This window comes from Guyanagaster necrorhizus (assembly GCF_019112545.1).
Source record: "Guyanagaster necrorhizus MCA 3950 unplaced genomic scaffold BT62scaffold_42, whole genome shotgun sequence".
Classification (NCBI taxonomy): domain Eukaryota; kingdom Fungi; phylum Basidiomycota; class Agaricomycetes; order Agaricales; family Physalacriaceae; genus Guyanagaster; species Guyanagaster necrorhizus.
Window position 1 is genome coordinate 154,623 of NW_025064921.1, and position 121,963 is coordinate 276,585.

The 121,963-nt window shown below is 47.1% G+C and overlaps 45 protein-coding genes and 1 non-coding gene across 46 annotated transcripts; 22 read left to right on the top strand and 24 right to left on the bottom strand.

Moving 5' to 3' along the window:
• Window positions 1-12,346: 12,346 nt before the first annotated feature.
• BT62DRAFT_923603 (uncharacterized protein) lies at window positions 12,347-13,718 on the bottom strand (the record flags this gene model as incomplete). Its single annotated transcript, XM_043184533.1, has 5 exons — window positions 12,347-12,366; window positions 12,587-12,717; window positions 13,128-13,137; window positions 13,305-13,388; window positions 13,571-13,718. The coding sequence occupies 5 exons, from the start codon at window positions 13,716-13,718 to the stop codon at window positions 12,347-12,349; spliced, it is 393 nt and encodes a 130-aa protein (XP_043034520.1).
• Window positions 13,719-14,730: 1,012 nt separating this feature from the next.
• Window positions 14,731-16,739, bottom strand: BT62DRAFT_554902 (alpha/beta-hydrolase). Its single transcript, XM_043181373.1, has 8 exons — window positions 16,113-16,739; window positions 15,902-16,059; window positions 15,805-15,847; window positions 15,721-15,749; window positions 15,597-15,664; window positions 15,292-15,545; window positions 15,074-15,242; window positions 14,731-15,020 (listed from the first exon to the last, which is right to left on the bottom strand). The coding sequence occupies exons 1-8, from the start codon at window positions 16,435-16,437 to the stop codon at window positions 14,855-14,857; spliced, it is 1,212 nt and encodes a 403-aa protein (XP_043034521.1). The 5' UTR covers window positions 16,438-16,739; the 3' UTR covers window positions 14,731-14,854.
• Window positions 16,740-19,997: 3,258 nt separating this feature from the next.
• On the top strand, window positions 19,998-20,358 carry BT62DRAFT_833902 (uncharacterized protein; the record flags this gene model as incomplete). The annotated part of the gene is made up of 2 exons (XM_043182418.1): window positions 19,998-20,253; window positions 20,285-20,358. Coding segments are annotated over 2 exons (330 nt in total), but the record flags the coding sequence as incomplete, so codon positions are not given.
• A 147-nt stretch (window positions 20,359-20,505) lies between these two features.
• BT62DRAFT_554955 (uncharacterized protein) lies at window positions 20,506-21,217 on the bottom strand. The gene is made up of 4 exons (XM_043181374.1): window positions 21,093-21,217; window positions 20,823-21,026; window positions 20,598-20,762; window positions 20,506-20,549 (listed from the first exon to the last, which is right to left on the bottom strand). Exons 2-3 carry the CDS (start codon window positions 21,008-21,010, stop codon window positions 20,606-20,608), a joined length of 345 nt encoding a protein of 114 aa, XP_043034523.1. The 5' UTR covers window positions 21,011-21,026; window positions 21,093-21,217; the 3' UTR covers window positions 20,506-20,549; window positions 20,598-20,605.
• A 1,358-nt stretch (window positions 21,218-22,575) lies between these two features.
• On the bottom strand, window positions 22,576-23,759 carry BT62DRAFT_937457 (uncharacterized protein). The gene is made up of 2 exons (XM_043187324.1): window positions 22,881-23,759; window positions 22,576-22,826 (listed from the first exon to the last, which is right to left on the bottom strand). The coding sequence occupies exons 1-2, from the start codon at window positions 23,563-23,565 to the stop codon at window positions 22,702-22,704; spliced, it is 810 nt and encodes a 269-aa protein (XP_043034524.1). The 5' UTR covers window positions 23,566-23,759; the 3' UTR covers window positions 22,576-22,701.
• Window positions 23,760-23,935: 176 nt separating this feature from the next.
• On the top strand, window positions 23,936-24,814 carry BT62DRAFT_554995 (uncharacterized protein). The gene is made up of 2 exons (XM_043181375.1): window positions 23,936-24,643; window positions 24,707-24,814. The coding sequence occupies exons 1-2, from the start codon at window positions 24,240-24,242 to the stop codon at window positions 24,768-24,770; spliced, it is 468 nt and encodes a 155-aa protein (XP_043034525.1). The 5' UTR covers window positions 23,936-24,239; the 3' UTR covers window positions 24,771-24,814.
• Window positions 24,815-26,486: 1,672 nt separating this feature from the next.
• BT62DRAFT_937460 (uncharacterized protein) lies at window positions 26,487-27,670 on the top strand. Its single transcript, XM_043187325.1, has 2 exons — window positions 26,487-27,365; window positions 27,420-27,670. The coding sequence occupies exons 1-2, from the start codon at window positions 26,681-26,683 to the stop codon at window positions 27,542-27,544; spliced, it is 810 nt and encodes a 269-aa protein (XP_043034526.1). The 5' UTR covers window positions 26,487-26,680; the 3' UTR covers window positions 27,545-27,670.
• Window positions 27,671-28,818: 1,148 nt separating this feature from the next.
• BT62DRAFT_937461 (uncharacterized protein) lies at window positions 28,819-29,916 on the top strand. The gene is made up of 5 exons (XM_043187326.1): window positions 28,819-29,149; window positions 29,220-29,431; window positions 29,484-29,648; window positions 29,697-29,844; window positions 29,893-29,916. Exon 2 carries the CDS (start codon window positions 29,236-29,238, stop codon window positions 29,425-29,427), a length of 192 nt encoding a protein of 63 aa, XP_043034527.1. The 5' UTR covers window positions 28,819-29,149; window positions 29,220-29,235; the 3' UTR covers window positions 29,428-29,431; window positions 29,484-29,648; window positions 29,697-29,844; window positions 29,893-29,916.
• BT62DRAFT_1046622 (uncharacterized protein) lies at window positions 29,686-30,275 on the bottom strand (the record flags this gene model as incomplete). The annotated part of the gene is made up of 2 exons (XM_043178488.1): window positions 29,686-29,961; window positions 29,993-30,275. Coding segments are annotated over 2 exons (423 nt in total), but the record flags the coding sequence as incomplete, so codon positions are not given.
• Window positions 30,276-32,600: 2,325 nt separating this feature from the next.
• On the top strand, window positions 32,601-33,046 carry BT62DRAFT_1012063 (uncharacterized protein; the record flags this gene model as incomplete). The annotated part of the gene is made up of 2 exons (XM_043177871.1): window positions 32,601-32,958; window positions 33,015-33,046. The coding sequence occupies 2 exons, from the start codon at window positions 32,601-32,603 to the stop codon at window positions 33,044-33,046; spliced, it is 390 nt and encodes a 129-aa protein (XP_043034529.1).
• A 5,723-nt stretch (window positions 33,047-38,769) lies between these two features.
• On the bottom strand, window positions 38,770-39,248 carry BT62DRAFT_1012064 (uncharacterized protein; the record flags this gene model as incomplete). Its single annotated transcript, XM_043177872.1, has 2 exons — window positions 38,770-38,834; window positions 38,891-39,248. 2 exons carry the CDS (start codon window positions 39,246-39,248, stop codon window positions 38,770-38,772), a joined length of 423 nt encoding a protein of 140 aa, XP_043034530.1.
• A 1,312-nt stretch (window positions 39,249-40,560) lies between these two features.
• Window positions 40,561-41,069, bottom strand: BT62DRAFT_1012066 (uncharacterized protein; the record flags this gene model as incomplete). The annotated part of the gene is made up of 3 exons (XM_043177873.1): window positions 40,561-40,594; window positions 40,656-40,741; window positions 40,794-41,069. 3 exons carry the CDS (start codon window positions 41,067-41,069, stop codon window positions 40,561-40,563), a joined length of 396 nt encoding a protein of 131 aa, XP_043034531.1.
• Window positions 41,070-42,171: 1,102 nt separating this feature from the next.
• BT62DRAFT_937465 (uncharacterized protein) lies at window positions 42,172-42,580 on the top strand. The gene has a single exon (XM_043187327.1). It carries the CDS (start codon window positions 42,350-42,352, stop codon window positions 42,572-42,574), a length of 225 nt encoding a protein of 74 aa, XP_043034532.1. The 5' UTR covers window positions 42,172-42,349; the 3' UTR covers window positions 42,575-42,580.
• Window positions 42,581-43,008: 428 nt separating this feature from the next.
• BT62DRAFT_t171 lies at window positions 43,009-43,104 on the bottom strand. Its single transcript has one exon. It is a non-coding gene; the product is annotated as a tRNA-Gln (tRNA).
• Window positions 43,105-44,186: 1,082 nt separating this feature from the next.
• BT62DRAFT_1012069 (uncharacterized protein) lies at window positions 44,187-44,850 on the bottom strand (the record flags this gene model as incomplete). Its single annotated transcript, XM_043177874.1, has 4 exons — window positions 44,187-44,225; window positions 44,264-44,364; window positions 44,421-44,515; window positions 44,603-44,850. 4 exons carry the CDS (start codon window positions 44,848-44,850, stop codon window positions 44,187-44,189), a joined length of 483 nt encoding a protein of 160 aa, XP_043034533.1.
• A 548-nt stretch (window positions 44,851-45,398) lies between these two features.
• On the top strand, window positions 45,399-45,985 carry BT62DRAFT_937467 (uncharacterized protein). Its single transcript, XM_043187328.1, has one exon. It carries the CDS (start codon window positions 45,597-45,599, stop codon window positions 45,795-45,797), a length of 201 nt encoding a protein of 66 aa, XP_043034534.1. The 5' UTR covers window positions 45,399-45,596; the 3' UTR covers window positions 45,798-45,985.
• Window positions 45,855-49,553, top strand: BT62DRAFT_909331 (Neutral/alkaline nonlysosomal ceramidase; the record flags this gene model as incomplete). Its single annotated transcript, XM_043183739.1, has 21 exons — window positions 45,855-45,908; window positions 45,979-46,093; window positions 46,446-46,897; window positions 46,961-47,103; window positions 47,164-47,265; window positions 47,342-47,485; window positions 47,550-47,611; window positions 47,671-47,695; window positions 47,758-47,811; window positions 47,872-47,897; window positions 47,982-48,052; window positions 48,124-48,196; window positions 48,270-48,287; window positions 48,357-48,390; window positions 48,463-48,620; window positions 48,705-48,829; window positions 48,905-49,027; window positions 49,098-49,217; window positions 49,281-49,312; window positions 49,378-49,400; window positions 49,456-49,553. The coding sequence occupies 21 exons, from the start codon at window positions 45,855-45,857 to the stop codon at window positions 49,551-49,553; spliced, it is 2,052 nt and encodes a 683-aa protein (XP_043034535.1).
• Window positions 49,554-49,808: 255 nt separating this feature from the next.
• Window positions 49,809-50,488, top strand: BT62DRAFT_909313 (uncharacterized protein; the record flags this gene model as incomplete). Its single annotated transcript, XM_043183738.1, has 2 exons — window positions 49,809-50,334; window positions 50,412-50,488. 2 exons carry the CDS (start codon window positions 49,809-49,811, stop codon window positions 50,486-50,488), a joined length of 603 nt encoding a protein of 200 aa, XP_043034536.1.
• Window positions 50,452-52,921, bottom strand: BT62DRAFT_937470 (uncharacterized protein). The gene is made up of 6 exons (XM_043187329.1): window positions 52,222-52,921; window positions 51,983-52,156; window positions 51,362-51,931; window positions 50,852-51,296; window positions 50,719-50,785; window positions 50,452-50,659 (listed from the first exon to the last, which is right to left on the bottom strand). Exons 1-5 carry the CDS (start codon window positions 52,442-52,444, stop codon window positions 50,782-50,784), a joined length of 1,416 nt encoding a protein of 471 aa, XP_043034537.1. The 5' UTR covers window positions 52,445-52,921; the 3' UTR covers window positions 50,452-50,659; window positions 50,719-50,781.
• Window positions 52,690-53,440, top strand: BT62DRAFT_555509 (uncharacterized protein). The gene is made up of 2 exons (XM_043181376.1): window positions 52,690-53,050; window positions 53,112-53,440. The coding sequence occupies exons 1-2, from the start codon at window positions 52,825-52,827 to the stop codon at window positions 53,345-53,347; spliced, it is 462 nt and encodes a 153-aa protein (XP_043034538.1). The 5' UTR covers window positions 52,690-52,824; the 3' UTR covers window positions 53,348-53,440.
• Window positions 53,441-54,128: 688 nt separating this feature from the next.
• On the bottom strand, window positions 54,129-54,923 carry BT62DRAFT_1012074 (uncharacterized protein; the record flags this gene model as incomplete). Its single annotated transcript, XM_043177875.1, has 2 exons — window positions 54,129-54,498; window positions 54,709-54,923. 2 exons carry the CDS (start codon window positions 54,921-54,923, stop codon window positions 54,129-54,131), a joined length of 585 nt encoding a protein of 194 aa, XP_043034539.1.
• Window positions 54,924-55,257: 334 nt separating this feature from the next.
• BT62DRAFT_1012075 (uncharacterized protein) lies at window positions 55,258-55,596 on the bottom strand (the record flags this gene model as incomplete). The annotated part of the gene is made up of 1 exon (XM_043177876.1): window positions 55,258-55,596. One exon carries the CDS (start codon window positions 55,594-55,596, stop codon window positions 55,258-55,260), a length of 339 nt encoding a protein of 112 aa, XP_043034540.1.
• Window positions 55,597-55,882: 286 nt separating this feature from the next.
• On the bottom strand, window positions 55,883-59,033 carry BT62DRAFT_1046632 (glycoside hydrolase; the record flags this gene model as incomplete). Its single annotated transcript, XM_043178489.1, has 8 exons — window positions 55,883-56,877; window positions 56,946-57,212; window positions 57,274-57,475; window positions 57,531-57,616; window positions 57,664-57,806; window positions 57,865-58,027; window positions 58,096-58,198; window positions 58,262-59,033. 8 exons carry the CDS (start codon window positions 59,031-59,033, stop codon window positions 56,037-56,039), a joined length of 2,577 nt encoding a protein of 858 aa, XP_043034541.1. The 3' UTR covers window positions 55,883-56,036.
• Window positions 59,034-61,924: 2,891 nt separating this feature from the next.
• On the top strand, window positions 61,925-62,960 carry BT62DRAFT_937473 (uncharacterized protein). Its single transcript, XM_043187330.1, has 2 exons — window positions 61,925-62,058; window positions 62,124-62,960. The coding sequence occupies exons 1-2, from the start codon at window positions 61,975-61,977 to the stop codon at window positions 62,652-62,654; spliced, it is 615 nt and encodes a 204-aa protein (XP_043034542.1). The 5' UTR covers window positions 61,925-61,974; the 3' UTR covers window positions 62,655-62,960.
• BT62DRAFT_555789 (uncharacterized protein) lies at window positions 62,560-63,483 on the top strand. Its single transcript, XM_043181377.1, has 3 exons — window positions 62,560-62,804; window positions 62,870-63,075; window positions 63,138-63,483. Exons 1-3 carry the CDS (start codon window positions 62,681-62,683, stop codon window positions 63,249-63,251), a joined length of 444 nt encoding a protein of 147 aa, XP_043034543.1. The 5' UTR covers window positions 62,560-62,680; the 3' UTR covers window positions 63,252-63,483.
• A 1,672-nt stretch (window positions 63,484-65,155) lies between these two features.
• Window positions 65,156-74,471, bottom strand: BT62DRAFT_937476 (ARM repeat-containing protein). The gene is made up of 28 exons (XM_043187331.1): window positions 74,122-74,471; window positions 73,842-74,073; window positions 73,577-73,793; window positions 73,363-73,527; window positions 73,241-73,309; window positions 73,079-73,190; window positions 72,359-73,030; window positions 72,120-72,306; window positions 71,748-72,070; window positions 71,570-71,694; window positions 71,341-71,521; window positions 70,940-71,286; window positions 70,768-70,888; window positions 70,519-70,713; window positions 70,250-70,464; window positions 70,041-70,194; window positions 69,873-69,991; window positions 69,789-69,821; window positions 68,543-69,739; window positions 67,847-68,491; window positions 67,536-67,797; window positions 67,408-67,481; window positions 67,216-67,358; window positions 66,924-67,164; window positions 66,593-66,867; window positions 65,696-66,540; window positions 65,554-65,629; window positions 65,156-65,488 (listed from the first exon to the last, which is right to left on the bottom strand). The coding sequence occupies exons 1-28, from the start codon at window positions 74,330-74,332 to the stop codon at window positions 65,233-65,235; spliced, it is 7,692 nt and encodes a 2,563-aa protein (XP_043034544.1). The 5' UTR covers window positions 74,333-74,471; the 3' UTR covers window positions 65,156-65,232.
• An 80-nt stretch (window positions 74,472-74,551) lies between these two features.
• BT62DRAFT_556027 (DUF453 domain-containing protein) lies at window positions 74,552-76,277 on the top strand. The gene is made up of 3 exons (XM_043181379.1): window positions 74,552-74,599; window positions 74,660-75,970; window positions 76,033-76,277. Exon 2 carries the CDS (start codon window positions 74,666-74,668, stop codon window positions 75,902-75,904), a length of 1,239 nt encoding a protein of 412 aa, XP_043034545.1. The 5' UTR covers window positions 74,552-74,599; window positions 74,660-74,665; the 3' UTR covers window positions 75,905-75,970; window positions 76,033-76,277.
• A 1,058-nt stretch (window positions 76,278-77,335) lies between these two features.
• BT62DRAFT_1012081 (uncharacterized protein) lies at window positions 77,336-77,743 on the bottom strand (the record flags this gene model as incomplete). The annotated part of the gene is made up of 2 exons (XM_043177877.1): window positions 77,336-77,495; window positions 77,586-77,743. 2 exons carry the CDS (start codon window positions 77,741-77,743, stop codon window positions 77,336-77,338), a joined length of 318 nt encoding a protein of 105 aa, XP_043034546.1.
• Window positions 77,744-78,123: 380 nt separating this feature from the next.
• On the top strand, window positions 78,124-78,932 carry BT62DRAFT_556025 (uncharacterized protein). The gene has a single exon (XM_043181378.1). It carries the CDS (start codon window positions 78,305-78,307, stop codon window positions 78,836-78,838), a length of 534 nt encoding a protein of 177 aa, XP_043034547.1. The 5' UTR covers window positions 78,124-78,304; the 3' UTR covers window positions 78,839-78,932.
• Window positions 78,931-81,739, bottom strand: BT62DRAFT_1012083 (uncharacterized protein; the record flags this gene model as incomplete). The annotated part of the gene is made up of 6 exons (XM_043177878.1): window positions 78,931-79,210; window positions 79,774-79,931; window positions 80,420-80,540; window positions 80,592-80,657; window positions 80,972-81,106; window positions 81,447-81,739. The coding sequence occupies 6 exons, from the start codon at window positions 81,737-81,739 to the stop codon at window positions 78,931-78,933; spliced, it is 1,053 nt and encodes a 350-aa protein (XP_043034548.1).
• An 11-nt stretch (window positions 81,740-81,750) lies between these two features.
• Window positions 81,751-82,295, top strand: BT62DRAFT_556064 (DUF453-domain-containing protein). Its single transcript, XM_043181380.1, has one exon. The coding sequence runs from the start codon at window positions 81,783-81,785 to the stop codon at window positions 82,158-82,160; it is 378 nt and encodes a 125-aa protein (XP_043034549.1). The 5' UTR covers window positions 81,751-81,782; the 3' UTR covers window positions 82,161-82,295.
• Window positions 82,296-82,475: 180 nt separating this feature from the next.
• BT62DRAFT_956332 (3-carboxy-cis,cis-mucoante lactonizing enzyme) lies at window positions 82,476-83,840 on the top strand. The gene is made up of 3 exons (XM_043188371.1): window positions 82,476-82,933; window positions 82,987-83,275; window positions 83,335-83,840. The coding sequence occupies exons 1-3, from the start codon at window positions 82,628-82,630 to the stop codon at window positions 83,790-83,792; spliced, it is 1,053 nt and encodes a 350-aa protein (XP_043034550.1). The 5' UTR covers window positions 82,476-82,627; the 3' UTR covers window positions 83,793-83,840.
• Window positions 83,841-84,380: 540 nt separating this feature from the next.
• On the bottom strand, window positions 84,381-86,690 carry BT62DRAFT_556089 (acyl-CoA dehydrogenase NM domain-like protein). The gene is made up of 7 exons (XM_043181381.1): window positions 86,313-86,690; window positions 86,061-86,259; window positions 85,888-86,007; window positions 85,688-85,834; window positions 85,112-85,628; window positions 85,002-85,056; window positions 84,381-84,941 (listed from the first exon to the last, which is right to left on the bottom strand). Exons 1-7 carry the CDS (start codon window positions 86,431-86,433, stop codon window positions 84,427-84,429), a joined length of 1,674 nt encoding a protein of 557 aa, XP_043034551.1. The 5' UTR covers window positions 86,434-86,690; the 3' UTR covers window positions 84,381-84,426.
• Window positions 86,550-88,262, top strand: BT62DRAFT_1046657 (uncharacterized protein; the record flags this gene model as incomplete). Its single annotated transcript, XM_043178490.1, has 7 exons — window positions 86,550-86,571; window positions 86,783-86,887; window positions 86,957-87,085; window positions 87,270-87,393; window positions 87,432-87,496; window positions 87,535-87,558; window positions 87,614-88,262. The coding sequence occupies 7 exons, from the start codon at window positions 86,550-86,552 to the stop codon at window positions 87,859-87,861; spliced, it is 717 nt and encodes a 238-aa protein (XP_043034552.1). The 3' UTR covers window positions 87,862-88,262.
• Window positions 87,777-88,486, top strand: BT62DRAFT_556115 (uncharacterized protein). The gene is made up of 3 exons (XM_043181382.1): window positions 87,777-87,923; window positions 87,983-88,225; window positions 88,284-88,486. The coding sequence occupies exons 2-3, from the start codon at window positions 87,988-87,990 to the stop codon at window positions 88,418-88,420; spliced, it is 375 nt and encodes a 124-aa protein (XP_043034553.1). The 5' UTR covers window positions 87,777-87,923; window positions 87,983-87,987; the 3' UTR covers window positions 88,421-88,486.
• A 2,585-nt stretch (window positions 88,487-91,071) lies between these two features.
• BT62DRAFT_923624 (uncharacterized protein) lies at window positions 91,072-91,661 on the bottom strand (the record flags this gene model as incomplete). The annotated part of the gene is made up of 2 exons (XM_043184534.1): window positions 91,072-91,527; window positions 91,584-91,661. 2 exons carry the CDS (start codon window positions 91,659-91,661, stop codon window positions 91,072-91,074), a joined length of 534 nt encoding a protein of 177 aa, XP_043034554.1.
• A 1,400-nt stretch (window positions 91,662-93,061) lies between these two features.
• On the bottom strand, window positions 93,062-93,770 carry BT62DRAFT_556120 (uncharacterized protein). The gene is made up of 4 exons (XM_043181383.1): window positions 93,555-93,770; window positions 93,453-93,496; window positions 93,223-93,404; window positions 93,062-93,168 (listed from the first exon to the last, which is right to left on the bottom strand). Exons 1-3 carry the CDS (start codon window positions 93,724-93,726, stop codon window positions 93,333-93,335), a joined length of 288 nt encoding a protein of 95 aa, XP_043034555.1. The 5' UTR covers window positions 93,727-93,770; the 3' UTR covers window positions 93,062-93,168; window positions 93,223-93,332.
• A 1,218-nt stretch (window positions 93,771-94,988) lies between these two features.
• Window positions 94,989-95,580, bottom strand: BT62DRAFT_1080418 (uncharacterized protein; the record flags this gene model as incomplete). The annotated part of the gene is made up of 2 exons (XM_043179581.1): window positions 94,989-95,215; window positions 95,268-95,580. One exon carries the CDS (start codon window positions 95,578-95,580, stop codon window positions 95,281-95,283), a length of 300 nt encoding a protein of 99 aa, XP_043034556.1. The 3' UTR covers window positions 94,989-95,215; window positions 95,268-95,280.
• Window positions 95,581-96,024: 444 nt separating this feature from the next.
• On the top strand, window positions 96,025-97,910 carry BT62DRAFT_1012092 (uncharacterized protein; the record flags this gene model as incomplete). The annotated part of the gene is made up of 7 exons (XM_043177879.1): window positions 96,025-96,127; window positions 96,697-96,834; window positions 96,896-96,926; window positions 96,979-97,057; window positions 97,110-97,270; window positions 97,421-97,718; window positions 97,794-97,910. 7 exons carry the CDS (start codon window positions 96,025-96,027, stop codon window positions 97,908-97,910), a joined length of 927 nt encoding a protein of 308 aa, XP_043034557.1.
• A 320-nt stretch (window positions 97,911-98,230) lies between these two features.
• Window positions 98,231-99,041, top strand: BT62DRAFT_1012093 (uncharacterized protein; the record flags this gene model as incomplete). Its single annotated transcript, XM_043177880.1, has 4 exons — window positions 98,231-98,351; window positions 98,439-98,680; window positions 98,707-98,784; window positions 98,916-99,041. 4 exons carry the CDS (start codon window positions 98,231-98,233, stop codon window positions 99,039-99,041), a joined length of 567 nt encoding a protein of 188 aa, XP_043034558.1.
• A 304-nt stretch (window positions 99,042-99,345) lies between these two features.
• BT62DRAFT_1012094 (uncharacterized protein) lies at window positions 99,346-99,667 on the bottom strand (the record flags this gene model as incomplete). The annotated part of the gene is made up of 3 exons (XM_043177881.1): window positions 99,346-99,468; window positions 99,522-99,529; window positions 99,610-99,667. 3 exons carry the CDS (start codon window positions 99,665-99,667, stop codon window positions 99,346-99,348), a joined length of 189 nt encoding a protein of 62 aa, XP_043034559.1.
• A 281-nt stretch (window positions 99,668-99,948) lies between these two features.
• On the bottom strand, window positions 99,949-101,195 carry BT62DRAFT_556400 (uncharacterized protein). The gene is made up of 4 exons (XM_043181384.1): window positions 101,129-101,195; window positions 100,510-101,024; window positions 100,050-100,381; window positions 99,949-99,995 (listed from the first exon to the last, which is right to left on the bottom strand). The coding sequence occupies exons 2-3, from the start codon at window positions 100,927-100,929 to the stop codon at window positions 100,232-100,234; spliced, it is 570 nt and encodes a 189-aa protein (XP_043034560.1). The 5' UTR covers window positions 100,930-101,024; window positions 101,129-101,195; the 3' UTR covers window positions 99,949-99,995; window positions 100,050-100,231.
• A 169-nt stretch (window positions 101,196-101,364) lies between these two features.
• Window positions 101,365-102,042, bottom strand: BT62DRAFT_1012096 (uncharacterized protein; the record flags this gene model as incomplete). The annotated part of the gene is made up of 3 exons (XM_043177882.1): window positions 101,365-101,598; window positions 101,650-101,930; window positions 102,009-102,042. The coding sequence occupies 3 exons, from the start codon at window positions 102,040-102,042 to the stop codon at window positions 101,365-101,367; spliced, it is 549 nt and encodes a 182-aa protein (XP_043034561.1).
• Window positions 102,043-106,937: 4,895 nt separating this feature from the next.
• BT62DRAFT_923627 (uncharacterized protein) lies at window positions 106,938-107,995 on the bottom strand (the record flags this gene model as incomplete). The annotated part of the gene is made up of 2 exons (XM_043184535.1): window positions 106,938-107,389; window positions 107,773-107,995. 2 exons carry the CDS (start codon window positions 107,993-107,995, stop codon window positions 106,938-106,940), a joined length of 675 nt encoding a protein of 224 aa, XP_043034562.1.
• Window positions 107,996-108,659: 664 nt separating this feature from the next.
• Window positions 108,660-109,520, top strand: BT62DRAFT_923628 (uncharacterized protein; the record flags this gene model as incomplete). Its single annotated transcript, XM_043184536.1, has 6 exons — window positions 108,660-108,726; window positions 108,752-108,785; window positions 108,837-108,852; window positions 108,979-109,022; window positions 109,061-109,136; window positions 109,218-109,520. The coding sequence occupies 6 exons, from the start codon at window positions 108,660-108,662 to the stop codon at window positions 109,518-109,520; spliced, it is 540 nt and encodes a 179-aa protein (XP_043034563.1).
• A 9,349-nt stretch (window positions 109,521-118,869) lies between these two features.
• BT62DRAFT_923629 (uncharacterized protein) lies at window positions 118,870-119,829 on the top strand (the record flags this gene model as incomplete). The annotated part of the gene is made up of 1 exon (XM_043184537.1): window positions 118,870-119,829. One exon carries the CDS (start codon window positions 118,870-118,872, stop codon window positions 119,827-119,829), a length of 960 nt encoding a protein of 319 aa, XP_043034564.1.
• Between the last annotated feature and the right edge of the window lie 2,134 nt (window positions 119,830-121,963).

The following is a 121,963-nucleotide window of genomic DNA, read 5'->3' on the forward strand; positions in this document are numbered from 1 at the left end:
AAAGCTGGAGTCGCCAACAAAAAGGCCGATCTCCTCTCCTGCCGAGCAGACCATAACCAAGGCAGTAGCGACAACGAAGGCATCGTCATTCTTCGCCCCGAACATTTCCAAGCGATGATAATGCCCACAGAGGAAGAAATACATGAGCGCATTAAAAGTGCAACTCGAGATACACACCAATGGGACCAAAGAATCGCCACCTCGCTCAATCATGAGCGGGGACTAACGAAGAAAGAAGGGATGATCTATTACGATGGAAGAATCTATATTCCACGAGTGCAAAGCCTGCGGGGCGATATAATCGCCGCCCACCATGACCACGCCACAGCAGGACACCCCGGCATCTCCAAAACAAAGGAACTCGTTCTACGAGAGTATTGGTGGCCGAAGCTCGGAAACGACATAACTGCATACGTCAAAGGGTGCGAAACCTGTCAGAGGGGAAAATCGTCCACTCAAGCGAAAGCAGCACCATTACACCCGAATGAGATACCAACACAGCCATGGACCCACATATCGGTGGATATGATCACCAGTTTACCAGATTGCAACGGATATGACGCAATCCTCGTCATCGTAGATCGGTTCTCCAAAGCCATCATTCCTATCGCCTGCTCCACGGAATTAACATCAGAAGGATGGGCGAAAATCCTATGCGATGAAGTCTATGCTAAATATGGGATGCCACAAGTGATCATTTCGGATCGCGGCCCCCAATTCGTCTCGAAGTTCCTCGATGACCTATACAAATTATTGCATATTACATGCAACGCATCCATGGCATACCACCCGCAGACGGATGGTCAAACAGAACGAGCAAATCAGGAAGTTGAAAAATACCTACGACTATTTATCAACTACCAACAAGACGATTGGATTGAATGGCTAGCACTAGCTGCCTTTCAACACAACAACAGGGTACACTCCGCTACAGGCAAAACACCCTTCTTTGTTAACTATGGCAGACACCCTCACCTCATGCAAACAAGCCACCACAGACCCACAACACCAGCATCCACGAATTTCGCCGACACCATGGAAAAAATCCACACAGAGACAAAAAGAGCACTCGAAAAAACCGCATCAACAATGAAGACACAATACGACAAACACCGTCACCCATCACACGACTATCAAGTCAACGACAAAGTTTGGCTCGATACAACAAACCTACACCTCCCACGTCCAAAGCAAAAACTCGCAGACAAACGAACAGGCCCCTTCTCAGTCCTTGCAAAGGTTGGAGAAGCCGCCTATAAACTACAATTGCCCAAAACCTGGAAGATTCACAATGTATTCAATGAATCCCTCCTGACCCCATATATCACCCCCGCCTTTCCCAACCAGGAATGACCACCACTGCCGCCCCCAGACCTAATCGACGATGAAGAACACTACGAAATCGACCAGGTCCTAAATCATAAACTGCGAAAAGTAAAAGCATGAGGGGGCGGTACAACAACGACCATTGACTACCTGGTCAGTTGGAAAGGCTATGGACCCGAATCCAATCAATGGATTAACGAAAAATATATGGATGCCGACTCTGCGATTCACGACTATGAACTATCCCTTAATTAAGCCATCGGGATGATGGTCTTAAGCGGGGGGTAATATTATGATTTTTCCTTCTTTCTCCCTTATTTCCCCTATTTACGCTTAGTCATAAAGACACAAGACCGTGGGAAGGCGTGGCCACAATAACCCGCCGCCCAATAAACAAAGATCAGAAACACACAATCGCCCTTTTATGTATGGTAACGATGCTCAAGGACAATGGGCACCATGGACACAGACACGCATAATAGGTAGCGATATAATTAGGAACGATAGCACAGTATTTAAGGAGTAGCGCTCTTGCTGGAGAAACCCCAGCTTCGAGCTAAAGTTTATATTCATACCATTCTACTCTCGAGCCACTTCATGGCCTTGTGACACACCGAGTCGATAACATCATAAGTGGATTCAGGTGATCCCTCGAAGTGCGAAGGGACACCTGTCTATCACATGTTGTCTTGTCATGTGTCGCTTGGGCTTAACAGTGCCAAGCAAGCTGGTAAACTTGGCACCATCAGTCTGGATGGCATCATCTCAATACTTGTTCATCACCTTGGCTGTCTGCAGCACAGCATCAAAGCTTACTTGAAGCCAACCACAAGCCAGAAGCCACTACTCTAACCTATGGAGATTTCTCATTTGGCAACCATTTGCCAGACAACTGCTGCCAGATGAGGCCAAAAGCAGTGGAAAGGCTCCAGAGGCCCTGGCAGTTCCCACTGAAGATGACCCCAAGGCACTTGCCCAGAGCTGGACTGTCAAGGATGGGCACATCATATGAAAAGAAGTACCAAAACCAGGAAGCCCTGTTGCCAACAATGGTTCTCTCCATTTATTCTCAGGACCCCTGCCAGCATGGACCATTGTGGTAGTATGAGTTGCCAGGCACATAGACTTGATATCATAGACCAGCTGACTCATACTTCCTTTTTTAGTTTGCCACATCTTTTTCTTATCTTTTACCACCATTTCTACTGTTATTCCTTCAATTCTTCTGTATAGGTTTCTATTCCATCCAATCATGACACTGCATTGCTTATAGACTGACAAGCATGCATCTGGGGCCTACAGCCTCAAAGGGCTTGTACCTTCAAGATCTTGGCACTGATGTTGAGGTGGCTCACCTCCCTGACAACAGAGCTGTTCCAGGCATTGGAAGGAGGATTAGTATAGGTCATATAGAGGTCTGATGCATATACCAGCTCGTTTTTATTACTTTTCTATTTGTTAAATTCCTCTCCAGTTCAATTCAACACAACACCCCTCTCTACTCTGTCTGATGCAAAGACTGCAGCTGACAGCAGACAACACCTCCTCAGAACATGCTGGGAATCAAGATACAACAGCTTGGACCACTGCTTGTATGCTGAGCAGGGGCAGTGTACTCTCCTTATGCCATTGAAGAGGATCTGAGCATGTGCAAGGTGAAAATGGATACAGCAGAGCATTATCCACTGACCACACTCACACCAACACACACACAAAACTCTTAGTTCATGGGGGGATTATAATGCAATAAAAGTAGCAATCAACAAATATAATTGTCTTCTTCAATGAGATCACAGTGTGTGAATGGTAATAGCGCACTTACAACAGTCTGAGGTCTCTCTAAGTCTCAAAGCTTTTTGTTTTATCAAAACAAGAGGTGGCAACTGGTGTTGCTGGACCTCAAGGCAAAGGGTACTGCAGCTCAATACAATACATCGAAACACTCCTTCAAAACTCTCAAAATCGTCCCAAGCACAGCTCAGATAAACTCAAATCCCTAACACACACAATACACAACTCAAAGCTTCATGCTTTAAGCAAAAACCAATCACAAACATGTCCACAAGTGACAAAAAGCACAGATCTCTGTTCACAAGTTTCCAAACCAATCATAGACCCACAGGATTCAAACCTATGTGATCCAGAGACACAAAAACACAATAAGACCCCATCCGACAGACCAAAAGGTTTGAACCTCTGCCATCTGTAGCGCCATGCATCACAAATACCTCAAAAACTCAAGATGATGCTCTTCAGACACCGCTCTCTTATTCTCAGATTAGAGTGCAATCCAAAACATCTTATCAAACTGGGCTCAAGTCCTTTGTGAGCTTTGATGCCTTGCTTAGTTCTCACAGTGCTCTTAATGATATCCAATAATCAGTTTATTCTCTTGCCTGAAGTTACTAACACAAACCCAGAGCTAGAGTGCAAGGCTTTCTGTGCCCAATACACTGCAACTGTGAAGGTTGGAAACTTCCTCTCTACTCATACAATACTGTATTTAAATACTCTACTATGATACTTACTAATACAATCCTACTATAGTATCTTCAAAGCATGGGACTCTATGCCAGATCCCACAGGTATTATTCACATGCATATTGCAGTCACCATGCTTATTCTCTTCCAGGTGAGGACTGTGCCTGCTGTTCCTTCACTAGCTGACATCAGCTAGCTGGCCTCACCAGGTCTGCTCACTTTCTTATTTCTCCAGTGACATCTCTGACAGTGATAAACTGTCCCAGACCCCCAGGGTTATCTCTCATGCCAGGAGTCAGCCACAATGGCTATGTTCTGCTTCCCTGTGTCCAGTCAGTCATTCCATCTGACTCACCAAAGGTGCCACTTCTTGGTATGATGCAGAGTCCCTCACTGTGTTATGCATGCTAAAGCACTGTAAGTATGTGTGTGAGTCTCTGAGCAGTACATGTGCTATTCATCTCTGAGAGTAGTATTCCTCTACCTATCCCCTTGTTGCCATCATTGCATCTCTCCATTCAGCACCCAGTTATTCAGATACCTTTCTTTGGGTCCCAGATCTCTGTTCTAAAGCATGTTCCATCAGTGCATCATTGATCAATGTGATCAGGATTGCTGATCATATTTTGATCATATTCTTTTCATTTTTAGCATGCCCTCTTGTAATGGTATTGACATGTCTAGGGCCAAGTGCTGGGACCTCACATGCAGCCTAACCCCTCTGGTATTAGTCTGTTACTAGATCATGCACTCTGCTTATTGTTACTTCAGTTTAGGATTATGATGGCTAGGTTTCTGTGCACTCTAGTCCTATTTTCTGTTACATGCTTACTGGACTGGAATGCAGTCTATGTATTCGCAATTTTTGCAATTTTACATGCCTGAACATGGAGAGGGCATGTCATCATGAACTACAGGAGACATCCACAGATAGCCCAAAGTGAACAAAAACACATGATGACACTGGCATCTACAGATTTTGCTATTACCATGGCCAAAATCCACAAAGAAATGAAGACTGTCTTGGAAAAGACTGCCTCAACAATAAAGAAACAGTATGACAAACACTGAAGGCCAGCCCATGAATATTCAACCAATGACAAAGTTTGGTTGGATACAACAAATCTATATCTTCTGAGACCAAAGCAGAAGTTAGCAGACAAATGGACAGGACCATTCATGATCATCACCAAAGTCAGCAACTTAGAGAGTTCATAATATCTTCAATGAGATGTTATTAACACCATACATTGCACCAGCCTTTCCAAACCAAGAATGCCCACCACCACTACCTCCAGACCTCATCAACAATGAAGAACACTATGACATTGAGAAAGTGCTAAACCACAAACTATGCAAGGTCAAAGCACATAGCAGAGGCATGAAAACAACTATTGACTATTTAGTCAGCTGGAAAGGATATGGCCCAGAATCAAACCAATGGGTCAACAAAAAATATATGGATATAGAGGAAGCAATACATGACTATGAACAATGAAATAACAGGCTCAACATGAGCAACAACCACCTAAATTTCATAAACCAATATAACAATCAGCAGAGGACATGTTCAACCTTATACCCTGCTGAGTCACAATATCTATGATCCAGCAGATCAGCCACCTGCAGATCATCATATGGGACATACAATGAAGAGCAATATCCAGAATATTTTCTGACTAGCAAGCCAAAAATGAGTGGCAATGACAAGTATACAAACAAAGTATGGTGCCTATTACCACTCTATATGCAACTCACACATGGATGAGAGGATACTCTGATAGATCCCCACCTTACACCAGAAAAGACTGTGGATACTCCATATGGACTGGAGGACTTAACCCTAAATTAGCCATCAGGATGATGGTCTTAAGGAGGAGTAATGTTATGATTTTTTCTATTTTTCTTTCCTTTCTCCTTGATTTATTCAGGATTAACTCCTATTTCTGCTTAGTCAGAGTGTCTAAATCTGGTGCTTAGGATTGTGGAAACAAGCATTGCCCTAATCCTGGTTGCTGCTGTGAAGTCATGCAACAGCACAATAACAGAGAAGTCTCTCTTATCTTTGCACAGCAGTAACAGCAGTAACAGCACAACAGCAGGACAATACTTTTTGAAGGTATCTAGATGATGCTGAACAAATGCTACACAGCACCAGCAAAGACAATTAGATAGTTATATTTATAGAATGATAAGGAATTAGTATTTAAGTAGCATAGCTCTTGCTGTAGTAACTCTAGCTTCAAGCTAAAGTTTATTCTTCACCATCTACTCTCAAGCAACTTGCAACTGCCTTGATCACACAACTCTGATAGTGCATCAGTGAACTCTAACAGCATAACCTGAGGTGCAAGGTTCTGTTAGTTTATCACATGCTATTGGTCACATGGAATTTGAGCTTAACATGACTAGCCTATCACTGCTATTGCACTATCAGTCATGTTTTGCAGCTACTTTGCTCTCTAGCTTCAATTGCCTTCAATTGATGGATAGCAATAAATGGTTCTTAGAAGCTTGATTTATGGATGCTGAAAGTGTCATCTTCTAATGTGATTTATTCATCAAACCTTTATAGTTTCATGTGACCATCTGAAGTTAGAATTTGAAATATTTTAGAACTTAAAACTGGTAAGGATGAGACTTATATTCAGAAGTGTCATAAATTTCAATCTTTTTCCTTTCTCCTCATCTTTAAATTTCTGCACATATTTCCTTCTCTAAATTGTTGCTCTTCAGCTATTTTAGTTTTCTTCTCATGTCTTTACTACATGAATGTCAACAATACTCCTATTGTAAAAAGTATTTTCATATGAATAGCATAAGAAACTACAAAAAGACCTGTGAAGAGTGGATCCAGTATGATGTTATGGATTTGCATTTTGATTCTGAACTAAGTGAGAGTCAGACAGCTGGTGTGGAGCATGGCATATTCTTTATTCTACATAATATAGCTCAACACTGATGATTTATTGGCATCAAGGACCTACTGATTCTCCAACCCTCCTATTTGATAATCAAATATCATCAGGCATAAGTCTTAATTCATAATTCAATGGTAACATTGAATTCAGATCAGCTAAAGTCACTCTTTAATATTCTGCTATTAGATCTGCATCTTGACAGTCAGAGAGACTCTTTATCATCACTTTCATTTAAACCAGTCTGTTAAGCTCAAGTCACATGTGACAAGAACATGTGATAAACTGATGCTGTATTGAGTTCATACAGTTATACCAGAGTCCACTATCTGCATTTATAGAGTCATGTGATTCAAGGCCAAATGACAGTCAGCTCAAGATGAAGTGGTGAAGAATAAACTTTAGCTCAAAGCTGGGGATATACAGCAAGAGCTACACTACTTATATACTGTCTGTCTGTGAGATAAATATATACCTACTAATTGTGTGTTTCTAAGCTATGGTGCTTATTGTTCTTAAGCATTGCAACTACCTACAAAAGAGTATTGTTCATCATCAAGAGACTCATTGCTGTCAGAGGACAATGGCTGACTCTGCCTATTATAGTGACTAAGCATGTCCCACAATCCTAAGCACTGGTGCTAAGTGCTCTGACTAAGCAAAATAGGGGTTAATCAAGAAAAAAAAAGAAAAAATTGTAACATTATCTCCTCTTTAAGACCATCATCCTGATGAATCAATTTAGAGAGAGTTCATAGTCATGTATGGCATCTGCAGCATTCATATGTCATTCATTGACCCACTGGTTAGATTCAGGACTATAGCCCTTTCAACTAACCAAATAATTGACTGTTGTCCACCATCCACCACCATAGGTGTGAACTTTCCAGAGACAATAATGGAAGACTTAGTTGACTTCATAATATTCTTCATCATCAACTAGCATCAGTTTAGGTGTGGGGAGTCATTCTTGATTAGAAAAGGCAGAAGCAACATATAGCATGAGAAGGGTTTCATTAAAGACATTGTGGATGTGCCAACCAACAGGGAGGCAGAGTTTATAAGCTGATAGGCTGACTTTAGCAATGATTGTGAATGGATCTGTCTGCTTGTCAGCTAACTTCTGTTTGAGGCATGGGAGATGGAGGTTGGATATATTGAGCCAGACCTTGTTGTTGATGGAGTATTGATGCATGGGGCAGTGATGTTTATCATATTGTGCCTTCATAGATGCAGTGGTTTTTTTGAGAGCAATGTGAGTTTTGTCATAGATTTTGGCTATGGTCATAGCAAAATCTGAGGAGGCAGGCATCATGGTGGACTGTCATTCTGTGTACATGATGTTAGGGTGTCAGCCATAATTAATAAAGAAGGGTGTTCTTCCTGTAGCAGAGTGTATATAGTTGCTATGCTAGAATATGTCCAACATGAGCTATTTGATCCAGTTGTCTTGTTGATAGTTGATAAATATATAGAGATATTTTTCTATCTCCTGGTTCATCCACTCTATCTGGCCATCAGTCTGAGGGTGGTATGCTATGGAGATGTTGCTGTGGATGTTTAGGAGTCAGTATAGGTCATCAAGGAACTTTGACACAAATTGGGAATCTTGGTCAAAGATAACAACTTGCAGTATATTATATTTTGCATAGACTTTGTTGTGAAGAATCTTTGCCCATCCCTCCAATGATAATTCTGTCAAGCATGCAATCAGGATAATAGCTTTTGAGAATTGATTGATGATAACAATGATTGCATCATAGCCATTGCAATCCAGGAGACTGGTAATCATATCAACAGAGATATGGGTCCAAGATGCTTGTGAGACCTCATTCAGGTGGAGTGGCACCATGCATGGTTGGATCAATGCCTTTATTTGCTGGCATATTTCACATTCCTTTATATACTTCTCCATGTCCTGTCTCATATTCAGCCACCAATATTCTCATAAAATGAGCTCTTTGGTTTTAGCAATATCTGAGTGTCCAGCTGTCATATAATCATGACATGTGACAATGATTTCTCTGCAAAGTTAGTGGTCATGTAGGATGTAGATCTGTCTATCATACCAGATTAGTCCACCCTCCTTTGTCATTCCTCACTTGTGGTTGAGTGATGATGCAATCCATTGATCCCATTGACCCATATTGCATATTTTGCTCTTAATCTGCTCATGGATGTCCTCCTCTGTCAGCATTATCATTGCCTAAAAATGCTCCAGTTTGAGAAGTACTATCTCATCATTTTCTTCTCCCTCTTGGTCATGATCTGCCTGCTGACTCAAGAGATCTGCTTTCTTGTTTACTGCTTCTGCTTTATGATAAAGAATGTAATTGTACTTGGAGAGTTTCATGACTCAATGTGCCTGCTGTTGATTGAGTTTCTGTGAAAGTCAGAAATAACAGAGGTTTTGATGATCAGTCCAGATTTTGAATGTCTGGACCACCCTGATCAGATAATGATGCCATTCCACCAGGGCCAGTATGATGGCTAGAAGCTTCTTGTTATATATCTCATAATTTTGTTTGGTAACAGTCAGTGTCTTTGAGAGGAAGGCCACTGATTGCTATCTTTCATCCTGTTTTTGAGAGAGTATGGTGACAATTGTTCTCTTACTTGAATCCACTTTCACTCTGAATCTCCTGTCTTGTGTTGGTATTGCCAGGGTGATGTCCTCCACTAGTCATCTTTTGAGATCCTCAAATACAGCCTGTTGGGAGGGTCTCCAAACACATGGGGCATTCCCTGTGAGTTGAGTCATCAGTTGAACAATCTTGCTATAGTCCTGAATGAACCACCAGTAGAAGTTGGTGAATTCTAAAAATGACTGCAGCTCCTTCTTTTTTGTCCATGTTGGCTATTTTATTACCCTGACTACCTTTACTAGATCCATGCATATGCTCCCTTCACTGATGATAACTCTGAGGTATTCTGTTTCCAATACCTTGAACTTGCACTTTTCAGCCTTGAAGAACAATTTGTGCTTCCTTATAAGATTAAGAACTTGTCAAACCAGTCTTCAGTGCTTGTCTCAGTCCTTAAACATGATGAGAATATTATCCAAGTAAATATTCACCTTTTCTGTGGCAATAAGATCTTTGAAGATATTGTTTATCATCCACTGGAAGGTGGCCAGAGAGTTGGTTAAACCAAAGAACATGACTGTCAGTTCAAAGAGTCTGCAGTTGGTCTGAAAAGCTGCCTTCCATTTATCACCCTCTTTGATCCATATGTTGTTGTATCTCCATCTCATGTCCAACTTGGAGTAGTATTGAGCATCTTGCAGCTTGTCCATTAATTTTGAGATAAGGCAAGTGGGTACTCATTCTTGATCATCATTTTGTTCAGTTTGTGGTAATCTTGAACTGGTCAAAGCTTTCTGTCCTTCTTTTTGACAAAGAAAAATAGAAATGCCATTAGTGACTTGGATGGTCAAATTCACCTGCTGGACAAATTCTCTTTGAGGAATTTGTCAAGTTTCTGCTGTTCCAGGCCACTGATGGGATGTCCAGCCTAAAGGATATCATGATTTTAGATACTTGCTGTCCTTTTTTTTCTAGCTGTGAATAGCTTAGGCATCTAGCCACAGCAAGCCTTGTATATGCATCACAGTAGGCTCTGCAGACTGCATTAGGGTACTGCATGTATACTGAAAATGACATATATCCTATATGATCAGGTATCATTATGCCTGGCTATGCCTATAATACATAGCTATTAGAGAGAAAGCTTGTGTGCCATGAAAAGTTTATGATGAAAGTATATGCATTGAACTTATAACAGTTAGTTTACTGAAAGCCCACTTAAGGACTGAAGTCAAAAATTATTATTAAAGCCTGTAAATTCAGAGCATCACATCAGTTAAATCTTAAAGACAAGCATAAGGACTCACCATAATATCATTTTATAATATGTTGGACACTCTCTACTGGTGATATTGAAGCCACATATAATACACCTAATAATATAATATGGTTTGAGTCTCTCCTGATATAGAACAGGGTAAGTAGCATATACTCCAGTAGTCAGAGAGGCTATATAAAAACAACTCCCATTATTTTAATCCATCTGAGTTAGAAATCTTGATGATAGTTTATTTTCATGTAGTGAAACTCCATATCTTGGACCGATGTGATTTAAGAGTCCATTTAAGCTTGAAGACAATAAGAAAAATTGCATGACTACTGTTTGATAATAAATTATGAGCTCTAAATCTCTTTTCCTTGTTTTTTTTTTCTGAATAACTGAGAAATAAGAATATAACTATTGCCTTCTGCATCTAGCTTCCATTCTTACACTCTTCTTCAGACTTATAATGCCATGAAACATCTTTTTCATATATTCTATGCAAGAAAGTACACTCATAACAAAATAAATAGTTTAAGATAAACAATTACATCTCTTGTTATTTCATTATTCACTTATTTTTTCTTTCATTTTGCAAACATTCTTTGCCACAGTCTCAGTGCTGCCAATCTGTATATGCTGAAAGTCTCTTGCTCTTAAGTATATCAAAAGTATTTCTTTATGTATGAGATCTTACACACTCTGGTGGAGAGGCTCTTGTTACTGCTACTGAATATGTCAAGTCTGTATTTCTCAGTTTAGTCTGATTATTGCTCTTGTTCACAAACTTTGCAGCTGGTTGATTTTTATCATCATTTCAATAGAGGAGAGAGTAGTATGGTATTCATATAAACTTCTATCTCACTTTCTAGCAGGTTTAGAGAATATTTCAGCACATGGCTGCAGACAATTCATCTGTCAACATCATCTTTTACTGTCTATATTAGAGAAAATCCAGAGATCTGTCACAATGGTTCTGAGAAATCCTTGGCTTCCAAATGTCATGATAATACAGTTGCCATATGGTAAAGAACCTTGCATATATGATATGTTAACTCTAATGTACAGCCTGTTTAAATATTTCATTATTGGTCAAGAATCAGCAATCAATTTCCATTGTCTAAGTGGAAGAAGATGCTTTCTAGGTGAAATACTGTAATCACAGATAAATATACTAATAATAGGCACACAAAGATATTATATCCTGCTTAAACTGCTGCTCTGATACCCTCCAATTTCAATTTCATCACTATATATAGCTGCTAAGGCTAAGTCCTCTTCCAAGTTGTAGATCAAGATATCCCAGCCCACACCACTCTGTCTGTGATTCTGTTCACTTGACTGAGTTCTGAATTGCAGTTATAACATCATCCTACTTTCACTCCAGAAGTCATCTGGGTGCATATGTCTGCTGCAACATGATCAACTAGGATTATTGGTATAATTATCTAAAAGAGACCTTTAGTCATAACAAAAAATGAAGACAAAACAGATGAGATATACTCTTATTGAAATTACCACCCCTTTTATTCTATTTCCAGCTATCTCATTATAAATTTTGGATAGTACAAACAATCAGACTGAGGACAACATATTTTGATCAGCCTCAAACAATTCAGCAATATCATATCTAAGTATTGATAAGTGAGAGTTCTACAAAAAGGATGATGTTCAGAATTGCACTGATCTCTATAATAAATAAGACCACAGTGCTAGGACTGGACTTCAATGTCATCTAATTACTTCTGTTATTTATGATGAAAAGTGAGATATTATCAGTCTATGAATCCAACACCTATCAGAAAATACAGAAGCAAGATGATAAAGACAAAAATATGACCTTCAGTCATTCAGGGATTTTTCTCTCAAAGCTAATCAGAGAGATCATAGAGATGCATGTCAAAAGAGGTGAAAAGAAAAGACTATAGCCCATGATATGACAGGAACTACACCAGTGTAAATTCTTTTAAGGACAATTAGTGGTCCATCCCAGCAGATAATTTCACTTCTCTCACTATGTGTAAATGCACTTATTATCACTCTATTGAATTGCAGATCTAGACCAAGCAAAGGGTCTTTGATCTGGCTATCAGTTAACTCTGGTATAGCTGTCCCATCATATGTTTTAGCAATTATAACAGTGACTCTGAAGACAAACAAAGGAGCAGCATTGATCCAGCAGGTCATTATATAGTAGAACACTGAGAAAGGAGCAGGAGGTCCATATCTTTGATGCTGATGTGAAAATGCCACAGAACTGAAGCATTTTCAGGATGAGACCTTGAGAGTTTTCATTCTGGTGGGCTGGATGATGGATTTCAGGGAGCTCGCTGCCAAGGACACCAAGGATTGGGTGTTCTGGCACTGATAAGAGAACAAACACCTGATGTATAGTAGTGGGAAGACCAGAGCATGCCAGGTAGGTAAATCAAATTTTTTCAGCTTTTTTGATTTTTGACAAAAGCAAAACGTCTCAGCCTTCAGGTTCCTGATATGTGAACACTGAGAGTGATGAAATACATCCTCAGAAAATGTATCGACTTATGCTCATCATACCTTGACATGCCTATATGTCAGTTGTAATGTTGTTTTGATTGTGTTTACGGATAACAGCACAGAAATACACTGACAACAAGCTGCAGATCAATTGTACTGCAACTACTTATAGGGAAAATGCACATAAGGCTATTCAGGCATGAGCAGAGTTTGCATGGATTGTACCACACGACTCACCTTTGCAATCAAGCACCCTGAGAACAGAAAATTGACGAGAGCTGGTCGTTGTATCCAGCAAACCAGTCAACGCTAGCGTCACCACTACTGAACAATGTCTCGAAGCAATCATCGTCGGCAAAGTAGTAGCATAATCCACAGCTTCCGGAGTTCGTCTGGTTGTAACTATGCCCAAGATCAATGAGCGACAAAGAGAAGTGTCTCGGATGTCACTTACGAGCTCACAACGTTATCGTTGAATCCGGACTATCCATCACTGGCGGTACTGTTGAGACACTTGCCGATAGGGACGTCGTACTTCCAATCACAATTATCGTAGTAAGCATTAATGCAAAGTTGGATGTCAACAGCCGAGGCGATGGAGGCAAAGACGGTGAAAGAGAGAGCGGCAAATTTGGTAACGAGTTTAACCATTTGGATAGACCGATGCTGGGATGATAGAAAGATGTGAAGAAAAGTATGGCTTTTATATACGGGACCATGTAGTTTGAGGGTCCTGCAAAGTAATTGGCTGTCAATTACAAATCGAGTACTGAATGATTACACAGACATAAGAGGTGACTTACGCTCAGAGAGGAGAAATGGAAGTAGAACATATCAACTGCCAGTGTTGGAATACATTCAAGTATTAAATGGCTGAAATGATACCTATGCGAACACCGGCCGGCTCTGGGGTTTGCACCAATACGCAGAGGGAAATCGTTACATTAAGTTTCTTCCGTTCGTATAAAGCCGCGCAGTCGTATTTATGCTGAATATGACATTTACGAACGGGCCGTCAAATTGACCATAAATATTACATCGAAATCAGATTAGTAGTGATAGAGAGGTACGTAGCTTGTCAGCTCGAACGAATGAATGCAAGTACATGTGATGACAAAAAGTACTTCATGCCTCGGCCCCGCACTCGCACATACGCCGCCGCCGGTAAGACCAGAACCATGGAAGAGCGGAATGAGCTACACGTACGTATTTATTAAGCATGACTTCTGGAATGGTGCACCAACATTAATCTATCCTTTCGGACGACGTTATGTTGTGACTAAAAGACTCGTACAAGCTAGCTCGAACACGCACTTGGCAGATGACAGAAGCCGGCCTAGTGACATCTCGAAGAAACACAACATTTTCAGACGTGGACCACGCTTTGAATTATGAAGAATTAATTGGGATTCAACTTGGTTGTCCAATGAGAAAAGGTGCACCAAGACTAATTTATATCTGTGACAAGACGAACAACTAGATTGAAAATACGCATATTGGATTCAACAAAGGACATACCTACACATCTGACGATGAGTGACAAAATGAGACAAGTGAAGATGAACCGAAGCAACCGAACCCACATAGCTCTATACTATATTCAAACGAATAATAAAGGGTAATATTGTAATTTTCTGCATGGTCCATATACGAAAGATTAATGTCTATGGACGAGGACTAGTACAAAGGAAAGAAGATATTGTTCCGGTGAATTGTACATCTGTAACAGAGTCAGGTTAGGGCTTGGAGGTCGTAGTTATACGACAGACAAGCGTATCCCATCCCTCTCACCTGTAACCTGTCTTACCGGGAACGACCCTAAACGCCGGCCCTCCCCTCCCAAACATCTTCCTCACATCGTCCACCAACTCCTGAGGCTTTTCATGCGCAGCGAAATGTCCACCGCTCGTATGCTCCGACTCGAACACAACATTTCCGGTCGTACGCGCCCAACTAACCACCACATCAGTCGCCGAAAAAAAAGTGTCAACATCAAGGTGACTCACTGCCGAGGAACACAGTAATGCTCTGCTGGGAAGTATGATATCCCGAGCGGTATAGGCAGTCTCTCGGTCATCATCCCAATATCGGCCGATCCAAATACCTCGTAGTATATGCGTATGGATGCTGTAGGACCCGCTCTTGAGAACCAGTATATGGATATCCACGTTAGGACTAGAGAGAAATATATCAATCTCGTCAGACGTAGAGTCGAACCGCGTACCTTCATCGTCTTCCCAAGGATACTCGTCAGTCCAGTTCACCAATTTCTCGAATATCCATGCAAGCAGACCGACAGGAGAATCAGCGAGGGAATATCCCATCGTTTGGGGCTGCGTGGCGTGTTCGATCAGGTAGCCTTCACCTTTGGTGCGGAACCACTGGCTCCATTTCAGCCCGGCTTTCTCTGTATCGGTGTATGGGGTGACGAGGTGCTGGAGAAAAAGGATAGGCTCGAAGATCGTCGGACGGCGTCCCCTGTAAAAAGCGTCAGCAAAATTGGACCAGCGAAGAGGACTGGTTACTTACGTAGGAGTATTCGTATGGAGCGCCTTGCTATGCTCTCCTCCATAGAGGCTGGCTATCTTCCGTGTAATCTTTGGGATGGATATCAGTCACAGCGATATAGCTTGAAAGAGAGGCGACAACTCACGAGGCCTCCCCAGTCTCCTCCTTGCGTGACTGGAAATACAATCAGTAAAGGTTCTTCCCCTCAAACAGCGTGATGATCACATACCGTATTCCTTATATCCAAGAGAGACCATGAGCTTTTCGGCGACCTAGAAAGTTGCTTCGCGTGAGCTGTGTTGTTCTATGCTAGTGAAGAGCCGTACTTCGGCGTATTGGGCGAGCCTGAAACCTTGCTTCTTGCTGTCCTCCGAAAATCCATATCCTGGCAAGCTCAGCGCGACGACGTGGAAGCTGGGATGATCCGGTGACGACGCCGTCAGCAGTGGCAGAATCTTCCGTACTTCGATGAAACTCCCTGGCCCTGCAATGGTATATCAGCTACCGCATGCGTACATAGAACTGGAAGGCGCGCACACCCATGAACAAAAAGCAGCGGTAGAGCACCCTCTACCTCGCTCTTCTTATGCACATAGTGGATGTTCAACACTCCAAAACCGTCCACGTCGATATCGCGAGTGAACTGCGGGAGCTCGGCGTTAAGAGCGGCTTCTTGAGCCTTCCAGTCAAACCCGTCTTTCCACCGGGTGACTAGACGCTGGATGTCCTTCAACGGTACGCCGTATTTCTTCCCAGATCCTTCGAGTTCGTCTGGTAATCTGATCAAGGAGAGCTTTTGTTGGAGGAGCTTGAGCTCGTCGTCCGGAATGGATATCTTGAACGGGATTTCTTGTGATACCATTGCTAAGGGTGAAAGGTGTGATAAGGATACAAGGAGCAGGAATGTTGGCTTTTATGATACTTCGTGGACTGCAGATAACACCGCGACATGTCCGAGTCGGAAGAAATAGTCGCATTCCCGAATCGGAAAGAAATGAAAGAAATTTGTTATCTTTGGAATGGATACCCATGATCTTCCACAACCGTCGAGGAAATGCCCAGTAGATGTCAGATTGATTCCTGGTATTGAATGTAATAGATGCTCTGAACGATTGAGAGCAGACGAACAGCGACGGATGGAAGCAGTGAAAAGGGTATTCGAGCCGACGCATTTCCTGATTCACAGACTTTGGCCGGTTTCCAGAACGTCAGGATATCGCAATGATGTTCATTCTATAACTTTACCCGTGTAGTCGTAAGCCATCGAAACCGCCACCGAAACCACCACGGTCACATACGGCGAATGATTCCCCGAACAATCGGGAGCATCTTCTCCAGCCGCTCTTCCTGCAGGGACCTCCTGCGGACAGATCACGTCAACTTGCGTTAACTCATGGAAGGATTACGAAGATATTCATGACGCGACGCAACAACTGACAACGTTTTGTTGGAAAGGATGAGCAGTCATGGCGCCGGTACTATGCGGTAAGGTCAGGATGGTCCGGGAACAATTGAAGTAACTGACAATAGGCATCTCGAGGTATCGTCTCCGAAACTTATTCACCATGGATCCGTCGTCGGGAAGTTCTATAGACACCTCACCGAGTCAGTCATCCATCCGCCAGTCATGACGATTCCTTTTACGCGGCTTGGCCTTTGTCAAAAGGAGTAGCTGTAGGGAAGTGCCATAGAGATGGTCTTCAATTGCTTCACCATGACGGTGTGCTGTCACCTCGGTGATGGATACCGAGAGATAGCATGATATCAATAGGTAGCTAAAAATAGTACAGCTATAAAGAGAAAACCAAAGTCAGCGACTAAGAAAGCGCTTCTTACATTTGCACTTACGTGGACCTCTTGCCGAGGCGGAGAACCAACGGCATGAATTCGGTACCTTGAGCTCGTTGAACACAGACCTCCGTTCAATAACATGGTAGTCGGACATTTCTCGGGGGATTCGTAGTAAGAACAAATGTCCGACAAAGCGATACGTGGGCACAATCATGTCACGGTTTGTGCTTCCGGCCATGAGAACTTTTCAGCTAAATGCGTGCGGATGGCGAACGTGACTCACAGAACAAAAATGGCCTTTGGTCCAGCTCCTCGAGGGTCCATTGGTATAGGACTGAGCTTCAATGTATCACAGCGATCTTCTTGGATTCCAGCATACTTATCAATATTTAGTTACAACTCCAATGTAGGGCGATAAGACTCACGTCGTAGATGATTCATGATGACTTAGCCTATCATCTTACTTCATGAGCGTACGCCGTTTCCTAAAGGACTGCGGCCGTGCAAGTGGTCTAATCTGTAACATTAGTTATCAAAGCATGGTTAAAGAGACGAGCTGACAACTGACAAGGCCATAGGGCGGATAAATCGTAAGACAAGCCCAACTTGAAGAGATATTCGCCTATTCGCCTTTGCCGCCAGTGAGGATGAGGTCTGTACAGAGACTGACATGTATCTCACTGTCTAGGAGAGAGATCACCCATATCCAACGAAATCTGATCTACGAGGACACCAACGATCACCGGCACCAGTCGATCCTTCATCACAACGCTACCAGGAAGTTTCAGCACTTGATATGGAATAGCTGGATGATCCACCTGAACATAATGTTCGCGTCATTTCCGGCGCAGCAGGTAATCGTATTCTATCTGCGATGTACACTGTGACGTTAGCCATCGAGTAGAGGACTTCATAGCTGGATGAGGCGACTATCGACGTGTAAGATCCCGAACTCTAGTGATGCACCGAAAGCTCTAGAGCTTATTATTCTACTGCGAACATATTAGCAACACGAAACGCGGAGCAAGCGTACACCAACCATGCTTTAAAGCACCGAGAGAAAATACATTCAAAGCTAAGGCAGAAATACGTTTCCCATTTATCGGAAACTTCTTCATCTAATGTGGAGAGCAGGCGAGGATGGCACACATAAGCGAGCTAGATTGCCCAAGAAGTTATATCTATCTCTCTACCCTGGCGTTATCATCCTTTTAGAACCTCATTAAAGAAGAAAATAAGCCGTCGAGAAATAACAATAAGCTAGTCCTATGATGGTGGAGGAAAAAAACTGTCGCCGCGGCGGTCCGAAATCCAAATGGAATCAACAGGATCACGTGCAACATAAAGAATTTCGTAGAGAATGTTGTCCTCGCGACCACCTTACTGCCAGATCGCGCCAAATGCATTTTCATTATTCGGTTTCCTGAAAACATGCTTGCCGATCCAGATTCCAACGTTCCATCTGCGATCATCAACAACGGCGCAACAAATGTCCCTTAAATAAAGTACAACAACAAATAATCAAATACACGAGAACACCTAATGCGAATGACATTAAGCTAAAACGACCACCTCTGGACCTCCTTGGCGCAATTCATTCCAATGCTTCATATTTCTTGCGGCAGTCTGTGCTTCCGTATTTATGTCTCTTCATCATTTTTCCCCCGTTTTTCTTGCCATACCCAGCGAGGAGTGTTTCTGTTTTTATTCCATATTTTAGCTACGGTGTACCATTCTGAGGCGCCAAAAAAGCGTCATCCTTTGATCCATCCTCTGCGTCCCCACTCGAGCAAGTTCACAGAGCCGCTGCGCTCCATCCTAATCCATCTCAGAGATATGGATGACCAATAACCTGGACCACTCGCAGAATAAAAAATATCATCTGATCACGGCTTCTGCTGGTGGCGAGCTCGGCATTACAGATGCGAGTTTATCGCCACTTGTCAGGGATTCTAACAATACTTTATTGTAGGGCGTCTTTCCCGAACTTTTGTCTTTTTCATCTATACCAAGTATGCTGCATATTCCCTCAAAACTTCTGCTTATCGTATGTATATCAATCTTCTGTTTCTTATTCTCATTCCACCAGTTGTCCCTACTCCAACCATGGTTATCCGGTCGTTTGCGCTCTCCTTTTTATCAACGACGTCGTTGCTCGTATTAAAGGTTCTCAATTCAGCTTGAGTCGAAATATACCTTTATTGTCATAACTACCCTTTCGTCCGCTACCCTTCATTTTGCAGTGACTCTCTCAGTTGCTGCACTATTCACTTCGACCTTGGGTGATACTCAAAGGCCAGTAGTGATGTCTTTATCTAGCAATGAAATTCCTTGGCCGCCGAACTCTTAGGACATGTGGGTCTTACATAAACCCTGCAGACATGATAACCGCCGAAACCCAATTTCTCATTGATTCTACCCAAGCCTCTGACACTCCGAACGTAGTGTCCGGACGTTCCTGAGCGCCTATAAGTGCATAGTTCCATGTCATCCGTCAGAACCTCAACAGACTGTAATCAATCAGGCTCTTCGGCAGGGAGGTTTACACAGTCGGGTCTGCAAGATTCCTTACCGACTTTCGTACTTATCTCACGTCTGTTACAGATTCACGTCGAGTTCACTGCTGGTTTACTAGCGTACTCGACATACCCTTGGACATACACCTCTGCTCGTACAGATGATCGCGTTGTTGTTTCATTCTCTTCCCTTCCCGGTGGTTCTATTCAGAACTATAACTTTCGCCACACTATCTCGCATCAAGTCGGACACTGGGCCGGTCTTTACCATACATTCGAAGGAAGATGCTTGGGATCAGTCGACTATGCTTCTGATACTCATGCGGAGGCGTCTCCTGCATATGGATGTCCATCAGGGCTTCCGTTGGTATGTATCGTTCTATTGGCTAACGATTATAATAGATAATTACATGGACTATTCATATGAAAGCTGTGTGGAAGAATTTACTGGGGGCCAGGCGGTGGCAAAAACTGAGGATATGATGAATAATAGACAGAGAAGGCCACTTCTAAGCTCACAGCATCGTTGTATCCTCAGATAATGTATCAGCTCGCGCTTATCATATCTTGACATGTTCGATTGTGTTTACGGGCAACACAGAAATACACAGACAAAAAGCTGAGGATCAATTTAGTGCCACTAGTTACAGGAAAAACGAACATAAGCCTATACAAGCATCAGAAGAGTTTACATGGGCGGTACCAGACGACTCACCTTTGCAATCAAGCGTCCGGAGAAGAGAAAATTGATGAGAGCTGGTCGTTGTATCCAGCAAACCAGTCAACGCTAGTGTCACCACTACTGAACAATGGCTCGAAGCAATCGTTGTCGGCAAAATAGTAGCACACTCCATAGCTGCCGGTGTTTGCCTGGTTGTTACTACGCCCGAAAACAATCAGCAACAAAGGAAAATGCCTCGGATCTCACTTACGAGCTTACGACGTTATCGTTGAATCCGGACCATCCATCACTGGCGGTACTTTTGAGGCACTTGCCGATAGGGACGTCGCACTTCCCATCACAATTAACGTAGTAAGCATTAACGCAGAGTTGGATGTCAACAGTGATGCGATGGAGGCAAAGACGGCGAAAGACAGAGCGCCAAACTTCAACGTGCGTTGGGCCATCGTATGAGAATGAGAGCTAGGGCGATAGGGAATGCGTCAGTTCGGGAGCATCTGAAAACATACATATGTGGGCTTAGCTAACTTACGCGATAGCGCTAGAACGTTAACCGTCAACGGAACGAGAGTAGTAGGGTCGATAAATTGGGTAGAATGGACATGTTGCTACCGAAGGCTCGTGATCACCTGAGAATCAGGTGATGGTCACCGGTGTAAACCCCATTACTTGGTTAGAATAGAAATGGACGGAAGCTGAGATTCCGACGTACAATGAGACGAGGAAGTCTACTCTCAGAAGTGATAATCCTCGGGAGACGTCAATAGAAGCACATTCGTTAGGCGGCATTCAAAATTACGGCAAGGGTGCACCATCGGATTCGCAGGATGCATGGAACATGGACCCCTGATAGATTTGGTTTGCTAATAGAAGTGAGTTCACATGATGTCGTAAGGCATGATTTTACAGATAATGACTCACTACCATTCACTAGATCCAGTGGCATTAATATGGATAGAGCTGCAGTCAAAGTAAGCACACTTACGTCGTAGAAACCAGGCCAAGCCTGATCCTATAACGCACTATCTCCTTTCACTGAGATGACTACTTGGTATCCTGGTTGGCTCCTACCCATCCAAGGTGTCCAATCCTGCACCCTCTAGTCGAAAGGATGAAAGACGAATCCGGAAGACAAAGTAGCACAACTTCGTAGTCACTTCACGATTCGCAGTTGTAAAATCTCATTCGGCATAGCTGATGCTCCAGGGTTCAGAGATGCTTACGGTCAAGCCCGTATTCGACGTCTACTGTGACAGAGAGAATGAGAAAGCTTGTCTCATTTAGCTGAGTAACTGACGTTTGTCCAAGTTAAGACAAAGAAACCGATATAAAAGTGATACAAGTATACTGGTTGTCTGCACCATCTCCAGCTAACACTGAATTCCCTCATCGTTGTAAGCCCGTCAGGACGACCGTTTTGCTCTGCGGATACACGATGCCTTGGGGACGAATTTGTACGTTCTCTAATATCCTGCGATAAAAATGGTTACACGTAGCACGAATGAGCAGCCTCGAAATCTTACCTTCATCTGGTTTCGTACGAACGAGCTGTCCTTCGTCAAAAGTATCCCCCAACTCCTCTCTAGCATCATGAAACAGTAGTGGGAACTTGTTGACGCATATAATCGAGGCGCTTGGAGAGCAGAGACGCGCATTCATATGGATTTTATGAGGACAGTGTAACCGTGCGGTGTAGCTATCATAATCATTGGACAAATACGTCCTCGCACGACCTACAACATCTGGAAACGCGAGTCAGTGTCGCAATGTGATAAGACTAATGGGGACATACAGGAGAGTATCCCTCATGGATATTGCCTTGGCAATCCAGAGATTCGGATGCAGTAGAGTACATTGTCCTCGCTCAGTTACAAAAAGTAACAAGAAAGGACCGGAGGATGCATGGGTGGTTCCTTACCAGTCTTCTTCGGGTGCAAGCCCGTACACGGGTAGCTGAAAAAGGCGGTCTCTGTTAGAAGAAATACATATTCTGTCCTTGTTTGACAGGCGGACGAGGTTGTCACGACGCCGTGACGGTTGTCTATCCGTTACCTTTCTGTCTTTCCTTCCTTCCTTCCACCACCATCCCGGTGCTCCGCCCCTAGCAGCAGCACCCTCTATCACCTAGCCATCGCTATCAGATGGCGCAACGGTTATCTTCCACTCGCTGATGAGGAACCACTGATCTCGAGGAAGCCAGCGGCGACATTATCAAGCTCAGCGCTCTGTTAAATGTACCTTCAGTTCTTCTTGGTCTTGGAAGTGAGTTTGGAATGCTGTTCTCATTCTGAAAATAAATAAAACAGAACTTTGTAGACATGCCCCGATATTCGGACCGCGCTTCCCTTCGTCGACTACGATACATGCGCGTGAGGCACAAGCATGAACAGCGACCCTCTATCCAGCCAGCTGGGTACCGTGACGAGGACTTTGGGAATGGGAGCATAGATGACTGGCGGGGGTAGATGACTGGCGGGGGCAGATGCCATGGGAGGTTGTGCTGAGGGTACGAATGTCCCATCATCGCTGTCGTCGACCCCGATGGGCCACCCGATAGTGTATCTACGAATGTACTGTTGGTTTGTTCATCGCGAACGGTGCTGCGATGGAGGGTCTTGTCGGCCTTCGACACAAGGGAGTCAAACCAGCGGTCAAACCCGGCAGGATCTTTGGGTATGTCCACACGTGGAAGCGCCACTGGCTTGCAGTAATGCTCTTCGCTATCGACCCTCTTCCGCTCCAGGAGATATGTTATCCAAGCCTCGAACTCTTCGGGGACATCATGGCATGGGACATGTTCGTGTTTGTACGACCGACGCTCTGGTTGTTGGTGCATGTACCCGGTGGGATCTTTGCTCCGGAGTCCATGTCGTTGCCGGTGAGCCTCTTCATTATCGGCCTCCTCCTCTTCCAGACCAAAGGGATCGAACCGGACACGATCACTGCGGCGCGGGATGTTCTCGCATAACTTCTCCGAATGCTGACTAGGATGTGAGGCCATCCGTGCCATGAAACTGTCGGGAGTGTCCTGAATCGGATCAGCAACACCATTCGGATCCGGGAGGGACTGCGACTGGTCGAAGATGTTATGAAAACATGTCGCGTGGAGTGGCTCATACACAGCGTAGTTTGCCTGCTCTTATTGAGTCCCACGTTCCTTTCAACGATGGAATGATGTGCTCACCGACGGTCTTCCCATGTAGTCGACTTCCATATCTACTACTGGAGTGGCTTGGAGTCTCGTCCACCTCGAAAGCAAGATGTCAGGTTGTGTGGCGACGGTGGATGACAAATAACCAGTCCTGAACGCCTCCCTCTTTGTTTTGTGTTCGGACTGTTGGAAAACAAGGCATGGCTATCTCCTCCTACAACTAGCATCCCGCATTTTCAATTCAGTGTATTTCATTTTTAAAACCGGACAGATTGACGTCTTTCCTACGCCATGGTGGTGGACATTTTGGAGCGAGCTTGCTTTTTCGCTTTGCGGTCTCGTCCGTCGCTTACGATGTAGAATGATCAGTTGGAGCTCTCCAATGCGCAATTTTTGTTTCCTTTATCTAGTGGATCAACATCGAGTGGTGGTGATGCGAGCCACTCTGCTCGGACACGTAGGATATCAGCCATGCTTCGTGTACGAGCTTATTCTGCACCGTTGTCAGAGCAGAAGCCATTCGTATGGAAATGTCTTCAGCAGCTTACGCCAATGAAAAGCATCCCCTTCCTATTCATACAGCTCAGGACCGTAACCCGTACCTAATGATGCGACTTACTTCATCGCCCGCCAGGCGCAGGAGACATGACCGCTTTCTCCCCTTCCTCTCCCGGATGAGAAAATCACTCTGCCCTCCACCATCTGGACATACAAGCCTCTTTCTGGTGATCTTTCAAGTCCGCCAGCCAGTGAAATGGATGGTTCTGAGATGGTCATCGTACCGCGCGCGCATTTCTTGTCCTCTAGATGTCTTTCCACATGCTCGGCGAAAGTGGATGACGACGTTAAACGTCTTTCTAACAGGTATGACCGACAAAGCCTCGGTACCGGGAGGTTATTCCTGCTTCACAGCAAATCCTGCTCCAAGGTACGAAAACCGGATCTCAATATTTTCGCAAGGCCATCCCTTAATGTCATGAACATCTCTCAGGGATCTGCATCCTTCATTGACTGGCTCGTCCGCTCAGCTTGCGCATCGCCCCTTGAATCATTGACACTAGAACATAATTATAAAGAAATCGATGGCGTCATTGTGCGATGCTTCCCTCACCTTAAACGAGTAACATTCAGATCATGCTCGTTTACAGCAGACAACTTATCTTTGTTTCTCTCCCATCATAGATCGATAACAGATTTGACGTTCTTCTGTGGTGAAGTGAACCCACCGCGTTTGTATTTACGTGAAAGGAAATAAAAAAGAAGTTTTGTAGATATGCCTCAGTATTCAAACTGTGCTTCCCTTGGTCGACTACAATATATGCGCGTGGGGCACGAGCATGAAGGGCGATCCTCCACTAAGCCAGCTGGGTGGCATGACGACGACTTCAAAGCTGGCACAAGCTTCTACGTGCTCCAGTCTACCTCATATTTAAAACTTTAGAAAGTGAAAGAGGGCGGAAACAGCACCAAGGAATCGAACTAGGTTCAGTTGACCCAGTCTTCTAGCGACTTGCACCACTATGCCGTTGGTTTCACCTGTCGACTCCGAGCTGGTATTTCGCCGTTGTCTCCATCGCTCTTAGCAACTAGATCAACAAGTGGAAGATACGCTCAACGCGAACGGGTGGCTCCTGATGCCGATAAGTGCGAGCACCCTGACAATATCATCGCTATTAAGCGCGTTCCCAACCAGCGCTGTTGGAGATTCAAAGGCGGCCATCGAAAAGTTCTGTTCTGCGGTGCAATCGACCATAAATATCGACCACAAATGCCAGGTAAGCCCTGCATGCAGACTCTTCTCTTTCACTTTCCAACTTGCTCTGAAGGATTCCCTCCTTGAACTCGGAGCTTGGAAGACGACAAGCCGTCCTCTTGTTGTATTCGTCCTACATACCCCCCGCTCGTAGGCTTTGAATGAGCTAAACACTTTTTCTGTGGGCGTTCGATTCATTCCTCAAAGTTTTGGAGGTCAACAGTGACCTGTTTCTCGACACCACGATTTAGGGTTCAACATCAGTAGAGTAGACTTGATTTATCATTCGTCCATTTAACTGGCCTCGGTTGACCAAAATTGTCCCCATTTCTGCGCAGTGTGGCTTTATATATACACAATGAATAAATCGATATTGCATCACGACGAGATCTCCCAACACATTTTACATCCAAATCCAAGATCGAACTTTAGGACGTTAGACATGTCGAGCATAACACAGCGATCAAATGCCGCAAAAATGCACTCCCTAGACTGCGCCGTTCGAGGAAAACAGCTGACTCCCACAAACAAGGCTACCACCAGGGCTCGAACCCGGAATTCTTAGTGGACACCTAGGCCACACAGCGACACTTAAGACAAAGTACATGGAATGAACAACCGTATTTTATTATAAGCTCAGATAAAGATCTCATTCGTGTCGAGATCCCAAGCAATCGGAGGCAGCAACGAGACTTGGAGTTGGAACGAAAAGAGAACTCCAAACGAGAAATCTGTATGCTTTCGTTTTGGCATTGGACAGTGGTACCACGCCGGAGCCGTTGAGATGGAGCTAGGGTACACATGTAATGGCCTTTTTGTCAGTTGCAGACAAGGGCACTGGTAGCAGGAAGAGGCAGTCGTACCCTTGTTTTCCAACTATCCGAAAACAGAGCAAAGAGGGAGGCGTTCAGGGCTGGTCATTTGTTATCTACCGTCGCCACCCAACCTGACATCTTGCTTTCGAGGTGGACGAGACTCCAAGCCACTCCAGTAGTAGATATGGAAGTCGACTACATGGGAAGACCGTCGGTGAGCACATCATTCCATCGTTGAAAGGAACGTGGGACTCAATAAGAGCAGGCAAACTACGCTGTGTATGAGCCACTCCACGCGACATGTTTTCATAACATCTTCGACCAGTCGCAGTCCCTCCCGGATCCGAATGGTGTTGCTGATCCGATTCAGGACACTCCCGACAGTTTCATGGCACGGATGGCCTCACATCCTAGTCAGCATTCGGAGAAGTTATGCGAGAACATCCCGCGCCGCAGTGATCGTGTCCGGTTCGATCCCTTTGGTCTGGAAGAGGAGGAGGCCGATAATGAAGAGGCTCACCGGCAACGACATGGACTCCGGAGCAAAGATCCCACCGGGTACATGCACCAACAACCAGAGCGTCGGTCGTACAAACACGAACATGTCCCATGCCATGATGTCCCCGAAGAGTTCGAGGCTTGGATAACATATCTCCTGGAGCGGAAGAGGGTCGATAGCGAAGAGCATTACTGCAAGCCAGTGGCGCTTCCACGTGTGGACATACCCAAAGATCCTGCCGGGTTTGACCGCTGGTTTGACTCCCTTGTGTCGAAGGCCGACAAGACCCTCCATCGCAGCACCGTTCGCGATGAACAAACCAACAGTACATTCGTAGATACACTATCGGGTGGCCCATCGGGGTCGACGACAGCGATGATGGGACATTCGTACCCTCAGCACAACCTCCCATGGCATCTGCCCCCGCCAGTCATCTACCCCCGCCAGTCATCTATGCTCCCATTCCCAAAGTCCTCGTCACGGTACCCAGCTGGCTGGATAGAGGGTCGCTGTTCATGCTTGTGCCTCACGCGCATGTATCGTAGTCGACGAAGGGAAGCGCGGTCCGAATATCGGGGCATGTCTACAAAGTTCTGTTTTATTTATTTTCAGAATGAGAACAGCATTCCAAACTCACTTCCAAGACCAAGAAGAACTGAAGGTACATTTAACAGAGCGCTGAGCTTGATAATGTCGCCGCTGGCTTCCTCGAGATCAGTGGTTCCTCATCAGCGAGTGGAAGATAACCGTTGCGCCATCTGATAGCGATGGCTAGGTGATAGAGGGTGCTGCTGCTAGGGGCGGAGCACCGGGATGGTGGTGGAAGGAAGGAAGGAAAGACAGAAAGGTAACGGATAGACAACCGTCACGGCGTCGTGACAACCTCGTCCGCCTGTCAAACAAGGACAGAATATGTATTTCTTCTAACAGAGACCGCCTTTTTCAGCTACCCGTGTACGGGCTTGCACCCGAAGAAGACTGGTAAGGAACCACCCATGCATCCTCCGGTCCTTTCTTGTTACTTTTTGTAACTGAGCGAGGACAATGTACTCTACTGCATCCGAATCTCTGGATTGCCAAGGCAATATCCATGAGGGATACTCTCCTGTATGTCCCCATTAGTCTTATCACATTGCGACACTGACTCGCGTTTCCAGATGTTGTAGGTCGTGCGAGGACGTATTTGTCCAATGATTATGATAGCTACACCGCACGGTTACACTGTCCTCATAAAATCCATATGAATGCGCGTCTCTGCTCTCCAAGCGCCTCGATTATATGCGTCAACAAGTTCCCACTACTGTTTCATGATGCTAGAGAGGAGTTGGGGGATACTTTTGACGAAGGACAGCTCGTTCGTACGAAACCAGATGAAGGTAAGATTTCGAGGCTGCTCATTCGTGCTACGTGTAACCATTTTTATCGCAGGATATTAGAGAACGTACAAATTCGTCCCCAAGGCATCGTGTATCCGCAGAGCAAAACGGTCGTCCTGACGGGCTTACAACGATGAGGGAATTCAGTGTTAGCTGGAGATGGTGCAGACAACCAGTATACTTGTATCACTTTTATATCGGTTTCTTTGTCTTAACTTGGACAAACGTCAGTTACTCAGCTAAATGAGACAAGCTTTCTCATTCTCTCTGTCACAGTAGACGTCGAATACGGGCTTGACCGTAAGCATCTCTGAACCCTGGAGCATCAGCTATGCCGAATGAGATTTTACAACTGCGAATCGTGAAGTGACTACGAAGTTGTGCTACTTTGTCTTCCGGATTCGTCTTTCATCCTTTCGACTAGAGGGTGCAGGATTGGACACCTTGGATGGGTAGGAGCCAACCAGGATACCAAGTAGTCATCTCAGTGAAAGGAGATAGTGCGTTATAGGATCAGGCTTGGCCTGGTTTCTACGACGTAAGTGTGCTTACTTTGACTGCAGCTCTATCCATATTAATGCCACTGGATCTAATGAATGGTAGTGAGTCATTATCTGTAAAATCATGCCTTACGACATCATGTGAACTCACTTCTATTAGCAAACCAAATCTACCAGGGGTCCATGTTCCATGCATCCTGCGAATCCGATGGTGCACCCTTGCCGTAATTTTGAATGCCGCCTAACGAATGTGCTTCTATTGACGTCTCCCGAGGATTACCACTTCTGAGAGTAGACTTCCTCGTCTCATTGTACGTCGGAATCTCAGCTTCCGACCATTTCTATTCTAACCAAGTAATGACGTTTACACCGGTGACCATCACCTGATTCTCAGATGATCACGAGCCTTCGGTAGCAACATGTCCATTCTACCCAATTTATAGACCCTACTACTCTCGTTCCGTTGACGGTTAACGTTCTAGCGCTATCGCGTAAGTTAGCTAAGCCCACATATGTATCTTTTCAGATGCTCCCGAACTGACGCATTCCCTATCGCCCTAGCTCTCATTCTCATACGATGGCCCAACGCACGTTGAAGTTTGACGCCCTGTCTTTCGCCGTCTTTGCCTCCATCGCATCACTGTTGACATCCAACTCTGCGTTAATGCTTACTACGTTAATTGTGATGGGAAGTGCGACGTCCCTATCGGCAAGTGCCTCAAAAGTACCGCCAGTGATGGATGGTCCGGATTCAACGATAACGTCGTAAGCTCGTAAGCGACATCCGAGGCATTTTCCTTTGTTGCTGATTGTTTTCGGGCGTAGTAACAACCAGGCAAACACCGGCAGCTATGTAGTATGCTACTATTTTGCCGACAACGATTGCTTCGAGCCATTGTTCAGTAGTGGTGACGGTAGCGTTGACTGGTTTGCTGGATACAACGACCAGCTCTCATCAATTTTCTCTTCTCCGGACGCTTGATTGCAAAGGTGAGTCGTCTGGTACCGCCCATGTAAACTCTTCTGATGCTTGTATAGGCTTATGTTCGTTTTCCCTGTAACTAGTGACACTAAATTGATCCTCAGCTTTTTGTCTGTGTATTTCTGTGCTGCCCGTAAACACAATCAAACATGTCAAGATATGATAAGCACGAGCTGATACATTATCTGAGGATACAACGATGCTGTGAGCTTAGAAGTGGCCTTCTCTGTCTATTATTCATCATATCCTCAGTTTTTGCCACCGCCTGGCCCCCAGTAAATTCTTCCACACAGCTTTCATATGAATGGTCCATGTAATTATCTATTATAATCGTTAGCCAATAGAACGATACATACCAACGGAAGCCCTGATGGACATCCATATGCAGGAGACGCCTCCGCATGAGTATCAGAAGCATAGTCGACTGATCCCAAGCATCCTCCTTCGAATGTATGGTAAAGACCGGCCCAGTGTCCGACTTCATGCGAGATAGTGTGGCCAAAGTTATAGTTCTGAATAGAACCACCGGGAAGGGAAGAGAATGAAACAACAACGCGATCATCTGTACGAGCAGAGGTGTATGTCCAAGGGTATGTCGAGTACGCTAGTAAACCAGCAGTCGAACACGACGTGAATCTGTAACAGAAGTGAGATAAGTACGAAAGTCGGTAAGGAATCTTGCAGACCCGACTGTGTAAACCTCCCTGCCGAAGAGCCTGATTGATTACAGTCTGTTGAGGTTCTGACGGATGACATGGAAATATGCACTTATAGGCGCTGAGGAACGTCCGGACACTACGTTCGGAGTGTCAGAGGCTTGGGTAGCATCAATGAGAAATTGGGTTTCGGCGGTTATCATGTCTGCAGGGCTTATGTACGACCCACATGTCCTAAGAGTTCGGCGGCCAAGGAATTTCATTGCTAGATAAAGACATCACTACTGGCCTTTGAGTATCACCCAAGGTCGAAGTGAATAGTGCAGCAACTGAGAGAGTCACTGCAAAATGAAGGGTAGCCGACGAAAAGGTAGTTATGACAATAAAGGTATATTTCGACTCAAGCTGAATTGAGAACCTTTAATACGAGCAACGACGTCGTTGATAAAAAGGAGAGCGCAAACGACCGGATAACCATGGTTGGAGTAGGGACAACTGGTGGAATGAGAATAACAAACAGAAGATTTATATACATACGATAAGCAGAAGTTTTGAGGGAATATGCAGCATACTTGGTATAGATGAAAAAGACAAGTTCGGGAAAGACGCCCTACAATAAGGTATTGTTAGAATCCCTGACAAGTGGCGATAAACTGGGATCTGTAATGCCTCGCCACCGGCAGAAGCCGTGATCAGATGATATTGGTCATCCTACAAAATGAATCTCTTGTATTTATATCTCTGAGATGGATCAGGATGGAGCGCAGCGGCTCTGTGAACTTGCTCGAGTGGGGACGCAGAGGATGGATCAAAGGATGACGCTTTTTTGGCGCCTCAGAATGGTACACCGTAGCTAAAATATGGAATAAAAACAGAAACACTCCTCGCTGGGTATGGCAAGAAAAACGGGGGAAAAATGATGAAGAGACATAAATACGGAAGCCCAGACTGCCGCAAGAAATATGAAGCATTGGAATGAATTGCGCCAAGGAGGTCCAGAGGTGGTCGTTTTAGCTTAATGTCATTCGCATTAGGTGTTCTCGTGTATTTGATTATTGGTTGTTGTACTTTATTTAAGGGACATTTGTTGCACCGTTGTTGATGATCGCAGATGGAACGTTGGAATCTGGATCGGCAAGCATGTTTTCAGGAAACCGAATAATGAAAATGCATTTGGCGCGATCTGGCAGTAAGGTGGTCGCGAGGACAACATTCTCTACGAAATTCTTTATGTTGCACGTGATCCTGTTGATTCCATTTGGATTTCGGACCGCCGCGGCGACAGTTTTTTTCCTCCACCATCATAGGACTAGCTTATTGTTATTTCTCGACGGCTTATTTTCTTCTTTAATGAGGTTCTAAAAGGATGATAACGCCAAGGTAGAGAGATAGATATAACTTCTTGGGCAATCTAGCACGCTTATGTGTGCCATCCTCGCCTGCTCTCCACATTAGATGAAGAAGTTTCCGATAAATGGGAAACGTATTTCTGCCTTAGCTTTGAATGTATTTTCTCTCGGTGCTTTAAAGCATGGTTGGTGTACGCTTGCTCCGCGTTTCGTGTTGCTAATATGTTCGCAGTAGAATAATAAGCTCTAGAGCTTTCGGTGCATCACTAGAGTTCGGGATCTTACACGTCGATAGTCGCCTCATACAGCTATGAAGTCCTCTACTCGATGGCTAATGTCACAGTGTACATCGCAGATAGAATACGATTACCTGCTGCCTCGGAAATGATGCACCGCTTTCTCCCCTTCCTCTCCCGGATGACTTCTCCAGCGAATTTCTCATGCTTCTCCATCTCACATCTTCAACGGTGTGGCAAAATGCACACCGTAGCTGTACTAACCCTCATGTATCCTGACCCCAAAACACAATTTCTATGCCAATTTTTTTTTTGTTTGTGACGGATACCAAGTTGTCAGTGTACTGGATATTACCCAGGATTTACAGATCGATGATATAACTACTACCTCAGGGGAGATGGGTGCCCACCCACTAGCTTACAACATGACCCCCATCTCCGTACCCAGCCTAGAGTACATGTTTTCACATACGATCTTTCCACAGACGTTGGATCAGACTTCCAGGGATGGCTTACGGAGCCGAACTTAGACCTGTATGAAAAATCCTGTTTCAAATCGATTAAATGTTTCAGGGGTCAGCCAAAAAGGACCGTCGTCTCACGAGGGTTAGAAGGCCTCGCTGTTCCAAACCACCATCACTCGCCTCTCATCACCATCCTTATTGCGAATCCTTGAGTGCTTGTCCCCAAATCGTATCTACTCAAATATTTCACATATCATGGTCGTTCAAACAAGGCAAATGGAGCAAGAGCTCCAGGTGGCGCCGACGTTGACTACACTCCCCAATGAACTCCTTTACATGATATTCGACCACATCAAGGAGACGGACTTGATAGCTCTCGCATGCCTTTCTCGTGGACTGAATCATGTAGCAACCCGTCACTTACTTGGTCCATGGGATGAAATCCCAAACAAGTACAGCGAATTCGGGTCCTTTGCCACCGGTGCTTCTAGCACCTTCTCTGCCCTACGCTACCTTGCGCTTGCCCTACAAAAACCATACATCCCATCAATGACCCTGATGTTCACCTTAGACTTCATGGGAGACCTTGACAATGTCCTACGATACCACAGGAGTATCCCCCAAAAACAGCATCCTCGCCTGCACATTGTCTTCCCACCCTGTACTCAGCTAAATATTACATGGAGTATCATGCGTTCTGAGGATTGGGCAAGATGCTTTCACAGATTCTGTGAACAACTTGTCAGGTTACAATGTGTGTCTTTCGAGTACAGCACTGCCTGGCATGTTCCCACCTTATTCAACTTGCCACCGTTCACCACTCTCACTTCTATGAACATCTCCCGTGGATCTGCATCCTTCATGGACTGGCTTGTCCGCTCAGCTTGTGCATCACCCCTTGAATCATTGACACTAAGACATAACTATGATTTCAATAAACGATGGGATGGTTTCATTGTGCTACGCTTCCCTCACCTTAAACGAGTAGCATTCATATCATGTTCGTTTACAGCAGAGCAGTTATCTTTATTTCTCTCCCGTCATACATTGATAACCGATTTGACATTCTTCTGTGGTGAAGTCAACCCGCCGCATTGGTATTTACGTGCTGTTCACGTACGACTTCCACATCTGCATACTATCACTATGGGCATCCATAATTTGGAGAATATGCTGTCCTCTCTGAGGCCAAAGTCCCTCCATGGCCTAAAATCAGTCATCATACATGGCCGCCATCCATGCATTAGCAAATCTTGCCGGAAGACCACACTTAAACAACTGGATATTGATCATGTTCTACATTGGATATCACAATTACCAAATGTGTCCTGTGTGCAGCTCCCATTCAAATACAAATGGGAAACCATTTCAGGACTCACTTTATCAGGTGTTACCAAAATGGTGGCAATGCGAGATTCAGTGGCTTTGAACTTGGAGAGGATCACATTGATTTCAGTGCTCTTTCCAAATGTGAGGGAGTTCAAGGTCGTGCAGTTGTGTGTGGAGGATAACAGAACATTGATGACAGAGATAAATGAGCACTGGCTGGGGCTACAATGTGTGATAATTACAACAGAGTGAACAGATACTTCAGGACAATTCTAGTTACCTATGTCACAATTTTTTCAGTTGCTTTTCCTAACCATGTTTCCCAAAGGCTTAATTTATGTTCTTCACTGGTCTTTTGTGAGCAGTGCACTCTATCATGTCTGCCCTCAATGCCTGCATCTAGTAGGGTGATCCTTGCTGCCAGACCCATGATGAATGGCTGACATTGTGTGATTGAGTTACAATCACTTAAAAATATTTCTCACTGGACATATGAAACATATTCTCAGAATTTCTAGCCTAGATTGCTCACCACAATAGCTTCACTGACTATTGTCATGGCAATGAAAACCGTGCTGCATCAGATCATAGATGGTTCCAATTTTGACAGTGATAGTGATTCCTAGATGGAGAGAAGGAAAGGTTAAGCCCCTATAAAGATGCTCTAATATGATAGTGTACCATACAGGCAGGCCTCTGTGACAATACCAGCAAGTTCTGCCCCATCACTTTGTATGGATATGATCAAAGATTGAATAAAGAATGGACAGCAAGTATGAAGAGACCCCTCTCATCAATTGGCTCAAATTTGTTCTTGATATTCATTTAAAAAAAAGTAGTGACAGCATCAGATAGTCCTTTTGAGTGACTCATCACAATGTCAGAACCATGTTTGAGATGGACATGAGGAATCTTGAACTCACTAATCCTGGTCTTGAGGTATCTGATGCTAGTGAGAACCTCTATGAGGTCAAGGATCTAAGGAGAAGCAAAGGGAGAATCCTACAAAATGAGTTACAAAGCAAAAAAGATATGGGTTTATTTGATATACAGTTGACTATCTCACAATGCATGATATTGAAATGCATAATTCTGACTTTGCATATGGATTGGGCTGGAATGCAGTTGGGGAGCAGGGAAATGGGCTAGAAATGCATATCACATAATGCATACAGTTCTAGTTAGGAATATGCATTGTCAGATCGAAAATTATAGTAAGCTGATATGACATTATGCATATATTAAAACAATAAAGAACATAATTTGTTTGTATGGACTATGACAAACACAAAAAAAATTATTGTAAAGTGACACAGTCTATATCTCTATAAACATGCCTCCTGAACCAACACAAAAACCATGTGCTAAACCTGGAAATCCATATGAGTGTACAAAACAGAAGGAGAAAGTCCCAATGTACACATCATCAGCTCAGCCTCCAAAGCAGATCTCCCACCCACACCTCACAACAGAAGACTGGCTTGTAGTATTCAAACATGTTGATAACCATCCTTCCTATTGACATGCTGACATTGTGGCACATTTTGCAAACCAAAAGGAAGGTGCACTGCTCTTTACCCAATCAACTCTTTCATGGAAACTGGCATCTCATACAAAAATCAAACAGCATGCAAATAAGAACCCTAATGCACTATCATCCAAAAAGTCTTATATTGTCACCTGACCTGATGTGGAGTGTGCTGTTGCATCCTGGTATCAGAACATGCAGCTCTGAGATGAGACTGTGACTGATGCAATGCTGATAGAGAAATGAAATTGGATTGAAAATCTGATGAATATTCTAGAGGCTCAGTGTTTGAAAGGAGAGGGATGGTTGAGGTCATTCTGCAAGACATGGAAGATTCAGGAGGTTTGGTGGCATGGAGAAGCAGGCTCAGTGGATATAATGGCAGTGGAAAAAGAACATGTGTGTCTTTATAGTATTATGGTGAAATATATGATGTGGGACAGATGGAATATTGATGAATCTGGTCTTGTCATCTTTGCCATTCCAGATTGTACCTTGGCATCTGGTCCTATGAGTGGATGAAAACAGGATAAGTTCTGCATCACCATGTGTTTTGCTGTGAATGCAGATGGGAGTGAGTGGATGCCAGTTGTTTTCATTAGCAAGTCAAAGCAACCATGGTGTTTCAAGAAAAAGAGTCCAATAGCAATGGGATTCTATTATCAGAATAACAAGAAGGCCTGGATGATGAGTGAAATATTTACAGAGTGGGTGAAGATGTTTGATTTAAAGATGAAGAGGGAGATGTGGCAGGTTCTGCTGACCTTGGACAACTTTCAAGGGCATTCCATCACTTATACACCTCATAACACAAAGCTGGGGTTCTTTGAGCCCAATATGACTCTATATGTTCAGCCGCTAGATGCTGGTATTATCTGCTGCTTCAAGGCATATTATTGGAATGCCCTGTGTATCTGTGCACTTGATCTTGATGATCTTGGAGAGTCTGAGATCTTCAAGCTTGATCTCCTTGAAGCTATGACTATTGCTCATGATGCTTAGGCAAATGTCAGCAGTGAAATGATAGCAAACTGCTGGAAACACACTGGTATAATGCCTGACAATGCACCCAAGTCACAGTCTACCACACCATCCAATGATTTCCAAGATGCCTCACTTCTCAAGTCTGCATAGAACCTTGTTCATGACTTTGCCTCAACAGACAAATACATGCTTTCAGGGATCGAACAGGCATTACAGGATCTGCTTGGAAACCAATATGCTGATGCTGACTGGTGTCCTGCTCTTATGGCTGTTATGAATGTAGAGAACAATGTTGGTAAAGCACTGGAGGCAGTCAATCAGTTGGCTTCTTTGTCACAGTCAAAAATAAACACACCTCTCACCCAAATTGCCCTCATTCAACAGCTTCAGACAGCAGAGATAATGTTGAAGGACCATCTTGTTGAATTGAAACAATGAAATTGCATGTTTGGTCCCATTCCAACCATTGAAGAAATGGTTAACTCTATTGCAGAAAAGTATACTGAAGATCTTGAGGCAATGCCAAAAGATGAGGAGATTGTTGCTGCTGTCAAGCATGATATTGCAGTAGAAAATGAGGAAATAACTGTCATTGACAATGATGAGGAGGAAGAAGAGGAAGAGGAGGGTGAGGAAGAACAGACCTTGATAACTACAAGGGAAGGATTTGAGCTTATTCAAAAGCTGGAGGCATTTTGTGTTTCACAAGGTGACCAGGGTGGATTAGTACCACAGCTGAGAAAGTTGAGAGGAGCATTATTCAAGGAGATGCATAGAAAGCTGACCTAAAAGCCACTGACAGCATTTTGGGGCAATGATGATGTTGTCATATAATGTCACATGTCACATCACATGCTATTTTGGTTCTGCATAAATCTATAAATGCATACAGTTTTGGTGTCTCCCAACCATATGCATTGTGAGATAGTCAACTGTACATAGCATTCATTGGAGACATGAATATCAACCAATGCCCTGCAGAAGATCTCAGATTAACACTCATCAATAGTACTCTCATTATAATGACAGTGACCTTGCAAGACAATGTATCTGCCAGAGCATCCCCATTGACACAAATGATTGTGCCCTTCTCTGTAACTGACAGAAAGGCCATTAAATATGTGCCCTAGCTCCATCTCAACAGCTCTGGCATGGTACCACTGTCCAATGCCAAAACAACAGCATGCAGATTTCTTATTTGGAAGTTCTCTTTTCATTCCAACTCCAAGTCTCATTGCTGCTTCTGAGTTACTTGGGATCTTGACATGAATGAGATCTTTATCTGAGCTTACAATAAAATATGGTTATTCATTCTATATACACTGTCTTAAGTGTCACTGGGTGACCTAAGTGTCCACTAAGAATTCTGGGTTTGAGCCCTGGTGGTAGCCTTGTTTGAGGAAGTCAGTTGTTTTCCTCAGACAATGCAGTCTAAGGAGTGCATTTTTGCAGCATTCAATCACTTTCTAAAGTTTGATCTTTTTGGATGCAAAATGTGTTGAGGGATCTCATCATGATGGAATATCCATTTATTCATTGAATATGTATAAAGCCTTTGCACTCAGCTGAAGCTTAAGTCCTGTTGTATGGGACAGGTATTGAGGACAGACAAGATAAAGTGCACTGTTTGCAAAAGACCAGTGAAGAACATAAATTAAGCCTTTGGGAAACATGGTTAGGAAAGGTAACTGAAAAAATTGTGACATAGGTAACTAGAATTGTCCTGAAGTATCTGTTCACTCTGTAGTAATTGTCACGCATCGTAGCCCCGGCCAGTGCTCATTTATCTCTGTCATCAATGTTCTGTTATCCTCCACACATAACTGCACGACCTCAAACTCCCTCACATTTGGAAAGAGCACTGAAATCGGTGTGATCCTCTCCAAGTTCAAACCCACTGAATCTCGCATTGCCACCATTTTGGTAACACCTGGTAAAATCAGTCCTGAAATGGTTTCCCATTCATATTCGAATGGGAGCTGCACACAGGACACATTCAGTAATCGTGATATCCAATATAGAACACGATGAGTATCCGGTTGTTTAAGTGTGGTGTTCCAGCAAGATTTGCTAATGCATGGATGACAGCCATGTATGATGACTGATTTTAGGCCGCGGAGGGACTTTGGCCTCAGAGAGGACAGCATATTCTCCAAAGTATGGATGCCCATAGTGATAGTATGCAGATGTGGAAGTCGTACGTGAACAGCACGTAAATACGAACGGGGTGGGTTGACTTCACCACAGAGGAATGTCAAATCGGTTATCAATGTATGACGGGAGAGAAATAAAGATAACTGCTCTGCTGTAAACGAACATGATCTGAATGCTACTCGCTTAAGGCGAGGGAAGCGTAGCACAATGAAATCATCCCATCGTTTCTTGAAATCATAGTTATGTTTTAGTGTCAATGATTCAAGGGGTGATGCACAAGCTGAGCGGACAAGCCAGTCCATGAAGGATGCAGATCCATGGGAGATGTTCATAGAAGTGAGAGTGGTGAATGGTGGCGGATTGAATGAGGTGGGACATTTCCAGCTGGTGCTGTGCTTGAAGGACACACATCGTAACCTGACAAGCTGTTCACAGAATCTGTGAAAGCTTCTTGCCCAATCCTCGGAACGCATGATACTCCATGTAATATTTAGCTGAGTACAGGATGGGAAGACAATGTGCAGGCGAGGATGCTGTGTTCGGGGAATACTCCTGTGGTATCGTAGGACATTGTCAAGGTCTTCCATGAAGTCTATGGTGAACATCAGGGTCATTGATGGGATGTATGGCTTTTGTAGGGCAAGCGCAAGGTATCGTAGGCCGGAGAAGGTGCTAGAAGCATCTGTGGCAAAGGACCCGAATTCGCTGTACTTGTTTGGGATTTCATCCCATGGACCAAGTAAGTGATGGGTTGCTACATGATTCAGTCCACGAGAAAGGCATGCGAGAGCTACCAAGTCCGTCTTCTCGACGTGGTCGAATATCATGTAAAGGAGTTCATTGGGGAGTGTTGTCAACGTCGACGCTGCCTCAAGCTCTTGCTTCATTCGCCTTGTTTGAACGACCATGATATGTGAAATATTTGAGTAGATACGATTTGGGGACAAGCACTCAAGGATTCGCAATAAGGATGGTGATGAGAGGCGAGTGATGGTGGTTTGGAACAGCGAGGCCTCCTAACCCTCGTGAGACGACGGTCCTTTTTGACTGACCCCTGAAACATTTAATCTATTTGAAACAGGTTTTTTCATACAGGTCTAAGTTCGGCCCGGTAAGCCATCCCTGGAAGTCTGATCCAAGGTGTGTCGAAAGATCGTATGTGAAAACATGTACTCTAGGCTGGGTACGGAGATGGGGATCATGTTGTAGGCTAGTGGGTGGGCACCCATTTCCTCTGAGGCAGTAGTTATATCATCGATCTGTAAATCCTGGGTAATATCCAGTACACTGACAACTTGGTATCTGTCACAAAAGAAAAAAAAATTGGCATAGAAATTGTGTTTTGGGGTCAGGATACATGAGGGTTAGTACAGCTACGGTGTGCCTTTTCCCACACCGTTGAAGATACGAGATGAAGAAGCGTGAGAAATTCGCTGGGAAAGTCATCCGGGAGAGGAAGGGGAGAAAGCGGTCATCTCTCCTGCGCCTGGCGAGCGATGAAGTAAGTCGCGTCATTAGGTACGGGTTACGGTCCTGGAGCTGTATGAATAGGAAGATGATACATTTCAGTGGCGTAAGCTGCTGAAGACATTTCCATATGAATGGCTTCTGCTTTGACAACGGTGTCAGAATCAGCTCGTACATGGAGCGATGGCTGACATCCTACGTGTCCGAGCCGAGTTCGTCTAGTCACAGAGCCGACTCCCTCTCAACTGGTCAGGCCTGGTACCGCTGTCGAATGCCAGAATGACAGCACGCAGAATCCTCGTTTAGAGGTACTCCTTTCGTTACAACTCCAAGTCTCGTTATTGCCTCCGAGTTACTTGTTATGTGGAATCGATCTTGGACACGAATGAAATTTTTACCCGAGTTTACAATGCAATAAAATAGGGTTGTTAGGTTCATATACTGTGTCTTATATGTGTCGTTTGCATGGTTTAGGTGTCTACTATGTATTCCGGGTTCGAGTCCTGGTGGCAGGCTTAAACAGGTGTTTGGGTTTCTTTTCCCTCACATAATGCAGTCTAGCGGGTGCATTTTTGCAGCGTTGGATCGCAGTCGTGTACTCGAGGTAATTCAACTTTGGAAAATTGGATTTCAAATTTAGACGTGAAACACGTTGATTCATAACGTTAGCCACACTGCGCAGAAACGGGGATATGTTTGGTCGATCGAGGCTAGTTGAATGGACGGATGATAAAATAAATCTAATGTTATACCCTAAATCTTGGTGTCGAGAAACAGGCCTCCAAAGCTTTGAGGAACGAATCGAGCGCGTACGGGAAAAGTGGTTAGCTCGTTCAAAACCTACGCACGAGAGGTATGTGAGACGAAGACAATGATAGGGAACGGCTTGAACTCGGAGGTCTTGAATTCCGAGCTCCGAGTTCCAGGAGGAACCCTGCAGAGCAAGTTAGAAAGTGAAAGAGAAGAGTGTGCACGCAAGGGCCTACCTCGCATTCGTTGAGGATATTTGTTGGACGGCACCACAGAGTACAACTTGTCGATGGCCCCTCTTGGAATCGCCAACGGAACGTACTTGATAACGACGGCACGGTCAGGGTGCTCGCCCTTGTCGGCATCAGGAACCGCCAGTTCGCGTTGAGCGTATCTTCCACTTGTTGATCTCCTGGGTCCTCTACAGCAAAGTAGTTGCTAAGAGCGGTGGAGACAACGGCAGGACACCAGCGTAGACGGCCAAGACAGATTTGAGTTCGACTTTTCTTCATTGTGTCATGGGTGGGTGGTACTGCAGTCGTAGCATACACTGCATGGTAACCATATGGTATTCAGTAAAAGAATCCAGAGAACGTGCTCCATCCTGGCTTGATATTTTTTTTTTGAACGTTTGCTTGAATGTATCATCAGCTCGGAGTCGACAGGTGAAACCAACTGCATCGTGGTGCAAGTGGCTGGAACACTGGGCCCGCTGAACCTGGTTCGATTCCTTGATGCTGTTCTGCTCTCCTTCAATTGCTACTTTTTAAATGTGAGATTGCCTGGAGCGTGTAGAGGCTGAAGTGCTCGAGAAACACATGGGAAGAGAATGACGTCAAAACCCCGGACCGGCGTCACTGGATGCGAAGAGAGGGTGCGTAGATTCTGATGTCAGTATGCGTCGATGCGTGGTACATCTGGTGTCGAAGCCTCGTTGGCTAACAGGATGCATTGCGTAGTGCTCTCTAAGGTCAGACGGTTATCGCGCTCTGCGAATGCGACGCGACCCACACGTGATCTCGGCATTTCCCTGAGTCTTCGATTCCAAAGCGGTGCCTGGCATATGGGCGGTTCTTTTTTGTGCTTGGACGGTGACCCTTCCTCCTCCCTCCTCCAGAACGACTGGCTCCTCTCCCTTTCTCTCCCTCCTCATCTCCGTGCCATCTCCAGTTGTTCCTGCCGCTTGACTGATCCCATCTCGTATCAGGTACGCTCTATATGCCTTGATCTGACCAATGGCCTCATGTTGTTCCAAGGACCATCTTTTCACAGGCCACTTTCTTTCTTCTGGGCTCCCGGAGTCGTTCTCGTAGTTGTTGTTGGAGGAAGTATTGACCTTTCTGTGCTTTGTGGGGCTGGAAATACGTGCGTCGTTGTCTTTCTGTTCCTATATTGCGTCCCCGAATACTGACTGACCGGACACAGCCCCCGTCATGTCGTCAATAGTATCGACGTTGTCCGCGACGCCTACAAGCACGAGCACGAGCACATCATCCACGGACCACCGGCCGCTTATCGCAGGCGTAACACTAGCTGCCATCGGCGTTTGCGTCATCATGATAATCATCTTCCTCACTTTCCGACGCAAATCCCCTGGCACAGACTCAGACGGCTACGTCTTCTCCAGCCGCGCCGCCACCGTCGTCGACCGCTCCCACATTGCCTCGCGGATAACACCTTTTGGCTCACCAGGCGGGGAGACGCCACAGTTTGGTGCGTACTAAACCCCCCGCGTTGTCGGCCTTGTTGACTGAGAAGGAGGGCTGCTGCAGTGCATACACCGGGCGCGAACATGCGCATCGCAAACCGGAGATCTGACGGGGTGTGGACGTTCTCTGACCCTCGAGCGCCGTTCACACCTCGAGGCGTCGGGGACCTGGATCAGGCGCTCTGGTCCCGCGATACGAAGGGATTCCGGAAGGGCGCTTTTGACGCATACGAGTTCGAGCCCGACCCGAGCGTGCTGCCTCCTCCGGCGTATGCGTATGGAAACGAAGATAGATACCTCAGGCAGTGATCAGTGACCCTGCCGCTCTACTTGCCCGTTTATGATGAGGGGACTAATTTATGATTTTTATGACCGGATTTATTGTTACCCTTCACTTGCATTGTCGCTTTCGTTTGCCATCTTGCTTTCTTGTTTCATTCAATATTACTTGTTCATCGCATCGGGGCAGATTTAAATAATTTATATTTCCATCGAGGCACCTTATTTTGCAGCGAGCCGCTGGGAGGAACTCTTTTTCTTGTTACGACTGGCTGCTACCGTCAACTATCCCATTGCTGGCATCCATCCCCAGTAAATTAATATTACGTGACTTTCCGATAGGCAACCTGGATACAGAATGAAACTCGGGCGTTCGGCAGGACCTATCTTTTCGCCAGCCTTTCATGACGTGAATACAAAAAACCGACAGCAAAATGAAGGGTTGTACTAAGAAGAATTGCATAAGGCACTACCAGGGTTCGAACCTGGGTTGTGGGAAGAAATTCGAACAGCTGAACAACGCATCAAAATCCCAAGTGCTACCACTACACCATAGCACCACTGATAAGTTTCTCATGTAAAATAGGACTAGAGATCTGGAGCTTCAACAAAGTAGGGCTAATAATTCCTGATCCCGCTAATAACGTGTTCTGGTCATGAAAGGGTACTGCTTCAGTAGGTTAATAAATATTTTGTAAAATCCGGCCCGCTCATAGTGGCTCACTGGCATCTAATGCCTCTCTATGTAGAAAGTCCACCAATTCTGCAAATACTCATGTACCACCTGAGCGTGAGGCAGAGAAACTCCCCTCTTAACAAGTCTGAACACGTAGCTGGATGTGATGAGAAAGAGGAGATTCTGTGAAAGATCTAGTATGAGTTGGCATGTCTCCGAAAAGTGCTTGATTTATTCACATTTATTCATAATAAACTAATGTTAATAACTTGCTATTTTTTTTATAGACCTACATTAGGCCGCGAGCAAGACAGAGCCACAGCTTGGTGGTTACTTCTCGGTGGTCTTGTGACGCATCGAATATGCTACACTTTCTTGGGACCAAGACTAGTTTCAACCCAACCTAACACGTTGCTAGCAGGGCGGACTATTTTTGTCTTGATTGGCTTACAGATCACAGCAAATGTTGGACTCGTTCTTTGGCACGCGAGTGTTTTGAGTAAAGCTTCCAGGAGCGGAGAAAACGTATCTACCCCTTCTTCTTGGATAAACACTCGGTTCATGGATTCTCGCACAGGTTCACAGCAGTGAGAGCATCTTTTCTGCATGTCGTAAAGGAAATAAGTTTTCTTCTCCTCACAGCACCCACTTTGATGGATTCTTGCCCACCCACCACCACCATCATCATCGAAAAACCGACTTTGGCATTCCTGGCGCCACCCAGTCCTGCTGTGTGTGTGTGGCGCTATTCACTATTGTGTTCCACACATACAGCACCTTCTCGCACGTTCGTTGCTGTATCTGTATCTATGTCGATCTCAAAACCCCCGTGATGGCCGTTGAAAACTTTACCTTCTTCTTCTTTGACGACAGGATCCGTCACCCCTACGCACTATTTCTCCTCTTCAGGAGTTAAGCGGGTATATGCGTTTTTGCAGATGGCCCCACATATCTGTTCCGCAGTTATTACGACAGGGCGGGATACTGGTTCGCCGCCTTGGCTATCTGGGACGTAGTTATGACAAGGCGTGAACAAGACGAACGGGATGTGTTAAATCTTGCTCGATGTACCCATGAGGAAAGCTGAAGAGATTGTGTGGAACTCGGGAACAGACAGAGAAAAGCGTGATTGTGGTGGTCTTGGCTGTCATACGGCATGGGCGAGTTGTTATTTCTGACGCGTTTTCTGGATGACGTTACTTGACACTTGCCCTTCTTGAGGTGTAGTCGCGTTATCTGCTTCCCTGAACATAGGCAGGACATTTTCGATCTCGACGTTTTTGGCTTCCTTCATACTAGTTGGCAGTCAAGATGCGGACCATTGCAAGCTCAGGTGATAAGAGGATAACCCGGTACCTCTGAAAGCTCAGCTCGCAATTTACCAGATCTTGAAGGGCCGTATACTCCTGAATGGCGCCAACTTGGAACCCCAGCTTACAATAACTTCCAACTCTCCATACTCGGATACAACCGGGCCCGGCCATTTCTTCAAATTTCCTTTTCTTGTGCGCCAAATCGGCAACTCGGCAGCGATGACGTTGTTGCTTTTACCGCCATCCAACCCTATCATCACTAGCATGGGCAAAGCGGTGAACCTGGCCCACCGCGGGTATGCTTCTTCCAAGTTCATCATGCCTGACGTTTGCTATGATTAGTATCGAAGTGCTATCATTCCTCAACCTAACCCCAAGCTATGTCAAGACGTTATCACAATGGTTACTATAGTATCGACGCCACGAAGGGGGAGGAAAGGGGGGGACCGTAACCGACCGCTCTCTTCTTCCAGCATCAGAGGGAAATAGGGTCATGTCAGGCCAAGAAGCCTGATCATGTCAGATGATGGATATTCTTTTCTCTCCTAGACCTCAGTTGCACTTTTATTCCTTCCTCTCCTTCCATTCTCCCTCTGTCTCGTCATAAGTGTTCGGCTATTTTTGGGTTGCCATTTTATCTGCTGTGACAACAGCCCGAATATCACTTCTCCTCCTTGATCCTTTCCAGGATACCAGGATATCGTACTCTGTATGTGTTGGGGAAAACCGAAGCTCGAGTTACAGCCCCGCCCTCGAGTTGCATAGGGCTTTTAGTAGTAGTAGTAGTAGTAGTAGTAGTAGTAGTAGTGATGGTCTAGACCGAGTCTCCCCGAATTTGTCAATAGACAATAATTCGCCTCTTGCTCCTTAGCCACACCAAACACTGGCGTTTCTCTGATGAAAATGCTGTCACGTATGGTTCATATATGATGTCCAAGGGGGCCCTTATCGTGTGATTCGTTGCTCACGCGGTTTTCGAAGCCAAGCATCCGCGCGGTTTTCCACAAATCATCACCATCACGTTCACAGCGCTATAAGAATTCGACCTCAGACACGCACCCAAATGGCCGTTATCAGCTCCCAGGCAGACTTGCTGGACACCCTGAACTCGTTGTGGAACGCTATGGTTGGGTTTTTGTGGTATTTGGCTGCGTTGCTGGCAGTTTCTGGGAGGAGTGGCGATGTCGTGGCGGGTCAGTACCTTCTGGGTCTAGGTGCGTCTCTCTTTCCTTTCTCTTCTCTCTTTTTTCGCTGGCTAAAATGAATGTGTAGGCATTGCTGATATCACTGGGTACGTCGCTGGCTGGCTCTCGGGCTGCTCATGTTGGACTGGGCTGATCGTGGGGACAGTCCTATTGTGGAAACCAATATGATGGTAAGCAGGGGGGGGGGAAGCTCTTCAAGTCGTTATCCGTCCATCTAGCTGAGCGGGAAATTGATTGTAGGGTTATGCGTCTCTAGCGCAAACGGACACTGGGCTCCACATGCGTCAGTTCAGCCGTGTGTTTATCGTAGCCGATGCATCGGATCCTTCCAGTCGAATTCTGTTCATTAATTCCGGTGAGTTACTATCACTTCAACTGCGTGCTGGGCGGGTATATACGGCCCCTTGGTTGGCTGAATTGCCGGGCGATGATTGCCAGCGATGATACAGTAGCACGGAGGTGTCCCATTAAGTGCCTGGGTAATTTCGTGGTCACCGGATCGAGGAAGCAGATGGGTGGAGGTACCATCATCTAGTTTTGCCTCCGTGCTTCGATGGATTTTCAAACTGTCTTGCTATTGCGTGAAGCACGGATCATTGATGATATCTCCCCCCCACCCCCCCCCAAAGAAAACCAAAGCCCTAGCTTTTCCTGTTTGAAGAGATCTGCGCAGCAAATCTAACCTGATTTTCATTTCGTAATAACAGATATAGCCATGGGAGATTCTGGCGTTAGACGCTCGATCGTCGCGGAGTTGACTGACTTGTATCCGGGCGTTTACACCAACGAGAACATAGCGATGATAGGTACTCATCAACACTCCGGCGTCGGGGGGTATCTGGAAAACCTCCTGCCTCAGATAACGTCCTTGGGTTACGTTCCTCAGACAGCGGACGCTATCGTGACCGGTACTGTCCTCGCGGCGCAGCGTGCTCATGATAGTTTGGCGCCCGGCAGTTTAAGCCTGGGAAACACCACGGTTTTGGATGCTAACATCAATCGATCGCCTTCTGCATATCTGTTCAACCCCGCGGAGGAAAGAGCGAGGTATGAGTACGACCAGGACAAGGATCTCACCCTCCTGCGTTTCGATGATGATTCGGGTACAGCGAGAGGTTTTCTCAGCTTCTTTGCTGTCCACGGCACGAGTCTCTATGAAGTATGTCTGGCCCAATTCCGGATTTATCTCGGTCGTGTATTCATTTCTTTCCCACGTTCATAGAACAACACCCTTGTCAGCTCAGATAACAAGGGAATGGCTGCATACCTGTACGAATCTATGGTGGAACCTGATGCCATGCCGGGCAACGCGACGTTTGTTGCTGGGTTCACACAGGCCAACGTGGGCGACACCAGCCCCAACACGTGCGTTCTTCTCTGTCGCATTTTTCGTTCCCACCCCCCTGCTAGACGTGTTCCATGCAGGCTCGGCGCCTTCTGCGAAAGCCCAGGAGAAGACTATGATGGTTTGCCTTGCGACTTTGATCACTCGACCTGCGGTGGGACCGTGGAAGACTGTCATGGACGGTAAGCGCTCTCTGAAAAATGCATCATTATCATCATCCCTCGAAGAGGTTCCATACTAACACATCTGAGCGCTTAGGGGACCGGGATTTCGCGTGTCTGACTTTGAGTCCAATAGAATCATCGGCGAAAAGCAGTTTGAGGGAGCTCTCACCATCATGGATGGAGGCACTTTGGCGCCCGTCAGCGGTTCCGTGAGGAGTGTGCATGTCTACATGGATATGTATGCGTGCATCTTTTCTTTTCTTTTTTTTTTCCTCCGACTGGTTCTGATGTGCTTTCTTGAGGGCAAACCATACATTTACCTTGCCAAATGGGACCACTGTACAAACGTGTCCCGCTGCTATGGGTGCGTCTGCTGGTCTTCCCACTATTGTGGACAGAGTTATAATTGGCTGTCAATCACAGGATTCTCTTTTGCGGGAGGCACTACGTGAGCGGCGTAATGCGAGATCTTAACTTAGTTATCTGCTCACTAGGTATGGTATGGTCTAGCGACGGACCCGGCGCTTTCGACTTTATCCAAGGAGATAACTCGTCAAATACGCAGTACGTCCGGTCATTGATGCAGTCAAAAGTCGAGATTTATCCTGCCTGGCATCTATTTAGGAATCCATTCTGGGAGCTCGTAAAAGGTTAACTTGTGGCTTCTTCGCTAAGCGTTTGTGAGATGAGTTCGATTGACGGGGGGTGCTTTTTTTTTTTTTTTTGAATTGTAGATTTCGTGACACCTGCACCATCGCAGGCCCAAATTGATTGTCAGGATCCTAAGCCAATTCTATTGAACACGGTGAATAATATGGGCTTTCCCCAAGTAATGCGATGCGGTCGGATCTTTTTTTACTAAATATCAGTTTGCAGGGTTACGCTCATTTTCCGTATGAATGGTCTCCTAGCACCGTCGACATTCAGATGCTTCGCGTAGGGAATTTTGGTGAGCTGCTTCTCCCCTTTCGAAGCGATAACAGCAGCCATAACTGATCAAAATCGCGTCGAAATCAATTTAGTGATGCTCATCATGCCAGGTAAAGAAAAATTCACCCGCCACCGATGTTAAACCTTATGCTATTGTTGCTGATAAAGACATATCACAGGTGAATTGACAACTATGTCCGGAAGAAGAATTCGGTTCGCAACAATTCATCAATGAATTATTATTGCTGGGGTTCTTTTTTTTGATATGGGTGTGTTTAATTTTAGGGAGGCCATCCGGGCGGAACTGATCGCCTTGGGCATTCTGGGCGAGGACGCGTATGTGGTCATCGCTGGGCCCGCTAATACGTATGCGCACTATGTGGCTACGCGAGAAGAGTATGGCGCACAGCGGTATGAAGGCGCTTCGACGATTTTTGGACAATGTGAGTTGGGGGGGGGGGCCGTTTGAGCTCTTTTCTTAGTTTTGTATAAGTGGATCGATCTGACGCGGTTACGTTGGCCCCCAGATACACTCGAGGCCTATATCGACAGGTACACGAGTCTAGTTCCATTCTTGGGCGAGTCGCCGTCGGGAACGCCAGCCTCCGATGCAGCCCCCGCCGAACAGACCTCCAAGGCTATTTCCCTGCAGGTGTGTGTGGTGTTTTTTTTTTTCTAGATTGACGGTATCCCCGTTTATGTTATTTATCTATCAACTCTATTGTAGACCGGTGTCGTTTTTGACGCCGCCCCGATTGGAAAGCAGTTCGGTGATGTCTTGGCTGACGTGGGCGCTTCATATGTGGTTGGGGATACTGTCACGGCCCAATTCGTAGGCGCTGATCCAAGGGTAAGTAAGACATGAATGCCACTTTCTCCTCGTGATATCGACTGGGAAGTTCATCACTGTTTTATCGTAGAACAACTTGCGACTTGGAAGCACGTTCCTCACGGTTGATCAACAGGTCTCGGGTCAATGGGTGACTGTGAAGTCTGATGCTCATCCTTCGACGACGCTCAAGTGGAATAGAACGAGTACCGTGAGTTCCGTGTATCGAAATAGACGCAATTGAGATGGATGGTTTTTTTGGCTGTTTTGTTAGATCCTTGGCACGAGCACGGTGGACATTTCATGGTACGACCCTGCTGATCGTGGTGAACTCCATGACTGATCGATTATTTTTTTTTTGTTTACGTTAGGACCATTGAAAGTGGGACGCCCGGTAAGGCTCTAGCATGCTTTTTTATTGATCGAACTCCTAATTGACCTCATTCCAGCTGGAACGTACCGTATCGTTTATTATGGCGATTCGAAACCGCTGATTGGCGCTATTTCCTCATTTTCCGGGATCTCGTCGACCTTTACGGTCTCATAAGTGTTGTTGAGTATCGACCTTGATGTCCTGCATGTCTTTTATGTATAGTGTACGGTGTTATCGATTTGTTACCTTTCTGCTTCTTATACACGTTATGACTGGTCTAAATGCGGCCCTCGGACTGCCTCGAGGTCAACATGAGTCCGAAGCGCATGATGGCCTATTAAGGGCCAACAAGACGATGATGGGGGCACGTAAGTCTCCCCTCCCCCTCCTCCCTCCTCGCTCACATTCTACATCGAACTACTATAATTCATGTTTCGCAATTTTTCCAGCCAACTGGCCGCTGCGGCCGTGGGAAACAACAAGAATAGCGATGGAGACAAAAAGACGATGTCTCCGACCCTCCGGTCCGATATATACACAGCCGTTGATCAGGCGAGTTCGTGGCTGGCTGGTGGGAAGGGAGGAGGAAGCTTGCCTGGGGATGGGATGTCATACGGGGCTGTACTAGCTACGATCCAGAAGCACTTCCCTGACACGAAGATTGGAATCGATTCGCTTGGGAACACGGAGAGTGAGGTCGCCATTGTCGTCGGAGGCGTCACGAGCATGGTTCTCGAGATGAGCAGATGGGAGGGCATGGCAGGAGGAATGGCGATGAAGACTTGGGTAGACGCGCTCGGGGGCGCCTATGCTAGGATTGGAGACGATGATGGATCGCTGAGGAAGGCCACGATCGCCAAGGGGATCACTAGAGGGATTAACCAAAACGCAGATGTGTCGCTGATGACCAAGGAGTTTACGGCAAAGATTCAGATCATAACTTGTTTGAAATCTCGTGGGTGCTTTTTTTTATTTTTTATTTTTTATTTTCGAGGAGAGATTTCCACGGTCCTGACGGTTGCGTATTATTAGTCATTACCAGGGTTTATGGGGTGGGAAGCGAGGAAGCGCGTCGGGCAGAGGCATCATTGAGCTCCAAGTTCATCTAAATTGAGCTCCGTACACACGAGGTTATGGTATATATGTACAATAAATGACTTGCTGTTACGAGAAAGTGATGATAGTGTAAATACGATGGCTAAGATCCCAGTTAAATTAGAAAAATAATAACTCCAATAGCAAAAAAAAACAAAAAAGCGGCGATGATGATAGAGAGATATCTGCAGGGGTAAAAGAGATTCACAATTTGATACATTAATCAAGCGGCGACCCAACTTACGCTATTACAGCAAGATGTGGAATGAAAATCCGACAAGTTTACAATGGATTAATACATTTGATTTTACCTTGAAAACAAGTCAATCGCAGATCAGCGACGGCGGCGAGTAATGAAGAGGGAAGGGGCGACTCACAATTGCATTTGGTAAGTCTGGCTCATGTAATTTGATAACTCCGTTGGGAAACAAACAGATGTTGGCGAACTTGATCCAGGGGTGGAATGATTATCGAAGACTTCACGGGGACTGGGTGCGGTCTTCTCGACTGAGCTTCTGTCAGAGTGAGGGGGAGTGGAGGAGAAGCCCCAGGCAGCGTCGTCGAAGGGGGCAAAGTCGTACACAGGGTGGCTCTCATGCTTGCCATACTCCATCATTTCTGTCGAGTCGTCGGTACCGAAGCAATCGGTCGGCACGGTATCGAAAGTGAATGCAAAGTGCGGAGCAGAGAGTAGTGCGGGATCGCTCGCGGAATGTCCGGCGGCGGGATAGCTGAACTTGTATATCGCCGAATAGAGAGTTCTAGAAGAGTGGGTGGTGGTGGTTTCCACTATGTCTTGGCAGATAGTGTATTTCGTGGGGTCTGTATATGAGCGTGTTTTAGAAGGGATACTAAAGCGAACAGAAGAAGAGAGGTTTGAAACCTACCGGAGCTGTCGGATATGGTCTTCCAGTAGCCTGGTGCTAGCGGAGTGGTATAGAGAAGAGCACCATCGGTACCGGGTGCGGCTTCTATAGGTGGCGTATCGCGTAAAGTCAGGTTTGTCATCTCTGAAAAGACAACAATCCCGTCTGCAACGACTGTAAAGTTCGAGTTCGCTTCGATCGGAGAGCGGGACAGGAAGGTGAGCGTAGGGTCGATGGCGCGGATGGGCCTAGGGTCGTCGGAGATCCGTCTTGCGTTGTCCGTGATGGCGGATGCGGATGCAGATGCAGATGCAGGGGCGGAGCCGTGCCTGTGGGTGGCATGGTCGGGGAGGATGTCGATGCAGTAAGTGTGCTGCCGCCCAGCACTACCGGCGGCGGTGCCGTTCTGCTTCTCGCTGGACGGGAACCCGAAAGAGGCTACCTCATCTGTAGGCGTGATTGGCACGCTCGCGCTTCCACTCGATGAAGCAGAGTCGCAATTAAGCGAGGGGAGACCGTGGTGAGAGCCATACTGAGAGCGAATCAGTGAAGACGAGACCAGTCGACGACACGGAGAGAGGAGATCCATGACTTGAGAATGCATCAGTTGGAGAATTTGCATGGAGTGACTGCTACACGTACGACGCTTGCCTGTGCAGGTCTCCCTGAGCTGTTGGAGGCGGCTCCCAACTTGCTTGGCCGTCCTCCGTCTCCCAGTCTTCCGGAAGATGTATTCAGATATGAAGCGGTTGCGCATGGGGAAACGACCTAGGAGTCGCGTCTCCCTCGAATCGTCTGGTTGGTACTGCTCCAAGCCTAAACGAACGCACATCGTTTGTTAGTGCAATTTGCAACCGGGCGGCGTTAGAGCAGCTGACTACCTTCTATTAAAGCGGCCTCGAGCTCTGCGGGCCAAACCATCTCCCCCCCTCGCAATGTCTTCCAGCTCTTTCGTCCGTTATAGATCGTCTGGAAGACCTCCTGGGCACCGGTGTTAGAGCCGGCCTTGACACAGTCGTTCATATTAGCTCGAGCGTATCGGGTGGTAGGTGAAGAGGACGAAGCCCTTGCGTGAGAAGGCCAGACGGGCGTAGACGACCGCATTATAACGGTGGTGTATGTAACGAGTGAACGAGGGAGGAAAGGAGTGTGAGTGTTGGGCCTTTTGAAGGAAGAACAAAGGCCGCAGATTGATCTTCGCAAGGAGCGTCATAGTGATAGTTGAAGGCTCTTTAATACCAAGCTTTCTCGGTTCACATCAGTGTACCGCATCGGGACGTCCGAGATCTCGTAAACATCCAGCGCTTGTCCTACAGGAGTAAAGTGACTGGGGGGAGGGGAGCTAAATTTCTCTTGCCGAGCATAGGCATTCTGATCAGGAAGGTGTCCATTTAGAGGCGTTGCCAAAAACGTGGCAAACTGTTGCAAATCAAAGCCTAACAAAATCAGCCCGTCAAGTTCGACCTCGCTCCCCCTTACCACTGATGCTCCTCGCTGTTTCGAGTATGCTTTACCCCCCCCCGGGGGGCTTGGCTTGCTTTCCCCCACTCCGTCATGGTATAGTAGGCAGAATAAGGTGGAAAACCCGGGAGGACCCGCGAGCGATACGTGAGCAGGTCCCAACATTGCAAAACCTCGTGCACAGCTCCGGTGATGGACAAATCCCTGAAATCACATCAGCAAACAAGACAAATTCGGCATGGAATGAAGGTGGTGTGACTGTTTGTTTTATCTTCTTCCGCGCTGATGCACTAATGTTTTCCGACATTAGGTGTCCAATCGATCATCAGTCGATCAGCAATCGTATCCGGTAACTTAGGACTTCATGGGGGGAAGGAGGGCGACGCGTGCCTTCGATATAGTCGCCGTACGCGTGCAGTTGGGGGCTATCGAGCTGGGCGCGACACTCTGGGTCTGGGAATACGCCTTGAGGTACCGGACCCACGGGAAGTGATTGAGACCACACGTTCAAGAAGACGTGGTGAGATACAGATTTGCATCTTATGAATCATCGTGAGCTTTGGGACATGATGGAAGTCAAGAGGTTCAAAAACATTGTAGCAGGTTTCTAAAACATCCTCGATCAAACCAGACGTATGGATGCCTTTCATATACAGGCGCTTATGTGTGGTTTTTTTATGGATGGAGATGATCAGGACAGGATGTGTTTGCCGCCAATGTGGGAGGGAATGTTCACACACACCAGATCCGGTAAAGCTTCCGTAGTGGACAAATGGCGAAGGCCCATCCACCGCTGCCAGCATGTTTGCCTTCGGGGTTATAATGGGGCCTGACATTGCAAGATCTGGCTTCGACCGACCGATTTAATGGGAAACATTGAATAGCGCACACATAGAGTTTTTGGGCGCTTACAGGTCGGCAACCCATCTTCGAAGAACACGGGGGGTCCCATGACGTTGTCCGACCGGCAAGGCATATTAGAGGCACTTTGAGAAGCGTGACCGCCCCCCCCCCCCCCCCCACCCACCCAACCCCCAGATGAGATACGGAAATTATCAAACAGCGTAACGGTTCGCGAGATCCATGATTCGCTTCGATTCGAAAACAAAGATCTCTCAACTTCGAGGTCCACGGGCGCCAAAAAAAAAAAGGAAGAACTCTGCAAAGTCGAATACACCGCACCGCATGATGCCGGCTTCACTTTTCTTTCCTTCCTTCCTTCCTTCCTTCCTTCCTTCCTTCCTTCCCCCATCCCCCTCGCACCTTGGTCCGAACGATATGGACACCGGCAAAGATTCGATAGCGATAGCGTCTGAAAGCCGATAATCTAGGACTCGCGACTGCGGGAAGATGAACGCGTGGGAAGAGCCGGGCTATATTTATCAAGTCCCGGAAGTAAATTCTGATTTTCGTATCCGAAATCCGGAATCCCGATGTGATGTGTGCGATGGGCTCGAGATTCGAATTTCACGGCTCCGATGGCGTACGACCGACCGACCCAAGTCCAGCCCAAGCCCGCACCCAACCTCGGGGGCAGTACAGCGATTGAGATGATATCCCTCGCAGGGCTCTGCTGTGTTTCGATTTTTTTAAAATTAAAAACAGAGGCTGTGGCACCAACGACAGGGTATGAGCAATAATCATCGTACGGGACAAGTTGGACATGGACAAGTGACGGAATCGAATCATCAGATCCCCTGCGAGTGACTGACTTTCACAAGGCACCCTTCAGATCCGGGTGATGTGATGGACTCTCTTGAGCGCGCGCGCTGATGCTGACGCTGGGCGCTCGTCATTCCGGTGGGATCAGAGATTGGCCCCCCTTCGTTCGTAATGTACCTTTCCTTGACTATATCTGTTGCTGACACCTTATCTGTGGGGGGAGGAGAAAAATAGTCCCTGCTCACGGCACGACTGTCCGTCCGTAAGGCGATATAAAGGAGATAGATAGCCTCATGTCGTCAGGAATAGAGCGGCCAAGGCGTTGGGTGTGTTGATGAAGAGCTTTGATGACGGTATGGGTAGCAGCGCAGTGGTGGTGCTTGCGCATGTGGGCGAGGAGTGCGAAGGAGAACGTAGGTGAAAAGGCGAGGGAAGTGTGTCGACCTTGCGCTCGATGCATATAGGGGAAGCTCTGATGGTAAGCCTTTTCTAGATATAACGTGCATTTACGGGGTAAAGTTGTAATTTTCTATCCTCTAGAATCACACATACAAGCCATTGCTTCGTCAGTGCCAGCGTTAGCGTTAGCCATCTCAAACATCCATCACATAAATTCCAAACTATTCAAGCACAAAATCATACAAAAAAATCCCAGTACGCGATACATACATACATAGTCCGTGCGTATGCATATGGATAACAACAAATAAGAAAAAAAAAGAAATAGTCCGAGTTCGAGTTCGAGCAACCATGTCCAGTGGGAGAGGGGGGAAAAAAAAAAGCAAAAAAACATATCACCCAGCAGTCGCATGCGCCTTATTCCTCGTCCTCGTCCCCGTATGCACAAACACGCGCTCAGTCCCCCCATCCCCACTACTACTAGCCCTAGCCCCCCCAGAAGCAGCAGGGACGGGGACAGCCACCCCACTCGCACCCCACGCATCAGTGTACGTGCACCCCTCCACCTCCATCGCCATCGGCGCCGCGCCCGTATCCTGCCTAGGGTGGGATCCAGTCATGACGGAGCTCATCCCAGGAGCCAAAAAAGCGACTTTGACGATGGGATGGTATTGGCAGTGGTGGCACTTGCGCATTTGGGTGAGGAGTGCCAGGTGAAAAAGCGAGGAAAGCATGTGTCGACCTTGCGCTCGATGCACATAGGGAAAGCTCTAATGGTAAGCCTTTTCCAGATATACCATGCATTTACGCATAAACTCATAACTTTCCATCCTCAATCCTCCCCGAATCATCACACACACAAGCCACCTCAAACACCCACCACATCACATAAATTCCAAACTATCCAAAAAAAACACACAAAAAATCATACAAAAAAAACAAAATCCCAACATGCGATACATACATACATACATAGTCATAAGTCAAAAGTCCGTGCGTATGCATATGAATAACGAATAACAACAACTAAGAGAAAGAGAAAGAGTAAGAGAAAAAGCAAAAAGGAAAAAAAAAACGGTCCGGGCCCGGATTCGAGCAACCATGTCCAAGGGGGGGAGAGGGGGGGGAGGTAAAAAAAACAGAAAGAAAGAAAGAATATCTAATATCACTGCGCTCAACCCTTAGTAGTCGCAGTCGCAGTCGCCTTATTCCCCATTGTCGTCCTCGTACTCGTATGCGTATGCGTCTTCGTATGCCCCAACACGCGCGTAGCTCCCCCACTACCACTCTTACTACTGCTACCACTACTGGTAGCCCCAACCCCACAAACAGTAGGCACACCCACCCCACTCGCACCCCACGCATCAGGATACACACACCCCTCCACCTCCATCGGCCCCGCCCCCGTATCCTGCGCGTCGTACCACCCGTTCCCCCCATCCACGCTCCTCGTCACCGTTAACGTCTCGGGAGGAGGAGGAAGAGGGGGGAGGGCCACCACGCTAGCAGCAGACGTATACGCCGGCAAGCGCGTCACTGCCACGTCCGCGCCCCGAATCGTCTCCGGCGGCCACATCATACTGGTCGCGACGCGCCCCGCCCCCGCCCCCTCCCCACCCGTCATCCACGCCTCGTACGTCCCCCCAAACGGCGTCGGGTCAGGCTTGACCCCCACAGCCTCGCATTTCCCCAAAGCGACCCGCGGGTCCCTAGGCATCCACCCCCCCTGCAACCCCAACTGGTACGACCACAGCGGGGCGCCCACCACCCCTCCCAGCTCCGGCGACGCGCCAATCTTCCACGTCCAGAAGAACCAATCCCGCAACGCGTCCATGCTCGCCAGGGCAAAGTTCGCCACTGCCGCTTTGGTCTGCTCGTCCCAAGTCGAGGCGTCCTCCCACTTGTGACAGTTCCCGCCAAAAGTGGCTTCGCCCCCAACGCCATTGAGCAAATATCCACAGTCGTTCCACCCGTTGCTGAACTCGCCGGCCATGGTCACGCCGAATGCGGTTTGGCTGAGGGGAGGGGAGGGGAGGGGGCGTTTAACACATAGGAAAGGTTCTAACGAAAAAAAGATACACACCTAGCGTTCATATCCGATCCCCACTCGCATGCCTTAGCAGGCCACATACCCCCAGCATCATCCCCAGTACCAACAACGAACGGCGCCGCCGCAGGACCGCCCCGAAACGCCAAATACGAATGGACATCCAGCGCGATCCGATCCGACCCCGGAAGAAAGTCCGCCCAATCAGCCGCGCCCGCAAATCCATCATGTATCGAGATCATCGGCCCGTGCCCCGCTCCCAATCCGGTGATGCTTCGGATCATATTGTACACTTCGTAATAGCTAGAAATTTATGTTAGCAACCCATCCTGTGTGTGTGTAGGAGAGGGAAGGGGGGACGAACAAGCTTGATAGCTGGGTTTTTCCAATCGACGAAAGGAGCGGCTCGTTGACGATTCCGAACATCAGGACGACGTCCCTGTACTGAGGCTGGCTGATAAACTCGGTGATGATCCGGATATAATTCAGAGTTCTTTGGGCGTTGGCATATCCCATGACGCCATGCAAAAAGTTGACTTGGCCCTTTTTGCCAGAGTGGTTATATGCTGAAAAAGGTGTTATTCTTGTCGGTATGGAACGAGAACGAGGGGGAGGGCGTACCATTCTGTGAGCCAGGGACAGTGTGGAGATCGAGGTTGATCCTCAAACCGTACTTGCGCGCCCATTCGAAGGCCTTGAGAGCGTACCTGGGAGAAAAAAAAAAAAACAAAGATTAGAACGTCGGCACTTGCACAGGAAAGAACAGAGAAAAGCTTGCTTCCACGCCGTCTTTGCGAGGAACGGTTCCCTATCCCATGTATCGATCGCCCAGTAAGGAATGGGCAGCCGGACCCAATTCAGTCCGGCACTAGCGATTTCAGCAAAGTCCTTCTCGGTCTAAAATGGGGAGTTTAGCGGCGGTGGCCGGACGCGAAGGGGGAGGGGGAGGACTGACGATGAAGGTCCGGTAGTGCTCCTCTAGTTGGTTTAGCCCGCCGTTGGCCGTATCGGCTGCCATAGCCTGGCTCAGCGTCCATTCATCGATGGCACCGTCGTACTTTTCATACAAGGCAGGCGTGATAAAGGGTTCCAAGACGAGCCATCCGCCAAGGTTTACACTAGGTGGGAGAGAGTGTGTGAGTGAGCATGGGGGAGGCGGTATGAGAACGGAGAAACGGGGTGTCACCCATAGACATGGTCTTGTCCGAATTTCCAACTCTCATTGAGCGGCGGGGTCCAGCTGTTAGATCGGGCTGCACCACTGAAGGGATCGTTCGGATCAGCCACCCCTAGAAAGAAGACAGTATCAGCAAACCGTGCGGAAAATCAACAAAAAAACACAAGGAACGCACAATACCCTCCGAACGAGTTGTTATAAATAAACGTGGTACCGTCTTCTTGCGTTACGACTGATCCATCTCCTCCCGTAATGGCATCACCGGTCGGCGATGGCTGGTCGCTGGTGGTCCCATCTCCGTTCGGAGCCCCCGGCGTAGCGGATCCTTTCCCCGCGATAGAGCCCCCCCTACTGCCGTTCGCATTGTTTTCATTCGGCTTGACGACGGTAAAGTACACGGGGAGGACAACGGCGAGCACGATGCTGCTGAACACCAGGAACCCTGCGAGCCAGAAGACGAGGCCGCGCTGGGTCGGGGATCGGCCGTGCTGTGCGGGCTTGGGGCTTTTGCGCGTGGGGATCGATGCGTATAGGAGGGGCGCAGAGGTGGTGGTGTTGGGGGTGGAGGAGGAGGGGGCGACGAGGGTGTGTTGGCTTGGTGGGTCCGGGGTGTGGAGGAAGGACGTGCGGGGGAGGGGCTGGAGGAAGTCGGGCGAGGACTTGTAGTCGACGGCGTGGGAGGAACGGAGGGGGCGCTTGTTGGTTGTTGTTGGATTTGGGGTGTCGAAGAAGGACGATGGGTGGGGGGGATTGCTGCGGTCTTGTTGCAAGTGCGAGGAGTTGATGGCAGGGGATGAGGGAGGTGGAAGGTGCTCAGGCTGGATGGTTAGATTGTGATAGCGTGCGTGGGGGGGTCTGAGGAAGGCGTTCCCGTTCTCGTAGTTGACGGCGCGGGAGCGGGAAGAACGGAGAGAGTAGCGGTTGGTGGTTTGTTCGCGATTTCCCATGAAACGTGAGCGGGGGGGTCTGAAGAAGCCTGGCTCGTGCTCGTAGTTGACAGAACGTAGAGAGAGCTCGTCAGATGTATCTTGATTGTCAAAGAGAGGCGGGCGGGAGGGATGAGGGACTTGCTCGTGCTCGTGGTTGACAGAAGGTAGAGGGCGCTCATCAGTTGGACTCTGATTGTCAGAGAGAGGCGGGCGGGGGGGAACAAGGCCTAGCTCACGTAGCTCATGGTCGAAGCTGTCAGAACGTAGAGAGGGCATGTCAGATGCATCCCGATCGTCAGAGAGGGGCGGGCGTTGCTCATGCTCGTAGCTGATAGAACGTAGAGAGCGCATGTCAGATGTATCCTGATCGTCAAATACGGGCGGGAGGGCGGATCTTGGGTCTTGCTCATCCTCGTGCTCGTAGTCGACACAACGTAGAGAGCGCTGGCCAGTTGGTTCCTGATTGTAAAGGAAACGCTGGCGGACGGGATTTGTGTCTTGTTCGTGCTTGTAGTGGATAGAATCTAGAGAAACCAGGCTAGATGTATCTTGGTTGTCCAAGGCAGGCCGGTGGGGGGGACTGTGGTCTTGCTCATTCTCGTAGTCGACGACGGCATTGGAAGACGCCAGAGGGTGCTCGCCAGTTGGATCATGGCTGTCGATGACATGATCACGCGGCTTGTGCTCATGCTCGTTGTCGGAAGACATGATTTAGGTTGTGGGATATGAACCCATATGCCCGGGGACCCTATTAAGTAGAGAAATGAAAGGTGACCAGTGGCCGTCTCGTAGACGGTCGGTCGGTTTCATCGTAGCAAACCGGAATTTTGTTATCTCGAGAGCCAGTAAGAGTCAGGTCTCATGGAGGCAAAAAAAAAAAAAAACCAGAATAAAACACGTGCCGGGGAGGTGCCATGGCCACTTTTGGGCTGGCAACATCCACGCCAAGCTCTCTCCGCGCTGTCTCGACAGTCGTCTCGGGGTGGAAAACTAAGACAACACTCATACATGAGAATATTATGCTGTGTTTGGCAGTGCATAGCTGCGACCTTTAAGCAGGTTCGGGCGTGTCTATTCCTCCTCCGAGAACGGCAAGTAAGAGACATTTAGAGCGGCTGAACGACGAGAACCAAAGGCGCTCCACACAGTCTCAAAGAACCTACCACAATCCAGTCCAGAAAGTCTCATCCGCTAACCTGATGTACAATCATAAGTTGTAATTTTTAAAAAAAAACCAGGTTAGCGTCAAACTAGCGTTATTCGACAACTGGACTGGCTAGTTCGCATCCGAGACCGTTGGACGGTTCCGCGTCAACAGAAACATTGAAAATTATCCAGACGTGCGTCATTTGCGCTCGGAGTTACTAGTAGGTCGTGCATTTATCCTACCGGGCATCACGGGGAAGCGTAGGTAGCTCGGATCACTTTTCTTTCAACTGCGAAAGCTGTAAACTATGAGATGTATGTCAGTGGGGGGAACATTAGGTCCTACCATGTCCTCAATTAATAGAGAGAGGGGGTCTCATCGAATGCGCCACCTGGAATAGAACACCGATCACGAAGCAAATTAACCTCGGCGTTATCGGAGCTACTTGCACTTCAAGTTACAACAAGTCCGTAGCCGTAGATTAACAATTAACGGCAATTCGGCGATGTTTTATTGACATCGATATGAACCTGGGAAATTTTTAAAAAAACGGATCGCTGGGAAAAGAAAAAAAAAAAAAAAGTGCGAAAGATACGGTGAAGCTAAGAAAACGCAGATGCGAAGAAAGATTGGATGGGCGCTGGGAGTACGGAATCGGACTTATTATTATTATTATATACTGAAGATGGTGGGATGGGAGGGAAGGCGGACTTTGTGTGTGCGGATCAAAAGGCCTTTCGCCCGGCGGCGGGTGACTCATGAAGGGTCTTGACATATCCGAGGGTCAAGCTACCTTCCATATGCATCTGCGCGCCCCCCGCAAAAGCAAATTCGGCCCCGCCCCATCTACCACCTCGGAGCTGTCAGTCTCACACACATGCCCCAAAGAGCACGGCACACCCCTGGGTCGCCAATAGAGTATGTATTGTATGCAAGCCCACATAGCACGCCACGAACCATAACCAGTACTCCTTGATCCGCAGTATCGCCAATGCGGAGACGATAAGGCGTTGGGTTGTAGAGCTCCCCCACCCCCGCGGACTCGGAGCATCATCATCATCATCAGCGAGCGACCAAAATTGATACCGAGTTGATGCCGTCACAGCATCTTTAACAGGAGGATAGGATGAGCCGACCTCAGATCTATGACTTTTGGTTTAGAGGTACCAATGCCTGCAACGAGTGGATCGCGGGTCCGAATAATGGCCCCGCGATCCACAAACTGTAACCGCAAGCACGACCACAGATGCGAGCTAGTCGGGTCTATGACAGAAAGGAGCTCTTGGTAGTGACGCGGCGAGAAGACGTCGTAATCCGGTTCTTGCGAGTGCGAGTCTCCCTCTTCTTGATACCTTGATACGAAAGAACAAGCAGGGTTAGGAGTTCGGATCCGCGACACGGGGAGGGAAGAAGATCCGTGATGATTATTAAATAAATAAATTGGCCAGATCCGCAGATGTGGCTGAGAGCTGAGAAGATGGGGAAAATAATGCCGAAGAGCTGGCTGGCTCTGCTCGGTGAAAGAGGAGCGGGGGGGGGGGGGGGGGGGGGGCAAGAGTGATCACCGGTACCGGCTCTCGCTCTCGCTCTCGCTTCTGTTCGGATCAAAAGGATTTGCACCCGCGACGCGCATGCAAAGGCCAGGCCAGGCTCCCCCCCTCCCCTATTTTAACGACGGGGACGGGGCTGTGTCGCGATTTGAGGAAAAAGGAAGCCTTCGTCAAAGATGCGTTTTGCTGCTGAAAACAGGGCTTCTGAGCGTTCCGTTTGTATAGATGAAGCGTCCACAGAAGGCTGAGAGCGTAAATATACATGTCCCTTGAGAAAATGGTGGGGATGGATGGTGTGAAGGAGGGAGCTCTCTCTTTTCAGATGATGGGCGTCGCAACTAGACAAGTGGGTTATCTTATTTTATTAGGGCAACGGAGGACTTGGAAACTTATTTGGTCTCTCCTGGGCAGAATCTCTTGGCAAGTATGCTAAAAACAACCACAGACATGGGATCATCGTATAATCCTGCCGCAGCCCGGCATACATTGCAACCACCCCCACCCATGTACGGGAAAGATATCGACGACGAAGAGCCTCATGTGGAAGTCTCAGACACCTGCCCTGCGTGTTCACCCGAGTGGCGGCCGCGCTGCCTCATCCCGAACATCCTCTTGTTCTTCGTCGGACGTGCGTTGGTCGCTCCGGCCGACTCTCACTCGATTCTGAGGAGGAGGAGGAGGAGGAGGAGGAGGAGGAGAGGTGCGGTTTATCCTTTCATTGCTAAACATTCTCGGTTACGAATGGCCTATCCCCCCCACGCACCTGGAACATCATTGATCACTGCGCTGAGTTCCAAGAGCAAGGAATATTCTCGAAACGGAGAAAAACAAATCTGCTGCGGTGCGGTGTCGTTTGACCCGCCTCTGGATTCAGACAGGCTCTTCCTCCTCCTTGCCTTACTGTCGGGTCGTACAACGAACCGAACGGACGGGTACACGTAGGCCCATCGGAGGACGTCGCTTTGGATATGGGCAAAGGTGGAAGGTTTACACACCCAAGCCCCCCCAAGACGATCGATCGATCGCGCGCTCGAGATGGTCGAGGTGTGTCAGGTCAGCCGCGCAGGAGCGAGAATGGCATTGTGTGCGCCCGTATGTGTCTCTCGCTCTCTCGATGTGAAGCTTCGCTTATGAATCATAATTCCTCTATCCCGCAGTAGCGACCGCGACCGCGACCACATCCACCGTCTTGGGTTCCTCCCTGCCAAAAGCTCCTCCTCTCGCCATACAAGATTTCCACGTACGGACCTACCGCTCTTCTCTCTCTCTCTCTCTCTCTCTCTCTCTCTCTCTCATCACATCGGAGCGCTCGAGACGGGTGTTCTTCGAATCGATCACACCGCGTGAAGCCATCCACGTCGAGGTGAGCTCCTCTTCTGTTCTGTTCTGTTCTGTTCTGCCTCGAGTCGAGTTTTTCAACACGAGCACGTCTCTCGACCTCGACCTCGTCACTGTCAGCACCGGAGAAGAAGAAGAAGAAGAGCCTACGAGTGTCTATGGAGAACGCCAATGCGTGAGTTTGGTTGGTTGGTTGATTAGTTAGCATCACGCACTCTCTCTTCTCTTTCTCCTTCTCTTTCTGCCGACACTGGGTTGGATTTAACAGACCCTTACCCATGCACCCACTGGGACCTTGTGGCACACATGGTGCTTCTTCTCTACTGTACTCTAGGGCAGACCAGCTACAGAGGGACTAGGTAGATTTGCAAATTTCACTATTTTCAGTGACTGTATGGCCACTGTTCTGGCACCATAACTATTGCTAATAATCCATGAGTGGCCAGAATAGATGATTCTGTGGTCATGCATTCAGCCTATTTATTTGTGTTTTCAAGATGATCTCATTGGTATGTCATCTGTTGCACACCTGGCCATTTCAATGATGGATGATGTGATTTGAGGTGATCTTGACATCATGGATGGGTGATGATGCTAAATGTGTGATGGATGTGTGGGGAAATTCACTGGCTGGGAGCTCAAAGGAGATATTCATGCACTGTGTGATTATCTTAGGTAGGTAGGTAGGTAGGTAGGTAGTATTAGGCTACAAGTCTAATATGACTTTATTAGAGTTCATGTACCATGTGTTTACAATCTATGATTCAACATCATTGCACTGTGATTCCCAGCAGTGGAAATGGTATAGCTGTTAAATGAGGAAACAGAAAAATCAGAATAAGAATGTGATGGCTATAGAACAAGATTGGCCACTCACACCAGTTCATACTGAAGAATCATCATATCATCAAGATACAGCACCAACCATGGCCTGGAATTAATGGTTTTAGTCAGATAGAACAAAGGTTGTGTGTAATCAAAGGGCTTACCAACCATCAGCCATTGATGAGCCATTCCTGCATGACTAACCAGTCTTTGTTCCTGGCACTGGGAGTTGGCTGGAATGTGACCAAGTGGACACTGGCAGTCATGCTGGAACTCCATGCATGGTCCATAAACAGTTCTCGCCAATCACTGATTGAACGAAAAGACATTGACATGATTTGTGGTGTGGGTGGTTGGGAGCCAGAGTGATGGAAAGGATGCTTTATGTCTCTGAAGTCAGAAGTCAGAATATAGCTTTTATGAAAATGAGAAAGTCAAGGGCTGAGGCTCACCAGAGATTGAGGAAAACCCGGTGATGTGACTGTGATGGAATGGGGAGAACAAATGCAAACTGAGTGGCTAACATCTCATTGAAATACAATTGATCGGGGCCCGGGCGGAGAAGTCCGGTCATTTGTGATTGATTGGTTCGACCGAGTTTTTTTCGAGCGTGATATTGCAGCGAAATGAAATGGAACAGATATGACGTTGCACGAGAGAGGATGGAGTGCGTTTCTTAGAGTGGCAATGCGCTGCTTCTAGCTGAGCTGGGTTGGGGTGAACTAGTGCGCTCAGTTCAGATGTAAAGTATTCAATGACAGAGGGCATTTACCTAGGAATGAATCGACGACGTAGCCGTCAGACGAAGGAACGTGGACGGAGAGGAATAGGATCATCGATATTCATTTAACCCAGAGAGGGCGCATTGATGTTCTCCGCTCGGTGAATCCTCACTCGAGAGAGAGAGAAAGCGGGGAACGAACTGGGAAGAGAGGAAGGCGTGATCGTGGCCGAGCATATTATTATGCGGAGGGGGCCACCCGAGAAGGTTGGTAGGACGAAGCGACGGTGCGCCCAGTCGCACTAACATCGTTTCCCGTTCCTGCCCTTCCTCAAATAATCCCTTCCCTGTATGGGGGACTGGACCCTTTGATAGAGTATAGAGTTATTTAGATTCGAGGCCTACCCCCTCCCGAAATCTTGATCGTTAAAGCCGACGATACGATCCAGACTGAGACACACCCCCTGATGATTAAAGGAAAGTTTGGAGAGTTTTTCTTGGCAAAGAGCAAAAATATAAAGCCAGATTCAACGAAACATGATTTTTTTTTAAAAAAAAGCTTCGGTATCTCTATGCAACCTCCAGGACGATAAGCTTCTGAATAGCTCTTTAAATCAAAGAGATGCACCATCAGATCTACAGCAACCCTTGCAAGTTCTCGTCATCGACACGTCTCAGCGCCTCCCGCGCCTCCCGCGCAGGTCTAGCGATGGACGGCTTTTCGTTCCCGGCACTTTCTATCACCTTTTGCGCCACGCTGCGCATCAGTCCCAGCTTCTGGAAGAGATTCTCGCCCTCGCCCCCATCCTCCTCCTCCTCATCTGCGGATAGGACAGCACGCAGCGTCTGCGAAGAAATGACCGATGCGGGTGTACCAGCGACCAAGTACGACCTATATAACCAGGAGAGGACTGCTTTAGGGAAACCCAGAAACCGAGGACAGGGAACAATACGCACTCTACAACAGGTTGGAGGATGTCTGGGAAGATGGCCAATGCTGCCACTAACGAAGCAATAGCTTGTATATATGATTCTAGAGGATAGAAAAATTACGACTTTACCCCCGTAAAAAAGCACGTTATATCAGAAAAAGGCTTACCATCAGAGCTTCCCCTGTATGCATCGATCGCAAGGTCGACACACGCTTCCCTCGCCTTTTCACCTACGTTCTCCTTCGCACTCCTCACCACATGCGTGAGCGCCACCACGGCGCTGCTGCCAATACCGTCGTCAAAGTTGCTTTTGGCTCCTGCGATAAGCTCCGCCACGACTGGATCCACCCTGGGCTGGCTCTTCATCAGCACGCCCAACGCCTTGGCCGCTTTATTCCTGACGACGATACTTGCGGGGTCGCTCATGCCCTTGACAAACGTCCTCTGCAGCTGAGGGTAGAACGGTTTCACGAACGCAGGTATACGTTCCAACATCGATGTCAGCGCACTCAGAATGGCCGTCTTGACCGCTGGGGGGTACGTCGTCGCTTGTGTCGCCACGCGAATCAGCGGGCCGGTGAAAGATACCACATATGGTTTGATCGCAGTGGCTTCCGTACGTTCCACGAGATTACCGATAGCATACGCTGCTTGTTCCCGCTGCTCGTTACTACCCGTAGTCAGACCGGCGATAATCACCGGAACGAGAGGCGCGACTGCCTTGGGGACACTGAAACCAGGGACAAAGTGACCCGGAGCACCTGTAGACTCGATGCTCCGCCGCAAGGGGACCACGAGCGATTCAAGTTCGTCTTTGGGAACGGATCTCAGGAAGACGTCGATGGTTTGTACGGCACTTGCGTAAACATCCTCGTAATGGTCTTCCATCGCAGAGATAAGCTGTCTGATCCAGTCTACACGATATAGCGAAGTATCCAGTTCAGTCTCTTCGCAGAAGATGGAGAAGAACTTGTATGCGCTCTTTCGCCGTCTGGGGGTATCGTGCTTCGACCTAAAATAACCGTTAGAACTAACACATAATATACTGATGATGATACACCGACCATCCCAAGAGCACCATCATGAGAGTGTTCAGCCCTTCAACGTCATTGATTGACCTGAACAATGCACGAGTCGCCTCATCCGCTGCAGATAAAAGCTCTTCATCCTTCTCGTCTTCGATAACTTTGACAAAGGCACTGGTAATGACCGTCAGCCGCTTGCTCAGCGCATTTCCAGCGACAGTGACCAGTGAAGCAAGAGCGTGGGCATTGAACACGGTCATAGGCGTAGCCGTTAATGTTGGAATTAGGACCGGGAACACAGTCGCCGCTCGTACCTGTCATCAAATGTTAGATTGACGTTACAATGAGAAATGGAGTGGAGACTGCTGACATTCATGACCTCCTTAAGCGCTTGCAATGCGGTGCCAGAACTCTCTCCAGGCTGCCGAAGGGCTTCCAGAAGCGTAGGGATGGTTTCGTCGATGGCCTTGGGTCCCATATATTCTTGCAACATATCGAACGCTTTAGCCGCCGCGGATCGAACATTAGCCTGGTCGTCGACCAAGGATACGCGAACCATGGATATGATGCCATCTTCGTGGTCTTCCCGTTGAGAGGCGGTGGAATTTTCCCTGGACAACGAATATAAAATTAATCTCTCTCTCGGATCGAGGGTGGCTCACATGATTTCACTCAAGACCAAGCAGACGCCTTCCCTTGTCCGCGAGTCGGTCGACGTCACCTTGACTTTGAGAATAGCCATGATTTCGCCAACGATCTTTTCACCAAACTTGCGGCAGAGCTCTGCTATTGTACGACCAGAAGTCTGTAACATCGTGAGTGGATTGTTCTGAACACCAAAGACACCCACATACCTCTTGTTGCTCAAACTCATCACTAGATATAAGAACAATTGTCTGACTGATCAGTTCGGGAAGTATGTCTCGGACTACATAAGAGAGCAATGAGTATACCTCTAAATTACCAAACGGATTCATCGTACCTGTCCGGGGAGTATTGTTCACCAATGCCTTCCAGATTTGTATCGACGATTGACGAACAACAGCGACACCATCTTGACGAACAAGATAAAGCGTGGCGAGAAGTCTATCGCGTCTTTCGACTCCAAGTACTTCAACTAAAGCGCGGCGAGAGCTCTCTGCAGTGCTGGCATCGGCGACGTCTTCCTCATCAAGATTAGAAGTTTTTCCCGAGATGCCGGAAACTTTGAACAAAAGCTCTCCCACAAGGGTAATAGATGATTGCTAGGGGAAAGGCGGTTAGCGAGAACAAACAAGGTGGCGAGATTCATACCCGGATGCGCCAACCAGGATCAAACATTCCGTGCTCAAGCTCAGGAAGAAGAAGATCGATTGCCCTGTTCGAATAGTTGGTTATGATCATTCTTCCGGCCCTCATCGCCGCATCCCGAACATATTCTTCTACATCAGACAGACCGCTCAGTATCGGAGTAATGATCTTCGGTAGATGAGGCTGGAAGCGCGTTCCGAAAGTGGCCGGTAGGTACACCAACAACGACATGAAGCCTTCTCGAACGGTAGCTCTAGGAGATTGCGCGTTCGCGATGATATCCGGAAGTAACCCTTCGAGACGCTCCATTCCGAGACCGGACAAAACTTCACTCAGTCCCTGAGCGGCGCCTTGTCGATCCACACCAGATGTATCCGTTTTGAGAGTCCGCAGAAGTCCAGGTACGAGGTCGGGGAAGTGGCCCTCACCCAGACGTTCTACCAAGGTTCCCAACGCTTTGGCAGCTGTAGCCCTCGCTTCCGGTACGGGGTCTACAAGTACCATATGCACCATCGGTAGTAATTCGGAGAGATATGGGACAAAGTCTCGCGAGTCTGTCAACGACGCCAGGTTACCTACGATCTGTACCGCTTTCTTCTTGGTATCCGCACCACGCTCGCGTAGACCTCGTTCGAGAATAGGAACCACCTGGTTACTGTCAGCAACGTTTTAGAGGGACATAACGTGGACACGACGTACCAACGCCAACGAAGAGTGGTCGATGTAGTGCATGAAGGAGGTCTTGAGCAGCGAAGACAACGCATTTGGCGTCTTCGCAGGATCGACAAGGGCTTTCAGGAGGACAGGGACCAGCGACTGGATCTCGGGATTGCTGATAACTTCCCCAAACTGTTTCAAACTCTTGTTGGCGGCTGTCCGCACTTGAGTATGGGAGTCCGTCAAGACACCTGTGAGACGTGGTATGACAATAGGAAGAGAGAGGGAGAGCTGCCTAGGTGAACAATACGCCATCATCCCAAGAAGTTCTATAGATCCCTTCTTCGTTCGCCACTGCTTTTCATCAAGACCAGAAAGTAAGGATGGCAAGATGAGCTTGACGCCATAGCCGGACATATTCGCCATAATGACCCGAGCTGCATCCTGAGTAGCTTCCCTGACATCCGGAATAGCATCTCCAAATAAGGAGAGCAGCAGCGGAAGAACGTATGTGATGTAAGGTTCAAAAAGCCGCCCCAATGAACTGGACAGCGTTTCGAAGGCAAACATCGTGCCCTGGCGAGGCTCATATCTCTTCTTGTCCTCCGTAGCTGCCCGCAAACGACTGATCACATTGAACTCCTTCATCCCTGCAATCCCCGTACCCTTGATAACACCCGCCAAACCATACGCTGCACCACGACGAGCTGCGTATTTCGAAGCATTCGCCAAATCCTCGATGAGACTGTCAACCAAAAACGGTAGTTTCGGTCGCATTAATCTGACGAGAGGTGAAAGGCAATCCGAAACAGCTATCTGCACTTGTTCGGCCGGAGTTTTGAGGGCCCCGATAAGTCTGTCAACAATTTTAGGGATGCGTAGATCAGCGCGATCAAGATGGCGTGCGACACGACCGAAAAGGATGACGACCGCTTCCTTTATATGATCGCCCGCTTCCGTGGATAGACTAGGACTGCTCAAGTGGCCTTCAAACATGGCAATAAGACTCGATATACACGAGGCGCCATGGAGATCGATGATTGTTGTCCCAGCAGAGAGCATCCCTCGACGAACATCCGGCTCGCGATCACCCAGTGCCTCGTCCTGAATGAGGAACTTGAAGAATGGTTCGACTTCTGCTTTCGTAAATGATGATGCTAGCAACTCGAAAGCGCGCGCTGTTGCTACTCGGGACGGCCAAGGGTCAGAGCGATCAAGACTCTGCGCTATAACCATGCCCTGAAACAAAATCAACACTGGGCACGAAGGAGACGGCAGCGACGCTCACATATTGGTCATATTCTGGCGCCAGAATCTTTGCCTACGATGCAAGAAGATAAGTATCAGATCACTAAACTATTACGCGACAGACCTTTTCGCGGTAGTATTCCTGTAACGCAATGACAGTATCTTTGATTGATTGAGGCCAAGGTTCGACAGCTTCTGCAATAGCAGCAGCAGTGCTGGAACGAACATATGCATGATCGTGATCTGTACATAATTAACACTTGCGATAGACTTATTCGTTTAACAGGCTTACTAAGGTAAGGCAATAGTGCACCAAGGAATGTCTCTGGAACATCCAGCCCGTTATCCTCCCACACATGCTTTGCCAGGAAAGAGTTTTGCTCGTCGTCATCGTGGCAAGCTATCCAAAGTTCCAGTGACCAGTCTGAGTCCGTCAAATCGAAAGGCTACAGCAGGAAGTGTCATAATACTACTATGACACTTTCAGAACAAGCGGCTCACCTGAAGGGATTGAAGACATGAGTTTCGGACATATGCTTCTTGCAACAGCGTCCCCTGCAACAGAATATCAACTTCGCTTTTTGAAGCTGTCCGATATATAGCCTCGCTGAGGTCAATAAGCGCTGACGACGCTTCCTTACTGAGCTTGGGTTGTTGACGGGTCGTTAATATGAGAATTTCTAACGTTTGTTGTCGCGGGTAGTCAAGATCAGCGACTAAAAGGAGATGAACATTAGTCTAATCGATATGATATCAGACCAAGGCGTTACATTCTCCGCAATGGAATTTGATCGTGTCCAGCGCCAATGCAAGCTGCTCTTCCCTTTCTTCGACATCTTCAGTGCAGACTCCCCCGTGAGCCAATACATGACGGATGAGAGGAAAGACGTAGGAGAACGTAGCAGGGTCGAACGGCGACTGCTCAGAGAGGTATCGCAAACGGTGCAATACTCTCGTGACCAAAGCTACATCACATTCAGTAAGTGCAAGCAATGAGCGGAAACCAACCATATACGTACAATTCAAAGCCTCAGCTTGCAGCTCCTCCGGAACGATACTCCCTTTTAATCCGCGGAGAGTTGCCACCCCAACCCACTTCCTGAACATGTCCAAACGTTCCGAACAACATTGGGCCAGTTCCTAACAGCTCATCATTAATAGAAATATGAGTGAAAAACCTCCGGAACTGACCAGATAAATATTGACAGTAATCTGTCCAACCAAGTGGGATCCACCTCCGTCCAACAATAATGTGACTACCGACGATATGTAGGCGCTGAATTGCGGAACGCCTGCCCTCACTAAGCTGCGAACGAAATGTAGTCCACGTTCTAGATTGATTTTGACAGATTGTACATGGCGCCGTACCAAGGACTCCTTCTCCAGTTGAGCGCTGACAAGAGCTTGCTGTTGTTTCGTCAATGTAGGGGTGGCAGTCTTCTTGTTGGCTAGCGATTTACGCAAATCGGCTTCCCACCTGGCGATATCAGCATCTTTGCCTTTTCTGGTTTCCACGGTCTTGCTAGACGATGATAAGACTAAGAATGGCTGTCAGTTGAATCGCGCATAGATACAAACTGAAGAAGTCTCGCCATCAACATAGGTTATACCCTCTGGGGTTGCCCAAATCCCTAGGTCGTCTTCGGATAGTCCATTGATGGCATTTGCGTCTATATCTTCTCGGACCTGGTCCACTATTCGTGGTACCGCACTCTCTGGACACACGAAAGCCAATGTTGTCACCGCACGATAGCTGGCCTCTTTGAAGCCAAACTAAGCCAACTTCAACATGAGCAAGGATGTGCATAGATCGGAACTCACTGCTTCGCTGAAGGCATTGATGGATACCAAGTAGAGAAGCCGATCAACGTGACTGTTAACAAGATCGTGGGGATCTGTCCCAGCCCTTTGGCAAAGATCAATCCATGTTTGACGAGCCGGAGCACCTAAATAGAATACGTTAGACAAGTACAGATAACACTGAAGATTATACACAGACAGATGAGTTCATGATGGGCTACAATCAGCGCCTCTACAACCTCTCGTTCCTTGACTGAAACACCACAGTCGGCAGGAGAAGCGACGGAACTGAGAAGCAACGCAGCAAGTCGTGAGTGCTTGTTCCACGGAACTAACACATTGTCAACCTTGGCCACCGAAGGTGGCCCGCGAGCAGTGAATGCCACCAGTGCATCACGGACAAGATGAGACGTCAATTCCGGGAATTTTGAAGCAGACAACTCAATCGCTCGGTTCACGTCTCTTCGGATATCTGCAGAGCCATTGACAGAAAGATGCAGGAAGACGTTTCCAACTTGCAGCCTATGTGATGGTAAGCGAACAGACGACAATGGATTACAAAAAAAGGGACCTGATGGCGTCATTGGTGGATATTTCCTGGCTAAAAAACCGTATCACGGCCTCAATGGCGCGCAAAAGCCACAGCTCGTCCTCAGAGTCAGTGAGCTTCTGATAAACCCGCTCGGAGAGAAGGAACGAGGGCTTCGCAGAACTGGACGTAATAGCCTGAATCACAGGGTTCCGGGCCACAGATTCATCTACGATAGGGCCTCAATACTACATAACGCCCACCACCGGCTGTCGACGTACCAAACTTTCCGGCCTGCGCCAAAGGCCCAAGGAGAACTGCCACCGCAATATACCCCTCGAATGCGCCAGCATTTAGATTGTTCGAAACCGTCTTTAGGCTGCTCTCGAAGGAGGGTAAGACTGCAGCAGCGAAAGCTAACCACGCAGGCGTATCCAAAGTCTCCGATGACCATAGAACATTACCCGCCAAAGCACAAAATGCCCTCCGGATCGGAGGCTTGAGGCTGTTCATCTCTTTGGCTATCAAAGACAATGTGTCTTCACGAAGAGGAAGGTCCGACTGGAGGAGATGGAGTATATGGGGATGGAGAGCATAGGCAAGAGCGGATACAGCTGCATCATGACTTTCTTTTGCAAGGAGAGGAGTAGTGGTTTGAACGACATAGGCGGAAACAGCACAAGCGGGTATTGATGCAAGCATGGTATAGAGCGCGATGCGATGATCTGGTCCTATCGTCTTCCCTGTCTGTGGAAGTGTTAACAGCTCGTTCACAGTGGTCTCCAAAATCGATGGTGTCTGGTGTGTGCCGACGATGGTCTTGAACAATTGGATTGAATTTGTGCGAACCGCAGCGTTACTTAACTTCGAGCAATTTACGGCCTGTGTGATTACACAGCGGACAGAATCGTCGCTGAGGGGACACGAGTATGCCGTGAAAAAATGCCTTATAACTTCGAGCTGTTACCGACTGTGACATCGAGTCTATGAAATGGACATACCATTGAGCGAGTATTCTGGGGACCTGAGGGCAGCTTTTTCACAGGCGGGCCATAGTGTGTTGGCAAAGTCAACTTCCGTAACGAAATGATGAATGAAATCATAGGTTGCATCCTATTTCGTCGGTCAATCTAAGACCTGCCACGAGAACAAACAAGACTCACCAATACATGGGCAGGAACAGCATGTTTGGACATAAGTAGTGAACTTGAGTATAAAGTGAGTATGTGGCTCTTGATTTCGCATGAGAAATTTTACGCGACTGAACGCGAAAAAAATGACATACCTTCACCGCGCCGGATAACCTGGATGATGGTGATTCCGGGATGTTCCTTAATCGTACAAGCACGCCTATGGCAACACCGATCAAAGGTATCAACCGTTGAGGATGCTGAGTGGCCTTAGCTTGCCTGAGAAGAGCCCCGACGACGAGACCCAGTTTTCCGCCAGCCTGATGATCTATCAGACGATGAAGCCACATGAGAGATACGAAAACGCACTGAACGGAATGCGCGCCTCGTATGAACTAATGCAGCATGTTTGAGAGATTCCTTCGCCCGTGACGAGTCGCTGATCATATCCAGGAGAAGAGCCATGGATCCGAGCAAGACGCTCCAAGACTGCGTTTCTGAGAACGTCGAATTATATTGGATGCATATGGTATATATCCCACAGCACCAGCTAAGAAGCGTGAAGAGATCTGAAGGAGCACAAGCGCTTGGATAGGCTAAGCTGGGACCGAAGACAAGATAAAACGATGCTTACCTTGATGAACTGAGCTTCGAATAGCGCGCCACCTCGTGCGACAGCCAACCCAGGATTTGCTCCGTTACTCCCAGCCTTTGTTCATCGCTATCCATTGTCCCCCGGAGTTCGTCCCTCTTTATCATCTCCGTTCCTACCATTTCGACAGCATCCTTCGATATTGAATCAGCGTATCTGGGGTATGTGAGCGTCAACAGCTTGAAAATGTCAAGATTTTGAGATAAAGAGAGCTCTATCTGAGAATCAGAGATCATATACAGGCCACAAAAAGGGCACGTACCAGCATGCCGAACGAGAGGAAGCAGTTCTTCCTGTAAGAACCGTACCCTGAACGAAGTTTTGCTTTCTAATAACCGATGTTGGGCATGTTCCATAGACGTCGACCAGTCTTTCAGTACCATGTCTCTCTGCCATGGCAGACCAGTGGATTCACTTTCATCGCGTTCCGTGCTGGCTGAAGACAGCCACGACTGAATATCCGACTTGCTCATCGCACCCAAGTCTTCGTCGCGAGACTTGAGCCGCGAAAACGTGTTCTTGCGAGGCAGATCGACTAGATTTCACGCTAGTAGGAATGAGATATCGTTACCGACACGAGTCACAGTACGGTTCCGTGGTTGGGGGAAAAAAGCCGGGATGTTTGGCAACACCCTGCATAAAGGAACATGCTAGTGCCAAACATCGGAGCTGCTTCTCTGGGCAAGTTGAACCTTCCGTCCGACGACCATCACCCGGTCCTAAAGCACAGAACTATAAAGGTATGTGGAATAAAGTTTGAAGTGTTATTCACATTATTTTTTAACCAGTACTGGTAACAGCACCGGATGTTTGCATCGGCTGGAAATCGCGCGAATGCAATGCTCTCTGCTGCGTCGTTCCGAAAATTGCTTTTCTCTAGGTCTTTCAGTTCAAGTAGCAGAACGAGCGAAACTCTGAATCCCCTTCCCGCTACTTTCCTGCGAGGTGGTACCTCCAAAGGTATATTCATCAACCGTGATCATCTTCCTTCCGACCGTTCTGCATGGGATCGCATCTTTCTTGGAATAATGGGCTCCCCCGATCCGGTTCACGGGCGGCAACTGAACGGTATGGGTGGAGGGGTATCCAGCCTCTCCAAAATATGCGTCGTTGGTACCCCCTCCCTCGCCCAGCAGTCCCAGGGTATCCAAGTAGAATACACCTTCGTTCAAGTAGGAATCCGGGATACCAGCATAGACTACTCCGGAAACTGCGGCAACCTTTCGAGTATAATCGGTGCATATGCCTTGGACGAAGGAATATGTTGTGATCCCACCACCACTCTGGACGGCTCTCGCATAACTATCCGTTCCTTCAACACCAACACCCAAAAGATTATCGACACCACCTTCCCCGTGAGCAACGCGTTGGTTCCTGTCCTTGATCTTCCGGAGACTTCTATCGCTGGAGTTCCAGGCGATGCTTCCCAGATCGTCATGGACTTCGTGAATCCCGGAGGAGCCAGGACAGGAAAGCTGCTCCCAACCGATCATCCTATCGACTCCCTGACTTCTCCCAACGTCTCTGTATCATTGGTCGACGCTACGAATCCCACAGTATTTATTCGCGCAGACGAACTTTCCTCGTTCCTCCCACTATCCGACTATCTGAAACACATCCCAACCGAAGTTCCTCAGGTCCTCGAATCCATCCGCCAGAGGGGTGCCGTGAAAATGGGACTGGATCCGCTCGCTCAAGCTCAGCCAAAAATTGCCATCCTCAGCGCTCCGAACACCAGCGATGACCATGCCCAGTCTGTCGATATCGTCGTCCATGCCCTATCAATGGGCGTCCTCCACAAAGCCGTTCCAATGACAGTCGGACTTTGCCTCGGTGTCGCAGCCAATATTCCGGGCACCATTGCTTGGGATATTGTTTCTGAGTCACGACAAAACCGTCAATCTGGAGACAGCAAGTTGGTGCGGATACGCCATCCCAGTGGGACCGTTGACGTAGGAGCAGAACTTTCGCCGGATGGTCACGTAAAAAGCGCCAAAGTGGTGAGAACGGGTAGAAGACTTATGAAGGGTGTTGTATGGTGGTGATTCATTCATGAGCAAGTCATAAGCAAAATTCAGGGTTGGCTAATCTATTGGTTTGGGATGGCGAGCGTGCGTCGTCCTTGCTGCTTTACTGTCCATTCAATATTGACACTGGCGCCCAGGATTTTAAGCTATTCATTCTGTCAGAGCGGCACAACGTTCTTAGCATGGACGATGAAATCTCCCCATGAACTGACCTAGTCAGCGCCACTCCCGCCGGAAATTCAGATTCTCTATCAGCGCACGGCGTGTCTGCAAAGCGGATATATGCGCTTCGAAGGACGGACTGGGATGCATATATACGCTCTTCGTATGCTTTTTCTAAGGGCGAGGGTGCCGCAGCATCCTCAGTGAATCCCTGTCATCAATAACAATGCCAGTTCTTTACGCGACCGCATCGTTCAATAACAGAAAAACCTATCCATAACAAATGTACCATTGACTTCCAGTGCGCCGACGTGAATGAGGTTCCGTTATTCGGTTCTCAGCCGTCATGTGGAGAAACCCATTCTCAATCGCTTTGAGCGTATTCACCATCCTTTCAAATGAACGCTTTCCTGAGGATATCTTCACCGTGGGACCCCAGTACGTGCTGCGTCGTGCCGGCATCGGTGCTATCAATTCGGCCTCGAGGTCAACGACATACCCGTTCTCTTCCTAGAGATCAAGCCTCCGTACACTTTGGGCATGTATCGAGGAGACGCGATAGATAACCATTCGAGGAACAGATTCTTTAACTCGCACGGCCTGTGTTGTGCTCAGAGGTTGTACGGGAGCATTGCCATGAGAAGAGGCTCTCTGTCTGTCTATACCACTCATGGCTCTATCACGCCCGAGCTCCTTCCTTCGTCGTTCACTCGTGCTACAAATGCGGCTCCGCCATTACGACAGGATCTAGATGTCACGACGCAGGAAGGCTACTAGAGGTCCATGTCAATTATTGATGATGTGAAGCGGATGGTTCAAGGGCTTTGATCCTATGTATTCGCCTATGTAAATCATGTACCTTTCACGTCCTACCCGCTTTCTTCCTATATTATCCTCACGAAAGAGGGAGAAATTTTCATTAGTTGCTTGAAATCAGAGATAGTTGCAAAGATCGTTGCATCAAGGAATGGTTGGTAGTGCATCCGTCTGAGCATGCGTGTATGGGTTCGACTCCCACCCAAATATGGATCCAGAGTACATCATCGTGCTCAACTGTTATTTCATTTTCGCAAGCATGCAGGGAGGATCTCAAAGTTGTTCCGTTGCTCTCTTTGGTACCGGAAAGATGAGTACGAGACAAGGGACAAAACTTTAATGTCTAAAATCAAAATGAATTTCCATTTGCAAGTAACCAGCCTCAATCGTGTTGCTCAGAAACATATCATCGCGTATACTAGCCAAATACGAATAATCCATCTCGCCTTGGAAGTTGTCTATAGAACAGTTTTAAGCGATCCATTTGCAGTACGAGCATGTAAATGCGCACCTTGATGGCTGTCGAATATAAGCGTCTCGAATTTCAGCTGAAAAGAAAAACAAATGTCGCCCGAATTTCAGGTCACCGGACCGGTCGATCCTCTCCGGCGCGGCATGGTTAGCATCCTTTCTACAAGGATACATCGTGCCGATGAAACCAGGAGTTTCTGCAGAATACCCCTCAAATACTTATCGGAAGAACGAAAAAAATTGAACGTACCTTGATCCTTTGCGGCGGACGTGTGAAGCGAGCGCCACAGGATTAGACGCCAGGAGCCTCATTTGACCAACTGGTAGGTGGATGCGAATGCGAGAAAAAGAGAAGACCATGAAGACCGAGTCTCGGCGAAAGTGGGGAAGGAGGACGGTCCTATTCATATACGCGTCGCAGGCCAATCGGGGAGATAACACGATTGCAGAGAAATTTTGTCATACATGCACCAGGTAGTGATTCATGCCAACCTAAGAGATAACGCTCAGCTTCGGCAATTAATCTTGAATGAAGAAGGATGCAACTTGGGCGTGGTTTGCCAGACGTCTGACAAGAAAACAAAGGCGCGTCTTCAGGGCTGGTCATTTCAAATTAGTACAACAACCATACCAACTTGCCAGCTTCCAAGCCAGTTTCCAGTGAACTCACCCCACGGCATCGAGGACTCGGAGGCACCAGTATCGGAGGTCCGAGATTGGACCTATACCCTAGTGAGCACGATCGCATATACCGACGAGTCGTCGCTGACCGCCACATTGCAGATAGGCACTTTTGGCCTGGAGAATGTTGTAGCATGGAAGGATAGGGCTTTGGCGACACCTCGGAGTGAGAGAGGTGTGATGCTGCTTACCTGCGAGGGTGAAATTTTGGTGAGTGCATCGCTCTGGTACGGAAACTGGGGAACTCATTGGTAGTAGAGCAATCACATCAAGGTCACCGAACAGGTGATGGCCTGGAGGAGTAATATTGATGTCGTACCGAGCCATGCACCACCTATGCACCCCTTCGATTCAGATCAACGTAGGCTGTCGATTCTGAACGACGGTTCCTACGTTCCCGGCGAGGCCCCAGACGACGCGCCGACACTTAATGCTCGTGAGTGGGACAGGTGGTTCCTTCTGACGCTCCTCGGAAAGCAACGCTATGACGACAGGAAGGCATCGGAGGAACGAGAGGTGCTCTGGCACGCCATACACCACGACCCTCTCACCGAGCCCAATGACTGGCTGGACTTCATGTGCAGCAAGAGGGACGACGAGACCCAGCACCATCGCACCAGTCGCGATGAACACCCCAACAACATATATGACAATATGACATCGGTTAGCCCATCGGGGTTGGCAACGACAATGCCAGACCATTCGTATCCTCCACCACTGCCTCACCACCAGCAAGAGGCACACCAAACAACATATTCAGCCTCGCCGCCTCCGTCTCTCGCCTTCGATGATGGATATCCAGCTCAATCCTCAAGTTCATAGGCTTGTTCGTTCAGGCTGCGTAATACCTATCTACAGAGGAGAGGAAGGTTTGGGAAAACGCGCGGCGAGGCAGAAGATGTAGCTATAAAATTTTATTCACTTTCTTGAAGCAATGATATACGTGATGAACCGACCTTTGACAGCTTCCTAGGACCGTGAGCAAGATATCTTCCCGTCGGTAGGTATCGGGTAGTCGCTCCAAGTGCAATCTGCAGTCCTTTCCAGCAGTAGCAGGAATAAGGGGTAACGCTCGTTGAGTTCGTTCTCACCAGATGGTAAGAGTCGCCAGCAGAGAGTTCTGCTGTCGTGGTGGAAGGAAGGGAAGAAGGAAGGACGATGCTCTGCCATTCCGTCACAGTCACGGCTTTCCGTCTGTGACGTTAGCGATGACAGTCGGTAGCGGCACTGTAACGGACGGGCCCGTTCTACTTCCTTTTTCGTAACATAAACCCGGACTTTATTTGAACTATGCTTATCTATGCACTCCACTCTTATCTACGTATAAATACTTGGTCGTGCCTAGAATTATGCCAGTCTTTCTTGCCTTTTCCCCCCGAATTGAGGTGTCTTCAACCCGGTCCTTGATTTGTCCTTGTGTGCCGCTACTGACTATCATCACTAACATCACAGGCACACAAGGGCGAATCAAGGACCGGGTTAAAGACACCTCAATTCGGGGGGAAAAGGCAAGAAAGACTGGCATAATTCTAGGCATGACCAAGTATTTATACGTAGATAAGAGTGGAGTGCATAGATAAGCATAGTTCAAATAAAGTCCGGGTTTATGTTACGAAAAAGGAAGTAGAACGGGCCTGTCCGTTACACCGTCGTTGCTCCCGACATGAATAATTCCATTCTGTTCAACATTGACGTCGTTTCCTGTTGCGCCTCCCTTCCAGACTATCACGTATGCTTGTCTACGACGTTAAGCGCACGGAGCACGGAATTGCGTCCCCCCTTCTCTTGCTGTCACCTGTTGTTCACCAGCGAGAGCATCATATAGATCTGCCTCTTTTGCCTCATCTCTACTGTTCATTTTCACGCTGGTGAGAATTCCCGGCGCATATACTTTGACTGGGTGACAAAGATATTTCTGTTGGCTCGCGAAACAAATACTCGTATGTCGTTCGTGAAAATCGTTGTCTCTATCTTCTTGGAGTGACTCCAGACACTATACCCAGCACTACCCCGCAAGGGGTGGGCAGTGTTCAGAAACGGTACATGATACGACGCGAAATCACCTTATGGGCTATCGATCCATGCTTTTCACTTCTTTCGATGCTCATCTCTCTGACTGGTATGTCTAGCTTTGTCTCGAAAAAACTACCAGAACAGAAGGCCACATTTTCTTGTTTTTGTCATCTTGCTTTTGTTTCTCCTGGCGACTTTAGAGCTCTTCCGCGAATGGAATGATGTCTTCACCTTTATCACTAATGGGAAAAGCTTTTGGATGGTGTACAAAAGTAATACCCCCATTCTGGTCATATTGACTGTGAGGATTGATGCAATTTCGAGCACGCTTCTTGCTGATGCTACCTTGGTACGGGATTTAATATTTTTATTTATGAAATCCTGGCCTACGACTTCATAAGATATGGCGCTGTTGGATTGTCTGGGGTCGGTCATGACGCGCTGTTGTACCGAGCTTGGATCCTTCGTATCACAGGCCCGTGGACGCCGTGAGGATTTCATGAGGGCCTTCCTTCAGCGACCGTTATTGTGATGGTTCATCATCGAATCATCAAGTCTATACGGTGGGCCCTCCTGCAGGAAACCGTCCCGTCTGAGGACACCGGAGTGGAATCGTGGCGGAGATTCGCTCCATTGAAAGTAGTGCAAGGAGATTGAGAGTAAGATGGATGATGGTCGTAAAGTGTAAGGAAGATATACAGTGCAAATGGTGGCAAAAAGACAGAAGAGTGAAATTCATCAGGGTCGCTGTAACCCTAAGCACCAATCATTGCCTGGTTGAATTGTGTATCTAGAGCGAGGAAAATGTCTTTGATCTGGCTATCGGTCAGCTCTGGTATAGCTGTCTCGGGATATGTTCTAGCGATCATGATACAAACAAGGAAGGGCTATTGCCTCTGGTTGCCAAGTCACACCTTGTTATATAGTAGTAGTCGTACGTACCGCGCATCCACTATTGAATGAGGTGGAGATAATGACCTGCTCAGTAATTCAGAGGTACCGGTGATACGATGGGTTTCAGGAAGGACGAAAAGCATGCACGTTCCGAAAAGAAAAAAAAAGGCATACGGGAGACGGCTATAAAGGTGATAGACTTAAATTCGCTAGATCTTCATTGTACTGCACTTCGTTAAACAGGTGACTTGTGAACAAATTGGTAGGACTCGAAATCATTTCCCGAAGAATGAAGGAAGCTACCGTCAGCCGAAGGGGTGATTGAAAGTACATGTAACCTCGGAACCAACTCTGAGAACGAAGATGATGCGTGGAGGATCACAGTTGATGTCTTCTCGGTTTGGACATCAATGCTATTTTCTTCTCGATGCTGTAGAGTCATTGGGAATGGCCATCTGAATCCGTAGATAGGCTGTTCAAAGCTAATCAGAATCGGAAGAGAGAAGAACAAGGGTAAACGTACAGGGCCCGACAAGAACAATACTCCGGGCATTGTTGGACAGTGCTCGTTCGTCCCTGGCCAGGCCCAGAAAGGTTTTCAGGGAACATAGGAACCGTAGTACTTTCCTGCCTTGGACGGTGGTTTGTGCTTCCGGCAGTGATGGTACCGAAGAGGTTGACAACTATAGAGCGCGTGGGGATAATCGAGTTGAACGGGAATGGGTGGTACACAAGTGAATAGAGGAAGCTGGGGAGTCTGTCTGGAGAGTGAGATCGCATTGCAGCCTCTTTACGCACATCGTACATCCCCGTCATGATGCGCAGGTAGGTCCTCGAATCCATCCGCCAGAGTGGTGCCATGAAAATGGGACTGGATCCGCTCGCTCAAGCTCAGCCAAAAATTGCCATCCTCAGTGCTCCGAACACCAGCAATGACCATGCCCAGTCTGTCGATATCGTTGTCCATGCCCTATCAATGGACGTCCTCCACAAAGCCATTCCAATGACAGTCGGACTTTGCCTCGGTGTCGCGGCCAATATTCCGGGCACCATTGCTTGGGACATTGTTTCTGAGTCACGACAAAACCGTCAACCTGGAGACAGCAAGTTGGTGCGGATACGCCATCCCAGTGGGACCGTTGATGTAGGAGCAGAACTTTCGCCGGATGGTCACGTAAAAAGCGCCAAAGTGGTGAGAACGGGTAGAAGACTTATGAGGGGTGTTGTATGGTGGTGATTCATTCATGAGCAAGTCATAAATTGATTGTTTATTATCGGCACAACGCCAAGCCATCGCCTTGCGTCTGCAGTTTGATAGATCGCGCAATAACTGGACTGCCTTTCTCCGAGCCGTTATCTTACTATGATGAGGAGAATACTCGGACAGAGACGCGGAACGAATGGGAGACGTGTTATATGCGAGGAGGCTTCGTAGTTCAGCTTGAAGTTGAAAGATGAGATACGATTCACGTGGAGACGGAGAAACATCGGAATTCTGTTCTTTAAGCCTATAAACAGATTCGCATTCCAAATATTGCGCCTAGCCCAGGATAAACAATACTCGAAATTCTCATATATGGTCAAGATGGCCCCTAATTCAACTCGGAACGGCAAATTATCGGGAATTTGAACTCAGCTCGGAAGATTAGTTATCTGCGTATAACTTGGAGCGATACTCGCCTGTAATCCTCAACTGCGCATATCATGACTAATAGTTATCGTATCCTCGTAGCATCGTACAGCAACAACGTTTATTCCCTTTTATTCGACCCCTCGACGCCCTCGTTGACTCGCACTTCCTCCATTGAAGCTGGCTTCCATCCATCATGGATCACTCATTATCCCGGGGATACCTCTCTTGTCTTCGCATCTTTGGAGCAGGCAAATGGAAAGATAATCGTGCTCAAATACGACAATGAAGCCAACGGTGCCATCGTAGCTGAATCGTCCAGCGGAGGAGACGATCCTTGCTCTCTTCTTGCGACCAAAGACCAACTGCTGATCGCGAATGTACGTGTAATTCAACGTGTTCTTTACACGTTTCACTAATCAACTTCAAATAGTACTCTTCTGGACACGTCTCCGTTCTTCCGATTTCCCCAGAGCCGCCGTATATTCTCAAGCAGACCCCGACTACTATAACGCTCACGGGCTCCGGACCTAATAAAGACAGACAACGATCGGCGCATCCTCATCAAGTGTATCTCAATGCAGAGTATGATGAAGTCCTCGTACCTGACCTGGGCGGTGACCGCGTCTACCGATTTAAGCAAAATGCGGAAGGATCGTGGATGGCTCAGAGCCATATCACTTACGAGCCTGGTGAAGGACCTCGCCATGTCGCATTTCACAGTACGTCCTATCTTCCTTCCAACCGGTACATCCCTCACTAACACGATGACCCACCCCAGACGGTACTCTCTACACCCTTCTCGAGCTCATCAGCACCGTAGCCTCTCATCGCCTCCCACCTCAGCCAGCGGAGCCTTCCTTCCTCCACACCGTAGCAACGATGTCTCAACCACCGCCCTCTCCCACCGACATGCTCGCCGCAGAAATTCTCCTTCCTCATCCAAACGCGACTTTTCCAATACCGTATATATATGTCTCGAACCGTAACGACCCTTCTCACGACGGGGACATCATCTCCATCTTCTCCACGGAAGCCAAACTCATCGCCGAAGTGCGTTCGGGGCTCAAGCATCTCCGTGGCATGGCTTTTGGCGGGCCGGATGACAAGTGGTTGATTGCTGGAGGTGTGCACGGGGGAGGCATCAAGATTTTCGAAAGGGTTAACGAAGGAAAGGGATTGGTGGAGATTGCAGGCAATACAGAAACTGAATCTCCGACTGGGTTTTTGTGGCTATAGACCTCATGACTTTGTACGAGAGAATGATAAATAAGCGCCAATTTTGCCAGAGAAAGATTATTCTGGTGAATGAGATATTGGCAGTGTTGAATTGGATTCTATTCAAGACACGAGTGGGCAAAACCAAGTACTAGCCCTCGAATCAACAGACTTTCCACTTACATACACTGAACAGAGTTACGTCCATCAGGTAGTGGAGAAGCGAGGTTATATAAAGCGCAGTGATCCAGAAATAGGGGCACTTACCTTATCGTAGTCGTAAACTGTACGAGAGAAGGACCCCGACGGTCCGGTACGGCTTTTCCACGTCTAACGCATCATACACCTTATATGGGCCCTATTTTCAGTAAGGGCAACTTGGTAGAGCCAAGTTCCCTTGACAAATCGCGATATTTCGTCACCTTACACCAAAGTAAGGAATACCAACAAATCTGCAGTCTACTCATAGTACGATCATCTCTCTCATTGGTGGCAACCCTCAAAGCGCATCAATCAATGATACGATTCTCTTTGGCGACAGAAAGTGTCAAAACAGGAAGATAAAAACAAATCAGGATCAGGATCAAAATCAAAATCAAACGATGAAGGAATGCTTGGAGTTTTCATGAATACTACTAATTACTCGGCTCTATGATTACTGATAGTACTCGTAAGTATCAAATCCAGGACACACACCTCCATGTGTCTCCAGAGACTCCACGTACCTCTCCCATTGTTCATCCGAAACGATGGGAGCCACCACATAATGCTCAACATCGAGCATCTCCAACAGTTGATCCAACCGCGGAAGCAGAGCCGACGCCGCGCCAACCTCCATCTCCACCTGCTTCTCACGTGCTAGTTTCGCTTTCTCCGAGAACCAAGCCGGGTCGGCTGCTATCGCGCTCGCAACGAACATGTCGACGATGGCGGGATCCAGTCTCCTTTCGCGTGCTGCGTCATATGCCATGCGGAATCCGATGGCTTCAATCAGGGGCTGGCAGTGCGGGAGGAGTGCGTTTTCTGCGGGTGTGCTCCTGTGATTGGAGAATGAGGCCAGTTTAGTACGGAGCGCCATCAACAAGTCCTGTTCGTGTTTGTAGAGAAGGCTGCTGGGATACGGGGTCGAAGGGGAGGAAAGGCGTCCTAACAGAAGCTCCATGGCAAACCCTGGGAAGGAACACAGGTTAGATATGCATGTTGTACAGTGAGAATCCTGGATACACGCACGTATAGATATGCCTAGAATATCGCCTTCGGCTATGGCGGCGCCTCGCATATCAGCCTGAGTCACCAGTGTCAGTGAAGACAAACATAAACGGGGAAAGATAATAATTCACATTCAAGACTGAAAGTTGGTTCACTTCGAAAAGTCCTTGGGCCCCACATCGTATTCCAAGAGTTAGGGTCGCGGTACTGGTCAGTTTCATGACTATCGTCTTGAAGATGGCAGCGATGAAATGCTTCGAGGCCAGGTCTTCAGCGATCACATACATCTCTCGAGACGTTTCTGCGAATACGGCCAACACAAGGGTCTGCGCAATGGCCGTGAGGACGGGCGTGTACTGGGTGACAAACGACATGATCTCCCTTGGCTGTCTAGTATAAGAGTCAACCACTCGACGCCGGAGACTGTACTTGGCTGCAATGTACGATGAAATCCTCATCGACGAAATCCCTACCGCACCCATGGACAATGTTCCAGAAATGACACGAGATATGTTGGAAAAAAAGGCGGTACGGGGATCTTTTGGTCGGTCGAGTGATCCTAGCAAGGCGGAAGCCGGGAGGCATACGTTCTTGAAGTACGTCAGGCAGTGCTTTACCGGACGGGCTCCACCACGAGGAGAGAGGACTCTGTAAACATGATCAGGGCCCTTGTTCAGTCCAAAGCATTGTGATATTGTCATGCTAACTTGGATATGACTCCTTGGTTCATCCCTTTTCCATCATGGAGTTTGGCAAGAAAGACCTTAGGTCCACGGTCTTCCTCCTCGACAAGGAGACGAGCGTGTACGATGGATACACAAGGAATTCCGGATGGAGCAGTCGGCGGCATGAACCTTCTCTTCTGTAGAAGTCAAATGTTATTTTAGAGGAAATCTGTACTACTGACTTGGCTGCATGGGCTACCGGAGTGTCAAGCTCGAATTCTCCACTTGGTAGTAATCTTGCTGTGGTCTCCATGTTAAGAACATCGAGACCGTGCCCAAGTTCTGTAAGACAATATTGCCCACTGAGAGACAAGGATTAGAAAGAGACTCCGCTGGATGGGAACGTCAGACGTACCTCCATTCGAAACTTAAAAGTCGATCGATGGTTTCCTTGAGGTCTGGACGGCGATCCAAATACATCGCCAACGTTCCAATGCAGAGGTTGAAGTGAATGGTCAAGAGTGTCGCAACGGAGACGTCCATGACAATTAAAGGATCGTTATGGAACTCCCAATATCTCGGTGTGACATTAAGGATATCCTCAGCTGTTAGACCTTTTGGCGGTAATGAGTACTTGCAAAGATGGACGGGAATCATTGGGACTTACTGAAATGTTGCACGACAGACTTGCACCTTGCATATGTAAGCTTGATCCGCTCTTCGAAAGACATACTCTCTGGAAGAATCTGCCACAAAGGTGTCGTCGCCAGCTGGGATGTAGAGCGCATTGAAACAATAGCGTTGTTTACAGGATGATAATGCTTAGTTCGAGACGGAATGATAGGCAAATATAAATACGAAAACCAAGAGCTGTGAATCGTATCGAAGCGGCTCGGATCTTTCGATGGAATCCGACGCCCGCCCGGGTAAATAGATACATGCAGGAACTTGGTTGCATATAACCGGAAGCACGTAAACAAGGCACGACAGTATCAGAAGCGGAAGTACTCATTAAGCACCAGGCCTGTTAATCATCTGCGCATTCTCCCGCCGACAGGATAATGATCCCTAATCAACGGACATCAGTTCTGTGGGATATACATATCAGATAGCTCACGCCATCAACACCAAACATAGATGATGGAGAGGAGTATCAAGGAACGCAGCTCCTGCGGGATTTTGTAACGCTTATTCAGCTTTACAGGGAAGGACCAAGTTATGCAGAGTCTGAAACGCTCAAAGGTATCAAGAAAGTACTACTCACAAAACGAGGATAGGGTTGACGTAAAACTGGACTTTGTTGACCATCAGACCCACACCATTCAAACGCGAAACTAGGCGCCTTCTTCGAGGAAGAATTGGAATTACTGTCTACATGGAATCAAACTCTGGGGCAGCAAGTTACTGTTAGAAATGATGGTCTAGGAAGCACAACATACAGTAAGCAAGTTTGCCGGACCAGGATCTGATTTTGCAGGACAATGAATCGGAGGTAGCGCCAGCACTTTGGGCGCTCATTACTACTAAGTAGTGATCGCAATCATTTCTGATCAATCAGCACCGTGAAAGTTAGCGAGACACTCATAGCCTAGCTGATCATCTGTGAACATTCCCATACCTGCAGCCGCGTTCACAGTTTTAAAAAGCGCTGACCTTGTAAATGGTAACCGTCGATGGTCGATGTGTGCGGGCGCGGCCAAGTTTTTTGCATGGGAATCCCGGTTAAGACCGGCCCGCGAAGTTGCTCGGTATCACCGATCGTTAAGCTGTGATCATCACCTTCAAGGGTTGTTCAACAGACCATATCTGTTGCAATATATGTTGTCAATATTCAACATTATACCTTTGGATGTGCGTTATCCTTACCAGCTCCGCTCCTTGCCCTACAGTCGGAGGACTGAGTGTCAGCCTGAGTACGTCTGACATAGTTTCTGGCACTGGACCGAGCATTGATTTTCAACATTACAGCTGTCAGTGATTGTGACTCCAATAGCAGTTGTGGTGAACCATCTCCTTCATCACCACAGTCAGGCAACTTCCTTGAACTTCCCTCAACTCGTGCTTTCACTGGCAGGAGAATGTCAGACTCGTTCGCAGGAATCCCGATCTCCTCAGTCGAGTTCCTAAATGATCTTCGGCGGCGCCCCTCTGCCCCCTCGCTCAACAGTCGTTACGAGCAGCAGATCTCACACAGTGCTAGGAAAATGTCTTTATAAATCGAGACTACTAATATCTTTGCAACACCGGAGCTAATCCAAGGGAGCAGCTCAGATCCTAGGTCGCCGATTTTCACCGATGGTCCTTCGTCGTATGGTAACACAGCTCCGTTGATTTCAGGACAGATGGAGGTGACGGATGGCCTGCCTTTTTTGCTGACCCCGACGCCTTCCCCCATCTCTCCGAACTGTCCTCTCCTACCGGTAGACGGGACATCATCATCAAAGAGCCACCCACAGGTGGGTAAATCATGCTCGAAAAAAGACATGGAAGCCAGCCGGCAACGAAGGAAGACGCAAGGCCCAGGAAAATATGTATGCAAAGTTTGTGGTGACGATTTCACCGTAAAGCATAGGCTTCAAGGTGGGCGGCTTTGACAACCTGACGATTATAATCCTACTGATTTTTTAATGCTACATAGGACACCAAGAGTCAAAGCATGATGGCATCAAATTCCGATGTAATGCGTGCCATGTAAAACTGAGCCACAGAACGGCTTACGATCGTCATGCCAAGAAGACTTGTCCAGTTCTTCATCCTCGCGAATACACTTACTAATCGCCAAATAACACTGAGCAATGCTCCGTTTCACATTGTTACGACATGGCATTGGGGATGCCGACAAGTTCAGGAGCAGGTCATCTTGCACCGTTGCTCAGACTTCATTGTTATACTTCAGCGACGAAAGATCACTTGTCCTTGTCGCTGGAGGAAAATTTGGTAGAATTATGCAGGTAGACAAGGAGAGAGAAGTAACTTACATATCCTTCATTTTTCATTAAGAATTCTTCCAAAAAAAAAAAACATGATCCGCACTTGAAAGAAGTTGGGAAAATATTGTAGAGCAACCATACATATTACCTCAGATGCGGTCTAATGATGTTTCTATTGCCCTCCGACGATACATGTGATAGTGACTGATTGATTCCCTCTTTTTTCCTTGTACGCAATCCTGGACAATGCCGTGTCATCACGTTATGCATCCCTAAATGCGCGTGTACCCACAGTCGAGTTCCAAGGCAATCTTTCCCCAAAAGAGACGGAGCCACCGTTCGTACCGTGTCTTTGATAACCGCTGGCGGTTTGTACGACATATGCGGATGCCAGTGACCGCCGATTCAAAAGGGGGACGATTGGCAATGATCATGTTAGCTCGGCGTTGTCGTGTTCCAAAATTTTTATGGGCAAGGCGTCGTTGTCCGAGGTTGATCTTGGGTCCAGAATTGGGCTACACGATCTGACCAGCCTTTTCTGGTCCTAAGCTTCGAGATGACAAGGTGCTCGAGAAGCATTATAAATAAGCCAAGAATACCTAAATCAAGAGAACGGTCGCGTACCAGAGAAGGCCATGCATTTTTTTCACCTGTTGATATTTCCAGAAGAGCAGGTGTGACAGTACGCGTTTTCCTCTACCTGATAGTTGATCCCGGAGGTACGCCCTGCGACTGCTTGGCACCAAACTGCCTTGCTACCATACGGTCCAGGGATAGCAATGGAGCTCCGTTTACATTTTTCATACCGATCAAGAGGTACCGTCAGGTGCATTTACGTGACGCCTGCATCGTGATCGTGAAGATGCCCGAGAAACCTGCAGCATCACCCTCTCCACATATGGAGCTCGAGACATCTCCGTTCCTCAACATGGTCATCATTTCCGAACAGAAGCCGTGGACGCCGAAGCTGAGGGAGCGTCGAGCCCATATATTAGGCAATCAGGCCTCCCCTATGGACGACGAAGAGACGACAAGGCTAGTTCGGGGTCGCGTGTACTATCCCAGGAATATGTTGGCTGAGCGCCCAAAATCTATGACAAACTGCACACAAGAACGCCGAGAACGTCGAATCACCGTGGGTAGGTCCAAGAGAAACGCAAGTTTGGAAAAAAGAGGGTCTGGACAACGTCAGGAGGGCAACGCAACAACGGACCCAAAACACACATTTACCCTCGTCAATTTCTCCATCGGCTCTCCTCTCTAAATGGATTCGGAGCTCATTGCAGCTATGGATTGACTTAGTCGGCCTTGTTTTTGAGTATAAGGGAGAGGATCCATGCATCGAACTCCACGGGGTCGGTGGGTGGTACATAGCGCGGGGAGCGTTTGCGCTCGTATAGCCACTGTGGATGCTGGCCCTTGTCGTCGACTCTCTCTCGTTGAAATAGAGAGACGATCCAGGCGTCGAAGGTAGCGGGGTCAGTCGGCGATACCAGCTGTTGTAATCGGACGGGAGAGTGTGTCTGTCTCGTCAACAGTTTTATGGGGAGACGCTGACTTTGGTTGGTGTGGTGTGGCGGCGTAGTTCGCCTGCTGAGAATGAGTGGATCTGTTTACGTGTACAGTTGGTCAACGTGCTCACCAAAATTCTTCCAATGTAGCAGAGGGCCAGATCTTCCACCTCTTCTACTGCAATCCCAGTCAGACCATTCAATAGGTCTATCGCCTCCGCCACTCGAAGAGAAGCACTCCATCCTCTTCAATGTGAAACGAGTTCATGGTCTATGCCAGAATTTTGAAGGCGACAAGTTCAACTTGTGGAAGCCGTGGGGGATGACAAATTACGAGCCCTTCAGACTGAGGAGTTTTTTTCTTACGCCATGGTGGCGAGTACTTGGGGGAGTGGGTCATGTCCAAATGTTGGGCCCAAGGTAGGCGATCTTATTCTTTATGGTATTGTCTGCCACTTACGAGGAAGAAAGCCTAGTTTGTTCCGTGTAATACATGGTTTTTGTCTCCGCTACAAAGGAGTAGGGTGATAGCGGTGATGGGTGGGAGCCACTCTCTGTATCTTTCTACTGTAAGCAGGCTCTGCGACATGAGCTCCTCCGCTCGGGCATACGTATGTCAAACATCCCACCATGTACGAGCTTATACTTATAGTCTTGTTAGTGCAGAAGCCATTTGGATGGAATCGTCCAGTTTACACCATTCGAATGCATCCCCTTCTCATCGATACGTCTCCCCATGAAACCTGTAGCTGATGATTCAAGGCGCGCTTCACTGCTCTCGAGGTGCAGGGGGAAAGAGAGTATTCGCATGGATCTACTACCGGTTTCACCAATTTTTTGTAACAATTGAAATTGACATTCAACGTGTTATCAATTCCGGTTCGTGAATAATCTATTCAGTAGTTTCACACAGTAAAAGGAAATGAACCCGGGCGTACAGACAGCGGCGTGGAAGAAATCCTTCCACCACGCTCGTCAAGGTTCATCAGCAGCGAATCAAGGAATGCACGAGACTCTTCTCTTCTGCGGAAAACACGGCACGACGGCGCGGAGAGTTGAATATGCTCTTAGACAGAGAGGACAGCGGGAATAGAGGCATGTTCTGAGAGACGGTATACAACGAACTTGCCTCTCGTTTTGTCGGCTTCTCGTGTAGAACGCGGAATGGGGCGCGCGCTTCTCGCGCCTTGGGCTCTGGAACGAGGATGTTCAGAACCGATGAGCTCGGGGTATAATTGTGTTGTTGGTAGCCGTCCGATGCCTTCGACGACCCGTCAGCTGGTCCGAGGAACGTAAAACGGAAAGGAGCGACATTCTCTATGTCGTCGTCGGGATTTGGAGTAGAGGTGGAAGAGAAGCTGGGGTCAGCGGGGAGATGGTCCGAGGCGAAGGTGCGTGGGTATATGACCACGTCCTCCTCTTCACTCGGAAGGGCGAGGGGCTAAATAACATTGAGCGAGGTGGTAACACGAGAAAGAAAAAAAACGGAGCACTAACCTTGAATCCCTCGTTGCGAATGGGCATAGGCTGCTGGTCAACAGCAACGCGGAATGGTGTTATCAAATCGAAAGACATTTCGACGGTGTACTGGGGAGGGTGTGAGAGCAGGAGAAACGCCTATGTTGGGGTTGTTATGTTAGCATTGGATGCCACCGGTTATTTGGCTCTTTCTCGCTTGTGTCAGGCCCGACTCCTAACGCCTTTGTTGTTGTTGTACTGTTCGGGACAACAATGATGCCTCATGTATCACGTACGCATTTCTTTGTGGATTTTCGTTCTAGTGCGCGGTCGACAGCGCGGCTAGTTATGTCTGGCTTCCCACGTTGTGGAATTACGATGAGCATATCGCTACGAATATCTGTTCTTCTTCGACGCGAGTACGGACGCATCGCGCAACATCACGTGACTCGATCTCCATATCTGAATCGGCAATCGGCATGCAAGATATCCTCATCGCTCAGCGAAGCGTGTCGCAGTGAATCACGACGAGCATATAGGTCTAGAAATAGTACAGATCCTGCAGGGGCTATAGGAGACAACCCTTTTGACAAGCCTGAGACGGGGAGATCCGAGGACATGCAACCTTTGTTCCAGTTAGTACGACCTGGAACGCCGAAGAGAATATCATCCTCCCCCACCGCCAGTGTGTTCATATTCGAAAAACGATATTGCCATTGACATGATTCCAGCTTCGACAACGAGTCAGGACAAACGTCGTTACACAGCACTCCCGAGGTACGTACTCATAGACGAGGGAACGCGAACAAGGTCTTTGGGGGAAGTATGATACGACGGCCATGGGGAATAGCGGGTTTAACCGCTGACGGTTCGCAGATATGTATATGTCAACAACTACCAATTCCATTGACAATGATCACGTTGACTCGGCGGTGCTGTTTTCCAACCATGCAAGGGAGTATCTCAGAGTTGTTCCGTTGCTCTCCTTGGTACCGGAAAGATGAGTACGAGACAAGGGACAAAAATTTAATGTCTAAAAGCGAAATGAATTTCCATTTACCGCGTGCCAAATACGAATAATCCAGCTCGCCTTGGAAGTTGTCTATAGAACAGTTTTAGGCGATCCATTTGCAGTATGAGCATGAACATGTGCACCTTGATGGCTGTCGAATATAGGCATGTCCGCCGTAGAGTTGAATTCGAGCTGAAAAGAAAAACAATGGTCGCCCGAGTTTCAGGTCACCGGACCGGTCGATCCTCTCTGGTGCGGGATCGTTCGTGTCCTTCCTACAAGGATACATCGTGCAGATGAAACCAGGAGTTTCTGCAGAATACCCTTCAAATACTTATCGGAAGAACGAAACAAATTGACCTTGATCCTTTGCGGCGGACGTGTGAAACGAGTGCCACAAGATTAGACGCTAGGTCCGTCGCGGAGCTTCATTTGACCAACTGGTAGGTGGGTGCAAATGCGAGCAAAAGAGAAAACCGTGAAGACCAACTCTTCGCGAAACCGGGAAAGGAAAACGGTCCTATTCATATTCGCGTGGCGGGCCAATCGAGGAGAGAACTCGATTGCAGAGAAATTTTGTTGTACATGCACCAGGCAGTGATTCATGCCAACCTAAGAGATAACGTTCAGCCTGGGCAATTAATCTTGAATGAAGGAGGATGCAACTTGGCCGTGGTTTGCCAGACGTCTGAGAAGAAAACAAAGGCGCGTCTTCAGGTTCAGGGCTGGTCATTTCAAATTAGTACAACGACCATACCAACTTGCCAGCTTCCAAGTCAGCTTCCAATGAATTCACCCCACAGCATCGAGGACTCGGAGGCACCAGTATCGGAGGTCCGAGATTGGACCTATACCCTAGTGAGCACGATCACATATACCGACGAGTCGCTACTGACCGCCACATTGCAGATAGGCACGTTCGGCCTGGAGAATGTTGTAGCTTGGAGGGATAGAGCATTGGCGACTCCTCGGAGCGAGAGAGGTGTGATGTTGCTTACCTGCGAGGGAGAGATTTTGGTGAGTGCGTTGTTCTTGTACCGAAACTGGAGAGCTCATTGGGAGTAGAAGAATCATATGAAAGTCACCGAGCAAGTTATGGCCTGGAGGAGCAGGATTCATAACGTACCGAACCATGCACCACCTATACATCCCTTCGATTCGCATCGACATATGCTCTCCACTCTGAACGAAGACTCCTACGTTCCCGGCGAGGCCCCAGACGATGCGCCAACACTTAATGCTCGTGAGTGGGACAGGTGGTTCCTTCTGACGCTCCTCGGCAAGCAACGCTACGACGACAGGAAGGCGTCGGAGGAACGGGAGGCACTCTGGTGCGCCATACACCACGACCCACTCACCGAGCCCAACGACTGGTTGGACTTCATGCGCAGCAAGAGGGACGACAAGACCCAGAACCATCGCGCCAGTCGCGATGAACATCCCAACACAATATATGACAATATAGCATCGGTTAGCCCATCGGGGTTGGCGACAACAATGCCAGACCATTCGTACCCTCTGCCGCTGCCTCACCACCAGCACCAGTAATGTCTCTGACATTACTGCCTCCTTCTATCATCTTGGCCACTGGATACTCAGGACCGTTCGGTCCTCCACGCTGACAGACTTGTTCAGCGCGATAATGGATTCATCCGGTTACAGAGCAGAGCAAGTTTTGGGAAAGCGCACGATGAGGCAGAAGACGTAGCTATAACATTTATTCAGATCCATAACAATGAAAATAATATCGAGCCGACCATTGACAAGATATCTTCTCGTCAGTAGGTGTAGGGTGCACTCCAAGAGCAGTCTTTTCCGTAGGTGGTGGGAATACAGGATAATGCCTATTGAGGTCGCGAGTCGCCAGCAGCAAGTTCCGTTGTCGTGATCGAAGGAAGGAAGGACAATGAATTAGTACAACCACACTAACTTGTCAGCTTCTAATGTGAACTCACCCCACGACATTCAGGACTCAGAGGAACTAGTATCGGAGGTCCGAGATTGGACCTATGCCCTAGTGAGTGCGATCACATATACCGAGGAGTCGTCACTGATCGCCACATTGAAGATGGGCGCTTTCGGCCTCGAGAATGTTGTATTGTGGAGGGATAGGGCTTTGGTGATTCCTCGGAGTGAGAGAGGTGTGATGCTGCTTGTCTGCGAGGGAGACATCTTGGTGAGTGCATCGTACTGGTACAGAAACTGGGGCACTCATTGGTAGTAGAGAGATGACATCAAGGTCACTGAACAAGTTACAGCGTCGGAGGGACGAGAGCAACTCTGGTGCGCCATACACCACGACCCACTCACCGAGCCCAACGACTGGCTGGACTTCATGCATAGCAAGAGGGACGACGAGACCCAGCACCATCGCGCCATTCGCGATGAACAGACAAATTTCATATACGGAAATATGACATTAGTCAGTCCATCGGCGTTGGCGGCGACGATGCCAGACCACTCGTACCCTCCGCCACTGCCTCACCACCACCACCAGTAATGTCTCTGACATTGCAGCGTCCTCCTATCATCTTGGCCACTGGATACTCAGGATCATTCGGTCCTCCACGCTGACGAGCTCGTTCAGCTGATAATTGATGTGTCCGACTACAGAACGGAGGAAAGTTTGGAAAAGCGTGCGGCGAGGCAGATGATGTAGCTATAACTTTTTATTCACTTTCTTCAAGTAATTATATCCATGATGAACCAACCTTTGACAGCTTCCTAGAACCGTGAGCAAGATATCTTCTCGTCGGTAGGTATCGGGTAGGCGTTCCAAGGGCAATCTGCAGTCCTTTCCAGCGGTGGCGGGAATGCGGTGTAACGCTTTTTGATGTCGTTCTCGACAGATGGTAAGAGTCGACAGCAGGGAGTTCTGCTGTCTTGGTGGAAGGAAGGGAAGAAGGAAGGATGATGGTCTGCCATCCCGTCACAGTCACGGTCTTCCTTGCTCCCCACGTCCGTGAATAATCCCATCCCGCTCAGCATTATCAGTGTTTCCTGTAGTGCTTCCCTTTCAGACATGGACGAGATAAGGAATGGTGCGCTTTCTGCTACATACTGACATCGCTTTCTTGTTGACCGGCGAGAACATTCTGGCTCCTGTAGATCTGGCTCTTTTGCCTCTTCTCTACTGGTCCTTTCTATGTTGGCGATAATACAAATGGGAAATTTTTTGGCTGGGTGACAATGATATTGCCGTTAACTAGTGGAAAGAAAAACTCGGTACGTCGTCGTGCAATCACCATCACCATCCTCTTAAAGCTCTCTTCAGGTATTGCTTTCGGTCGCAAAAGGATGACTTGCTACTGGACAGTCCACCATATATGTTCGACGATGACGGACCGTGCCAGCGATAGTTGCCGCGGGCCTCGATGGAGTCATACGAAGGCATCCAGCTCTCCTAGGATTCAGTGACACCTCTCCCAAAATCCTACCCTTAGTATATGCGCTTTGACCGCCCTCGCAATGTCCTGGACCCCAAAAGGCGAAGGCGGAGCTCCAGTAACGAAGAAGATCAACGTCGAGCGACTTCTCGGCGCGCCATTCGTTCAATTCTTCTATTCCGCTGGTCTTTACACATTTATTTAGGTCTCGAGATAGCGTCTCTGGTTGAGCTCTTGACAAAACAGAATGGACGTTGACAGTATTCCTGAAAAGAAACCTGTAGGAGGATTCCACGGCGGGTGCATTCGCATTTTATTGTCCTTACTCCTTTAGAGTTTCTTGACGTCCTCGTAGAAGTGTCAGGTTTCTTTTTGGTTTCTCTGGCTTCTTCGTTCGCGGCATTTCACCTACTAGAGGAGTTCAAGGTCTTCGTGTCTTTACGATGGTCATGTTGGAACGCAACCATCAGTGATTCCTGTACGAATTCCATGCATTCATCTTGTCCGACGCACGTGTGGGGTATTCGTGAGTTTCTCTCTCTCGCCAATCTCTGACTGACTATCTTTCAAACACAGAACAAGACACACACATTATCAATGACAGAGTCAACTTCTGTTCCTACAGTGTAGTAAAGAACCTATAGAACCTTTGGCATTCTCTTTAGGCTCGCAACTCCAGTTGCATTTATTTCTATTGATATATATTTTCTTCATTTTAACGATTCGTGGACTTGACTAAATCCGGATTCCGCAGATAGCATGGCTGGCATCGTCTGGGTTCGTACGGAATATCACAAGACACCGGTCCAATCTCAGACCCACCTTGATCGCTGTCGACTACCATTCTCGCACGCTGACCCTCAACGTCGTTCGCTCGTAACCTCGATGCGACGTAGCGTGCCCGCCTTTTCCTCCTGACTCTGAACCGTGGGAGTCGTTTTATATATCCCCAGCAAGTGCTATACGGACCGCTCGGACTCAGTGGTGAGTGTCAATCATATTCATGGCAATGACTCACTCTGACCGCTCTGATAAGGTCAAGATCGTTTGGGGCAAGATTTGGACTGACGTTTCAGATTTCGTCTGCGGTTACTTTGATGAATGAGGTGGGAGCGGTAAGGAATCTTAACCTGTCCTCAATCGTAATAAAACTGATCAGAAAACGAGGATAGCGAAATCCAAGGTCTATTTCGTGTACCTGTACTTTTATGTCAGGGGTCCACGTCCGAGCCGGCTAACGTATTCGACATTCCTGCCGTATCGGTGCTCGCCCCCTTTAAATGGAGCTTGACGCGGATAGGGCGACACGCAAACAGCGAATTTTGCTTGTAGCTCCTAGCATCGAAAGCTGACGCGATGTCTCTTTCCGGACTGAGGATCAATGCCAAATATCGTTGGAAAACAGCACCGCCGAGCCAACGTGATCATTGGAATTGGAATTGGTAGTTGTTGACATATACATCTCTGCGAACCGTCAGCGGTTATTCCCTTGGATTGAAGACACGAGGCAAACGGAGGCTCTTGTTTATTGTCGCTGGACGCGGCTTGGGCGTCTCTTTCTGGGAAAGATCACCTTTGTCCATAATGATAACGTCAGATCGGCGAATTCTCGGAATGGACACCGCCGGTCCACCGCGACTGGATATGCGGGGTATCATTTCTCGCATTACGATACAGGTTGCATTCGCGTTCCTCACACATCTAGGTTATCACCGCTCGGAACACGATTCTCTAGGCCTTCCTACATTTTATGACCGCACCCTTGTCAGACCACACGTCAGCCTCTGTCATATTCTAAATGCTTCTCCCTCTACCTGGGCATCATGACGGGGATATACGACGTGCGTAAAGAGGCTACAATGCGATATCACTCTCCAGACAGACTCTCCAGTTTCGTCTATTCACTTATCCATGGCATACTCCGGGAAGTATTCTCTTACGACGGTGTGCGCCATTGTGACAGCGTAAAGGTGGATCAAGGTGGCTATATGTGTGCTGATTATCAATCGTGAGGGTCGCTCGTGTTATGATCCCTAGTCACCTCTAGTGGCTACCTAATTTTGCTTGTATCGTCACCTGATACTGTCATGGCTTGTTGATATGCTTTCGGCGATATACAAGCAACTTTCTGCCTGTATTTACTTACCTGAGCGTAACCATTCTTGGATTAGCCAGACACTTCCGTAAACGTCAGATCCCATCGAAACACGGACGGGCTGGTATTTATATTTGTCTTTCATTCTGTTTCGACTAAGCCTCATCACCCAGTAAACAAACCTATTGTTTCAATGCGCTCTACATCCCAGCTGGTGATGACATCTTTGTGGCAGATTCTTCCTGAAAATATGCCACTCGAAGAACGAAGTGAACTTACATATGCAAGGTGCAAGTCTATCGTGCAACATTTCAGTAAGTATCAATACTCCCGATCAATCTTTGAACGTACTCATCACCAAAAGATCTAACGGCCGACAATATCCTTAACCTTACACCCAGGTATTGGGAGCTCGTTAACGATCCTTTGCCATCCATTTCAACGTCTTCATTGCCACGTTGGCGATGTATTTGGATCGTCGTCCAGACCTCAAGGAAACCATCGATCGACTTTTGCGTTTCGAATTGAAGGACGTCTGATGTTCCTGGCTCGCGGATTCTCTTTTCAGTCCTTGTCTCTCAGCGGGCGGTACTGTCTCACGGAACTCGGGCACGGTCTCGATATTATTAACATGGAGACCGCAGTAAAATAACATTTTGAATTCTGCAGATGCGACGGTACACTTATTTCATCAAAGCAGGCCTTCGTCTCCTCGTCACTGCAATTTTACCAGACGAAGCGTCAAATGTACTTTTCAACCGTGCCATACATTTTCCGAGGAGCGCATGCTTCGAGATGCTCTTAAGTTTCCAATAATGAAGCTCACCCAATAGATCCTGTTATTCATGATGAGCATTATTTTTATGCTATAGACTTAGATCCTCTTTCCGCCACTCATTCGTCCTACGAATGCGGCTCCGCCGTTAAGATGGGATCTAGATTTCACGACGCAGGAAGGCTACGAGAAGTTCACGCCAATGAAGGGGATGGTTCGAGAGCTTTGATCTTGTGTATTCGCTTATATGTAAATCATGTAACTTTCAATGCCGACCTTGTGCTACCCAATTCTTTCCCATATTGTCCTTGCAGAAGAGGAAGTGGCTCGAAATTTGCGAAGATCGTTGTGCCAAGGAAAAGTTGGTACATAGTGCATCCGTCTGAGCACGTGTGTATTGGGTTCGACTCCCACCCAGATATGGGGACTCTTGGTTCATTTTTTGTCTTCGATACGATACAGGGAGTATCTTAAAACTGTTCCGTCGCTCTGTTCAGTACCGGGAAAATGAGCACGAGACGAAGAACGAAAATTTAATGTCTAAAATCAAAATGAATTTCTATTTGCAAGGAACCAGCGTCAAACATGTTGCTCGAAGAGACATCATCGCGTATACTAGCCAAATACGAATAATCCAGCATCGCCTTGGAAGTTGTCTGTAGCACAGTTGTAAGCGATCCAGTTACAGTATGAGCATGAAAATGCGCACCTTGATGGCTGTCGAATATAGGCATCTCCGCCGTAGAGTCGAATTTGAGCTGAAAAGAAAAACAATGGTGGCCCGAATTTCATGTCACCGGACCGGTCGATCCTCTCCGGCGCGGCATCGTTCGTGTCCTTCCTACAAGAATACATCGTGCAGATGAAGCCAGGAGTCTCTGCAGTATACCCTTCAAATACTTATCGGAAGAACGAAACAAATTGAACGTACTTTGATCCTTTGCGGCGGACGTGTGAAGCGAGCGCCACAGGATTAGATGTTAGGTTCGTCGCGGAGCTTCATTTGACCAACTGGTAGGTGGGTGCAAATGCGAGCAAAAGAGAAGACCATGAAGACCAACTCTTGGCGAAACCGGGAAAGGAAAACGGTCTTATTCATATACGCGTCGCAGGCCAATCGAGGAAAGAACTCGATTGCAGAGAAATTTTGTTGTACATGCACCAGGCAGTGATTTATACCAAACTAAGAGATAACGTTCAGCCTGGGCAATTAATCTTGAATGAAGGAGGATGCAACTTGGTCGTGGTTTGCCAGGCGTCTGAGAAGAAAACAAAGGCGCGTCTTCAGGTTCAGGGCTGGTCATTTCAAATTAGTACAACGACCATACCAACTTGCCAGCTTCCAAGTCAGCTTCCAATGAATTCACCCCACAGCATTGAGGACTCGGAGGCACCAGTATCGGAGGTCCGGGATTGGACCTATACCCTAGTGAGTACGATCGCGTATACGGAGGAGTTGTCACTGATCGCCACATTGCAGATAGGCACTTTCGGCCTGGAGAATGTTGTAGCTTGGAGGGATAGAGCATTGGCGACACCTCGGAGCGAGAGAGGTGTGATGTTGCTTACCTGCGAGGGAAAGATTTTGGTGAGTGTATCGTTCTTGTACCGAAACTGGGGAGCTCATTGGTAGTAGAAGAATCATATGAAAGTCACCGAGCAAGTTATGGCCTGGAGGAGCAGGATTCATAACGTACCGAACCATGCACCACCCATGCACCCCTTCGATGCTCTCGATTCTGAATGACGACTCCTACGTTCCCGGCGAGGCCCCAGACGATGCGCCAACACTTAATGCTCGTGAGTGGGACAGGTGGTTCCTTCTGACGCTCCTCGGCAAGCAACGCTATGACGACAAGAAGGCGTCGGAGGAACGAGAGGTGCTCTGGCGTGCCATACACCATGACCCACTCACCGAGCCCAACGACTGGCTGGATTTCATGCGCAGCAAGAGGGACGATGAGACCCAGCACCATCGCGCCAGTCGCGATGAACATCCCAATACCATATATGACAATACGGTATCGGTTAGCCCATCGGGGATGGCAACGACAATGCCAGACCACTCGTACCCTCCGCCACTGCCTCACCACCACCACCAGTAATGTCCCTGACATTACAGCCACCTTCTATCATTTTGGCCACTGGATACTCAGGACCGTTCGGTCCTCCACTCTGACGAGCTAGTTCAGCTGATAATTGATGTGTCCGACTACAGAACGGAGGAAGGTTTGGAAAAGCGCGCGGCGAGGCAGACGATGTAGCTATAACGTTTTATTCACTTTCTTCAAGTAATTATATCCACGATGAACCGACCTTTGACAGCTTCCTAGAACCGTGAGCAAGATATCTTCTCGTCGGTAGGTATCGGATAGGCGCTCCAAGAGCAATCTGGGATCTTTTCCATCGCTAGCGGGAATACAGGGTAACGGCATTTTCGACCAAGACCTACTCACCGAGCCTGACGACTGGGAGGACTTCATGCACAAGAAGAAGGACGAAAAGACCCAGCGATGAACCGTCGAATAAGATATACGGTAATATGGCATCGGTCAGCCCGGGGTTGACGATGACGATGCCAAACCACTCGTACCACCCGCCGTCGCCTCACCACCAGGACCAAAAATGTCACTGACACTACATCCTCCTTCTCTCATCTTGACCACTGGATACTCGCGATGGTTCTGTCCTCCGCGCTGACGAGCTCGTTCAGCGCGATAATCGATGCATCCGACTACAGAACGGAGGAAGGTTTCGGAAAGCGCACGGCGAGGCAGAAGATGTAGCTGTAAATTTTATTCAGCTCCTCACAACAATGAAAATGGTGTCAAACCGACCATTGACATCTTCCTAGGACCATGAGCACAACATCTTCCCGTCGGTAGGTATCGGGTAGGCGCACCAAGAGCAATATGCGGTCCTTTCCAGCGGTAGCGGGAAGACAGGGTAACGCTCTTTGAGCTCGTTCTCGACAGATCGTAAGAGTCGCCAGCAGCCAGTTCTGCTGTCGTGGTGGAAGGAAGGGAAGAAGGAAGGACGATGGTCTGCCGTCCCGTCACAGTCACGGTCTCCCCACGTCCGTGAATAATCCCGTCCCGCTCAGCATTATCAATGTTTCCTGTAGTGTTTCCCTTTCAGACAATGGATGCTGTCCAAAGCGCTGAAGATAAGGAATGGTGCGCTTTCTGCTACATACTGGCATCGCTTTGTTCTTGATCGGCGGAGAACATTCTGGCCTCTGTAGATCTGGCTCTTTTGCCTCTTCTCTACTGGTCCTTTCTATGTTGGCGATAATACAAATGGGAAATTTTTTGGCTGGGTGACAATGATATTGCCGTTAACTAGTGGAAAGAAAAACTCGGTACGTCGTCGTGCAATCACCATCACCTGTTAGCGACCAACTACTACAAACAAACCCAAACTCAAGGCTGTGCTTCGCGTTCGAGCAATCAGCACAAGAGGAGGTCTGGAGAGAGCGGGAAGCGTCTCAATCAAGTCGGGCGATGCTGAGAGTTCAGTCAGAAGAGTATTGGGAGAATAAACTTTAGTCTGAAGCTGAGGCTTAAGGCCACAGCTGAGCTACTTTATATACAAAAGAGTGTATGCTAATAATAAGTAAAGACGATGCGGTGTGAGGCCAGTAGTCATACCAGAGGCGTCTGGTATACGAGTGTCGCAGTAACGACGGTGTAGTATCACCCTGTAATGGTTCTGTAATGACATAAATATGTGAGTATATTGGCGTGTTATGCTGCGGAATGGGGTTGCAGCACAACAAAGGCATGGGAGTGGCGCGTTGATGATGTAAGGAATGATGCGCATGAAGAATGTGAAGGTGTGAAATGGTCACATTCGTAACAATACCCCCCAGTCAAGGCAGTCGTCCCGACTGCTATGTGCTGTCTTTGATGGTGACCTCCTGGTCATGGTCATGGTCAAGAGGGTCCTCTTGATTTTAAAAGAAGTCACCGACCTTGGAGTCGGTGTCCTTCCACTGGTAGAGCTTTTTAGGCTCCTGGAGGTGTCGCCACAGCATGTAGCAGCATGGGACAAACCATTTGTAGTCCCACTTGTTGAAGTGCCTCTTGAGGGTGTGGAGAATTTGTTTGTCCCCATCAAGATATTCCTGTATGAGGTCCTGGCAGTGCTCCAGGTTCTCAGTGTGCATCCACTCATTCTCCTTGTTCGGCATTCCTTGCCATTTGATGAGATACTCTGTCTTTGTGAGTCTCCTTCTCTGGCAGATGATTCAGTCATCAAGTATGCACTTGACTTCCTGTTCATATTGGCCATCACCCAGATCGGGCAGTGGCAGTTGTGGTTGTTCCTGGTTAGGGAATGCAGGGGGATGGTAACGGGTCAGGAGAGACTTGTTGAAGATGTCATGGATCTTCCACATGGGTGGAAGACCGAGTTGGTATGCTGACTCCCTGACCTTCTCTTTTACAGTGAAGGGCCCAACTCATTTGACATCAAGTTTCTTCTTTGGGCAGGGGAGGGAGAGGTTTGTGGCATCAAGCCACACCTTGTCACTGGCAGCATATTGTTCTGTCACACTCTTTTTCTTGTCGTAAGCATGTTTCATTGCTTTCGATGCTTTAGATAAGACCTTTTCAGCCATCTTGTAAATATTGTCCATGTCTAATAAAAAGTTGGCCATTGCCAGCTGAAGGTTTCAACTTGTACACACTGGGCACACCTTGGCATTTCAGCCAGTGAGGATCTTGAAGGGTGCATACCCCATTGAGGAGTGCACCCTGTTGTTGTGCTGAAAGGCGGCCAGCACCAACCATTCAGACCAATCGTCTTGATGCCAATTGATGGAAAGGTGGAGGTATTTTTCAACTTCTTGATTGACCCACTTGGTTTGTCCATTGGTCTGCAGGTGATAGGCCATAGATGGGTTTCCTTTGATGTCCAGCATCTTGTATAATTCTTTTATGAAGCCTGACACGAACTGTGGGCCTCAGTCTGAGATGATCTTTTTTGGCATTATGCTATGTTTGGCAAAGACTTCATCATGAAGGATGCAGGCCCATCCTTTGGCAGTCAAGTCCTTGCTCATGGCTATCAGAATGATTGCTTTTGAAAAGTGATCCATGATGATGAGAATTGAATTATATCCTCTTGACTCAGGTAGATCTGTGATCATATCAACTGATATGACTTCCCATGGTCATGTGGGGACTTTGTTTGAGTGTAGAGGCACACAGTGCCTCCAGGTGTCTGTTTTGTTTCATTGACAATCTTGGCAGCCCCAGACATAGGCTTCGACTTCCTTCTTCATCTTCAGCCACCAGAACTCCTGAAGGATGAGCTCCTTTGTTTTCTCCACTCCTGGGTGTCCAGCCGTAACATGATCATGCAACATCGAAATGATGCACCCTCAGAGCATGCAGTCCTTTGAAATGTAGACTCTGCTGTTGTATATGAGCAGGCCGTCTTTCTTTGAAATCCCTTGCTTGTGATGGAGTGAGTCCTGGATACCCCTGTCCTATAGGCATGTCTCTTTCAGTGTGTTTTGAATGTCCTGATGAACTTCTTCTTCCATCAGCAACATCATTGCCTGGAAGAACTCCGGCTTGAGCAGGATGACATCTTTGTTGTCATCTGTGCCCATGCCATGGTTGGCTCATCAGCTGAGCAGGTCAGCCTTCTTGTTGGCTATCCTGGGTTTGTGATGCAGAGTAAATTGATACTCTGTGAGTTCTGTCACCCACCATGCTTGTCTGCAGTTGAGTTTCTGTGGCTTTTTGAAGTACTAGAGGTTTTAGTGATCTATCCAGATTTTGAAGTTGAGCTTGACACCCATGAGGTAGTGCTGCCATTTTTTCAATATGAGCATAATAGCGAGGAGTTCTTTGTCATAGATTTCATAATTTTGCTCTGTTGTGGAGAGTGCTTTTGACAAAAATGCAACTAGGCACCACTTGTCATCCTGTTTTTGAGACAGAACAGTGCCAATTGCCCTCTCACTAGAATCCACTTCCATGTGGAATTGATTGTCATTGTTTGATATAGCGAGAACAGCACCATCCTGAATGTTTTCTTTGATGGCATTAAATGCTGTTGACTGAGCCAGTCTCCAGCTCCACAGTTCCTTTCTCATGAGTGTGGTCATTAGTCACATGATTTTGCTATAGTCACAAATAAAGTGGCAATAGAAGTTGGTGAACTCCAGGAATGATTGGAGTTTGGATTTTTTCAATGGCACTAGCCATTCCATAATGCTGGTGACTTTGATTGGGTCCATTCGGACCACCCTCTCACTGATGATTACTCCAAGGTACTTGGTTTTGAGTACCTCAAACTCACACTTTTCCAGTTTAAGGAAAAGGTTTTGCTCCTATAATATTTGCAAGACCTCTTGAATGATTTTGCAGTGCTCTGCCAAGTCTTTGGTGAAGATGAGAATGTCGTCAAGGTAAATGGTTACCTTGCCATGAGTGATGAGGTCTTTGAAGATGTCATTCATCATCCACTGGAATGTTGCTGGGGAGTTAGTCAGTCCAAAGAACATGATTAGTGGTTCAAACAGGCTGTGGTTTGTTTAGAACATGGCCTTCCACTCATCTCCTTCTTTGATCCGGATGTTGTTGTATCCTCAACAGACATCCAGCTTGGTGAAGTACTTTACCCCCTGAAGCTTGTCCATCAGGTCAGCGATTAATGGGAGGGGATAACAGTTTTTGACTGTCATCTCATTGAGTTTCTGGTAGTCTTGTACTGGACAGAGTTTTCCATCCTTCTTTTTGATGAAAAAGAAGGGTGATGCCATTGGTGATTTAGAGGGTTGGATCTGGCCAGAGGCCAGATTTTTGTCAAGGAATTTGTCAAGCTCCTCTTGCTCAGCCAGGCTAAGCTGATAGACTTTGCAGTCTAAATTAGCTTTCATGTTTGGGACCAGTTTGATAGCATGGTCCCATGGCTTCCTTGGGGAAAGTTCATTGAAGTTCTCTTTGGTGAAAACATCTCAGAATCCCTGGTACTGCTCCAGGACAAGGTCATTGAAGTCCTTGTCCCCCTTTGCCAGATTAGCCTTGGTGGCTAATTCATTGGCCTTGCTACTCATTGCATGAATGTGGATCATTTCTTCTATGTCCACAAAAAGCATTCTATCCCCCTCCTCCAGGTCTGTCCCCCATGGCTCTTTCAGATCATCATCCAGCAGATGGAATGGCATCTTTTGGCAGGGGCACTGGACTAGTGCTATGGTCTCTTCCTGCCAATTGATTGTTACAATTTTTCCATTTTTCTTTTTATTTTCTTTCCTTTTTCCGGAATGACCTCTATCTTCACTTAGTCAGGGCACCTGGGCCAGCGCTTAGGGCCATGGGAAGCTTAGTCAGCAACCCAATCGGTTCCCACTAGCACACGCTGCTGTGCACTGTGAAGGGAGAGACAATACTCCTTTTGTCAACAAATTGCAGTGTAGCAGTAACAGCACAACAGCTTTTGTGGAGCACCTGGCAACAGCAGAGGTAACAGCTTCACGACAGACAATAACTTTTATGAACATTTATTTATAGCACGATACGAAACAGTATTTAAGTAGACAGCTTTCACTGTGGTAGCTCAGCATTAAGCTAAAGTTTATTCTTCACCATCTTATCTCGAGCTACTTGCAAACATCTTGACAACACAACACTGGTCACACATAAAGTGAACTCTGACAGTCTAACCTGAAGTGCGAGGTTCTGTCAGTTTATCATGTGTCACTAGTCACATGGAATTTGGGCTTAACATTGATGATGGGGTTGTGGCATTTAAGCTAGTTGTACTCCAGGAACATTTCAGCCATGCCAAGATCAGTGACAGCAAGCTCGATTCATTCTTTATGCTCGCTGATCTTGAGTCAGACCTTGACATAGTTGGTTATGTCTTCGTTTTTGTTCCATGTTCTATCCATGTTGTATATGCGAGATGGAACTGCTGCCTTCCAAGTGTTCAGGCTGTGCTGGTCCACGAAGCGCTTGTTGATGGTGCTAGTGGTACAGTCCAAGTCTAGGAGGGCTGAGACTGTGAACGTCTCATGAGTGTTGAGTGTCTCGAGCTGACACTTGACATTCATCATTTGACCAAGTCATCTGCAGATTTGATAGAGTGCATGTTTGAGCTCATGCAACTATTCCAACTGTAAGTCAAGACAGTTGGAGGATTTGGAGGGCTGGGCAAAGAGTAGGGTAGTCTCTTTGTCCACTTCGATTTGGCAACATGGATGAGTCCACACCTTGAGTTTCACTATTTTCTCCTCAAGGGTGAGTGCTTCATGAATGGACTGTAGGATCCACTCAGCTGTCCAGGGTTTGATCCACCTGGATTTGTTAACCATTGGGTTTCCTGGCTGCACAAGTGCTTTGCAGACTTCAGACAGGAGAGCCAGGTGCTCTTCTCTAGGCTTGGCCGGTAGGACTACCGGTTTGGCTTTGGGAGGCTCTGCATGGCTCTGGAGGAAGGAGGTGTTGTCTTCCTCATTGGGAACCTCTTCAACAGTTACCTTGGGGCATCTCTCACCCTGTTCGGCCCTCTTGAGGGGTACTTGAGTTTTTGGCTCTTCAGTCATGGTCTTGGTGGGAGCTAACAATGCATATTTATTAGTAAAGGTAGAGACAATATCCTTTGTAGCTACTTGTCCACTGAGTCCAGACTTACCCTTCCATGAAGAAGCTGAGCCGGCTACTTCTCCACAGGATCTTTTACCTCCTCAACCTTGAAGGTAGCTGCCATAGGTTTCTTTTCCTTAGCAGGCTTTGATTCTTCCCCATCCACTTCTATGATCGACTTGAGCAGGTGCTGGATATTGGTGGTGCTCCACTTTGGCTTGGATCACTTGGGGCAGTCCTTGTGGAGATGGCCCTTCTCTCTGCATCTGAAGCACTTCCCCTCCTTCTTCAACTTGTCGATGTCCATGGGTTTCCCCTGGCCACTGAATGTGATACTGGTGGTGGTCTTCTTGTCACCAGTGGTATTGCTGCTCAAACTTGTTGAGCCAGTGGGTTTGGATCCTGAGGATCTGAAAGAGGAACCAGCTGTGTTTGCCTTCTTGGTGGCTGGTCGATTGAATGGCCCAGCACCATGGGCAACTTCTTGAGCCTGGTGCTGGCATTCAGCATCTATGATCAGAACATGCTCTTTCCATTCTTTGTAATTAGCCAGCATGAATTTGCTGACTGCACTGATCATGTTGATGTGCTGGCAGATGATGCTGGACTTTAGTGTGTGAACAAGGTTTCCCTTGTTGCTCTTGTTGGTGGTTTCACCAGTAAGCTTCACCTCTTTTTCAAGTTTGACAAAGTACTCAGTGATGGTTCGAGTATCTTGTTTGACCTCATACATCTTGACTAGATGTACCTCCTCAATGGCTGGATCAGAGAATTTGATTCAGAGTTCCTCCACAAATTTTGTCCATGTGGGGAACTGATAATGGCTGGTGGATGCTGACCAGTATTCCTGTGATTTAAGGACCCATCAGTCCAGCACCTTTTCCTCAAATAAGGACATCACAAAGGCTATTTTATGCGAGTCCAGGAATAAGATGGCCATGTATACTTGGAAGTACAGGCTGCACTGGACCAGGAAGCAGACCAGGTCCCTGTAGTGCCCCTTGAAGGGGGCAGGTTCCCTCATGAATTTGACCCTCATTTGGGTCCAGAGGGCTTCATCCCCCATCTATCCAGTCAGCCATTGAGACAGTGTCGATGATCACCATTTGTTTGGTCTCTGAGGTAGGGACCAAAGACTTCTTCGTCCAGCAGCAGTTGCTGCTGAACTCCCACTTGGGCTGCTTGATAAAGGTGGTGATGGTGGTAAAGCTACCAGATCCATGATGAGTGGCTTGGCATTTCCAATGTCCACCGGTGGTGCTGGCAGGACAATGTTGGCCTATGGATCGGCCAATGGATTGGTGGCTGCCAGTAACTGGAAGCCATTCTGCTATAGATGGTTCGGCATCTCAGGCTAAGGTGCCTCTATGGTATGTATGGGATCATACTGTTTGTATTGGTATAGTTCTGGCATTAAATAGGGGCAATAGGGATAAAGTGAGTTGAAATTAAATATTGTGGTTGCCTGCACACTGTAAGAGAAAATATCCTCCTGTTCTTGACTTCATAGGGTTGTTGCTCAGCGGTGACCCAGTTCTCCCTTGTGCCAACTGATTGAATCAGTCAGCATTGCCACTGCCTCCTCCCATATCCTCTGATACTCTTCGGTGAGCCAGGCAGTGTGCTCACTCAATGTCCTGATTAGCACAGAGTTGGCACTGTTCATGGAGGTTGTGGATGTAGTAGACCTCCAAGGGGTGCAAGGGAAAGGAGATGTCCAGGTGGGCATCTTCCTCTTGCTGTGTTGAGAAAACCTTGATATCTCAGAAGATGGTTGAGAGACTGGGTGTCAGGGCACATAGATGCCCAGAGATCATTGGACCAGGGTCTTGACTGGTCTGGAGGCAGAGTGGGAACTCCTTGGGGCTGGGGGTGCAGGCTGGGGCTGGCTGGCCCCAGAGGTCATCAGCAAGGAGAGCCTCATGGTGAGAGTGGGCCTCCAGCCAATGTACGATCCTTCTCTCCCTACTCCATGCACAGCGCACCTCCAGCTGCTGACAGATCCTTTTAAGAACGTCATCAAAGGTGAGGGGGGCAGCAGGATTTGTGCTACCACCATGGTGGGATGGAGAATAGGGTGGTGGAGGAGTGTTGTCCTCCAGTAGTCATCGTGGACCTGGTCTATGGGAGAGGGGTGTGGCTCACCAGGAGCCATGTGTCAAGCAGTCAGAGACTGTGGGGGTGACCCTTGGGGTAGGGTTGGAGTATTCAAGCATAGGTGCTTGGATGGAAATGGGAGTGCAGGCCACTTCTGGTTGTAGGAGAGAGGCTCCCCACTTATCATACTCAGACTCGAAGTCTGAGGAGATAATAATCAGGCTGTCAGCCTGTCCACCATGTGATCCATATCACCATGGATCTCCTGGGAGGCCAGAAGGCTCTGCTCTTTTCAGAGCTTGTCATTTGTCATTGAACGAGGACGAGTCATTGCTGAGGTCATTGGTGATCTCAATCTCGGGCATTTGAGCACTCTTAAGCCCTCAGAGGATGACTTCTCCTTCAGCACCAATATCTTGTTCTTCAATTGACGCATTTGAGAGAGGAAGTTGGACTTCCTCGATATCTGTGATGTGGGCTGTTTCAACCTGCTCAAGTATGTCAAATGCATATCACATCGACTGGAATTCATACCAGCATAGGATGGTGTATGATTGGGGCTGGCAAAGTTGGAGGTTTTGGAGATGGGGACCAAACCAACTGGCTGTCTGCTGGCAGCACCAGTGGATGATCTCCCATTGGTAGATGTAAGAGATATAGAGCATGAACAGTAAAACCACCACAGAAAAGAGAAGTATAGCGAGTATTAGCAGGGGAATGTTCATGCGGTACTCCTGACTGTCATCAGGAGAAGGGCAGGTTCAGCTTTGGACTAATTGTTAGTGACCAACTACTACAAACAAACCAAAACTCAAGGCTGTGCTTTGCATTTGAGCAATCAGCACAAGAGAAGGTCTGGAGAGAGCAGGAAGCATCTCAATCAAGTTGGACGATGCTGAGAGTTCAGTCAGAAGAGTATTGGGAGAATAAACTTTAGTCTGAAGCTGAGGCTTAAGGCCACAGCTGAGCTACTTTATATACAAAAGAGTGTATGCTAATAATAAGTAAAGACGATGCAGCATGAGGCCAGTAGTCATACCAGAGGCATCTGGTATATGAGTGTCGCAGTAATGACAGTGTAGTATCGCCCTGTAATAGTTCTGTAATGACATAAATATGTGAGTATATTAGCATGTTATACTGCAGAATGGAGTTGCAGCACAACAAAGGCATGAGAGTGGTGCATTGATAATGTAAGGAATGACATGGGTGAAGAATGTGAAGGTGTGAAATGGTCACATTCATAACATCACCATCCTCTTAAAGCTCTCTTCAGGTATTGCTTTCAGTCGGAAAAGGATGACTTGCTACTGGACAGTCTATCATATATGTTCGATGATGACAGACCATGCCAGTGATAGTTACTGAAGGCCTCAATGGAGTAATACAAAGACATTCAGCTCTTCTAGGATTCAGTGACACCTCTCCCAAAGTCCTACCCTTCTATATGACTGATGATGAGTGTGGACAATTGGATGGTTGGAGCTGGTCACACCCAGTAAAGCTATAGATATAACTAAATTTTTTCCTTCAGCTCCATGTGCAATGAAAATGGATTCATATCCATATCCTTTTAATGCCTTTTTGGAATGAGTTCCATCAGTAGGTATGAGTCTGTTCTTCCAAGGTGTTCACCAAGGAAATCCCCATTATTCTGGAGAGAAATCATGGGTGTTAGTTGATACAAGAAGAGGAGTGAGTGCCATCATCATGATGGAAGAAAAGAAAGAATGGTGACACTCGATGTGCCCACCCAATATCTGAGTCATCACATTCCAAGTCACAACCTCTTTCCTTCCTTACCCCTCAATGTCCATGCAGCCCTCCATATAATAGCATTCCTCTTTTTGTCATTGCACCTCTCTTTCCAGAACCTTTATCTCTCCAGACATCGAAGAAGGGAAATAGTGGGGACAGGCACAGAAAATGGTTCTGTTTTCCCCTCTTCCTTGTATTACTGCTTTGCTGACTATCAACAGCAGCATGCTTGTTCCCTTTCCTCATTCCTTGGTCTGTCTGTAATGGCACCTAACATATGGACTGCAAAACACAAAATTCAGGGTTGGCTAACCTATTGGTTTGGGATGGCGAGCATGCATTGTCCTTGCTGCTTTACTATCCATTTAATATTGACACTAGCACCCAAGATTTTAAGCTATTCAATCTGTCAGAGCTGCACAATGTTCCAGCATGGATGACGAAATCTCTGCATGAACTGACCTAGTCAGTGCCACTCCCACTAGAAATTCAGATTCTCTGTCAGCATATGGTGTGTCTGCAAAGTGGATATATGCACTTGGAAGGATGGACTGAGATGTATATATATGCTCTTTGTATGCTTTTTCTAAGGGTGAGGGTGCTGCAGCATCCTCAGTGAATCCCTGTCATCAATAACAAGGCCAGTTCTTTACATGACTGCATTGTTCAATAACAGAAAAACCTATCCATGACAGATGTATCATTGACTTCCAGTGCACTGATGTGAATAAAGTTCCATTATTTGGTTCTCAGCCATCATGTGGAGAAACCCATTCTCAATTGCTTTGAGCATAATATCACCATCCTTTCAAGTGAATGCTTTCCTGAGGATATCTTCACCATGGGACTCCAGTACACACTGCCTCATGCTGGCATCAGTGCTATCAATTCTTCCTCGAGGTCAATAACATACCTGTTCTCTTCCTAGGGATCAGGTCTTCATACACCTTAGGTATGTATCGAATGAGACATGGCAGATAATCATTCGAGGAACAGATTCTTTAACTTGCATGACCTGTGTTGGGCTCAGAGGTTGTACGGGAGCATTGCCATGAGAAGAGGTTCTCTGTCTATACCACCCATAGCTCTATCATGCCCAAGCTCCTTCCTTCATTGTTCACTTGTGCTACAAATGCAGCTCTGCCATTACGATGAAATCTAGATGTCACGATGCAGGAAGGCTACTAGATGTCCATGTCAATTATTGATGATGTGAAGCAGATGGTTGAAGGGCTTCGATCCTATGTATTCACCTATATAAATCATGTACCTTTCACATTCTACTTACTTTTATTATCCTTATGAAAGAGAGAGAAATTTTCATCAGTTGCTTGAAATCAGAGATAGTTGCATCAAGGAATGGTTGGTAGTGCATCCATGAGCATATGTGTATGGGTTCGACTCTCACCTAGATATGGATCCAGAGAATATCATTGTGCTCAAATTTTGGTTTGTTTTCACAAGCATGCAGGGAGGATCACAAAGTTGTTCCATTGCTCTCTTTGGTACTAGAAAGATGAGTACAAGACAAGGGACAAAAATTTAATGTCTAAAATCAAAGTGAATTTCCATTTGCAAACCAGCCTCAATCATGTTGCTCAGAAACATATCATTGCATATACTAGCCAAATACGAATAATCCAGCTCACCTTGGAAGTTGTCTATAGAACAGTTTTAAGCAATCCATTTGCAGTATATACATGAAAATTCACCTTGATGGCTGTTGAATATAGGCGTCTCTGTTATAGAGTTGAATTTGAGCTGAAAAGACAAACAATGGTGGCCTGAATTTCAGGTCACTGGACTGGTCAATCCTTTCTGGCATGGCATTGTTCATGTCCTTTCTACAAGGATGCATCATGCAAAGAAAACCAGGATTTTCTGCAGAATACTCTTCAAATACTTATTGGAAGAATGAAACAAATTGACCTTGATCCTTTGCAGTGGATATGTGAAACGAGTGCCACAAGATTAGATGCTAGGTCTGTCATGGAGCTTCATTTGACCAACTGGTAGGTGGGTGTGAATGCAAGAGAAAGAGAAGACTATGAAGACCAACTCTTCATGAAAGTGGGGAAGAAGGATGGTCCTATTTGTATATGTGTGGTGAACCAATCGAGGAGAGAATATGATTGTGGAGAAATTTTGTTGTACATGCACCAGGTAGTAATTCATACCAACCTAACAGATAACACTAGATAACACTCAGCCTGGGCAATTAATCTTGAATGAAGAAGGATACAACTTGGTTGTGGTTTGCCAGATGTCTGAGAAGAAAATAAAGGCTCATCTTCAGAGCTGGTCATTTCAAATTAGTATAATGACCATACCAGCTTGCCAGCTTCCAATGAACTCACCCCACAGCATACAGGACTGGGAGGCATCAGTATCAGAGGTCTGAAATTGGACCTATACCCTAGTGAGTATGATCATATATACCAAGGAGTCATCACTGATTGCCACATTGCAGATTGAGGCCTTGGGATTCAAGAATGTTGTAGCTTTGAGGGATAGGGCTATGGTGACTCCTCTGAGTGAGAGAGATGTGATGCTGTTTGTCTGCAAGGGAGAGATTCTGGTGAGTGCAGTGTACTGGTACAGAAACTGGGGAGCTCATTGGTAGTAGAACAATCATATGAAGGTCACCAAGCAAGTTATGGTCTGGAGGAATAATATTGATGTCATACTGAGTGCACTGTTCAGCTCTTTTGAGCACTTGAGTTCTTACAGCTTTGTGTACTTTCTTCTTGTTTTTGAAGCAGCAAATATTTATTATAGGTATCTACAGAGGATTTCTTAGTATTAGTAGAGACAGTGTCTGGGTTTGAATATGCTATGTTAGTATCATCTGCTTGTTTCAAGAAAATGTTTGGAGTTTACTTGTGTATGCATCAAGAGACTACTTGTCAAAATCCTTCTGAAATGCAGCCTCTTCTTCTTTCTTCCTTTTCTCTGCTATGGCTTGATCCAGTTCTTCCTGCACTTTTTGGTTAGCCATTTCTTCCTTATACATCTGGCTCAGCTGCTTCCACTCATCATCTGAAAACTTCATTTCATGAATATTGCATGAAGCAGGAGGCTGGCTTCCACTCAATGTGGCATTTGGGATGGGTCATTGAGGCTGAGGTTTTCATGGCTTCAGTCAAATATGAGCCATATGCCCTTTCTTGCCACAGTTGAAACACTTTCCTTCTTTGCAGAGTGCATCAATGTCCATTGGCTGCCTCTGGCCACTGTACATAGTGCCAGTTTCCATCTTCTTGTCACTCATAGTCAATCCTTTCAGAGTTGATCTGGCAGTGACAGCCTTTCCTCCCTGCATGGTGGCCTTGGTTTCCTCATATTCTATAGTGTTGATATGATAGTTGTAGTCCATCTGTAACATCCTTCTTTTCCACTTAGTATAGGTGGAGGAGAAATCATTATCACCATGAGCAATCATGTTGCAGAGATTGAGTCATATCATATTTTTGATCTGCTCAAGCATAGCAGTTTCATCATTCATCTTTCCTGCCTGGTATGCCAGTTCTTCAAACTCTTAGAAAAACCCTTTGGTGCTGGTGAAGTTGGCCTGTCTCAGAGCCCTCCATTTGACAACCTGTAGCTTCATTTCTGCATCCTCCTTAAATCATCTTTCTACAGCTTGTTTGAATTGTGGGTATGAAGGAAACTACTATTGTCCAGTGTCTGTATCATAGAGATGAGGTTCTTGGAGGCCCCACTATTTGTCTGCAGCTCCTTCAAAGCAGATAGTGCAGAATATTACTTGATGCAGGCTAAACCCACTGGAACTCATGGAGAAGTATATGCTGTGGGTTTCAAAGTATGTTGGTAGCAGTACTATGGGTTCTTCTCATTCTTTCCCCTTGCTGCTTGGTTCTGCCAGTAGTGCTGAGGATGAGGCATCTTCTGGCCTGACTCCTGCAAACAACCAGCTTGAGAATGCCAGAATAGTGCTTCAGAATGAGTTTCAGCTGACTCAGCTGCTTACACTGCTTGATGCCAAAGGTGGCTGGTGTGGAGGGCAGTGTGAGAAAGGAAAAGGGAACTCCCAGTACTCTGTTGCATTCTGTACTATCTCCTCTACTCTGGTCTCCACCCATACTCTACCTACTAATCCTTTAGTGCATTCCAGCAGAGTGAAGTATCAGAGTCCTTTGTCTGACCCTAGCCATCTGGTGTCTGCCATTTGCTTCTCTTTGAGCTATTGGTAGTGCCCAGGGAGATTCTGCCACCACATGTTCCTGCCAGTTGAGAATATATTTGTATCCCCTTCCTGGCTCATATGGGTCCACTGTTTCTGACTTGGCAGACTGGGACTTGCTCCTTCTAAGGCTGTATGCATCAACCCTGAGAATACACTAGTCACTGATGTTCTGCTCCTGGATCAAGGGGCTACTGGACATGCTGGTGACAGGATTGTTGGTTCAGTCCACCCTCTGAGAGTAATAGCTGCTATCCTCTCATACTGACTCTCTCTGTTTAGAGATGGCCATTCAGATGATGAGAGAAATGGATCCTGAGATGGTGGTTCATATGCTTTCTGATCCAGGAAACCAGATGATGTACTCAGTGCTGCTGCTGTCATAAAGGGGTTCTGATGCTGATTGCCAGGTGAATATGTCCTCTCTACCTGAGAGTTGTTACAATTTTTCCTCATTTTTATCTTTTATTTGAGGATTGACTCCTATTTTCGCTTAGTCAGAGTGCTTAGACTAGTGCTTAGGACCATAGGATGGGCTTAGTCAGCACAACAATGCCCAGTTGGTCATTGTCCTTTGACATGATGGTAACTGCTCAACAGCAGACAATACCCTTTTGTAGGTAGCTTAACAACACTGGACAAAACACTCTATAATGTCAGGATGCACAATTAGATAGTTATATCTTTAGATGGATGATGACTAGTATATAAGTAGCATAGCTCTCACTGTAGTATCCTCAGCTTCAAGCTAAAGTTTATTCTTCACCATCTTATCTTGAGCCAGTTGTAAAGGCTTTGAGACACATAGATAAATAGACACATACAGTGGACTCTGATGTGACTGTCTGAATGTGAAGCAGCATCAGTTTATCATGTGTTTAAGTCACATGTCATTTGGGCTTAACAATTAGCTTGAAGCTTCTAGCTTCTCTTTCTCAAGCTCAGTTGTGCTGAGAAACCAAATGCTCTCTGCAATCAACCTATCAGACTCAAACTTCACCCATGAGTTCTTCAAACTCCTTGCTTCTATCATCAGAACACTATTAGGATTATTGGTGATCATACAGCTGTGCCATGGATGCCAATCAATCACTGCTTGAGCAATCCACCACTATCAAGAATTTCAGCATATCTGTTGAATTCTATGAAATATCACTCCTGACCTCCCCTTCTATGACATCCCTCCCTCTGCCTGACAGTCCTTTCAGCCCATGGAAGGAACTATACCAGAAACTGACTCTGGAGACATGAATTTGCAGCATCCTCAGGAAGAAGAACATTGATATCTGCTAAAGAGGATCTTTGCATGTGCAATGTGAAAATAGATACAGTAGAGTGTTATCCACTAACCACACTCACACTAACACACACACAAAACTCTTAGTTCATGGGGGGATTATAATATGATAAAAGTAGCAATCAACAAATATAATTGTCCTCTTCAATGAGATCACAGTGCATGAACAGTAATAGTGTGCTTACAACAGTCCAAGGTCTCTCTAAGCCTCAAAGCTTTTCATTTTATCAGAACAAGAGGTGGCAACTGGTGTTGCCAGGCCTCAAGGCAAAGGGTACTGCAGCTCAATACAATACATTGAAACACTCTCACAAAACTCTCTAAAAAGTCCTAAGCACAGCTCAGATCAACTCAAAATCCTTAACACATACAATACACAGCTCAAAGCTTCACACTCTAAGCAAAAACCAATTACAAACACATCCACAAGTGCCAAAGAGCACAGATCTCTGTTTACAAGCTTCCAAACCAATCATAGATCCACAGGATTCAAACCTATGTGATCCAGAGACACAAAACACAATAAAATCCCATCTGACAGACCAAAGGGTTTGAACCTCTGCCACCTGTAGCATCATGCATCACAAATACCTCAAAAACTCAAGATGATGCCCTTCAGACACTGTTCTCTTATTCTCAGGTTAGAGCTCAATCCAAAACCTCTTATCGAATCAGGCTCAAGTCCTTTGTGAGCTTTGATGCCTTGCTTAGTTCTCACAGCTCTCTCTTAAGATGTTCAATAATATGTTTATTCTCTCATCTGAAGTTACAAACACAAACCCAGAGCTAGAGTGCAAGGCTTTCTGTGCCCAATACACTGCAACTGTGGAGGTTGGAAACTTGATCTCTACTTATACAATACTATATTTAAATACTCTACTATGATACTTACTAATACAATCCTACTATGGTATCTTCAAAGTGTGAGACTCTGTGCTGGATCCCATGGGTATTATTTGTGTGTATATTGCAGTTGCTGTGCTTATTCTCTTCTGGGCCAGGACTGTGCAATGTTTCCTCACTAGCTGACCTCAGCTAGCTGGTCTAGCCCAGTCTGCTCACTTTCTTCTTGCCTTGGTGACACATCTCTGGCAGCAGTAAACTGTTCTGGACCCCTGGAGTTATCTCCCATGTCTGGAGTCAGCCACAATAGTTATGTTCTCTTCTCCAATGTCTCAACATTCTCTCCAGCTTATAAATTGCACTGCTTCTAGTCTGACATGCATTAATTAACCTACTCAATATAGTATGTGTCATACTATGGTACAATGCAGAGTCCCTCACTATGTTAAGCATGCTAAGGTATGGTAAGTATGCATGCAAGTCTCTGAGCAGTACACATGCTATTCATCTCTGAGGGTAGTATTCCTCTATCTATTCCTTTGTTGCCATCATGTCATTTCTCTGTTCAGCATCCAGTTAATCAGATATCTTTCCTTGGGTCTCAGTTCTCTGTTCTAAAGCATGTTCCATCAGTGCATCATTGATCAATGTGATCAGAATTGCTGATCATATTTTGATCATATCCTTTTTATTTTTAGCATGCTCTCTTATAATGGTATTAGCACATTTAGGGCCAAGTGCTGAGACCTCACATGCAGTCTAACCCCTCTGGTATTAGTCTGCTACTAGGCCATGCACTCTACTCCTTGTTACTTCAGTTTAGCCTTATGATGGCTAGGTTTCTGTGTGCTCTTACTCTATTCTCAGTTACATGCTTACTGGACTGAAATGCAGTCCATGTATTCTCAATTTTTGCAATTTTACATGCCTGAATATGGAGAGGGCATGTCACCACTCCAATCCCTGACAGCTGTCATCTAAAATAATGACAACCCTTGGGCTACAGGGTTTCAAAGACCAAGACCTGATATGCCCATCCTGCAGGTTGAGCACACAGATGTCACCAGCTGCATCCCTATGATGAGGGGCACCCCTTTAACTGCACCCTCTGAGTCTGGCATTGAACACCATGCCAGAGACTCTCTTGATGCCCCTGGGGTGGCTTGAGAGAATGAAAGTCCCCTTTCAAATGACAGTCACAGATCCTTATATGCAACACCAATGAGGAGTGGAGAGAGCTTCCCTGCAGAGCTCTATGTCAGTAGCCAGAGTACAAACAGCAAAGGAGGAAGGACAGGAGTCATCAGAACAGATGACCCCTATTTTGACTACAACAGCAGTGAGAAAAGATATTAGCAGGCTGCAGCAGCAGCCACAGACTGACTGGAGCAGTGCTAGAGATGCCACAAGGCTCACTGAGCAGGAAGCATACCAGGCTCATCAAGCTCAGTACAACCAACTGACCCTATCAACTCAGTCCTCCTCCCAGAGAATGAAGTACAATGTGCTGACTCCCTTGCCAAGTACATCCAGAAGCAAGCATGAATTGAGCATGAGACTGCTAGGGAGGATGCCCTCTTTGGGTGGTATCTCTGAGCCCAAGACAGAGCAGACTGGAGGAGGGGCTCAGAGAGCCTTGAGACCTCCACCATTGATTGTACTCTTGTCAATTTCCCTACCTCATTCTGGGAGTCCAGTACTCCTATCTTATCTGAGCCCAACCCATGGGCAGTACCCTCTGAAGGTGTTATCCATGTGGATGACATCCACTAAAGGGCATCACTCAATTTCAACAATGACCACCTGCTATCTTATGGGACTGACAATATCCCAGACTGGGACAGAGACCTACCAAGTCACAGAGGAGACCTTGAGGGCAATAAAGAGAATATTGACTCCACTGGAAATCTCAAGCAGATCTTGGACAGATGCATCATGTCTCTCTTTCTCCAACCCCAATTCTATAGAAACTCCTGCCAATATCACCAAGCAGTTGCAGTGGAAGCAGCAAGGCACAATGCTGAGGGGCAGCAGCAGTGAAGGTGAGACTCTTCTCCTCACCCTGGATCTAGTGATGCTGGACCCAGCATCCAGCAGCAGCAGTCAGGTTGACCCAGACATCTATGAGCTGTGTGACAGTTCTCTCCTTGAGGGGGACAAGAGCAAGATGGATGATGAGAAAGAGTCTGAGGGCAAGGACCCTCTCTCTGACTGAGGAAGTATATTTTTAACATGACCAATAGAGGAGGAATTAGCTAGGAGGGTGCAGAAGGAGTGCCAGAGTGAGTTCCTACAGCTGTACCAGGAAGGGGCAGCTACATTATGGATGGATGACATCTGGTTGGTGTTGCCTATGAGACTAAGGTACACTGCCACCAACAAAGTCAAGTATGCAGATATTTTGTAATATGTGGCCATCAAGTGGGCCATTTTCATTTATAATAAAAATCATTTAGAAAATCCTCTAGCACTATTACCAGCATACAAGTCTAGATTCAACATTGAACCTATGCCATGGATGCCAAGCATGGCACCTAGCTGAGCCATCTATACAGCACCATCAATTCAAACCACATTTTTCTGGTATATATTCACCACTTCAGCCATCTGTAGCATGGCTTCTTGGCTCACACAGAGCCAACCCAAGCTGAGAAACTCTTATCAGAATCTGTGGGCCCAGCCCATGTGCTGATTCTTTGCTGGTCAGCCACCACCAGATGAAGCTGAGGGAAGTGGCAAGGCTCTAAAAGTGCCCCCATCTGAGGAGGATGACTCTGAAGTGCTAGAGCTCGGATTCACTATTCAAAATAGGCACATCATGCACAAGAAAGTCCCATCACCAATGATAGCTCTCTACATTCCTTTCCAGAACCTCTGATATCTTGGAATGTCCCATCATTTGATGGGATTCCAAATCTGATGACAGCACTTGCAGCTGATGCCACTATCTTTAACTGCAAACCAGTCCTTATATGTGAGCCCTGATCATTCAGAGGAGCATCTGAAGATATCAACCAATTTCTTACTGACTGCAACCAATACTTCCAGGTCTTCATCTTATACTTTCTTCTTGACATGTATAAGATGATGTTTGCCTCTATCCACATAGAGGATAAGGCAAAAACATAATAGGTGCTTCTAGCCCCCATGTTCTGGTTGACCACACAACAGCATCACTGGATGTCCTTGTAGCTGGTATTCAAACAAATAATTATTGACAAGTTTATGGACCTTGCTGTCCAGAAGGTACACAGACAGAAAATGAAGGAGTTCAAGATGGGAGACAAACCAGCTACCAAGTACTTTGATGAGCTGGAATGACTCAGCAAGCTTGTCAGAGTCCAGAACAATGTCACAGATACTGGCTGGATGGTCAAGTACATGAAGATGGGAGTGCCACCCTCCTATCTAAAGATAATCTCTAACTTCAGTCAGAATATCCTGAAAGGGTATGATGCATAGAAGGAACACATCACTACCATGTACAAGGAGCAGCAGAGGCAGAAAGCTGAACAGATTACTCTGTCCATTGGAGGACAGAAGCATCAAGGACAGGGCATGAAGACCTCCTCTAGCTTGAACATGTCTGCCAAACTCAGTGGCTCCACTCCAACTTCCTCTTACAGTGAGAAAAAAACTAGTATGGGCACAATATTTACTGAAACAGATAAGCCAATAGATGTGGATCAACTCAAAAAGGAGAGGAAGTGCTTTAATTATGGCTAAAAGAGCCACATGGCATGAGACTGCCCACAGAAGAAGAGTAAATGTACTTGAAAAGACATCCAGGCACAAATCCACAAATTACAGAAGGAGGAAGAAGATCTTAGACCAGAAACAAAGATCAAGGAGGTAAAAGACAGGGCTGAGCAGTAAGCAATTCTGCTGACTTGGCTGAAATAACAAGTGGTATGTCACAAGCAGATGCTGGACAGACTGACTATATCTCTGTAGTACCACATACAGTTGACTATCTCACAATGCATGATGTCGAAATGCATAATTCTGACTTTGCATATAGATTGAGCTGGAACGCAGTTGGGGAGCAGGGAAATGGGCTAGAAATGCATATTGCATAATGCATATGGTTCTAGTTAGGAATATGCATTGTCAGATTGAAAATTATAGTAAGCTGATATGACATTATACATATATTAGAACAATAAAGAACATAATTTGTTTGTATAGACTATGACAAACATAAAAAAAATTATTGTAAAGTGATGCAGCCTATATCTCTATAAACATGCCTCCTGAACCAACACAAAAACCATGTGCTAAACCTGGAAATCCATATGAGCATACAAAACAGAAGGAGAAAGTCCCAATGTACACATCATCAGCTCAGC

Bases quoted from the DNA above. Each gene is read 5' to 3' on its own strand.
- BT62DRAFT_937476 (XM_043187331.1), bottom strand. From the start codon at position 74,332: ATGAGCAAGTCGGATATTCAGTCGTGGCTGTCTTCAGCCAGCACGGAA. The intron at 73,310-73,362 runs GTATGTCATTTT...TGCGAAATCAAG, and splicing joins GGTTATCCGGCGCGGTGAAG to AGCCACATACTCACTTTATA. The intron at 68,492-68,542 runs GTACGTCGTGTC...GACAGTAACCAG, and splicing joins ACCACTCTTCGTTGGCGTTG to GTGGTTCCTATTCTCGAACG.
- BT62DRAFT_556115 (XM_043181382.1), top strand. From the start codon at position 87,988: ATGGAGGTGACGGATGGCCTGCCTTTTTTGCTGACCCCGACGCCTTCC. The intron at 88,226-88,283 runs GTGGGCGGCTTT...AATGCTACATAG, and splicing joins CGTAAAGCATAGGCTTCAAG to GACACCAAGAGTCAAAGCAT.
- BT62DRAFT_555509 (XM_043181376.1), top strand. From the start codon at position 52,825: ATGCTCCTCGCTGTTTCGAGTATGCTTTACCCCCCCCCGGGGGGCTTG. The intron at 53,051-53,111 runs GTGGTGTGACTG...TTCCGACATTAG, and splicing joins AAATTCGGCATGGAATGAAG to GTGTCCAATCGATCATCAGT.
- BT62DRAFT_937461 (XM_043187326.1), top strand. From the start codon at position 29,236: ATGGCCCAACGCACGTTGAAGTTTGACGCCCTGTCTTTCGCCGTCTTT.
- BT62DRAFT_937457 (XM_043187324.1), bottom strand. From the start codon at position 23,565: ATGGCCTCACATCCTAGTCAGCATTCGGAGAAGTTATGCGAGAACATC. The intron at 22,827-22,880 runs CTACAAAGTTCT...TTCCAAACTCAC, and splicing joins GTCCGAATATCGGGGCATGT to TTCCAAGACCAAGAAGAACT.
- BT62DRAFT_556027 (XM_043181379.1), top strand. From the start codon at position 74,666: ATGTTTGCATCGGCTGGAAATCGCGCGAATGCAATGCTCTCTGCTGCG.
- BT62DRAFT_555789 (XM_043181377.1), top strand. From the start codon at position 62,681: ATGGGCAAAGGTGGAAGGTTTACACACCCAAGCCCCCCCAAGACGATC. The intron at 62,805-62,869 runs GTATGTGTCTCT...TCTATCCCGCAG, and splicing joins GAATGGCATTGTGTGCGCCC to TAGCGACCGCGACCGCGACC. The intron at 63,076-63,137 runs GTGAGCTCCTCT...TTTCAACACGAG, and splicing joins GTGAAGCCATCCACGTCGAG to CACGTCTCTCGACCTCGACC.
- BT62DRAFT_556089 (XM_043181381.1), bottom strand. From the start codon at position 86,433: ATGCGCTCTACATCCCAGCTGGCGACGACACCTTTGTGGCAGATTCTT. The intron at 85,835-85,887 runs GTCAGTAGTACA...ACAGAAGAGAAG, and splicing joins CCGGTAGCCCATGCAGCCAA to GTTCATGCCGCCGACTGCTC. The intron at 84,942-85,001 runs GTGCGTGTATCC...GTTCCTTCCCAG, and splicing joins TATTCTAGGCATATCTATAC to GGTTTGCCATGGAGCTTCTG.
- BT62DRAFT_556400 (XM_043181384.1), bottom strand. From the start codon at position 100,929: ATGTCAGGGACATTACTGGTGGTGGTGGTGAGGCAGTGGCGGAGGGTA. The intron at 100,382-100,509 runs GTACGTTATGAA...TTTCCCTCGCAG, and splicing joins CATGGGTGGTGCATGGTTCG to GTAAGCAACATCACACCTCT.
- BT62DRAFT_956332 (XM_043188371.1), top strand. From the start codon at position 82,628: ATGACTAATAGTTATCGTATCCTCGTAGCATCGTACAGCAACAACGTT. The intron at 82,934-82,986 runs GTACGTGTAATT...AACTTCAAATAG, and splicing joins ACCAACTGCTGATCGCGAAT to TACTCTTCTGGACACGTCTC. The intron at 83,276-83,334 runs GTACGTCCTATC...GACCCACCCCAG, and splicing joins TCGCCATGTCGCATTTCACA to ACGGTACTCTCTACACCCTT.
- BT62DRAFT_556025 (XM_043181378.1), top strand. From the start codon at position 78,305: ATGGCCTGGAGGAGTAATATTGATGTCGTACCGAGCCATGCACCACCT.
- BT62DRAFT_554995 (XM_043181375.1), top strand. From the start codon at position 24,240: ATGGAAATGTCTTCAGCAGCTTACGCCAATGAAAAGCATCCCCTTCCT. The intron at 24,644-24,706 runs GTACGAAAACCG...AACATCTCTCAG, and splicing joins ACAGCAAATCCTGCTCCAAG to GGATCTGCATCCTTCATTGA.
- BT62DRAFT_556120 (XM_043181383.1), bottom strand. From the start codon at position 93,726: ATGTCGATGCGAATCGAAGGGATGTATAGGTGGTGCATGGTTCGGTAC. The intron at 93,497-93,554 runs GTAAGCAACATC...TATCCCTCCAAG, and splicing joins CCAAAATCTCTCCCTCGCAG to CTACAACATTCTCCAGGCCG. The intron at 93,405-93,452 runs GTCAGTAGCGAC...ACTAGGGTATAG, and splicing joins TGCCTATCTGCAATGTGGCG to GTCCAATCTCGGACCTCCGA.
- BT62DRAFT_556064 (XM_043181380.1), top strand. From the start codon at position 81,783: ATGAAAATGGGACTGGATCCGCTCGCTCAAGCTCAGCCAAAAATTGCC.
- BT62DRAFT_937465 (XM_043187327.1), top strand. From the start codon at position 42,350: ATGCGCATCGCAAACCGGAGATCTGACGGGGTGTGGACGTTCTCTGAC.
- BT62DRAFT_554955 (XM_043181374.1), bottom strand. From the start codon at position 21,010: ATGGCCCAACGCACGTTGAAGTTTGGCGCTCTGTCTTTCGCCGTCTTT. The intron at 20,763-20,822 runs GTAAGCTCGTAA...TTTCGGGCGTAG, and splicing joins CCGGATTCAACGATAACGTC to TAACAACCAGGCAAACACCG.
- BT62DRAFT_937470 (XM_043187329.1), bottom strand. From the start codon at position 52,444: ATGCGGTCGTCTACGCCCGTCTGGCCTTCTCACGCAAGGGCTTCGTCC. The intron at 52,157-52,221 runs GTAGTCAGCTGC...GCGTTCGTTTAG, and splicing joins CGAGGCCGCTTTAATAGAAG to GCTTGGAGCAGTACCAACCA. The intron at 51,932-51,982 runs GTACGTGTAGCA...TGCATTCTCAAG, and splicing joins GACCTGCACAGGCAAGCGTC to TCATGGATCTCCTCTCTCCG.
- BT62DRAFT_937460 (XM_043187325.1), top strand. From the start codon at position 26,681: ATGGCCTCACATCCTAGTCAGCATTCGGAGAAGTTATGCGAGAACATC. The intron at 27,366-27,419 runs CTACAAAGTTCT...TTCCAAACTCAC, and splicing joins GTCCGAATATCGGGGCATGT to TTCCAAGACCAAGAAGAACT.
- BT62DRAFT_937467 (XM_043187328.1), top strand. From the start codon at position 45,597: ATGGCCGTTATCAGCTCCCAGGCAGACTTGCTGGACACCCTGAACTCG.
- BT62DRAFT_937473 (XM_043187330.1), top strand. From the start codon at position 61,975: ATGTCCCTTGAGAAAATGGTGGGGATGGATGGTGTGAAGGAGGGAGCT. The intron at 62,059-62,123 runs GTGGGTTATCTT...TCTCCTGGGCAG, and splicing joins TGGGCGTCGCAACTAGACAA to AATCTCTTGGCAAGTATGCT.
- BT62DRAFT_554902 (XM_043181373.1), bottom strand. From the start codon at position 16,437: ATGGTATCACAAGAAATCCCGTTCAAGATATCCATTCCGGACGACGAG. The intron at 16,060-16,112 runs GTGCGCGCCTTC...ATACCATTGCAG, and splicing joins GCTGCTTTTTGTTCATGGGT to GGCCAGGGAGTTTCATCGAA. The intron at 15,243-15,291 runs GTACGCGGTTCG...ATTTCTCTCTAG, and splicing joins TCCTTGGGAAGACGATGAAG to TCCTAACGTGGATATCCATA.